Genomic DNA, 131,664 nt, shown 5'->3' on the forward strand with positions numbered 1-131,664 from the left:
TTTCTAATATACAATCGAGCTATAATTAAAATAAATATTTGATCGTGACTTGCGTGTCTAGAAAATCATTAAAATAACTATAATTTTCTATAATTTATTAAATTCATGAAAATCACATACAGATATTAAATATACAGTACGAATGAAATAAAATTCAAATATAAATTAAATACAAAATTGGAAAAAATTAACATGTAGCAAATAAAAAAGTAATTTAATAAATTAATTTAAGTTCTGTAATTAATTAATTTTTTAAAATCTATATATCTATGTTGGGCAAGGCTACTCGTAATAATTAATTAAATAATTAAAACCTAGTTTCAAGATAATTGACAATTTTAAATATTCAATTAATTATCTAGCTGTCATTGCATCGTTAAGAGTTAGCTCGGCTTTCATTTTCTATAATTATATCAACATTAAAAAAAACACTAATTAATCTTTATTAAATGACTTATTTTTTAAAACAATTTTTATTTATTTCACAATTTAATCTAAATCCCAAAAATCCAATAATAATTAAAATATTAATTATTATTTAAAAATAAATTATATTTTTAATTTAAGAAAAAAAAAAAATAATAATAATAATGGTAATAGTGGGAATCTTAGAAGGAAGCATCCCGAGATATTTGACAGGCTAGCTTCTGCCCAACCCCACGCCGTTTCCTTTCCACTATTCTTTTTAATCTCTTCATCTTTCCACTATAAAGCTTTAATCCCCCTTTGCCCTTTCCTTTCATCTTCAACCCTTTTCATTTCAGCCATTAAAGCATCCTCCATGGATGCAAGCTTGTTGCCTTCTAATGGCTCGTCATCTTCCTCTAGGGTTTCTAACCCACATGGGCTTTGTTCTTCCTGATCTGAAATGGGTTTTTGCTCTTCTTTTCTGGGTTGTTTTTGGATTTTTGATTGATTGAGTGTTTGGGTTAAAAATTTAATCTTTTCGGGATTAGGGTTACAGGCAGAGCTCCTTGAAGTCCAATAGAGGGTTGTGCTTGGTTGATCGAGCTGCTGAGCTATGGATCCCTCGGCCCCTATCGCTATCTCATCAATCATATCTAAAGCTGATAGGCCTGTGGCTTGCATATCTCAGGAGCTTCATCAACTGTTTTTGTTAAATCCTTGTTTGGATTGAAGGGAGCTCTACATATTCTCTCTAATCATCTTATTATTTGCCTTTTCTTATGCCCTAATCTTCATTGACTTGAGTTTCTTGTTCTTATTATTTGTTATGATTTGATGAAGGATTTTGATTCTTGCAGGGGGTGGAATGGTTTCATTGTTGGATCTTGCTTAGATTGATGGGATCTTTTAGAACATGTTGTGAAGAGATGATGTCTTTTTGTAGTGTTGGGGTGTACCATGTTGCTTTGTAGTATAGCCATTTTCATGTTCTTGGAGCTTTGCTAATGGATCCCTTTGTTGTTAATAAGCAATTATTCAGATCCTTTAGCTTTTGGCTATTGAGCATTGATGAATAGTAATGACAATGATGAACTATAAACTATCCTACTTTCTCTATATATTCTCTTAACCCACAACTTTGACACATTTGGTTCAAGGAATTCTAAATGTCATTTACTGAGTTAATTTTTAAATTGTTAATTTAATTCATCATTTGGTAATAAATCAGAATCTTCTGTGTTTGCTTTGATTATGTAACTTAATTAGCGGTTTTTCGTTGAAATCTCAATCAGTTTGAATTATAAATATTGGTGAAGAATAACATAATTGAACCCTACATTCTATCATAACAATGAAACTGGATTAGACATGAATGAATGAATCGACTGTGATTACGGTAATTTTAATTTATATATGTATGAAATGATGTCTCTAATTATAAATTTGAACATAGCTGAATTTGGCTAGAAAATTATTCACTGAATTTTGATATATTTAAGTAATATTTTAAATAGGCTGTATGCATAAACTTCTAAGTATGTGTACATATAAACCCAAGTATAGCTCAATTCATCTGATAGGATATGGTGCCTGAGGGATGAATTGGTAAGATAACCTTTTATTTATTAATTTCATCTATTCTTGATATTAGTTATACGACGATATTGAATTTAAGCAGACTTTCAGAAAATGACAATTTATTCACGTCATCAATACTCGAGCAAGATATGATGTAACGCAAGGGATTTGCCTTTTTTGTTGATTTCTACGGATTGGATGCAGTCGAATCTAGATGGAAGATTAACTGTTAAAAGTCTACATTCTCAAATGGAGTGTACTTCCAACGGGTTGATATATAACTTTTGTATCTCACTATTGAAGAGATGTAAAATGATAATTTTGATGTAATTAAACTATGTTGAATTTGAATATAGTTCAACAAACTAAGATATAGATCATCGTAATCGATTAGTTAACATGTTGGTTAACCGAAAACACGGAAAAAAATTATTGGCTTATCAAATTATGTATCGAAGCATGAAAAAGATTCAACAAAAGACAAACAAATCTACTGTTTGTTTTACGTCAAGCAATACATGGAGTAACTAAGCAATACATGGAGTAACTCCTGATATAGCAGTAAAGGCAAGACGTGTAAACCGATCAACTCATCAAGTTCCTATTAAAATAGGATCCACACAAGGAAAAACACTTGCTTCAGACATCAAAAGTCAAATCTTCAAGCTTCATGTTTCATGTTGTTAGACTTAAAAAGAAAAAACGACATTAGAATTCAAATCTTCATGCTTCATATTGTTAAAACTTAAAAAAAACTACGCTATATTCTCAAATGACGGTTTCGCCTTTGTAAGCCAAGTTTTTTAGAAATGCGAACAAAACTCCATCAAACTTATATTTATTAATTGATCAGTTTTTTTAGTACAATTTTTTTTTTTTTTTTGATAAAAACAAATGTATGTCAATTATTGTTGAAGTTGAATAAAATTGGCATCAATTGAACCTTTTGAGGTATGAAAAAAAAAACGAATAAAAACTGATATCTAAAAATTAAAAGGAATAAAAACATGATTTATAAATAATAACATCAACATACAAATTGGAGTAACAATTGAAGTATATTGACATGAAGGGTAACATGTTCTTATATAAAAAAAGCCTATAGAATAAATCAAATAAATCTCTCTAGTCTCTCCTACCATGGTTTATTTTGAAAGAATTTGGATTTGAATTAATATCAAATATTATCCATTTGATTGACAGTTTGGTAGTTCAATGACATACATAATATATATTAAATGTAAATAAGGAGAGTGATCCAATAACGTGGTTAGCAAGCAGAAAATGGCTAAAAGGTATTTCGAATTACTTCACTAAAGGTACAGATACAGTAAAATCAATGTAAATTTTGAAAAAGACTAAAGGCGGACCTTGGAGGTCAAGAAAGGCAACCAACCAGCCTGACCCATATAAGCAGAAAACTAACTCATCTTCCATGTAGGCATATGGTAACAGCAACAGAAGACGTTGGCAGTCTTTACTTCTGAGCAGCAAAGCCATGGTTAGGACGGTCCCCTATTCCACTGAGATGTCAAAAAAATCATGTCATAATCTGTGGGATACATTTTGTGGAAGAAAGAATCGACTCCAATGGATGTATTAATGACCCAGTAAAAGGTAAAAGCACGAGATGACCCATAAAAAAAGAAGGGACTTCGCAACCCAAACCAACCGATTCCTTTCCATCGTAAGCACCTACAATGTCATGATCACATTGGTTTACCCCTTTATCTTTGTTCCTTCTTTCACTTGGTCTCTTTTATTTTCTTTCATCTCCCAGGTCAGAAGAAGAAAATGAAAGAAAAACGAACTCTACTCTTTTTAAAGGGTTAGATTTTCTGCCACCACTAAACTGAGCCATCTCCTTGCCAACTTGAGAAATTTAGATTGAATTATTGTATTTTCTCATATGTTGGGAGAGGAAAGACATAAGCACATTAATGGCAGAAGAGAATTCATTCCGGTTTGTGCCATGAGATTGCTAAAAATCAAAATTGACTCGAAGACGGATAAACGCAGATGGTAATCAGAAAACAGTAACACATGATATTTTTAGACAGATAACTAATGACATATCATTTTAACACGAGATATTGAAAAGAAATAAACAGTAAAAAGGCAAACATGGTACAAGTAGTGTTAAGTTAGAAATTCTAATATAAGAGGAGAAATGGAAGTGAACTTTGGGTTAAATGTCAGATATTAAAAACAAGAGATGGCATCTAAAGCATACCTTATGACATTGGAAACGAAACAGATCCATTCTCTACATTGACTTCCAAATTCCAGCCTCTGGAATCATAACCCACAGATCAGTTCTAAACATGCCAAACATATGTAGGACAAAAATAGATTAAATAGAAGAAGGCAAGATTACTTTTCTGCCGCCTCACTCCTTAGTTCCTGGATTTGACCCTCTATTTGAGAGCATGCCACTTGGATTTCCATATTTTTCTCGCACAGCTCCTTCCATTGTGTGGACAAAGCATGAAGCTCATATGCAGCGTTTTGCTGATCATCGCATAAATAATCAACCAAAGGTTCCAAAGAATTGACCTCTGCCCCATTGAAATATGAATTACAGGGATGCTACTTACTTGATGGAATTTCCTTTCACGGTTCACTTTTTCAATCTTCTCATTCTGTTCTTGAGCTAATTTTTGCATTCTGATAACATCATGACAATATATTAACAATTATATACGTCTACTTTGGTCAGATCACAGATGTACTTAATACTTTCATGTTCACTTTATTCAGAAATCATATTTACACTATAGAACGAGATAAGCCAAATGATTTGACTTGGAATCATATTTGACAACATAAATACAAAACTAGTACACACATAATATAAGACATCAAAACGAAATATGGTAACAAACCTTGATAGAAGTGCTTCCAACTGTTTGTTGTGTTGCTTCCAGATATCAGGGCCATATTTTGACATCAGTTCCAAATTTTCCAGCCTGCAGTATGAGACAACAGCATCACCAGTCGTCAGATTACCATATTCTTATTATTTCCTAATGAATCATCAAAACCTCTCTAATGTTTAATTTCATGTTTGGGCGTATAATCTTCTGAATTATGTCTTTTCTTATCAAAATTTTATAAATTACACCTCTCACAGTCATGGCTCATTGGTACACAAACTAGATATGAGAAACCAACTGCAACCAAGAAAAGGCATAGAAATGTTAACTATGTGTGGCAGATATTAGAAGAACTGTATGAGTTCAAGTAGCCAACTCTAACTGTTCTCCATAAAATCAAGTTTTCCAAAAATACAAAGCTTAAATGCCAGGAACAACTTTAACATGCTAAACTTCACCTCAGCACTTGATGCTGGAGTAGGCATTGAGCTCTCTGAAGTGTCTGCTTCCAAGCAGTTTCGTCATTCTTTTTATTTGGAGGCGGTGTCTCTAATTTATATCTAGCAACATCGAGAGGCATTGGAGGCCTCCCAGCTCTTACACGTTCATACTCTCTCGCAAGCATTGGATGATCCTGAGTTCAAACTACGTCAGTTGAATAGACTATTGCTAATATTATCACACTTCGTAATAATTTCAAGATCTATCCAATGTAGTGGCAAAATAACTTATGTAGAGTAGCGCGTCATATATTCATTGGATGACACACTGTGACTTGAGGATAAGCAGTGTGCCCATATCCTATGTTCTTGTCGAACGATTAATTTTGATTCGAATTTTTTCATCTCGTTTTCGAGAAAACAAATAGAGGATGTTTTGGAAGAAAACTAGCAGATGAAGCTTCTAAACACTTCCAGTTTCGGCATTAGTAACTGTCTATCAAATAAAACCAGTGAGAACAAGTAATTCGTTCTTTCAGGCATGATAACCTATAAAATCAAGCGGAACTACAAGTGCGTAACCTAGAAGAAGCTCCGGCGGGAAATGAAATTGCAGTCTAACCTACCTCAAATTTGAACTTGGGAAGAGGAGGCAAGTCTTTGAGAAAGTCAGCAGGTCGCTTGGAGCTGCGCCGCATCTCTTCCTCCACTAATCGATCGACCTCTGCTTTGACCCTTGGGTCCGCATAGTCATCGTCGATGTAGGGCAAGGCGTCGATTACCTCCGCATCTGCAGAAACGCGCCACGCTGGTTGAGATGGCTGCGGTGGAGCCTCGAGCATCAGGATATCCCCGCTATTGTTGTTGATCGCCATTGTCACAACAACAAGCAACAACAAGCAACAAAGGTTTTGAGCTTTAGATTTACAGGAAGCTCAGGTTCAAGAAGATTGAGATTCCGCGGCCCGCTTCGCTAAATATAATTGGGGTTTCCCTCTTCCATTTCGACTTACTCACTTTTTAATTTTATTATTTTTTTCTATCATTTCTTAAATATAATAATAATCACTTATTTAATTCTCTAAAATTAAAATTTATACTATAAAAAATATAATAATTTGAACTAAAAATACGACTCATATAATTTGTCCCTTTCATATATTCTTAAATTTTTTTAAAAATTTCAATAACAATAATATTAATTTTTTTTAAACACCTTTATCTTTAAATAAATACCAACTACGGTTTTAATTTTAGATGGAAACAGTTAATATTTTGTTTTAAAAAAACATTATCTAACCTTTAAAAGTACTTCAAAAACACTTTGAAATTTTTTTAAAAACTTCAAAAACACGTGAACGCATTCGAGAATAAATGATTGATTTCAATTAATAGACCTACTAATGCCTCGAAATATACAGTACTTACTACCGGTGCCACAGAGGGATATGCTTTTAGATCTCGCATTTAAAACCCTCGTACTTTATAGTAATTTGTAATACATAATGGTATTATGTAGTTAATAATTGCTGGCTGAATTTTTAATTCAAATTGAAATGTACAACCGTTCAAATTGGTAGATATTCTATTTTTTATTAAAAATATACCTTTTAGTACCATGTTTAAAATATATAATCATAAACTTTAAAAAATAACATTAAAAAATTTAAAAATAACCTATGAAATGTTGTATAAATTGATGATAATAATTTTTTTATAAAGAAAGGATGTTAATGCAATTTTTAAAATTATACGGATATTTTTTAAATATTTTATAATTTTAATTTTTTTAAAAATATTGAAGAATATTATTGATTTTTTAAAAAGTTTTAAGAATATTTATAAAATATACTAAAAGTTAAATGTAATTTTAAAATAAAATAATAGCATTTTCCATTAAAAAAGGAAAAAAAAACAACGGATATTTTAAAGAATTTTTGAAAATGTAAGAATATTATTTAGGATTATTTCTCAAATATTATTTTATTAATTTAACTACAATGAAAAATAAGAAGATAAAAACAAACGCGCGAATAAAGCACCGAGCGCGCGTCGGGCAATTTAAAACAAATTTCCCGGTAAAAATATTGTACAAATTGACCGTATTATCCTTCTCCGAGCAAAATATTGCCTTTTGCCCAGTGGCTTCGTAAGGTTACCTTTTAGCTGCAACCCTTTTGTGTCTCTGCTTCCACATTTGCTATCTCTCCCGCCATTGCTATTGTCTCGAGCTTTTGGCCAGTGCGACAATATCTAAGATCCAAAAGAAGGGAAACGAAAGGCAAAACCCAAAACCCTTAACTTCACTTCGAAAATCGGCGTTGTCAAAATCAAAATGGGCATAAAAGATCTCCTCAGATTCATGAAGCCCTACATTGAGCCCATTCACATCAAGAAATATGCGGGCAAACGTGTAACGTATCGAGTGTTTCCATTGGGTTGTTTAGTTCTCTTGATTCATTGATCTCTGAGTCGAATTTATTTTCGCAGGTGGGTATCGATGCCTATTCGTGGCTGCACAAGGGAGGTAACGTTCTTGCTTCTTCCTTATTGCAACGTGTTATTTTTTGGGGGACGGTGGTTGTTGTTATCCATTCGTTGACACTGCCTCTTTATACCAGCTTATTCGTGTAGTATGGAGATTTGCCTTAACTCTGATAGTGATAAGAAATGGCGATACTTAGACTACTGTATGCATAGAATCAATTTGCTTCGCCATTACAAGATAGTCCCAGTCGTTGTTTTTGATGGTGGGAATGTTCCATGTAAGAAAGCCACTGAGCAAGAGAGGCACAGGTTCGTGCCCATGATATCATTCTGTTTTTAAATTCAGTACGCCCTTTATAGTCTTGTTTAGTTGTAAAATATGGATACATATGGCTTTTACAGAAGAAGAGAGGCAAACAGGGAATTAGCGATGGAGAAGTTGAAAGAAGGGAATGTTGGTGCTGCCTCTGAGCTTTTCCAGGTTTTTGATATTTCATAGTTGCTATGCTTTTATGCTTATATTCTTTACATTCAGTTATCAAAACTGGGAGTATCATTCAAAGGTGGGAGCCAAAAGGGTCTCGTTTTTAGTATAATTTGTCCATGATGAGCTCGGTTCCAACTCGCTCATTGTGCCATTGGTTACTGGTTGAGCCACTGAGCTCGGTTCCAACTCACTCATTGTGCCATTGGTTATTAGTCGAGCTACTGAGCTCGGTTCCAACTCACTGTTGTGCCATAGATTATTGGTCGAGCCACTATAATGGAATGAGATTAGAATTTCTAGAGATCTTTCCTCTCCGCTTACTCGTAACAGGCTTTCCCCCATGTAGTATGTAGAATTAAAGTTCCTTAAGCTAAAATAATTTGTGGCTATCAAGGTTTAAGCAAATTTCACTCTCTCACACTGCAAAATACGCTCTTCTATTCGTTTATTAGTAAACTGATTTTTATTTTGCATGCTTTGCATTATAGTCAGTGTTCATGTCTAATTTCACGTTTCCCCCTCTTTTTCTGTAGCGAGCGGTGAATATTACTCCCTTCATAGCAAACCAACTCATAAAGGCAAGTGTTTTCCACATTATATGTTCGCATTGCATTCACCTTTACCAATTTTCTTAAGTTTCTCGATGAATTTCTGAACTTCGGTATGTTAGTCGAGATTACACTGCATCAACTGAGTCATTTCACTTGTTAATCATTCTAGCTTCTTAGAGAACACAACATCGAATTTGTGGTTGCCCCTTATGAGGCTGATGCACAGTTGGCATATCTTTCCAGCCTCGGAACACAAAACGGAGGAATTGCGGCTGTGATTACAGAAGATAGTGACCTGATTGCATATGGTTGTAAAGCTGTAAGAACTTCCACAATGCTTTGATATGATGCAAATGGAGGTCCAGTGCTCCCATGTTGCCTTTGCTTGAACTATTTAAATGCACGAATGTTTCGAGTCTTTCTTTTGTGTTGATTGGAATAGCTTTGCAGACAATATTTAAGATGGACCGATACGGCAATGGGGAAGAGATGATTCTAGATAAGATTTTTGACTCGGCAGGCTGCACACCTTCCTTCAGATATTTTGATATGGAATTGCTCACGGGTGAGCTCCTAGATTTACACTTCAAGCTTTCTTTCCCCATCATGAAATTGTGAACAATTCTTGATGCAATATCCCATCTTCATCAAAATGACATGTTTTCGTCTCTTACAGGTATGTGTGTCTTAGCTGGCTGTGATTTTCTTCCTTCTGTTCCTGGAATTGGCATTGCAAAGGCTTATGCCTTGGTCTCCAAGTATCGGAATTTGGAACGTGTAAGCATGTCTGCTCGCTCTTGCATCCATCAAGTTTAATGGTTTTGATCATTATCTGTTTTACACAAGGTTAAACTGATAGGCAATTTTAAAGCAGTGTTCGATTGTTCAAAGTGTTTTATATTATTCATTCGTTTACTTTATCAGCCTTGCAAAACTTAAATACCGTTTGTTTGGTGACTCTTCTCTTGAAGCCATCTCTGGATCTTACACTTAAAGGGCCCGTTTGAGAGCAATCATCTAATGATGCTTTTAATTGACATCTCTTTCAGGTTCTTTCTGTTTTGAAGCTTGAGAAACCGAAGAAAATGCCTGAAGATTACTTCAAACTTTTCAGGGAAGCCATGGCAGTTTTTCAGCATGCACAAATGTGTGTATATAATGAAAATTTTGATTTGGGAGTAACCATTATTTCCATAATGTTTTCATCAAGTCTTGACTTGTTTTAGTCCAATGCAGATATGATGCTGAAACGAGAAAGCTTAAACATATGAAACCGCTTCCTCTAGAGCTTCTGCAGTTCCTAGACGAAGAAATTGATTTCTTGGGACCGTATCCTTTATACAAAAACCATTTTTACACGCTTGAGTTTATATTTTCTTGGAAAACTAGCATCTTCCGTAATGAACTGTTCTTTTATAAAATTATTTTTTATGTTATAGTTTTTCTTTGACCAATTATGTTGAAAATAGAGATTTGCCTCCTTCAATAGCTGCTTCAATAGCCGAAGGAAGGTTAAACCCCATAACAATGGAGGCCTTTGACTATCTCCCAAGTGAAGAACGTCGCCAAGACCTTGTACAAATCAAGAACAACGAAAGACTTCCAAGGTTCGAGGCAGCTGAGGCAGCTGAGGCATCTGCGAAGGATAGCTGTTTTATGGTCTTCGTCTGTAAGGACAAAGAAAGACATATCCCGGGTTAGTTAATTCAAGCTTATAATTTCCTCTCAATTTCAATAGTATGTTTTTTCTTTCAAATCCTTAAATAGACAAGAGACCAAAGAAGATCCTTAAAAACATGTCGGGGAACTAAATTGGTAAATTAACATTTTAAAAATATATTCTTAATAGAAACATATGCTTGATAGCAGTGATTTTTATGATGTTTTCTCATGGAATTAGATACCACCGTCATTGTTTTATGACAGATAAGAGAATTAAACCCCTAGTAGATGGCAGTAATTCTAAAGGAGATTTGGCACTTGAGAAGCTAAGCACACCGTTGAAAGTTCAAACAACAAATGAAGACAAAAACGTTCTTGCTTACAAATCATTAAAGATTCCTGACAACAATCCATTCAAGAGAAGGAAAGGTGATGAACTGCACATGGATCTAGCGCAGAGTGTTGACGAAGAAGTTTTAGTCATAAGTGAGGATGGGTGTGAGGAACCATCATGTGGGTCTCTAGATAATTTACTAAAATCTTCCAAGAAAAGAAAAATAAACGAAGCTCTCCCTGACCAAATGGATAATGTTTCTGAGCCTTTGTCGGGGTTGACCCAAGAAGAGGACTTGATGCTGTTAGAACTGACACCAGAATCCCAAAAGAGCGTAAGCTCAAACTCGAGCAGTGTCATTGGTAGAAAAAGAGTTGTAGGCAAGGAGAACAAGAGAAAAAGTAGCTGTAATAGTTCAGGAACTCCAAAGAACAGTATATTGAACTTTTTCCGTAGAGTAGGATTCTGTAAATTTCTGTCTTGAAAATCCATTCTGAATCTCTGTTGGGCAAATCTTGCGTTTTTGCAGTAATTCGTTTATACTGTAATTTTACTGCATGAATTGTCTAACATGGAAACCATAGTTTAAACGAGGATTTGCAATTTTTAATGATAAGTTGAAGGCAGTGTTTTGTATCATTTTGTTGGAATTGATATTTCTTTTAGAAAGTTAACTAATTTTATTCATTAAGATGATTAGCGTAGATATCATCTTTACATTGGAACTTGTCCATTTTTACCATAAGATTACAATTGCAGGAAGACAGATAGATATTATAGAACTCATGCTTTCTAGGGACTCAAACTCATGGTAGAAAGTAAGAAAAGTAGAGATTGAAGCTCTCTTATTGCTTCTTTCTTTCAAGTAGTTGCTTGAACCAATATGCAGACATCTTTGGGTACCTCTTGAGATTACTATAATCTACATAGACAATGCCAAACCTCGACGTATAGCCCAACCTCCATTCGAAGTTGTCAAGCAACGACCAAGCAAAATACCCAATAATGTTAGCTCCATCGTCGACTGCCTTCTTCAGTTGAGTCAGATAGCCTTTGTAGAAGTTGATTCTAGTAGTATCATGCAGTCCCTTTGGGAGGGTCACATTACCTGGGTCATCCATCCCTGCAAATCCATTTTTTCTTCTTTTAATGCTAACTCAAACATCTAAGTACTATTTCTTTGATCTCAATAGATACAATAGAAGGGTAAAAAGAGGTACGGTAGCTAAGGCGATTACCGTTTTCTGATAGTATGACAGTCGGGTTTCCATAGTACTTTTTTACGTACATTAAGGACTTGTACATGCCCCATGGGACGTTGTATAGCCAATACGAATGAGCCTACGAATATTCATAATCATAATCTTCAGAATGAGGCATACAAGTCTTATTCAATAATATAACCAAGAACAGAGAGAGAGATGAAATTACCCTTGGACCAACAGGAACTCCATGCTTCTCAACTGCATAGTTCGTAGTCAAGCTTGCGTAAGAAGAGGCTTAAAAGGACAAACAAAACTAGAAACATTTTATTTGAATTCTGGAAAGGAACAAGTGAAGATAGCTCACAGGCAAATCCTGCATTCCAGTCTTGTTGGTAGCCTGGCACTTTAGCTTTTCGTTGATGAGGATTATAAATGTAGTACGTCGTGTATTGGTTTATCCCGACGTAGTCTATCGAGCCTTTCACCATTTTGACTTCCTCTTTAGTGAACTTAGGCAGCCTACTACCCACTATTCCTTGAATCGTTCTAGGATACTCACCATATACAATAGGATGAAGAAACCTATGTGAATCCAATACATTCATTAGTTGGAAAAGAATGAAAATTAAAATCGATAAGCATCAACGGTGTCGAACTTTTACCATCCAAGGTGAAAATCTCTTGCTCTTTGAGCAGCATAGTTGTCAGCCTTCGAACGAGTAAGAGGTTCATACCAAACGAAATCCAAAAGAATACCAATTCTTCCCTTTTGTTTCTCCTACATCAGAAACATGTTTATTAGATCGAAGAATCCTTCAAGTCCATGTGTATGTGTGTGTAAAATCGTCGAAACTAACTTGGTACTTTCGACGATATCTTTGAACAGCAGCTGCATGAGAAAGAATCAAATGATGGGCAACAATATAAGGTTCAGTCCCCGAATTTCCAACCGTGCAATTTCCATATTCTTTGGAACACCTCCCAGGAGCAAACAAACCATTATCATATCCTAAAGCTGCCACAACTCTCGGTTCATTAAACGTCATCCAATTCTTAACTCTGTCCCCAAATGTTTTGAAACAAAAGTCTGCATAATCTGCAAAATCCTTCCTACAAAATCCAAAACCATATTGAACATTCAAACTCCAATCATACCAAGAACTAAACTACTACTGAAAAGTGATATCTTACACTACTCTGTCACTCAGTAGGCCTTTATATTCTTCTTCCAGGGCTTGAGGAAGATCATAATGGTACAGATTAGCATAGGGAGTTATGCCTACAAGAACAATGGATCATATCAAAAGTTGAAACCTCATAGTGTTGGCTAATTCTTCTGCAAGCTCTCACCTCTTTTGAGTAGATAGTTAATCAGCCTATTGTAGTATGCAACTCCCTTCCAATTCACTTGCCCTCTTCCATCTAAACATGAACAACACTTACAAATAAATGAAAAAATATGAACAAAAACTTTACATCTTAAACATTATGATGATAACGCTTGAGTCATTTACTTGGGAAGATTCTGGACCATGAGATTGAGAAGCGGTATGCATCAAAATTTAGCTTGGCCATGATGTCAATATCTTGCTGAAACATCAAACCCCATCAAGATTTCATCAGTATAGACTAAATTTATATGAAGCTCATTTGGTAGCCATAGATTTACCGGGTATCTGTGATACTGATCCACTGAAACCTCTCCAGTACCATTGTTTGCTACAATCCCTGTTTCGAAAACAACCCACATTCTCAAAATCAGAGCAAAAGCTTAAAGAAAACAGACCAAGACCTGTAAATCCATGGATAGATTACCAGGCTTTTTGATGAAAACATCCCAAATGCTGGGTCCACGGCCTTCCTTATCGGCCATTCCCTCAACCTGATAGGCCGACGTTGCCGTTCCAAAGATGAAGCCCTTTGGGAACCTGTCACGGCTGAGGCCACCAGTATCAAAACGGACAGTCTCCGGCTGTACGGCAGCGGTGGCGGTGGCTGCACACTGGTTCACCAGCATACAGACCACCGCCATAACCAAAACAATTGTCATCCTCAAACCACAGTGAAAGAGAAGAGGTGTGAGTGATAGAGCTCAGACACGGAGCTGGAGTGAGTGAGTGAGTGAGTTGAGTGAGGGAGTGTCCATTATTATAGATAAAATAATCGAAAAGGAGAAGGGGTCGGTCCATACAAGATGGGGCCCAGAAGAAATAATCAATTGAGGCATCTTTTTCCACGTATCTCTCCCTTTGATATTTTTGGTGGAATGATTTTGTCCTTACTTTTTATTTTTATTTTTTAAATATGAATTTATTGATTGCCGAGATGAGTGTTGGAATTTTTAGATTTCCCTTTAATTTTGTTCCCTTTTTACGTACATAAAGTAATAATAATAATAATAAACAAAGTGGATCAGAAAAACATGGTTTTATTGTCTGTTCCTAGTTTAAGAATATTATTATTCACAATTTTTTTATTCTCGATTTATTTTCGTAAAAATTAGAACATGAATGAAAATTTATGAAATGTTTTTTTTTTGTTTTAAAATAATTCATATTTGAAGTTTTATTTTTATTAAATATTTTGTTTTTTATTTGAAGATAAATTTATTTAGCCTCGTAAAATAAAATAATTAAAATCAAAATTTGAAGGTAATATATAAGGGAGATAAAATAGGGTGGAGTGCGGCAAGAGAGGCAGCAGGCATGCGGGTGGTCCATAATGGTAAGAGAGGCCAAGTTGGTATGGTCTCGTTTGGGTCACCCCACCCGACATCGGAGCGTGATCCTTTCTGGCGCTGCGATCATGAGAGAAGAGAAGAGAGGCCATTGCGTTCTCATTTACCGCTGACTTTTGTATCCATTAATGGCCTCCGTCGCCATCAATCCTTCGCGATTAGATCGCTTTTCACTGTGCCTTCGACTTTTCAAACCCTACCACCTCTCTTCCGCCCGCCAATCTGGAATTCCGCCCATTTTTCCTCAACACCAAACCCCCACACCCACCTGGCTTCGTAATCTTCGTTCTCCTCTCCAATTAATCTAAGATCTCACTATCTCCAATTAATCTAAGATCTCACGATCTACCCACTTTGAGGGTCAATGTCCTCGATGACACACCGCCCGAGAGGTCTAACTCTGATATCATTTGTAACAAAGCCCACTATTAGTAGAATCTCACTGTCAGCCCGATGTCTAACTCTGATATCATTTGTAACAAAGCCCACTATTAGTAGAATCTCACTGTCAGCCCGATGTCTAACTCTGATATCATTTGTAACGGCCCAAGCCTAATATTAGCCCAATGTCTAACTCTGATATCATTTGTAACGGCCCAAGCCTAATATTAGTAGATATTGTATGATATCATTTGTAATAGTCCAAGCCCATCGTTAGTAGATATTGTCCGCTTTGACCCGTTATGTATTCCTGTCAGCCTCATAGTTTAAAACGTGTTTACTAGGGAGAGATTTTGACCCGTTACGTATCTCTATCAGCCTCATGGTTTTAAAACGTGTTTACTAGGGAGAGATTTTGACCCGTTACGTATCTCTATCAGCCTCATGGTTTTAAAACGTGTCTACTAGAGAGAGATTTTGACTCGTTACGTGTTTACTAGGGAGAGATTTTGACCCGTTACGTATCTCTGTCAGCCTCATGGTTTTAAAACGTGTCTACTAGGGAAAGGTTTCTACACATTTGTAAAGAATGTGTCGTTTCCTTCCCTAACCGAGTGAGATCTCACAAATTTTCACCCGTTTTAAATATCTATATGAAATCCTTTCAAATAATTAAATGAACACTAAGGATACATAAACAGAGCAACGAAATTCTTACCACACACTAAAGTGTAAATATCTCTTTATTTGTATGAAAGTGTGGTCTACACAAACTACAAGGTTAGCTTTACAATATATGATGAGATTATTATTAACAAGAGGAGGAGGGTATCTATGTCTTCGAACAAGTCAAATTCATCCCATCAAGAACCCACTCTGCCTCCTGTCTTCAGTACCTAATTATATATATCAACATGAACTTAAGTCTGAAGGACTGCAATCTTTTGAGACGGCCCATCCACTCCTTCATTTTTCACTTCAGAACTCGTTTCTTCCGCCTGTCAACATACATATATATAGGCTACTGCATAAAAATTCTTGCAACAAGAGTGATTCATTCAAAGGACTAACCAGGAAATAAGAATACTATTGTTAATTACCTCAGACTTTTCCTTCGGTAAGACCCCAACACACCTCGATGCACTAATGCTAGCACTTTTGAAGAGATGAGCACTCTTGTCTTCCCCCCTGCTGCATTCATTTTGTGCACTTGAGTTCATATTTCTAGACATGTTTTTGGAGGCCATAGCAAAAGAAGTGAAGACCTACCTTTGAAAATCAATGTCATGTGCATCGTTGTTGTTCTCAGTTGGACTAACCCGCTCGCTGAAAATATATGAATTTATGAATTTAGATGGAAATGAAGTATTTCCTACAAATCATCAATGCCTAAATTGGAAAGGAAAATGTTTATCAATCTTCTCAGAAGAGGTGGAGAATTTCATGAGTTGCCCTCATACAGGAAACAACTTTTCATTCTATTTCTGACACAATCTTAAAATTATAATATACTGCAATCAATCCTTTATCCAGAAGAAGAACAGAGGAAAAAGACAGTAATTATAAATTATTTGATCATGGGGTGTCTTAAATTTATATCATTGACTGGGGAGAACAACCAAACTTATATTCAAAGTATTACCGAGGTAAAGAAATGTTCTGCCTTTGAAGTGGAAGTCTTCTTTCACCATTAACATGGTGCTCTTCCAGATGCGCAAACTGAAGCCTAAATCGATCAACGCCACTAAGCATATGCAAGAGAAAGAAATGGATTATTGACGGATGAATCAAGTATCTTGGATCAACCATTTGTATCCTCATGCCATGTAATATGCAAAAGAAATATCATTCACTGTATGACAGGCCCATTCAAAAACTAATTGAGCAGTAAATGATGTCAATGTTTAACTGTGGAGCCGAGTCACTACCTTGGATACAAAAAGGTAGTTTGATCTTCAGGGTGTAGACACTCCTCACGCATTTGGGGATGATACTCTAAAATCTGTAGACTTCATACATTAGATTAATTATATTCTTCGTTGAGTTAAATCATCCATAATTTTGGAAGAGAATCTTCATCTATAAAACTTGAACAAAATCTTCACCGATCAAAATTTTAGATTTCATCATGAAGGTGAGAATTTTTTTCTTATATATAAGATAATAATAATAATAATAAAATTACTGTTGAACAGCAAGTTTCGAGTTGCTAGGTTAAATACCTCTGCATAAATTAACTCTCTAATATCATCTTTTGATAATCTCCTCCTCTCAAACTCGAACTCTATTTTTGAAATTGGTTGAATAGAAGGTTCAAGTTCCGTTTTCGCAATACCATTGAAGTAAGGATCAGAAAGTGCCTGAAATTGAATGCAGTACAGGCAGACTTACATAATTACCAATATTTTTAAAAAGGCAGTACTAGAGCAATAAAATTGGTCAGTAGATTCCACTTACCTCTGCAGCTGTTGGACGGCATTTGGGATCAAATGCCAGAAGACGTTCCAGTAAACGAAGTGCCGATGGGTCGACATTGGGAAACTTTCGTGAGAATGGAACTGGTGGTTTTTTACGCATGTTTCCTAGATACCTCCTTGCCTTCTCATTCCGAATCTTGAAATTTATTCAAAACACATAAGGGTGCATAAGAGAGGGTTCCAGTGGTGAGTAAATTTGAGTGAAGATTCTAACATAACTTTGATGCTTGATTAAAAAGTTGTGAATTTTGTAAACGTTCTGATTTAATAAATAAATGATTCAACCAACCTTCGCTATGGCCTCAGCTTCAGGAGTGCCAAACAGATCGGTAATTAGATCTAATTGGTGCACCACATTTTTTCCAGGAAACAAGGGTTTTCCCGTAAGAATTTCTGCAAATATACATCCGATACTCCATATATCTATAGCAGGGGTATACTGAGAAAATAAAATAAAACATGTCATGTAACAATCATTTTAAGAGTTTACCCTTGAAAGATTTGCCAAAGTTCCCTCCAAATTTACACCCTTCAATAAGACTAGTAAATAAACATGATTTCTTGAAGATGTAAAGTGGCTTACTTTCGAGAAAAATGATCCACAGAGTTCGGGAGCACGATACCAACGAGTTGCAACATAATCCTTCGCAAAAGTCGAGAATAAACCCAAGAAGGGAAAAATGAGACTTGACAATGGAGTTGCATATCATGATTTACATAACCCATGAAGGGAAGAAAAGAAAACCTTACTGTCCAGAAAATAGTAGATGGCGCATCACTAAAAGATACACGAGCAAGTCCAAAATCACATATCTTCAATTTGCAGTCAGCATTAGCAAGTATGTTTTTCGGCTTCAAATCTCGATGAAGGACATTTGCTGCATAACAAATTCAATGAAATTGTAGCTTGGTTGAGAGTAACTTGAGATGAAAAGGCCAATAATCGAATCAGTAAAAGAAGGCCAATAATCGAATCAGTAAAAGGACTAACCTGCATGTATATATTTTAGGCCACTAAGAAGCTGGTACAAAAAGTATTTATGCTGCTTGGGAGAAAGATCATTATTTGCCTTAATTACATGGTGAAGATCAGACTTCATCAACTCAAAAACGAGATATATATCTTTGAATTCTCGTTGTGATGGAGGAAGCATAATATGTTTTATCTCTACAATATTCGGATGATGAAGCATCCGAAGAAGCTTAATTTCTCTGAGGATGCGTATGGCATCAGATACATGCTCAAAAACATCATTAATTTTCTTGATGGCAACTCTCTCACCCGTCTGGCTATCAATTGCAGAACCAACAACTCCGTAGCTTCCTTTCCCAACAACTTCTTGAATTTGGTATCGGCTTGCTTCGCCATACTCTGTGAAAAAGTCTGATTGCTTATCATCCTGCAGAACAATCAGCAGCTATGAAAAAAAAACAAAGAAAAAAACAGGAAAAGAGACACGAAGGGCTACATATGCACCTCATTGCACTGGCCAGAATTGTTAGCACTAAAATAATGGTGGATCAATAACTACTACTCCTAAAGAACTTCCAATCATTAGAAAAAATAAAATACATTATAAGAACTTTGAATTAAGGAATCTTGGCTTGTAAGTGGCTAGTCAATTAAGCTAAATGAACAAAGAGAAATCTTCATTCAATAGAAGTACTCAATACCCATAATCCCAGAATTAAACATAATTAAGATCTGGCTCCCTTCGTCTTCAGAAGCCAGATTTTTAGGGGACAGAAAATAATTTAAGTGAAAATGGGAAATGGAAACGGGTACAACAAGTAGTGTAATATGAACAAACGTTAAATGCAAGGTAACACAGAATCAAATGGTGTTTCTTGAAAACTCAGTTGACCAAATATTGGATGCATGAAAGCAGAGAAACCAAACCAAACAAATTACTTAAAGATTTACTGAAATTGATTAATAGAATCAGAAATCCAATTCAAGTATAAATAAAAACACATGTAATGATAGAGACGGACATTAGACTCAGTTGACCATTTATTGGATGCAGGAAACATGGAGAAGAAGCTACAGAGAACCTTATTGAATCGATCCATGATAGCGTCGATTAACGTCAATTCGATTTCAATATGTATCAAACCTGAGATTCAAGGCCCCAATCCGACAATGGCTGACATTGTTAGAATCGCAACTAAATATTAGGTGTTTTATGGTTGGAGGCCCGAATCACTAGTTTAAATGAGAAATTCAGAGAAAATGTACCGATAGAAATGCGGCAGTAAAACCAAAGACAACATCGACCACAAGAATTGCGCTCACCGTACAAAACCAGCGGTCGCCTTCCTCGGTTCTGATTCAGCTCTCCGCCACTGAATTCCAGCATTTTCCGTTCTCCCTCTTTCGCGATTTTCTCGGTGGCCAATTATAAGCGCCACAAACGTTTTTCGTCTCTCTCTCTCTCTCTCGATCCCACCATTGGAAGAGGCTCCAACCTCCAACCCGCCATTTTTTCAAAACTTCTTTCATTTTGTTACCAACCTCCGCTTCTTCAGAAAGCCATCCATTTATATCACTAAGAAATAATTCTTTTTAATAAATATCCAAAAACCGTTGTGAGAGTATTTAATCGCACACATAAACTTTCAATTTGACGATAAATATTTTAAAACTTTGTATCAATTTACATTTTAAAATATTATAATATACCTAAATATAAATATTATTTAAATCAAATTATCGAGTTATAATTTATTATCATTCGTCGATTTTTTGTTCCCTCGTAATTAAATTATTGAGATGTCTGACTCGATATCAATTTGAAAACCAACATTTTAACCATTAATATTATATTTTTAAATTTATAAAATTTTACCAATTACATAAACTTAAATTGTATGTCTTGAAATATTTAAAAGCTTGATTATAACTTTTTTTTATATATAATAATTTACATGTATCGGTTGGAGAGGGAAACAAATTGTTTTTTATAAAGGCGTGGAAACTTCTTCCTAGCAGACGCATTTTAAAATCGTGAGACTGACAACAATATGTAATGGAGCAAAGTAGACAATGTCTACTTGCGGTGGCCACAGACTATTACGAATAGTATCAGAGTTAGGTATTGAATGGTGTGCCAACGAAGATGGTGGTGTCCAAATTGGTAAATTGTAAGATCTCACATTGATTGGAAAGGAAAACGAAGCATTATAATTATATTTTTTTGTACGTAAAAAATAATATAAATAATATAAGACGAACTTTTTATTTATTAATTTAATAACAAAAGGTTAGAGGGTTGTTTTGAAATATTCCAAAGTTAAAAAGAAAACTTTTAAATATGGAGATATAATTAATAATTTAAGTTGTACGAAAAAAAGATTTTTTTTTTCTACAAAAATATTAAAATATAATTAATGAAGTGGATTCAATGTGTAAAGAAGATAAGATATGCTCCTTTTCTCTCAATTTATTTATTGTATTTTTTAAAAGCACTGACGGCTGACGGTTGCCGTCGCCCACTTGCCCGTGCGGCAGCGCGTTGATTTTGGCGGTTAAAAAACACGCGCTTCTTTGCGTATCATTAGTTATCTCAAAATTTTGATTCTGGGATCCATTTTGATTGGACGATAACAGACCGCGTAGGCAAAAAGTTGTAAAACATTCCCCACTCGCAGCCTTAATAAAGCGCGTGGTCATTATTATTATTTTTATTATTTTTTTGCCTTTACCAAATATTTAATTTCCAGTCTTTTTCTACTATGATACTTTTTTTCTTTTTAATTTTGATTTTCATTTGTTAATAAAGAAAGTTGTGTGATAACCTTTTTATTTAATTATTCTTTCTAATTTTTAAGAAATGCTTTTCCACTAATAAAATTTATTTATAATTTTTTCTTTTTCATTAATATATTTAATTACATCTATTTCTTTCAAATTTATTAGTCTGGTCGAGAAGTTTGGAGTACTATGATAAGCTCAAATTGGGTCGAAGCTCGACCAAAAGTTAATGATCAGTTCATTCTGATAGAATCTCTTTATTTATTGGATTAAATACAGATCACTACTTAATTTATGGACAATTATACTCAATTAACTTTTTTTTTTATTAGATTAATCTAAAAATGTGTTTTTATATAATTATTCATATATTTTATTTTATATATGGTAAATAGTAATCTTTTAATGTTTAATAAAATTTTAAAATAAATTCTCAATTTCGTAAAATTAAGTTATTGGATAATAAACTTTATTAATGGTCGAGCATGATGACAAAATTGAAATAAAAAAATGACATAATTGGTTTTATAGAAGTGGATATGACTTTAGTACATAGGTTTGACTTTAATATTGAAGTTTTGATAAGAACCACTCATGCATATGCGAAATTACCTCTTTAGGTCACTTTAATTAAGTCTTTAATCTAGTACTTATGTACCTAAAATTGTATTTAATCCAGTACTTATATCTTAAACAAATTCCTAAAACTTTAATAAAATAATAAATAAACGAAATACATGAAATAAGGATATGAATGAAGACTATATGCGTTAACCCTAATTAATTGTCACGAGCATGTCACGAGCATGTCACGAGCACAAAGCTTGAGTTTTCTTTAAAGTTTGTCATGAACATGTTAAGATCATGATATTGCACTTTTATTTTACCCCTACTGAACTGAAAAAATGTAAATTTGCATTAAAAAAATTTATGACTTAAATGTTCGAATCTCGGACCTCCACTTATTTATAAAACAAAATTAAAAAAAAAAACCCAAAAGCACCCTTTGAAGGAGCAAATCACACTTCATAGGCATAGGTTTCTTCAGCCATCACTTTCCATTTAAAAAAATATATTTATTTTGTGCTTTTTATATTTATTTATAATTTATTTTTTTGTGGAAATTGTTGGATAACACCTCCCTTTTCAACCGGGCACTTCTAATTCTAATACGACAGACCAAATATATATATATATAAACAGCAAGGTTTGAGGGGTTTATTGATTATTGATAAATGAATTTAAAATATTATTTATATTTTTCATACAAATTCAATGACAATTAATGAACTAATATATATATATATATATATATATATATATATATATATATATATATTATGCTGGAAAAGGATAAATGATGGGTGTGCTAATTATTATTATCAATATTTTGTTTATCTAATAATAAGCTTAAGATTATTATTAAATACAATTTTTTGATATACAAAATACTATTAATATTAATAAATGAAAATTAATACTATTAATATTAATAGTTTTGCCTTCTTCTCTTATGGACTTATTGTGATGGTTTTAAAACAAGTATTTATTTGTATTTTGACTTGTGAATTAGTAATACAATAAATACATTGTTGTTTTCTTGCCAACCACGTGCCATTAAACAATAAATACTTAAATACGTCATAAGTATTTTAGGAAAGTAGAGAGGTTGTAACTATGATATATATATATTTGTTGACTTTTATATATATTTTTTAAAATTTATTTTAATTTTTCCATTAATAGTAATAATAAATAAAAACTTATATATATATATATATATATATCATGTCAGATGATCCTAAAATTCATATTCTGCCTCTTAAAAGGAAAGCTTGAATGGGACCATCAATAAGTCAATTATTTTTACTGCACGTATAGCTTAATAAGCCACAATCCTTCGTTCTCCTAAAACTTGAACTAAAATGGAAAATGGTCGAAAGAACGAGGAGAACAACTAACTAAATTTGTGGAAGAATTGTGGCGTGTATATATATATATATATAAATAATGTCGAAGAAATTAATTATTTGCATGGTGGGTTACAGCTGCCTCCATATCCTACCAAAGTTCTAAGCCATTCACTCCACAGAAACATATATTAGTTTCAAATCAACATTTAACATAGTGCAAAACTAACACTTTTTTTTTTAAAAATAATAAATCGTAAAAAATATTCGTAATTTTTTGTAAAATGTTTCAAATTTACGTTTGGAGTAAAAAAATTTTATTTGAAAAGTTCGATTTGAAATGGATTAGATATCCTAAACTAAGTCGAACCTTTATTTGGCATAAGAGTTGACTTCCTGAACCTTAGTCCACGACGCCTAACCCGTAAATTAAAATGAAAAATTAAAAAAATTTGGGATAAAAAATTAATTTGACAAAAGAAATAAATAAATTATATAATTGATTTTGAGGTTAAAATAGATTTTAAAATTTAGTAAAATCATACTTCTTCAACTAGACATATTAAAAATATTTATTTCTTTATCTTTTGCCTGTTCCAAATAATAACAAAATTGGATTAAAATATATATATATATATATATATATATATATATATATAATAAATACCCAACATAAATTCATTTTTCTTTCATTTTCTTATTTACATATTTATTCGATAGACTTACGGTCCACTAGTCCACTTTGGCCCATTACGTATAATCTCACTGTTTTTAAAACGCATGTTAAGAAGAGATTTCTACACTTTGATAAAAAAAATTTCGTTATTCTCTCGAACCGATGTGAAATCTCACACTTATTCTCAAAATACACACATTTCTTTTTTTTATATTCCTTTCAAATTTTGGATGAAAATTGATATATAAAGAAGGTGTCGTGGTCAGATGAAATAGTGTGACGGTATTCAAATCTCAATTTTCATTATAAGTTATCGGAATCCCGTTTTAGGTCATAATTTTCGTTCAATATTTTAATGGATTTCTACTCCCTTAGACTATAAAATCTTCATGAAAGATTAAAAGTAGTATTACAACTCTTCATAAATATCCTTTAAAGGGCGGACAATTTTGATGATCAAAATACATATCTTAAAAAAAAAAACACGAATTTTTTTTTAGACCAACAATAAAAAATCCACATGGAATTAAAACTCTTGTAGCCATCTGTTTCTTAATTCTGGAACAAAGAGGAGACAGTAAATTGTATTTGGCACCAAAATATTCTATTTTAATCTCGTTAGTTACACTACCTAATCTCATACACGTGCAATAAATTAATTAGGGTTTGTTTTGATGATCAAAGATTATAAATCTTTCATTCCATTACCAAAAATGTCAGATTTTTTGGACACCCAACAATTAAAAATCCCAAAGAACTGAAACCCAAGTATTTAATATCGGTTTGGAAGAGAATAAAGGTCAAATCATAGTTTGAATAAGGAAAATGGAAGAAAGTTTTGAGATGTTAAAACAGTTATTTGGGGGGCCGATGATAGGAGTTGAAAGAAAAATGGAAGGAATTATGATATCCCTTTTGGTTGAAATGGTAAAAAGTGGAATTCAGCAGACTGGTTCTCCAAGTTGTTCATTTTTATATTCCATTTATGTGCAGTCCACCATAATTTTCCAACTCAGACCGTCACACTTGGAATTTTGGATTCCAAGAAGAGATAGAGAGATATAGTAGAGAGGGGATTTTGCTGCGCAGCTCTGAGTGCCAAGAAATTTTCCTATTCTCAACAGTTGGAGTGGAGAGCCTTTTTTTTGGCTTTCTGGGACCGCGAAATCCTTCCCCGTCTCTCAAACTCAAGTGGGTCACTCTTTAAAGGTCCTACTCTAACCCACTTGCTTGCTTCCGGTGTCTCTAGCCTGCCTTCACCTGCCCCTTTATTCAACCTTTCTTCCCTCTTTTCAATGACCTCTGCGCCCTTCTCAGTGTGAATTAAGATCTAATTTCCTGGGGTTTCCATTCCTTACTCACATTCCGATTCCGTTATCAGGCGGTAATACTATTCAGGCTTCGATTGCGATATCGATATCATCTCTATGTGTATGTTCTTTGAGATTTAGTATCTGTTTGTGTTTTCAATTCAAGTTTGGAGTATCTTGTTTGTTAATCAAAACTAGGGAGTTATCGTTCAATACAAGCATCTGGGTCAGTCGGTAATTCTCGCTGCTTGACTTTGAACCTCTTGAAATCGTTATGGCTTCTGGGTTTGACATGACGGCTTAACTCTGGGGCTTTTCGTTAATGATTTGAGCTTTCAACGACTTTTAGTGGTGACCCAGGGATTGGAGTTTGATGCTAATTCTACGACAATGGAGAGGCTTATGGCCGGATTTTTACTTTAGCATTCGATTCTCTGACTCGGTGAAGGTAATATGAAGAACCTCCTCAAGAAGTTCCACATCATGTCCAGTGGTCAGTCAGACGACGCATCCGAAGGGTCTACTTCATCGAGGGGCAGTAAATTAATTGAGGCTTCATCGTCTGATAAGCTGCTATCTCGCTCCCGGCCGACCCATTTTAGCTCTGAGCATAAACCCTTATCGGGGTTATCCGGTTGGCTGAACTCTGTTACAAATAGGCGTAGCCCCAGCCCTCCATCATCTTCGAATCCCACTGCAGGGGAGATAATGGAGCCATCGGATTCAGTATCTAGCAGAGATGCTGCATTGGATACATCTAGGCATGATTCAGGGTCGAGTAACTCGAGGGATCCTGATATAGAGGAAGAGTATCAGATACAGCTTGCTTTGGAAATGAGTGCTAGAGAGGATCCTGAGGCGGCTCAGATTGAGGCTGTGAAGCAGATCAGTTTGGGGTCATGTGATCCTGATAACACTCCAGCTGAAGTTATTGCCTTCAGATATTGGGTAAATCTGCTCTGTTCACGAGCTAATTTAATGTGGTTGACTCTTACATTCTGTTCTCGTGCCTACATACATCTCTTAATGCTAATGCATTGCTCCAATTTGTTTGATTGACGTAAATTTTATAACTATCTTTCTGCCATAAAACCATGTTTATTATAAGTTTTTGTGGTTGCTAATTGAGATACTTAAAATCAGTGGCTCAGAATTTTGGAAATCGGGCTGCTTAGTGCCCGTGGATGAGGTGTGATGAATGCTTCATCTTCATCCATGAAATTGTTGTCTGCAATTAACCTCAAGCTGTTCAGTTAAAACTTCGGTTAACGTTATATTATCCATTCGTTTATGTCTGTTTGTTTGATTCGTCCAAGATTCACGAATGTTCTATATATCAGGGGAACATCGTGGTTGATATTAGAAGCAGATAATCACTCAAGTTATGCTGTGGTTGTATGTGTTAATATCGTCTCTTCTTTGACCCGTCTGGAAAAGGGTCGGTTGCAATATATGGAGTTTTATTCCTTCTTTTTCTTTTTTCATTTATGTTTAAATTTATATTTATTTAAAATAACCTTGATATTGTACTTGTTTATTTCATCATATTCATGTACAACTTCATCATGTTGAAGTAATTTCCTTATTTTCTTTTCTTCATATTTGTCTTTGCTTGGAGGTGTTTTTTCCCTGTAATTTGATTAATTTTTGTGAGAATTCTTTCTTATGTTCTCTTCTTGTACTTTCATTTGTTGAGTTCTGTTTTTCACCTGAAAGAAAAAACTTAGTCGCCACATGAATTTAGTGGACTATTCATGAGTACCGCTTGCACCCCGACATAGTTTACTCTATTTGCACCCCGACATGTTTTTGATAAATCTTTATTGAGTACCGCTTGTATTAATGTATCTTTACATAGGATGCCCATGTTTCTTTTATTGGTTTGGGAGGAACTGTTGAGATATAAAAGTGTGTAAGTATAGCTATCGAAGAACAACCAATAGGCAGAGTTGTGAATTTGAATACAAACTATGGTGTAAAACCATCTTTGGTAGTGTCCAAGAAATCGGGGATAAGATTGAATGCCTCGCTAGAAAAAAGAGGATTTTGAAAAGAGAGTAGTTGGAGATCACTTTGAAAAAGGCAAGATAGTTCCTTATAAATTCTGGAATATTCTCCAATAGGACATTAAGGTCACCTTGAAAGAATAAAAAAAATCCTCCTTATGTTACATACAAAAGAAGGAAAAAGCAATTAGAGTTCAAGACTTCAATTGTATCAGGTTAGTTTTGATGGAAACGTTCAAGACGCTCATTACTTTCATGGTTTCTCCTTACTAAAACACATTCATTGGAGGAGAAATGTGAGTGGCTATTCAAGATAACTCTATAAGGGAGCTTTATGTACTGTGTATGCCTATGTTTCATATCGGAACGAAAGTTGCTCTTATTGTAGAAGAAAAATAAGGAATTTCCTATATGATGGGAAAAAAACAAGGGAAACTCAATCACCTTATAAGTTGGGGGAATTCAACATTGCCTATAGAGAAAGAGGAATCGAGTTGGAAGATAGACGATTTGAGAAGAGATATTCACCCCCTCACTTTCTTTACAATTGTTTCATCTAATTGTTGTATAATCTCCAACTATGCATTAATATAATATGGTCAGTCATTTTCACCTTATTTGTCTATTTCAAACATGAATTTATTTTGTCGTAAAAATGAATTTTGTCATTTTTTCATACCGCCTTTTGGCTACAAAAACTACAAATGTTGGTGTATGATGTTGTACTTAGTAACATACCTTTATTGTGCATCTCTACTTTGTTTTACATTTATTCCTTTCTAACCCATCTCATATCGTAGATTTATGCGTGCTTCACAGAATTACAATTCTCTTAGCTATGATGACAAGATCTTGGATGGCTTTTATGACCTATATGGCGTCTTCACCGAGTCCACCTCAGAGAAAATGCCTTCCTTAGTTGATTTGCAAGGAGCACCAATGTCTGGCAGTGTCACTTGGGAAGCAGTTCTGATCAACAAAGCTGCTGATGCTAACTTATTGAAACTTGAACAGACAGCATTGGAGATGGCCATCAAGATGGGGTCAGAATCTCCAATTTCTGTAAATAGTTATTTGGTGCGGAAGCTTGCTGTTTTAGTTTCAGATCATATGGGGGGACCAGTGGGGGATCCTGAAAAGATGTTGATAAAATGGAGAAATCTTAGTTACAGCTTGAAAGCAACCCTTGGCAGTATGGTTTTGCCTCTTGGCTCCCTTACTGTAGGGTTGGCCCGTCATCGTGCATTGTTATTCAAGGTACTTGCACCCCGCAACCTAATTTTTATTTTTTATTATCATTTATGCATCAAACGATGAGTTTTATGTTGCTATTAAATTTACGACTTCACAATAGCCTTCGATGCCCAATTCTTGAGAATTCTAATAGGGTGATGTCATAAATACACCTATTCTAGTGTATCAAATGTTTGTAAGGTTCAGGACGATAAGTACCAAGTATGCATAAAGGTTGATAGTACGATGATCTGCTTAAAAAGTTCTGGAATTCTTGGAAAGTAGAAGAAAGTTTTTCTCTTAGGGAGGTGATCTACCAGTTTACTCTCAAGTTTGCCCCTTTATTACATTTCCATTTTTAAGATTTTGGTGGGTCTTGCTAAAAGAATGCAAAACTTTGTTGGAAATTTTCTATGCCAAGGTTTAATGAAGAGTGAGGTCGTCATTGATAAGCTGAAACCTTATGTCTCTTCAAAAGCTTTAGGAATAGTTGGTTTAACTAACATGAGGAAAAAAATGTCTCTCCTTGCCAATGCCATGGTGAAAGATTCTCCCAGTTAAATACTTACTCCGACTCGGTGTTGCATATGATAAAGATATACTAGGATAGAGTTCTCTTAGAAAAGTTAGACGGTGGTATTGTTAGGTGTCCTTAGATAGCCATCACCAAGTTGTGTTTCAACTTTGATATGGGGATTTCTGGTGAAGCTTGATAGGGAAGTTCAGTCATACTTTAGGCAGTCATGTTAGATCTTACATCGGTTGGAGAAGGGAATGAAACATTCTTTATAAAGGTGTGGAAACCTCTCCCTAGTAGATGCATTTAAAACCTTGAGGGGAAGCCCAGAAGAGAAATCCCAAAGAGGACAATATCTGCTAGCGGTGAGCTTGGGCTATTACAAATGGTATCAGAACCAGATATCGGATGGTGTGCCAGCAAGGATGCTGGCCCCCAAGGGGGTGGATTGTTAGATCTCACATTAGTTAGAGAGGGAAACGAACATTCCTTATAAGGGCGTGGAAACCTCTTCCTAGTAGACGCGTTTTAAAAACCTCGAGGGAAAGCTCGAAGGAAAATCCCAAAGAGGACAATATCTGCTAATGCTGGGCTTGATGTCCAAGGTGGTATTTTAATCTCATTATAGGGATTCAATTTTCTAAAGGAATGATGAAAGAGGAAATCTGGGTCGAAGCGAAACCTTTGCATGATCTAGATGGTTTTAACCTTGAAGTTGGGAACCTATACAGTATATTAGGGCAAGGTCGATTGATTCATCTGGTATCTTTTCTCTTAGTTTCACTTTTCTCCCTACAATAGAGTTCTGAGGTCCTTGACCATGATAATTGTTAGATGATCTAGAATTTGAAGATGCCTAATAAACCTTAATTCTTTGTCTGTTATTGATCTTTAAAAGAAAGCTCACAAAAAATACAAGAAAGCTCTCAAGAACACTAGTTGGCTCGTGGTCACTAGTTGTCCCTCCCCTTGTACATGGTATTTTAAGCATGTGATATAGTTATTTCTTATCTAGTACCTGATTTACCATATTGAAGTGTACGCCTACTGATCTAGAAATTTCAACCAATAGATAAGGATGCATTCAATCATGTAGTACAGATATTAATATTTTTCTGGTTAATAGTATTGGTTTGCTCCTTTTTCTTGTACTTTCTCCCTTTTAATGTGCAAATTGCATTGAACTTTTGCTATTTAAGATATTTATCTTACCCTTGGATCTTGCTTTTGCTGACTTGTGTTTATATGTTTATCTAGCTTTTGGCAGATGGCGTGGGCATTCCTTGTCGGTTGGTAAAAGGACCACAGTACACGGGTTCTGATGATGTGGCAATGAACTTCGTAAAGATTGATGATGGAAGGTAGCCTGCTATTATATGTTGCGTTTTCATCTTGCAGAAGAGTCTGTGAGTGTCTGTTTTTCTTTTCGAAAATTTTTCTTTTTAGCTTTTTGTGCATATCATTGTTTGGAAATGTGTCTTCTTTCTGCCTCTCGTTCTTTTGAGGTTGTACTATTGCACGAGCCTTGTAATTTGACGAGTGGGTATAATAACCTAATACACACATCTAGCAGAGGTATATAATTGTGAATTTAAATCATTATTAATTAATTGCTTGATTTTTCTAGCTATTGAAGTGGGAATCATGTTGAAAACAGAGGAAGAACTAAACTACTTGTCGTATTTATTTGGGGATTGGAAAATCGAAATCGTGTATTGAAGTTCTGATCCTTTGACTTCCAGGGAGTACATTGTCGATTTAATGGCAGATCCTGGTGCACTTATTCCAGCTGATGTTGCTGGATCGCATGTAGAGTATGATGGATCCCCTTTTTCAGCCAGTCCACTTTCTAGAGATGTTGATTCCTCTCAGGCAGCATCTTCAAGCAGTGGGGTTGGCAGTTCATTAGAGGAAAATCCATATTTTGGGATATCGGATAGGAAACCAAAGTCCGGGACTCTCAGTGCCACAAAGGAATATGATCCTCCCAATGTCAACAAGGGGCCGTCACGTGATTTTGCTAGCAAACCAAATTATCCTGGCATGCACATTCGATCACCTTCATGGACCGAGGGTGTTAGCTCACCTGCCGTGCGCAGAATGAAAGTAAAGGATGTTTCACAATACATGATTGATGCTGCCAAAGAGAATCCACGGTTGGCTCAGAAGCTTCATGATGTGTTGCTTGAAAGTGGTGTAGTTGCTCCCCCTAACTTGTTTACCGAGGCATACCCCGACCAAATAGATGTTATCGTTGAGTCTAAGTCACCAACGGAAGACAAGGATCAAAGTAGGAAGGTGCCTGGTCTCTGTGAAAGTGTAGATAAGAAAGATCCTCGTCCAACTAACTTTTTGCCGCCCTTGCCTCAGCCCAGACAGCATTCTAAAGCAAGCCCTACCCATGGCCAACAACTGCACCATAAACCTCTGGAACTAAACCTCTCTCTTGATTCAAGAGAATCATCTGGACAACCTATAGCCTTACCGTTTGAGGTAACTCCAGTGAAGTATGGGAGAAATGTGCCTGTCGCTGCTGCAGCAGCAGCTGCTGCAGCTGTTGTTGCATCATCAATGGTGGTAGCTGCAGCAAAGAATACCGATGCAAATCTCGAAATTCCTGTAGCAGCTGCTGCCACAGCCACTGCTGCTGCAGTGGTTGCAACAACGGCGGCTGTCAACAAGCAATATGAGCAGGTTGAGGCCGATGCTGCTCTTTATGAGCAACGTGGAAGTGGAGATAGGGAGCATGAAGCATGTGGAGAAAATTCAGAGGGTGAACGAATATCAGATAGATCGGTAGGAAACGAAAGCACAAAATCCGATATTACCCTTGATGATGTTGCAGAATGTGAAATCCCATGGGAAGAAATTTCCTTGGGCGAGCGTATTGGACTTGGTACTAACTGCTAATCCATGCATTGTGATGTTCTATTGAACTTATTTAAAATTTCATGTTTCTCATTTAAAAAAACATTTAAACTTCGATTCAGTTTTTTAACAGCTATAAGTAAAATTTGAACTTGTTTGAGTATTCTTTGTGCTGCAGGATCATATGGGGAGGTCTACCGTGGAGATTGGCATGGAACTGTGAGTTCTTTTATACAAACTGTGAAAATCTACCATTAAACATTATTGGTCTCATCTGTTTGGAGGAGTCTGCTAACGGATTCCGTTCTTCGTTAATTATTATCATGTCCTAAGGGTGTAGACCTTATAGCCATCATCTGTTTCTGTAGGAGGTAGCTGTGAAGAGATTTCTAGACCAGGATATTTCTGGCGAAACTCTTGAAGAATTCAAAAGTGAGGTACGACATCGTCAGTCTTTTACTTCGGGACATTTGCAACTGATGTCCTCTAATGATTCAGTAGAGAATTCAATTTCATGGACACCTCTCATGTTTATCCTTTCATCAAGTTCTCAAGCCTGCATCTGTGATTATTATTATATAGATAGCTAAGACTGTTATAATTTTCAGTATCTTATGCTGTGATTTCCATTTGAAGGTTCGAATTATGAAAAGGCTTCGGCATCCAAATGTTGTTCTCTTCATGGGAGCTGTGACTCGTGCTCCCCATCTTTCAATTGTTACCGAATTTCTTCCCAGGTACATCAGCTCTCTACGTATGTGACTATCGCATCATATTTCTATTAAACTAACTAATAACATCGTAAACGGAGTAGGACCATGTGGAACTATTTTCTAAAGCTTAGATAACCGAACTATCAGCTTTTAAAATATAAAAAACAAAACTCATCTTAGTTGTAAAAGTTAGAGGCCTGCATGAGAAATAATTTGTTTACTTATCCATATAGATGTCTAATATGATATTGTTCTATGCCCTTCATGTTTTGAGGCAAAGGCCAAAAATCTCACATATCCAATGGTATATTGGCTGCAGAGGTAGCTTGTACAGGTTGCTTCACCGTCCCAACAATCAATTAGACGAACGAAAGCGAATGAGGATGGCCCTTGATGCAGTATGGTTTTGTTTATATAGTCAATTCCTGTTTCATTTTGGCACCAAATAAATCCTGGACTTTGTTTAATCGACATTCTTCTTCAAATGAATGACATAATTTTCAGGCTCGGGGAATGAATTATTTGCACAATTGCACGCCTGTCGTTGTACACCGTGATTTGAAGTCCCCAAATCTACTTGTCGATAAAAATTGGGTCGTTAAGGTGAAACTCTTGTTTCATTGCTCAAATTTTAAACTTCTGTGGTATAATCAGTCCACTGTTAACAATATATTTTTGTTTAGGTGTGTGATTTTGGTTTATCAAAAATGAAGCATAGCACATTTCTTTCTTCAAGGTCAACAGCGGGAACCGTAAGTAGTTTATTAATTTTCGTGTGTTTCGATATACTCATACGGAAATACTCATACGGAATCGCGATTACAAGTTTTCAACCATGTGAAAGAGATGCTTTAACAATATCTAATGTTCATGTTATTATCTTTCAGGCTGAGTGGATGGCTCCAGAAGTGCTGAGAAATGAACCTTCAGATGAAAAGTAAGATTTTTACATGAAAAGGAACCTATTTGGATGTTTTCTTCTTTTTCTTAATCATTTTGGTTATACCTTTTGCATAGGTGCGATGTCTATAGTTACGGAGTCATACTTTGGGAGCTGTCTACGATGCAACAACCGTGGGGAGGAATGAACCCAATGCAAGTTGTTGGCGCCGTTGGCTTTCAGCATCGCCGTCTTGACATCCCAGACAATATGGATCCTGCCATCGCCGACATTATTAGGAAATGCTGGCAAACGTAAGTATTAAAATGTTGCTTCAAAGTGACTCGTCTTGTCTCATAAGTTTGTATTTAGCCATTTCAATCTCTGTTGCATATGACCATTATGAAACTTATGCCACTTTGATTCACTTTCTTTTTTGTATACTTCAGTTGGTTAGCTCTCAATATATAGCTGTTTGGAATGTTAAAAGCATCTCCTAGATGATAGTGATAAGCCTCCAATAGTTGAAGTATGTTGTTAGAGAGTGAAACACGGAAACAGCTTAGCCGTTAATTAGTTAGTTCGAGTGGCAGAAGATTGTCTTGGTCGGGGTGGTATCTTTTAGGTACCGGAGCTCTCGTGCTCTGAATTAGTTACATTTGATTATGTTATCAGCTTGAAGTCTCATGCTTCTAATGGTATAGCTGAGCTAGATCCTATTAACTCTATCTGTGACTCTTCAGTGAAATCTTTTACTCATGAAATCACGTTTGTTCTTGTTAGCTAAATTGCATTCTAGTGCAATCAGGATCTGATGAGGCACATTTGGAAGGGTTTGCTGAGGTATTAGACATCATTTTGGATCAACCCTCGTTACAGCTTAACAGCTCCAAGAACACAAAGTTTATATGTGATTGCTTGTACTTTGGTATCTTATCGAACAAAAAGAAAAAGGACGTAGAAATCTCATGGTTAATCTACCTTTTTTATGCGTTCTTTTGGTGAAATTGTGACTTTATGTTTGAAAGTATAAGGTAGATGCATTCATAGAGTAGAGTAACACATATGATTACCTGATGTCTGATCACTTTGTAGAGATCCAAGGTTAAGACCTTCATTTGCGGAGATTATGGCTGCGTTAAAGCCGCTGCAGAAGCCAATGTCGAGTTCTCAAGTGCCGAGACCAAGTGGTCGTGATAAGGCTCGATTGTTGCAAGTTGCGGAAGACCCGTCAGGCTAGGCAAACCAAGTTGAGAAGCTTGTCTGGTTGAGATTAAAGAAGGGCAGGGAAGCCTGAGGAAGGGAGATTGCTTGAGAATGAAGAGCAAAAGCTGTGATGAATTTGAGACTGTGATTCTTTTCCAATTTTCTGGTTTCTCAATGTTATCAGAGATGGGACATTGTCAGGATGTGTATTTGTTGTAAAAAAAGGAAAAAGAAAAAAAAAAAGAAGAATCAAAAGGTTAGTTGAAAACAATGTAATTGATGTGTTGGGTACATTATTACAGTTGCAGGTGGATTGGATTGTTTGAACAGAAGATGATAAACTGGGAATGGAGAAACAAAGCATTTTGTTAACCACTCAACTGATTGGTTGCTCAACTCTCCTCCTCAACTTTATTTATATGTTTCAAAATTTCCACCTTTATTTTATTTTATTTTGTAACTCATAAATTCGCCTCTGCTAGTGCTAGATATCAGGTGGTGAGTCAGCGAGTCAGCAAGGATGTTAGGCCCCATGGGATTGTAACAACCCATGTCCACCACTAGCAGATATTGTCTTGTTTGTGCTTGCCCTTTCGAATTTATTCTCAAAGTTGTTAAAATGCATCTGAGATGTTTTCACACCTTTATAAAGAATGTTTGGTGGGATCTCACAATCCACCCCTTTCTGGGCCTAGCGTCATCGTTGACACTCGTTCCCTTCTCCCATCGATGTGGGACCCTTCAATCTACCCCTTCAGGGCCCAGCGTCCTTGTTGACACACCGCCTCGTATTCACTCCCCTTCGTGACTTAACCCCCTTGTTGGCACATTGCTCAGTGTCTTACTCTGATGCCATTTGTAACAACTTTCACCGCCGGACGGATATTATTCTCTTTAGGCTTTCACTTTTGGAGTTCCTCTCAAATATTTTTAAAACGTGTCTGTCAAGAAGAAGTTTTCACACCCTTGTAAGAAATGTTTCGTTTTCCACTCCAAACAACAATATGAGATCTCACAGGGGAAATACGAATAAGAAACAAATGGAGAGGAGCCACCATCTAAATATCTGAAGAAGGGATAAGGTAGTGACAGGGACTATCATCCAATTCTTCCTGCTGCTTCTTCAATTATATTGTTATTGTAACTTGCTGCAGCTGCTATCTGCTTGTGATCATGGCTTCCTTTTTCGGATCAAATACATTTCTATCCCACCCACTTACCAGAACTTATCACTTGGCTTCCTCACAAACACCTTCACCTTCAACCCCACCTTCCCAACCGCCGCAAACTCCGTCGCCATCTCCATCTCTGAGCACTACTTCATCGGAGCCACCAAAACCAGCCCCAACAAGGGTGGAGCAACAGAGACCAACCACCAATGTCGAGTCCACGGATTGGATTGCTTCAACCTTGACAAGGCGATTCGGGCTCGGCGCAGGCCTTGGGTGGGCTGCTTTTCTCGCCTTTGGTGTAATCTCCGAACAGATCAAAACCCGCCTCGAAGTCTCTCAAGAAGTAGCAAATACAAGGTCCTCAATCCCTTCTCTTTTTCAATTTCGCATTAATTTCCTTAGCCCCAAATTGAATTAAGAACAGTAGAACGAACACGAACCAATTCTTGTAAACTTCCATAATAACCAAGCATTGGATTGTGCAGAAACGTTGAAAAGGAAGAGGAAGTAGAGCTACCCAATGGCATAAGGTGCATATCTAACATCTTATAACTTGCCCTCTTTCTCACTCATCTAACACATTCTGCTGATGCAAAAACAGGTATTACGAGCTGAGAGTTGGCGGCGGCGCCACACCGAGGTCCGGGGACTTGGTTGTGATAAACCTCAAGGGAAAGATACAAGGCAGTGATGAAGTATTTGTAGATACCTTTGAAAGTGGTAGAAAGCCACTGGCTTTGGTGATGGGCTCAAGACCTTACAGCAGAGGAATGTGTGAAGGTTTGGAATATGTGGTGAAATCCATGAAAGCAGGTGGTAAGAGGAGAGTTATAATTCCTTCTAATTTGGGGTTTGGAGAGAAAGGTGGAGATTTGGGTTCTGGTCTTCAAATTCCTCCATTTGCAACTTTAGAGTACGTTGTTGAGCTTGACAAGGTGTCCATTGCTCCTGCTTGAACTCTTCTTCAATCAATGCCCATACCTCTACTTAGTTTGTAACTCACATCAATTCTCTGGTTTGTAATTCATCCAAATATAGAGAAAGGAACAACTGGGTCTTCTACATGAAATCTTACCTCGGTTACAGAAATAAATGAAACATTTCTTATAATAATGTGTAAACATTTCTCGGAAGACATGTTTTAAAATCATTTCTTATAATAATGTGTAAACATTTCTCGGAAGACATGTTTTAAAATTGTAAGACTGACATCACTCACCAAAACAGATAATATTTGCTATTGGTAAATTTGAACGGTTATACTTTTTAACTATCCATGAGCTCTCGAAATCTTATACTTTTCGTCGATATCTTTGATATCCTTGAACTTTAAGAATATACTTTCAATAAGTGATTGACTTATTTGATAGTTTTTAAAAGATAATAAAAAGTTTAAAAGGATGAGAGTGAATTTATTTTTTATTTAAAAAAAATATATTTTTTTGTTTATTTATTTAATTTTATAATTATAAAATATATATTAAAATCGGTTACAAATTTTAATTAAATGTTTAAAAATAAACTATTATCCATAGAAGTACCTTTCTCGAAAAGTGATTGTAATGGCGGGAACGGAGGAACTCTCTTGGATTCTCTGATTGACTAATTTGTTATTTAACCAGATAAGAATCTTAATGAACGGGAGAAACTGAAATCCAGAGCGTTTCGTCGTTGACAGCTTCATGGGCACTGTGATCGACTCCCATTTCTTNTTTTTTTTTTTTTTTTTTTTTTTTTTTTTTTTTTTTTTTAATTTTAACTTTTAATGTCGCGAGTGAAATGAGACTGTAAAGAAGAAATTGGACGTTTCTACGGAAACAGACTGAAGAATTTGATTCAGAATTGCTTAGTAAGAAAGAATTTGGTCGTTTAGGTGCTGAGAAACGTAGAGGCATTTGGTATCACTGTTTAGTTTTGATATCTAATTATGAAGTTTCTGATTTACAGGTAGCACAAATTTTGTGATACTTACTGTTTTGACTCTAGTTCTTCAAGGCACTTGGCATTTTAGACAGGTAATGCTGTTTGATTCTGTAAGCTGCCTGAGAACGATTATTAAACAATTTTCCTGATGTAACAAATGCCAATCATGGTTTCAAAGTTCTGTGAAAACCTGCCTTGGGTTTAACTCTATAGTTTTGACTTACCAAATGACTGAAGAAACTTGTAGGAGTTCCTTTTTGGCGTACTTCACTGTCGACATTGTGTTGCTCAAGTTGTTCATGTCCTGTTCTTGCACTGTATCCGAACTGCCTATTCTATGAAACGAAGTTGGTGTTCTATAGAAAAATTTAATCTGAAAGTATGGTTCTATTTTTCCAGGTAATTCTGTCTGTGCTTGTAGTGACATGGGGCCTTCGTCTCGGTTTTTTCTTGTTAATGAGGTATTTATAACAGCTTGCCATGAATAAGTCTTCAATTTTCACATTTCATTTTGGTGGTAATCTTGTATTGCATGCTTAGAATTAGTATAAGAGATAGAACTTGTTTTGTTCTTCATACTCTTCCAATTTAACCCAATAGCAATAAGCTTTTCTAAGCATTTTTCCATCATGAATATTTTTGCATGTTGTAGTAAATGTCGTGGCCTTAATCTGAAGAAAAATGTTTGTTACCTAGTTATGTATTATCAACCCAACTAGTAATTTATGTAAGCACACATGGAAATCAAGCACTATGTAACAGCCTAAGCCTACCGCTAGCCGATATTATCTTTTTTAGGCTTTTCCTTTCGAGCTTGCCCTCCAGGTTTTTAAAACGCATCTACTAGAGAGAGGTTTCCATGCCCTTATAAAGAATGCTTCGTTTTCCTCCCCGACCGATATGGGATCTCACTCACTAATTCCTCAGTTGTTCTCAGTATTATTAGAAAATTGGCCAAGGTAGTTTTCGAAATATATGTCTATAGGCTATAATGTTGAATTATACTGCTGGAAATCATAAATTTTTGTTCAGTCTATGGATGACCTGATAGGACAATATCGATGGAAATCATTGTATATCAGGTGCTTATTGTTGTTTCTTTTTTTTTTTTTTTTCTCTTTATGTTTCTCTCAGGATTTTGCAATGGGGAGAGGATCGACGTTTTGATCAAATTCGTAGTAATTTGGGAAAATTAGCAGTTTTCTGGATATTGCAGGTGGATTTGATTATTCTTTTATCATTCGTGCAATCCTCATATTAAAATCTCATTTTAGCTACTCTAACCACCATTTCATTGATTCAGGCTGTCTGGGTCTGGACCGTAAGTTTACCTATCACGGTGGTCAATGCAAGCAATCACAATCCATCTCTCCGAGCTGCGGATGTAATTGGGTGGATTATGTGGTTAGTGGGTGTTGTAATCGAAACTACAGCTGATCAACAAAAATTGGCATTTAAAAACTCTCCAGAAAACAGGGGGAAGTGGTGCGATGTTGGACTTTGGAAGGTCTCTCGTCATCCTAATTACTTTGGTGAGGTTAGGCCACTGCCAAAAGTACATTTACTTTGTACCTGGCATTCCACGTATTCTTTCTTTATGCACTTTCGAAAACTTTGTAAGTGGCTATCTATTTCTGCTTAATACTCTTGCTTTATACTGAGATCCTTGGGCCTTTCCATTAGCTTTAACAAAAGCTCACTCTACTTTATAATATTCCTCTCTGTCCAAGGCGACCGCCGACAAATATTGTATTTTAAAACCTTGAGGAAGCCAGAAAGGAAAGTCCAAAGAAGACAATATTTGGTAGTAGTAGGTTTTGGCTAATACAAATAGTATCAGAGCCAGACACCGGGCGGTGTGCCAGCGAGGACGTTGGGCCCCCAAGGGGGGTGGATTGTGAGATCTCACATCGATGGAAACTTTTCCCTAGCATACACGTTTTAAAACCTTGAGGGGATGCCCGAAAGGAAAAACTCAGAGAACAATACCTACTGGCGGTTGATTTGGGCGGTTACATCCTCTCACTTAACTTACTAGCCTGCCAAGTCTAAGCCAAGGAATGACATTCTTCTTCGGAAGAAGAGTTGCTTGCGCTCTAGGTTATTAGTAGATACTTAGAAAATATAATTATCATTTTCTTGGACACCCTCATATGCAAGTGCTTAGCTTACGATATATTACTTTTCATAGGAAAGAATGCTCAAGATATGAACCTTTGATAAACTCAAATGTTGACATTTGTGATGAAGAAATTGTGTTTCCCTCCGAGTAAGGATTCAAATTATTAGTTTGGTGGTGTGTAGCTGCACTGACTTATCGTATTGCGAATTATTTTCTACCACGGGGTTGCATATATTTTCTACCAGATAAGTATTTCTCTTAAAATCCTTTTATAGATGAACGCTTTTAACAACGGTGATAACAGATCTTTCTTTGGTGGGGAATCTTCGTTGCTTCCACTCCCGTTCTGGAAGGTATTGAGTGGCTTGTGATACTTGGGCCAATATTCCTAACATTGCTGCTTCTTTTTGTCAGTGGGATCCCTCTACTTGAGGTTTGCTTTCCCCTCCCTTTCAATTAATGAGCAAATCTTTCTTCGACTTAATTACTAGCATGTTTTGTATTAACAGAAATCAGCAGATAAGAAGTTTGGGAATGTGACCGAATACGTACGTTATAAAAGAGAGACTAGGTGGGGTTCTTTTTTTTCTTGTTCTTTCATTTATTAACACTCCCACTAATTTGACAACCATATGGTAAAAGTAATGATCCGTTTGATTCTACTCCAGCCCCCTGATCCCACTGCCTACAGCAATATATGGAAACCTGCCCTCGTGGTTCAAGAAAAACTTTCTATTTGAATTTCCTTTTTACAGCCGCAAATTCCCCGGGGCGAGCAAAACTGGTGAGAGAGAATTGTAACTTCATTGCTTTAATTGTAACTCATTTGCTTGCTTACGCATGCGTCACCTATATTATGTATCTGAAATAAAGCCAACATCTGTACTCCTCATTTATGACTGATGGTTACTTAAGCATGTAACAAAAACTATTGATATTTTACCTTCGTAAGTCTGATACCTTGACCGACAGTACTGAGCCAGCGTCATTTGAAATATGCAGGATCTATAAACGAATACCCGTGCATAATTTTTCTTCTTCATTTTCTTATTCTTTGAAGTTATATATTTTCAATTCAGGGATTTTATTAAGCATGACAAAATCATCAGGATGATAACTCTTGAAACGGCACAAGCTAATTCTATCTATTGCCTGAAGTTTCTTACGATTTGTGCAAGGTACAGAGCAAGCAAGGACGAAAGCAGCGACAGATTGATGAAGGGTTAGCATTTGGACTTGTTGAGTTCTTGTTTTCATTAGTTTGATTAGAGCTTACGACACTACTCTTGCCACTGTTCCTCTTATGATGTATCTATTGATTACACAACCGACATTGATACTTGTTTGATTAATTGTTGTATGACGGAGAGGATATTGTATGAAAAATATGAACTGCTAAATGCCACCTCAAAATCTTTGAGTTTGTACCTATCAAAGTAAACCAAGATGAAACAAAGGGCATATTTTGTCTCTTTTAATATTTTATTCACATGATTATTTTTCAGATTTAGGGAAAATTGCGAATGTTAGGTCCGTTAATTCTTTGTTATTACTGTTTTGTGTAGGAATATTGATATTCCCACTTTATGCAGGAATGCTTGCAATCCTCATCATCTTGACTCGTCAATGGTCATGTGACCCATTAGCCTCTGTCTTCTATACTCAAAGGGGCATGTCAAAAAGCAATCATTTTTGTAGAAGTGCATCAATAAGTTTACTAAAATGTAGGCTTGCTGCAGGTACAGGAGCTCACATAAATAGCGAGATAAGAATTGAAATGATGGGGTTTATATTGGTGTCACCCTGAGTCTACTGTGCACACATTAGTCTTTAATCACCTTTTCTATTTGTTCAATCTCATCATCAATGCCTGTCTTTTGATTGCACATGATAGACTTTCCCTGTTTTCTTATCAGACTTTATCTTCTCGTGTATATGGATAGTGATTTGAATTTAATAGAGAAAAGTAATGGATTGAATTGCCAGTGTGTTCTATGATGACAAAAAGCAGCAAAAGATGGAAGTCTTTGGCTGAAGTTGATTGATCTTTGAAGCATTCAAAGGGATGATAACTACAAATTTCCCACTAAGTGGGGGCTGCTTGTTTATCAGCCTGTTCTTTCGGCTGCCGCTGAAATTGAATTGATTTGGTACATTATATTGATAAACACTGACGTTTAAATTGAAGATTCTTTTATAGGCCCCCCAACAGGTAGCCGGTCGCTGGGCTCTTGAGAGTTCTTCCCTGCTAACTTTCAATGCCCTCCTCCCCTCAGTGCTGATGGCCGTAATTTGAAACAGACAGACTCCACTGAGCCAAGGTAAAGGCCTTAACCGAATATTTCAATTCAAATTTGCAACTGTTTCGTAATATACATGTTCTTAAATGAAAAAGTAGTGTTTAGGTGAACTTTTTTTTAAAAGAAAAGCAAGTGTGTCAAGTAGAGTGGAAAATGGCTCCCTTTTTAAATATATTTTCATGTGAAAAGCACTGCCATTGGATGGCTGACCCAGCTGGCATGCTTTACCTTATAAAGATATAGCCAACGGAACACACTAGAAATCCACTCACACTATCCCAGCACAGCTTTTCACCTCATGTAATACAATACTGTCATTTCCATATTAGCAATTGGGACAAGAGACTGCGATTCTTGCAAGCTAATCAGCTTCTTAGTTCCCTTTTACTCATAAGTCATAGTCCACAAGAACCAAAAGCCAGCCATTAATACAAGGCCCCAACGGCCAAAAGCCTATTAATACCTAGTAACAATAGAGAGAGAGAGAGAGAGATGGCATCAATACAAGTCCATTAGTCAAAGCCACTATTCCCCATAAACAAACTCCTATCAAAAGTATCATAATAAACGTTTTTTTTTTTTCTTTTGCTTAAAGTGCATCTAACTGTGATGAGGGCAAAAAGTAACCAAATAGTTGCCACCAGTGCAAGTTGCAATGCTAGTGGGATCATCATAAGCATAAGAGTAAGCCTTAGGACAAGCGGTCTTGAAGATCTTGGAATATGCGGTTGGCTTGCAGGACTGCGGATTACCAAACCTGCCTGTGCAGCAATACCTTGGAGAATTGAATGCAGAGCAAGCACTTTTGCAGGCCACCACTCTGTGGTCATCGTGAGATCTAACTTGTAAGCCCACAGGACAGATCATGTTAAGGTCACTCACACACCCAGCATAGCTACATTTCCCGGAGCCTTTAGACGGGGTAATGGACATAGCCAGATTGTAGCCATCAACAAGGCTCACATCATAGAAATCTTGGTCATTTCCAAGTGTAATCTCAGCAAGAGTGGCTGGTGGGGCACCTCCAATGCCATTGCAGTAGAGGGCACCACCACAATCCCCTGTAGCGCACTTGCCTCTGCCAGATGCGTCGAAAGCACAGCCATGGCGGCCCCAGAAACGGCCAGACCACAGGGCTGGAAGGCGTAGAGAGTAGCCCTTGTTGGGTGGGAGCTTGAAGCCTCCGCGAGCCAACAAGGGCTTGCCAGCACTGGGCTGAATGCCAGGCCAAACTGGATGAGGGCATTTGTTGTAGAATGTTATTGTAGTTGCAGAGACGAAAACTGTAGCAAATGCAAGAAGAAAAACCATGGAGTTGAGTCACATTGTTTAGAATCTAAGAACACAAAACATAACCCGAAGATTTCATTAGTGAGTCAGTTACCTGAATTGTAGGAAGTCAAGAGGGTGTAGAGAGTGAGAACCACAAGAGATCTCAGATAAACCATCATGACTGATAGTGTTATAGAGAGTTAGAGAGAGTATGTCTTTCTTCTGCTCAAGCTCCCTCAAAAAGTTGATGGATATGAGTGCTTATATAGAGAAATAGACAATGCAGGTCAGAGGGGAAATGGAGTAAAATTAGGAGGAGAGAGACCTGGCGCACTCAAAAAGTGGATTCGGATTGATTTAGAGAACGAATTATTCATTGTAAGATGGTAAAAAACTCTCTCCAAAGATAATATTCAAGAGTAAAAGTTCAAAAAAGACCATATTTATTTTAGAGCGGGGTTAGAGAGAGGGATAAATGATGACAAAGTTGCCCAGTTCCCAAAGATGTCAGAAGCACAGGAGGGGCTTTGGCTGTGTTCATTTTACAAAAAGGAAACTCCTTCACATGTCAAGGGAATCTGTTTTGAATAAAAGTATGAAGTGGCCTACTGGTATATGACCTCTCTCCTCCATTCTTCAGAAAACTGTAAACCACTTCACTTTCTCCAATGAACCTACTAATGACTGCTACCCATTTTAGATTCTTCCTCGAGAACCAAAACTTTATTTTCCTGATTATAAATTTGATTTTGTGGATAAAATTTATCAATAACTTTTGCTATTAGTTTATGTACTTAGCCTTCATTAGATCCTATAGAAAAGTATTTGAATTTTTGTTGTGTTAATTTGGATGAGAGGAATGTTGATTCAATCAATTATGGAAAACAAGATATATTTCGAAAAAATTCGAGACATGATATTTGATGAGGTTTGGATTAGATATTAATTACCATTTCAAATATTAGTACGAGTTCTTATTTCACAAATTTATTCGGTGAAAGTTTAAGGCTACCACTAGTAGATATTATTTTAAAACACGTCTACTCGAAGGAAGTTTCTACACTCTTATAATAAATACTTCATTTTCTACCCTAACCGGCGGGATCTCATATGAGATTATTGTCTTTTATTAAAAAAACACTATTATTTCATAACAGTAAAATCCAAAAACAACGTTTCCTTTCAAAATTGGTAACCCAATGATTTAATCTAATGATACATTTAGTGCGAGAATTAATTTTATAATTAATTGATTGATGATATTAACAACAGCAGTAAGGTCGGCACGTGTGGATTTGGTAGATAGTTGGTGAAGAAAGTACCATGCACACGTTTGGCGCAACTGAGCACAAACTTCGATCTTTTCGCATCAACGGCTCACATTCCTTCATTCTATTGATTACCACACGTTAACAAAGTTACATCGAATTTCCCTTTATACCCTTCTCTTTTCTCTTTTCTCTTTTCCTTTTAAACTTTTTTACTTTTACCCTAAAGATAAATTCTCTTTGCCGGGGCCGACACCAAAGCTAACGTCGTCAAATGGCGACTCTGTTTTCATTATTGTCGTTTATTAAACTGTTTGGTCCGGACGACAGATCTAATACTTTAAAAAAAAAATAATAATAATAATACAAAATCAATAATCAATTTGAAAAGGAAAAAGAAAAAAAAAACATTCTTAAATTAAGGGGAAGAAACAGAGGAATATTTAAATGATTTTATGTTTTTTTAAGTATGGAAGCCCACAAGCAGCATCCTTTTTAGTTCGATCTCTTATATGTTTATTAAATATAAAGTTAGATTTGAATTATATATTTTACGGTCAAAAACCATAATAAAACAAAATTATTCACATGCTCCTATTTTTATAATATTCAAAACTTAATGTATATTTAATCTTTAAATTTAAACTAATGAGATTGGTTTCTTCCAAAAATAAGTTAAGTTATTCTGAGATCTCTATAAATATGTAAAAATCTCACCTTATTTAAAAACTTCAAAGAAAAACTTGAAAAGGAAAAATCAAAGAAACAATATTTAGTAACGATGAGTTTGGGCTGTTACAAATGACATCAGACATGAGTGGGAGAGGGAAACCAAACATCATATAATAATATCTGTTAGCGGTGGGCTTGGGCTGTTACCGTTATTATTTCTTTCATCCTTTTTTATTTACCGTCGTTTAATTTTTGACGTAACAAAAATGAATCCATTCATTAACATGCTATGTTTTAATCTCTCACGCAAAATTATATATATATATATTCTTTTCGAAATTTTCAAATTTGAAAACGTTTAGCTACAACATTCGGTATATGTAATATATAGTATGTTAGATATTTTTAATGATTATATAATATATAATCCTTTTGATTCAGTCAGTTTTCGTTTTTGGGCTTCGTTAGAGCTTTTCAGCAAAGCAATGGATTTGGGCTTAGATTTGGATCATGATCTCTCTACTGGCCCAACAAGACTTTTCCTCTCAGGCCCCATCAGGCCCAACAAGAATTTATTTATTTAAATCTATTTCAGCCCCATCAGGCCCAGCCCCATCAGGCCCAGGCCCAACAAGAATTTATTTATTTAAATCTATTTCTCACAGGCCCATCAGGCCCAACAATAAGTTTTATTTAAATCTATTTCGGTCACATCAGGCCCAGGCCCAACAATAATTTATTTAAATCTATTTCGGCCCATCAGGCCCAACAAGAATTTATTTATTTAAATCTATTTCCTCTCAGGCCCCAGCCCATTAATTAATTTCCAATTTTTAATTTCAAATTTAATTGTTTGGTTTTTTTTTTCTTTTTTAAACTATTTTCTTCTCTAATCGTTAAAAAAAAAAACATAATATTAGCAAGCATGAAGATTGCTACTCCCCCGATCCAAATATTTTCCGCTTTCATCAGTCTCACGATTTTAAAACGAATATATTAGAGAGAGATTTTTACACCCTCATAAAAAAATGCTACGTTCCCCTCTAAACCAATGTGGGATCTCACAATTCACACCCTTTGAGAGCCCAGCGTCCTCACGGGCATATTGCCCGATGTTGAGCTCTAATTTCATTTGTAACCGTCCAAACCCTCCACTAACAGATATTGTTCGTTTTAACTCATTGTGCATCGCCGTCAGCCTAACGATTTTAAGAAACATCTACTAAAAAGAGGTTTTTAGTTTTTACACTGTTATAAGAAGTGCTTCCTTCCTGAAATCTTACCCCGAAAAAGAAAGAAAGGGATGATATTGGATGGCTCAAAACTCACTCAATTAAGGAGAAACTTTGTTATAATATGTGGAACCAAAGGAAGGTATATAGGTTGAAGTCTTGTCACTTTCTCCTGTTTTTGTCTTACAAATCTATAAACAATGTGGTTTGGCACTCTCTTCTTCTTCTCTTTCTTTCTGCCACCTCTCTTTAATTCTCTTCTCCTTAATTAATTAATTTCATCTCATTCCCTTAATTCTTTCTCAACCTTACTTAGCGTTTTAAGTACGCGAGGATCTAATATAATAATATACTTCGTGATCCAAAAGTCACTTATTTTACATCAATTTGAGCATAGTTTAACCGATTTTTTTAGAGTAAAAACAGGTTAAAACCCTTTCGAAAAGAATCAACAAATTACAAATCAATGAGAAATTTTATTTTCCTCACCAAAGAAAGATGATATTACATTTTTAGGAAACCAAATTATTGAGCCCTAGAAAGAATAGAGAATGTGCATTATTCTTACCGTTTTTACAATCACATGATGACTATATGATATATATAGTCATTTGCGGAAATCTGTGTCTTTTTGTAAACAGGTGCTCGGGTCTAGTCATTACAACCCCTTTATGAGAAGGCATCCCTTCTCCCGAAATTATGGAGCTATTTTGCCAAGTTACTTAAAGAATTGTTTCAGAAAATCTCTCTCATGGTTAAAAATTTTGTCTTTTGAAGTTAAAACCCTAAATATGAAAAGGGTTCGACGGAAATATATCATAGCCCATCAACTTAAACTTTTGTATAGAATAATGATTTAACACGATATCTGTATTAACAATCGTGTTCTCTCTAATTAAACTAATCTTCACTTGTTTGAGTTTCTACAAAATTTTAAATTCACGAACGAATAGAAGCATTTTACTATAACAGTTGATTCGAACGCAACAAGGGCGATGTGCACGATTTCGGCCATGAAATGAAAAACCCATATGGCAAAGGAAAGTGTTGACCAATATCCATGAATAAAACATCCCAAAACACAAACCCCATCAACTTTTACGTTCATAAATACAAAAGTTGGGAGCTGAAACAAAATCTATATTCACTACAAGCTTGACTTAAACCCTCTAGCCTTGATGAGTATGAGAGTAATAAGCAACCAAATTAAGGTCAGTTCTTCAATGGAAGGAATTCAAAGAACTGAAGTGGAGTCATATTAGCTGAACTTCCCACCGTTTCAAACCCATTTTTCCCTTCACTAATCTCACCATTCCGTGACTCACTGCACAAAGGAAAAAGTTGAAGGGTTTCAGCTTCTTCTGATTCCTCCAATTCCTCCACCCCATTTGGTGCAAAGCCTCCAATATTAGAATGAGATTTTGAGTGCATTATTGTTGTAACTGTGGAGGCGGCGGCGGTGGTGGTGGGGATGAGGGCTGTGTTCATCATGAGCTGGGCTCCTCCGCCGTCGAGAGCGGTGGTGGGGGGAGAATGCATGAAGTGCAAGGAGGAGGAGGAGGGTGCGTTGTTGTTGTTGGTGTTGTTGTTGTTGTTTCGAAGGAAGTCTTGGAATTGGACCCATCCATGTTGTGTGGTGCAAGGGGTTGGCGGTGGTTGAATGGTAGCAGATTCCTGTGTGGAAAAGAAAGGCATAAATCCAAAGCATTGTGTATGGAAAGGCGCGGAGCCCAAAATGATGTCCAAAGTTTGGTAAGAGGCAGGTTATAGAGCCGACAGAAAGGAAGGAATGCAGCTTTTTAGAGGCTTTTCATTTCCCAACAAACAAACCGCTTTCTTCTTCTTCTCTTCTTCTTCAAAATGCATCATCATCTCATCTCATCTCATCTCATCTCATGCATGGGGATGTTTTCATAATCATTACCATAAATTATTCTACACTAATTATTCTCTCCAACTGCTTCATCCCCCTCTCTCACCGATGTGGGATCTCACAATCCACCCCTTCCCCTCTCTCACCGATGTGGGATCTCACAATCCACCCCTTTGTGGGCCTAGTGTCTTTACTGGCACACCGCTCGATGATTGGCTCTGATAACATTTGTAATAGTCTAATTCCATCGCTAGCAGATATTGTCTTCTTTGGCCTGTAACGTATTGTGGTCAGCCTCACGATTTTAAAAAGCATCTACTAGGAGAGGTTTCCACTCTTGAATGCTTCATTCTCCTCTCTAACCGACGTGGGATCTCATAATCCACCCCCTTGTGGGCCCAGTGTCCTCTTTGGCACACTGCCCAATGATTAGCTTTGATACCATTTGTAATAGTTTAATCCCATCGCTAGCAGATATTGTTCGCTTTTGCCCGTAACGTATCGTGGTCAGTCTCATGGTTTTAAAACGTGTTTGCTAGGAGAGGTTTCCACACCCTTATAAGGAATGCTTCATTCCCCTCTCTAACCGATGTGAGATCTCACAATCCACCCCCTTGGGAGCCTAGTGTCCTCACTTGCACAATGCCCGATGATTGGCTCTAATACCATTTGTAATAGTCCAATCCCTTTGCAAGTTTCATTCTCCTCTCTAACCGATGTGAGATCTCACAATCCACCCCCTTGGGAGCCCAGTGTCCTCACTAGCACACCGTCCGATGATTGGCTCTGATACCATTTGTAATAGTCCAATCTCATCGCTAGCAGATATTGTTCGCTTTGGCCCGTAACGTATCATGGTCAACCTCATGGTTTTAAAACGTGTTTGCTAGGAGAGGTTTCCACACCTTAAGGAATGCTTCATTCCCCTCTCTAACCGATGTGAAATCTCACAATCCACCCCTTAGGAGCCCAGTGTCCTCACTTGCACACTGCCCGATGATTGGCTCTGATACTATTTGTAATAGTCCAATCCCTTCGCAAGTTTCATTCCCCTCTCTAACCGATGTGGGATCTCACAATCCACTCCCTTGTGGGCCTAGTGTCCTCGTTGGCACACCACCTGATGATTGGCTCTAATACCATTTGTAAGTTCAATCCCCATCACTAGCAAATATTGTCCGCTTTAGCCCGTAACGTATCGTGGTTAGCCTCATGGTTTTAAAACGTGTCTGCTAGGAGAGGTTTCCACACTCATATAAGGAATGCTTCATTCCCTTCTCTAACCGATGTGAGATCTCACAATCCACCGCTTTGTGGACCCAGTGTCCTCGCTGGCACACCGCCTGATGATTGACTCTAATACCATTTGTAATAGTCCAATTCCATTATATTATCCGTTTTGGCTCAAAATATATCGTGGTTAGCCTCACGGTTTTAAAACTTGTCTAGAGGTTTTCATACCCTTATAAGCAATGTGGTATCACATGATCCACCTCCTTTGGGGGTCAGCGTCCTCGCTGACACACGGCCCGGTGACTCGCTCTAATACTATTTGTATCAGCTCAAGTCTATCGTTAGCAGATATTGTCTTTAATCTCACAGTTTTAAAATGCGTTTACTAGGAAGAGGTTTTAACACACTTGTAAAAAAATGTTCAGTTCCTCTCTCGAACACGTTAGTATCGTATAGGGAAAAGGAAGAAGAAATTAAGAAAGAAGGTGAGAGAGAGAGAGAGAGAGAGAGAAAATAGAGACCTCCGGAAGTGTAGTGCAGTTGGAAGAGGGTGCCCAGTTTTTGGTCTGTTCTTCATACACTGTCCTACCCGACCCTGTTCACAAAAGGTAAAACAAAAAGGACTACGACTTTACGTTTCAACAAACAAATAGAATGTTTAGAACAACCCAACAAAAAAATTTGAAAAAGGGAATCATCGTCCTACCCAAAATACTCCGTCTAATTGTGTTTAGAGATGTCTATTTAACTCGTAAAAATGCTACATAAATTCCGATTTAATCTCCAAGTATGCTATTCATATTGAAATTTGAGATTTTAAAAATTCGTTTCCAACTTTATATTATATTTTTCTTATAAATTGTAATTGAATCGATGAATTGTCGCTTCAATTTCCACAAAAATAAATAGAAAAAAATTGTAAAAATAGGGATTAAATTTGGTAAATTTATGTTTTTGAATTTTGTTGATTACAAAGAGATGGGTAGTAAGGGGATCGGACCTGAATCTTTCCTTTCAAGGATTCCGGCTTCGCGAGTGGAGTGGTCGGCGGTGATGGCGGATTCCATCTGACGACGTCGTTTCTGGCGTTCTCTAGCTTTATGATTCTGAAACCAATAGAACACATTCTTACCTTCAATCTTACCATACCGACGAAGCTGAGCAGTGATATGTTGAATTTGATCGGCGGAGGGAGTTCGAGTCCCCCGCCGATACAATTCTTCCAACACTCTCAACTGCTCCGGCGTAGGGTTCCACCGCGAGCTAACCACGACGGGCGGTGGCGCGTTGTTCAACTCTCTCTTGGTCTGATCAGTCACGGTGGCTGCAACCACACATGAAACACATGAACAATAGAAGAAACAAATAGTAGAGAAAAAAAGAGAGAGAATTAGAAGATACCCATGTGGTGAAATTGGGAGAAGAAATCGTTGGTGTGGATAAGGTTGAAAGGAGGATTAACGGGGGCGGTGGAGGAAAGAGAAGAGAGAGGGCGAGGAAGGAGAGGCCTAAGGCGGCGAGGAGTGAAGGAATCGCTCAAATCTCCGGCGTCATTGTAACCCATCATCCACATATTGGTTGAAGGAAGGAGAGGTGGGTGTTAAAAAGCGTTGATGGGTTTGGAAGAGGAGGTGAAAGGGAGTGGAAAAACGGAGGGTTTAGAGGGAAGGGGGATAGGCGCCATTGAAGAAGTAAGGAAGAGGAAAGGAAAGGAAAGGAAAGGAAAGGAAAGGAAAGGCGTGGAATTCTGGGGTGAGGGTTGTTGGTTTTAGTGTGTTTTGGGGAGTGGTGAGTGAAAAGCGACGTGACGATGATGAGGGTTATCATAAGCTTCTCATCACACTCAAATAATATTTGTGTGTTTTTTTTGTTTTATGGTTTGCTCTCATTAATTGTCTTCCTAATGTCTCCTGCCTTTCACTCTTATTCTAAATCCAATCTGCCTCTCTTCTCTCTTTTATTTTCCTGTCTTTTTCTACGTTTCCATTCCCTTTTTTACCCTCCTCTTCCATCTCCCTATCCTCCTCCATTTCTCTCTCCTCCTCCTCTCTCTCTCTTTCGTCGGTGGGGATAGTCTTTACTCGTAATCATGTTGTAGAGAATGTTGAGACAATCGAGTGGCGAATTCTAAGAATGAGGTGTTGGAACTAATTTTGGGCATGAGATGTGACTAGTTTTTTATAGTGGTGGGAGCTTGGTTGGATAAGTTTTGCTCCATTAGAGAAAGATGTGTGGTTTGTAGACGAATTCTTTGTGTGGTTGGGGAGGAAAACGAAGCATTGTTTGAGGGTATGGTAATCTCTTTCTAGTAAACGCGTTTTAAAAATCTAGAGAGGAAGCTCGAGAGGGAAAGCCCAAAGAGGACTATATTTGGTAGCGGTGGGCTTGGTCTATTACAAATGGTATTGGAGTCAGACACCGAGCAATGTGTCAGTAAGGAGGTTTAGCCCTGAAGGGGATGGACATGAGGCGGTTTGCCAATCTCCAGTAAGGAGGCTGAGCTCTGAAGGGGGTGGACACGAGACGGTATGCCGGCAAGGACGCTGGGTCTCAAAAGGGGTGAATTGGGGGGTCCTACATCGATTGGAGAAGGGAATGAGAGGATGCATGCTCTGAAGGGAGGTGAATTATGAGATCCCACATTGGTTGGAGAGGAGAACGAAACATTCTTTAAGGGTGTGGAAACCTGTCTCTAGTAAACGTATTTTAAAAATCTTGAAAGGAAACTCAAAAAGGAAAGCCCAAAGAGAACTATATCTGTTAGCGGTGGGTTTGGTCTATTACAAATGGTATTAGAGTCAAACACTAGGCAATGTATCAGCAAGAAGGTCGAGCCTTGAAGGGAGTGGACATGAGGCGGTGTGCCAATCTTCAGTAAGGAGGCTGAGCCCTAAAGAGGGTGGACACGAGACGGTATACCAAAAAGGACGTTGGGTCCCACATTGATTGGAGAAGAGAACGAGTGCTAGTGAGGACGCAAGTTCTAAAGAGAGCTTCGGACACGAGACTGTATACCAGAAAGGATGTTGGGTCCCACATTGATTGAAGGAGGGAACGAGTGCTAGTGAGGACGCAAGCTCTAAAGAGAGGTGAATTGTGAGATCTTACGTCAATTGGGAGAGAAGACTAACAGATGCCTTTTAAAAAAAAAAAAACAATATCGACTAGTGGTAGACTTTGATAGAGGCGTTCTCAATTTTAAGACGTTGAATTTAATGGACGTCCAATATCTGAATCCATGTCCTGCTAACCCCATGCACCTTTTTTCTACCTTCTCTCTCTCTCCAGAATAGTCCATTGGCCATTATGATAGGAATGACTCAATTTTCGAGCCTCTCTCTCTCTCTCTCTCTCTCTCTAAGACAGACCCATACAGAAACAATTTTGAAATGAAACCCATAATAATTGTTTAATTATTTCTAGGAGAAGAAAATTAAAAAAAAAAAAAAAAAAAAAAAAATGTTGGGTGGAGGACCAAGGCTAGTAACTGCTGTTTCTGAAAACCCTACTGTCTGTCTCTGCGTATTTATAATCTGTCGTGTCTATTACATTGTGTAATATATATCAGGAATAATACCAAACCATCACAATCTCCAACCCCCAATCCATTCATATATATAAAGAAAAAACACCAAAAAAACACTAAAAATATTGGATTTTTGGATCAAACACAAACCCATTTCGTGTTTTTTTTTTATAATCAAACACAATTGTAGAGTGTCGTGGTTCCTAGTAGGTAGCTCAAAATGGGTCGAAGACATGGATGGAAGGAAGTCAACTCGTGAGCAAAACACGACAGGTTTTTAATGTGATTGAGGAAGAAATATGTTGGGTGGTAAAGCAGGTAAGTGGTAAGTAAATGCATGGATATTATCAACTCAAAACAAAAACAAAAGCCACCAGCTGATGAACCAACACATTCCAATTCTCTGGATCATCCAATACGTAATCAACCTCCCTTTTTGTCTCCCAATTATTATTATTATTATTATTATTTCTTTTTTTCCTTTTTTGCTTTAATTCTTATGTTAATTTTGTAAATAATATTTATTGGAAAATGAATTCACCCACCACCCAACAACCACCAACAATATTTATTGTCTAATCACTTTTTTATCCTTATTTTTTTCTATAAAAAAAAAAATAATAATAATGATCTTATAGCTACAAAACTCCAAAACATGCATTGCTAATCATGCGCGAAACCTCGTTCTTCGTCAAACATTCCCACCCGAACATGTGAATGTGGTAGAACTCGTAATCGTATCCTCATCTACTCGAGCATTTGATGACTCACATCTTATGTTATCAAGTTCCCCGTCAACGTTCAAAATACCTCAACCAAATATTTTTTTGAAAACTATCTATTAGGAACCACGACCCTCAATAATACTACGATATTATCCACTTTGAGCATTCCCTTAATTAGTCGACTCTTCTCCTAACAATCCTCAACACAACCTTTTGGAAACACACAATTTTTAGTTTAAAAAAAATGATAAAATTAATTAGTTAATTAACAGTGAGTTAAATTGGTGATTAAAAGGTGAAAAATGAGGATGTCTTGTCTCAGAAAACATCGCCCCCACTTTATGCAGTTATGTCTCGTTAATGCCATTGCAGTGCATGGTTGTGTGAGAGAGAGACAAAAAAAAAATTAAACTTTTTTACTCAAATTTTTTTACACATTCAGAATCAGAGATAAAAAGAAAATTCAAATTCGTTCGTGTTTAAATTCGTGTCAATTTTGTCGGCGTGAATTCTAAACAACGTTTAACGCGTTAAGGACCTATTTAGATATAATTCAAATTACGAGGGTTTATTGGATACAAAATTGAAAGTTTTAAGGTACTAAAATGCAAAAAGGGAGTATTTGAGGGACTAAAGTTGTAAATAATTATTAGGGTTTAGGGTTTTTGGAGTAAAAAAGGGTTTGTGTTAATGAATATTAAAAAACGAAGCGTAGGCAGAGAAGAGGAGCAGAAAGAAAGGTGCCATTTTGATGCTAATTTATGCAACACTTCTTCCTACTCCTCTGCTTACCATGATTTACAAAGGACATATATTTCCAGGGACCAACAATGTAATAAGAACCCAATTTTCCATATCTATAATGATTCAGAATTATGCATGCATGTACCTTTACCAAACCATTTCTTTCCCCCAGGTGTTTGCATATGAATCCCCAAGTAATCAAAAAGGGGTTCTTAAATTGAAGTGCAATTAGGGTAAGAGATTTGATCTTTGGATCTCGATCGAGCGTATTGTCTTAAACTATGGATCGGGTATTGTTCGTATGAGGCTTGCTATGATTTTTACGATGGGTTTGGCTCACACTTGGGAGGGTGGTTTTGTTGAGAATTGTTGTGAGAATAGTCTCATATTAGCTAATTAAGGGGAAGATCACGAGTTTCTATGTAAGGAATGCTATCACTGTTTGTACGAGGTTTTTGTTAGATCATAAAAGTCTCACATCGGCTAATTTAGAGTGATCATCGGTTTATAATAAAAAAAAAATACTCTCTCCACATGCCTTTTGGGGAAACCCAAAGCAAAGCGAGAAATACTCAAAATGAATAATATCATACCATTGTAGAGAGTCGTGTTCGTGTAACAGTCTTTTGGGAAAACTAAAAGTAAAGCCTCGAGACTTTATATATATATATATATATATATATATATATATAATTTGAAATTTAGCAACAAAAAAAAAAAGTTAAATGTTTAATGAGAAAAAAAAATGAAAATTATGTTTGGATTTTAGCAAAGTTAAAGTTAAGAATTAAGACAAAAGAGGGAACAAAGTTCTAATATATTTATAATATTCTTTTTTTAAAATCACAATTTTTTTTTTTTTTTTTTTTTTTTTTTTAATTTTGTTTTTTGAGTTTAGGGTTGAGGGCATTTTGGTAATTATGTATTAAGTGAATTTTAAAATTTCCTTGAAAGCCCTTAACAGCCGGCGAGAGTGCCTGCAAGACCGACAAATGGCAACCGTGTTTTCCACTTAATAAACCGCCGAACAAGGAGGAGCCGGTTTTTTTATATTACCTCAGATGGGACGGACATGTCTGGACCGTCCGATCATTATTCCCTCCTCTAATCTCCAACCGTCCGTTGATTCCAAGCCGTTATGATAAATAACGAACCCCTCCACTCGTCCCATTACTGCCCGTGGCCGTTGGAAAATAGATCGTGGTGGTTCCGGTTTTGCCCTCGGCTGCGAAGCGACAATGCGTGAGATTCTTCATATTCAAGGAGGGCAATGCGGGAACCAAATCGGGTCGAAGTTCTGGGAAGTGGTTTGCGACGAGCATGGGATCGACCCGACTGGGCGCTACGCCGGACATTCAGAACTCCAGCTGGAGAGAGCGAGTGTGTATTATAATGAAGCGAGCGGGGGAAGGTACGTTCCGAGGGCGGTGCTGATGGACCTCGAACCGGGAACCATGGACTCCGTTAGGACCGGGCCGTACGGCCAGATTTTCCGACCAGACAACTTCGTGTTCGGCCAATCCGGCGCCGGCAACAATTGGGCTAAAGGCCATTACACAGAAGGTGCAGAACTTATTGATTCAGTGCTCGATGTTGTCAGGAAAGAGGCTGAGAATTGTGATTCTCTTCAGGGTAATAACCATTTCTCCATCTCTCTTTAACCTTTAATTCATAGATTTCTATATATATGTATATACCCCGACACGGTGGAGGTTTCGTAGTGCGTCATGAGCACTGGGATAAGGGGTGTTCATGCACGGTTAACTTACTACCAACGAAGAATTTCTCGTCTCTAGGATATGTAGATTCGGTTGGATGATGAAAGTCCCATCAATTAATTTAGGGAATGATCGTAGGTTTATAATAAAAAAATACTCTCTACATTCATCCGTATGAGGCCTTTTGGGGGAAGCCGGGAAGCCCAAGCAAAGTCACTAGACTTTATGCTCAAAGTGGACAATATCGTGGAGAGTGGTGTTCATCTCACAGATTCATTAATAACCCCGGTTACGACAGAGGAACCAACCTGCCTGCTATGGCGGGCGGATTTTTTCTTTCACAATTAGTAAGCTTCCTCTATCCCACTCCCCTCCCTATCTCTATCTCTCTCAACCAATTCACGGGAGCATATTGGATGACGCAATTGAGTGTGAATTCGATCCACATCATATATATTTGTTAAGGATTGTTGGTGTGGAGTCCCACATCGACTAATTAGGGAACATATCTCCGAGACCTTTTAGGGTTATATTCAAAATGGACAGACAATATCATACTACTGTAGAAGTTCATAATTTCTAACTTATATTAACGGTTTCAGGGTTTCAAGTGTGTCACTCACTTGGAGGAGGAACAGGATCTGGAATGGGGACTCTTCTGATCTCCAAGATTAGGGAAGAATATCCGGATAGAATGATGATGACTTTCTCAGTGTTTCCATCTCCAAAGGTGTCAGACACTGTTGTGGAGCCATATAATGCTACTCTTTCAGTGCATCAGCTGGTAGAGAATGCTGATGAATGTATGGTACTTGACAATGAAGCACTCTATGATATCTGTTTTAGGACCCTCAAGCTCACCACTCCAAGTTGTAAGTACCTTCAAATTTAGACGATTGAAGCATTTGATTGTACCCTGCAAGTTCTAAAAAATTGGTGTTTGTTCTACTTTCTTCAGTCGGGGACTTGAACCATCTAATTTCAGCAACAATGAGTGGAGTTACCTGCTGCTTGAGATTCCCTGGCCAGCTGAATTCCGACCTCCGAAAACTAGCTGTGAACTTAGTCCCTTTCCCACGGCTTCACTTTTTCATGGTTGGATTTGCACCTTTGACCTCTCGTGGATCGCAGCAGTACATAACGCTGACTGTTTCCGAACTGACACAACAAATGTGGGATGCCAAGAACATGATGTGTGCAGCGGATCCACGCCATGGTAGATATCTTACGGCGTCTGCCATGTTTCGAGGTAAAATGAGTACGAAAGAAGTAGACGAGCAGATGATGAACGTGCAGAACAAAAACTCTTCGTATTTTGTAGAATGGATTCCGAACAATGTGAAATCTAGTGTTTGTGACATTCCACCAAAAGGGTTCCCATTGGCTTCCACTTTTGTTGGAAACTCAACTTCAATACAGGAGATGTTTAGAAGAGTGAGTGAGCAGTTCACGGCCATGTTTAGAAGGAAGGCCTTCTTGCATTGGTATACAGGAGAGGGAATGGATGAGATGGAGTTTTCTGAAGCAGAAAGCAACATGAATGATCTTGTTGCTGAGTATCAACAGTATCAAGATGCCACTGCTGATGAAGACATTGACTATGGAGATGATGATGCTGGGGACGCCGAAAATTGAGCTGTTTCGTGTCACCGTAGACGATCCAGCAATGTTCGAGGTTATGTCAGCGAGTACAAATAGTCATGCAGTAACATGGTGTTGGGCTGCAGATTGCAAATCTCAAATCCAAATATGAAAGAATCTGTGTTGTATCGTGTATGTTCCCAAGTTGTTGCTGTACTAAGAAAGCCATATCAATGAAGTAAAAAGTTCCTTTTCTCCATTTTAGACTTCCTATAAATGGAAAGCATAACTCGTACACGAGTATTACTTCACTGCTAACTTAGTCGTGTGGTCGTTCAAGAACATGGTTTTGTGGACGAACAAGAAATTGTTTCTAAACACATCGTTTAGTTATTCGAAAACGAAAAGGAAATTGTTCGGATCAAATGAACAAGGTACAAGGTACTTAGGGGAGATGGATATCCATATCCCAGTAGAAACAACTAGTTACTCACGGTAGCAAATGACTTCAAATCAAAAACAACAAACTACAAATATAGCATAAATTTAACAATCACTTCTTCTTGGCAATGAAGAGTCCCCATCTTTGCTCACCAGTCGAGCTTCGGACGAGTTTGGCTTTCCAACCGTCTACTATATCGTTATAGTCCTCCTGAATTGAATTCAATTCCAAATAAGAGGAAGAACACCAAAATACGAAGTATTGGGAAAAAAATGTGAAAAACTCACCGCAGAAAAGTCCTGAATGAATTCCTCCTTCTCCTTTTCAATAGTACGTAACTCGCGTTCCAAGACTTGTATGAACTGAAGGGCACGAACATGTAGGATTTTAGATTCGAAAGCACGGCATAGTTTTGACTACTATGGATCTACGAATAAACATTAATACCTGATCAGTGCGATCCTCTGCAACGACATCCTCGAAGCCAGCGTCTCTCAGCATCTGTTGGAAGATATAAAATGCATAATGAGCTTGCATGTTTAAAAATCAAGAGACACTAACCATATGAGAGCTGAATGAGATGTGGTTAAACTTGCCTGACCATATGCCTTCACATCATGTAGATCATATCCTCTCTGCTTGATATACTCAGCAAACTCTTCTGTCGGAGTTCCGTCACTTCTGCAATAATCACTGATAAGAAGCTTACCTCCTGGCTTCAACCACTTGTAAAAGGATTTAAACAGCGCAGGTTTATCCTGCAATAGATCAATAGACGAGTGACATAAATAGCAGGATTTACCATATTGGAACATCATTTTACAGGTTAGAAAATGAATGCTGATAATTGTTTAAAAATGAGATTCCCGAAGAAGGTGGAGATTTTTCTTACTTGAATGTGTAATATTGTGTCCCGACTGTATATCACATCAAAAGTATTATCTGGGTAGGTTTTTGTGGTACAATCAGCAACCTCAAATTCAACTGAGCATTTGCGTCCAATGGCTCGCTCGAGGGCAAAAGAAATCATATTGATGGAGAGATCGATGCCAACAACCTTGACATCAAAGTTCTCTGCCATATAAAAGTCACCTCCCCCAATGCCACAACCAACATCTAAAACTTTTTGACCAGCCTTCAATTCTAGCTTTGAAACAAATTCTTTGGTGGTCTCTACATAAACGGAAAGGTGAACTTAATCAATAACAAAAAGTTCGTGGGAGTACGAATAGTCAGATGCTGTCATAAACAATGATTAACCTATGTACATTTACAAGCCTAACTTATTATAATAAGCTAATATAGATTTTCTTTTTTTTCATACAAAACAAACTAATTTCACTTACCAACTATGATATATTTCCACACTGAACATTATACAAATAGAGGTTGATAGATCATAATCCTATAAACCTTGAAATAACCAAGATTCTTTAGTGGTCAAATATTGCCCAAAACATACTCAAATTGCAATGTACTAACCTAATTATATTAAAACATCTAAATACATTGGCATTGAATATTTAGAGAGACAACGACAGCAGGGCACAAGAAAAGGCTTACCAATTCCTCCCGTACTGACAAAACCTTGACCAAATACACGCTCGTAGCGCAGAATCCCATTACATTTATATTGAACATTATCTAAGAATCTCTGGAATTGTGTGTCTTCCTGTGAAATGACTTTCTGCCAAATCCAGCAGATCTACGTAATAAGAAAATGTGCATTTTGTTAGTTATAAACATTAAGAAGCATAAAGAGGAAAAATGAAACCAACTTCCACCAGCAAGTACCTGGTTTTGGTTCTTCTTAGCACGAACATAAGCCCCTATACATTTGCTGCTTACAAGGGATAGTTCATAGGAGTTTCCACACTCATCTCGCATTTGGCATTCCTTAAAAATCTGCAAATGATGCAAAAAAAGGATCAAGCTGGGAACGCCATCTTCTATATTCTAACCACTCATATGCCTAGTATAAATGGAAAAACTTCACTCGCAAGACCAAATATGGAATTAACCCCGCACACATCATCAGACATACTTGACTTGTACAATTATGAAAAGCAAAATGAATGGCAAGGATGTAAAGTCGTGCAATTCAAGTGACAACTACATAATCATATGTGTGTAGTAAAATTAAAATCCATTTTGAATCAGAAAAGGTTCGTGAAGTCTTTTGTGCCTAAAGACCACGTTCAAGATTGGGCCTGGAAGAATATTTTCTTTATAAGCTATATAATCAGGACTAGTGCATAAATGAATTGCCCTTTATATATCACTTTTCAATTGTAATTTCAGCACAGCACCATCAGATGACAACCTATTGATTTTAGGTTAATCACAAGTTTAGTCCTTGAAAGTTCAAGGTTGTGAGGTCTATTTTTTTTTTTTTAAAAAATGTCCAATAGATGTCTGAACTTCCAATTTTGTGTCTAATTAACTATGACATTTCATAACTCTAAAATTTAGGGACCAATTAGACAACTAATATTTAACGGCTATTTTATTATAATTTGTTTATGATAACGATACGTTGAAGTTGAAAAGCAAGGAATTAGTAGTCATTGTCAGATAGTTCGTGCCACAAAAACTCATGGTTTCAAAGGAGTAAAAACTAATGAAACTAATAAAAAAGCTGACGAAGATGACCTTTGTATAAAATCTGGGTTCCCTATAATGTGTTGGGTTGCATTTGCGCTTAGAGTCTCCAGACTGATGAAAACATGACTCTCTGAAGAATACATATCCACCAACTTTCAGCCATTTAATCATCCTTGTAGCCAAATTCTCCACCTATGATTATAACATCATTTTTTTAAAATAAGAAAAATAAATAATAAGCAAGCTTAATCTCACAAAGATTACAAAAATAATTAAACTCAAGGATTTAATGAACAATATCTCCAATCGAAGAAATATGTAGGCTGAAGGGGAAACAATTCAATGAAATTTCACCTAATAACAAAAGAATGCAGTAGATAAATAGAATAGATCTGTTATTCTATAAAACGTGTGTCATGTGCAGTAGAACAGCTACAAGAAAAAAGAAAGCCTGAAATTCTTGGTGCCATCTGGATACCAAAAAAGAAATCTGAAATACTTTCTGCTAGCCAAATTATTTGTGTTATTGAACAAAACCAAATTGATTATGTTCGGTAGCACAGAAAAAATGTATATATTGTTCAGATCATTAGTTGGTCGAACTAAGAATTAGCCACAGCTACCTCGGTCTAGACAATGAGCTAATACCATTTTTCTTCGAAGGGAGAGATTGGATTTGGACTTTTATGTCCTCAATTAGAAAACAACTTCATATAATGCAATTTTGAACAAACAACCAACCAGAAACAATACATAACATAAGTCATTGATAATTGGAAAGTTAAAAACTCTAATCACATATAGTACGCATCCAGTGGCTACCATAGTACCAAAAGCTAGGTAATACCTCTTTATCAGATAAGTACATGAGCAGCCAATTTGAGAATATCAAATCAATAGATTCATCAGAAATGCTAAGCTCTGGAGATGTCACATCGGCACATATGAACTTGACGTTCTTGTGGTGTTTGTTGATGCTTTCATTCTATAGTTTGAACATTAAGATGATAAGATATAAAAGAATTCCATGCAAGTATAAAACAACAATCACGTTTTGACATGATACGAAATGGGTTTTTAACATTACTTTTTTTATAGCATTCTCTATGAAGTCTAGAGCAATAACATGGCCAGCCTTCAGGGCTAATTCGCCAGTAAAACGGCCTATTCCAGCTCCGAGTTCCAATACGGCTTTGCCATCATAATGAGGAAGCAAGGACAGTACCTGAAGATGAACAGGTTAAGAACTCTGCATATCTTGAACACTGATGTACCATACATCTAGCATTTCCATAACTAAAAATAAAAATGGAGAAACGTAAACTACGAATTAACTCCGTCGCTTAGTCCAACTCATATATAATCCTGAGATCTGGTGAAGAAACCGAATCCAAAAGCTTCATAACTGGAATTAGTCTCAATTATGCTACGGGAAATAGGGAAGGAGATTTTTCAAAACCTATGGTACTAAACATTGGAAGAAGATGTAAAATTCTATTCTACAATGTAACATTCGGAACCAAGCGAAGAGCGAGAAGACAGATCTAAAACCGGACAAAACAACAGCATCTACCATCGAACCAAACAATCAATTCAAACAGAAGAAATGAAGGTAATGTTAATGAAGGAGATGAATCGAGAAGCATTACTTCAGGTCGCTCTTCTTTGTCAAGATCAGAGGCTTGGGAGTCAAGCATCATCGCCTCCACTGTCAAATCCGCAGTATGCTCCATCCAGTAGTTCTTCTGCACCTCGCGCTCTTGTACTTTGAAACACAAAAGCAACCGATCCAGTCAGAAAAATCAAAACACAAACACAAACACCGTGTGAATAAGAACACAAAGAAAATCAGAGTTTTACCGCCATTGTTAGTAGGAGCCATTGCCGCCGATTAGAACCGAGATAGAAAGTGTACGAATGAGGAGAACGAGAAATTTAACCAAGTTCCAAAGCCTATGAACCCTCAACGGCGAGGCGGGATCTGGAAAAGCTCCTGGATCTTCGGTTGTTTAGTCTTCCTCTCTGCTGCATGCAGCAAGATGTTGAAGGAACTGTAAACGCTTCTCCCTCTGTGTTGACGTCGAAAATTTGTTGCCAGCGAGTTCCCCAACTTTGGAGGGCCTCTTTATATACAAGTCCCCGAGTTTGAAACGCAATTTTCGCCGCCTCACTCAACCATTTCCTACTTATCATTCTTACTTGCATTCATTTTATTTTATTTTATTTTTAAATCTCTATAATTTTTGCCTTATAATTTAATAATATTTTTTAATAGAAATATATATTGAGCTTTAATAAAATCGTAATTACAATTTACAAGAATTTTGTTATATCATAATAATAAATATTCATTTTGGTATATTTATTTAAAAAATGCAGATTAAATTAAAAATACCACAAACTATATAATAAGACAAAAATGATTGAAACCCCTATAGTTTTTTATTTGAATTGTCACGTGTTGATAATTTATATAGTTAAGATTGGATCTAGCAACACTTTTGTTTATTCTTTGATTTCAGTTCCAAAATTATAATAATGTCTATTTTGTTAATATATAATTTTATTAAACTTTTAAATAATGGGAGCATCTATTATTATTATTATTTATTTTCTTTATTTGTCAACGTCATAACTCAGAAACTGGTTGTCGCGTAGTGGATGGAGAGATTCGGGAATCAATGTGTGGTCATCAACTTTTTACTTTTTTTTTTTTTTTTATGGAAAAAAATAAAATCAGCTTTTAAATCGAAAATAAGTCTCTTAATTTCTCAAATTTTAAAATATATGTTATTTAGTCGTTGAATTTTAAGAAAATGGTTTAAAAGGATAACTCAATAGTTTATTTATTTTTAAGCTGACGTGGCATTTAAAACTATTTTATAATGAATGATATTTAATTTTGGCAATAAGAAAAACATTTTTAGAAATTTTGTTTAAATGCTAAATAAAGGTAATTTTAAAAATTGAAAGCATTAAACTGTTAGGTGGGAGGTGGACCCCATGGAATCGTGGGGAAGATTTGGACGAGAAGTGTGGAGGGGAAAGTGGGAGAGTGGCACGTGTGAGTAGCACGTGGAGGATGTATCACACGTGGGACAAGAAAATAAAAATCAAAAGCCATCAATCTCGAGAATCAAAACAGCAGCAACACTGACAATGCACTGACAGCCACGTCATCTTTTTTGGCGCTATTATCTAGCCTGTCTCGAGTCACATGCCTCTTGCCTTGCCCCATCACCATCAACCACCAAGAAAGTAATATTTAAATAATTTTATATCAATTTTAATTTTAAATGGACCGGGCTCGAGGATGAAAGGCCCAATTTCTTAATTTACAAAGGCCCAATTTCTTAATTTACAAAGGCCCAATTTCTTAATTTGTAAAAGGCCCATCTCGTGTAGGCCCAAATATAGATTGGCGGTAATTGCCGATGCTCCTCCGAAATCCAACGGGCATTTCCTGGCACTGACTTGGAGGTGGTAAGCACGTGTGGCCCATTTTAGTGGTAAATATTAAAGTTTCCATTTAATTATTTTAATATAGTGTTAAGAAAATATTAAATGGACCAACAACAGTCAATTTTAATATTTGTTTTTTTTTTTTTAATATTTGTTTAGTGGAAATATTTTAAAAATTAAAATAGAGAAAATTTCGTGGGAAAGTCAGCATCCTTAGCACGTGCAACCAAGGAAATCGGGTGCATATTAAAGAAAAAAGTAATTGGAATAATAATATTGTGCGATTTTAAAAAACAAATTGGCAACGTGATTCTTATTATTATTAAATTTCAATTTATATTTAGAATTAGTGATTTTTCGTTTGGGGTTTTATTTTATTTTTAAAAAAATGAAAATCGGTAGCAGAAAAGGAAGAAAAAATGAGTAATTTAGAAAAAGAAAAAAGAAAAAAAAAAGAAAAAAAAAAAGGGAAAAGCGTCCATCACTTATGGGCAAAGTTTAGATTGTCTGCCACTAAATTTTGTCGGGTCGGCCCTCCCCACGACAATCTTTTGTGGGCTGTCATGTCCCTATTATATTTCTCTTTATTTTATATATACATATAAATAAATAAATAAATAAATAAGCCCTACCAATTTCTTTTTATCTTAAATATATAAAGGTAAAGTTTCGAGTCATTTTTACGCATTTTGACTAATTTTACTGCACAATTATTTAATTCTAATTTTATAGTTATATTTATTAATAAGTTTATGTTCACATTTTAACCAAAATTCACATGAAAATATAATCCATAAATTTTTAAATATATATATATATATATAATATTACCAATGAAACGGGAATTATCACTTTTATATGATTTTGACTAAATATGAAGATTCATTTTTTTAATATAAAAATATATATTATTTAAAATAAAATGTGTTATTATTATTATTGCGATAAATGGGTTTAAATCATAATTAAGCATGCAAATACAGTATTAAGTTAATGAATGAGTATGGATATGAGCATTCTTTGATACCCATAAGGGAAGCATTAGTGACTTGTCCTTAACTTCGATATTTATTATATTTTATAATTATTAAACCTTTTTAATAGTAATTATTTGAATTTACATTTTAATCATTTTATTTGATTTGAGCTTCTCTAACAAGCCTCTTTCATTCCCATGCATATTCATGCATGTCCACGTCATATTTATAAATTCCAATAATTCCTAATTTCTAAACATTTGTTTAATTATCTTTTCGTTATTTAATAGTATAAATCATCGTCACACGTCATTTTAGCATGTTTTATTGTCACTCACGTGCTTCGTAGAAAAATTGATATAATTCATCTAAATGTAAAATTGCTCCAAGCTAAGCATACCCAACAGTGATATTCTTGTGACTGAGCCATCGAAAAGGAAGACACCTTCCTTTCCAGCGGCTCAACCATAAAAACTTAAAAAATAAATGTATTTAGCTTAGAGCAATTATATGTCAGACGACATACTATAAATTTTTTTTAGCAAACGTGTGAGTGAAGACAAGACATGTTGATAAGACTTGTGTTGGTTTGTGAGGATAGTAGTATTCACTCTTAGAAACGACGAGCAAGTAACATGGTCGAATCTAGATTTTCAATCTCGATTCAAATTTTAGGCATAAGGCATTACACTTTTTTATTATTGTTACTTTAGAATAAAACATTGATATTTGATAATTTGAACTATATTTCGATGTAACAATCCAAACCCACCACTAGCAGATTTTGTCCGTGGAGAGATTTTTACACTCTTATAAGAAATGTTTCGTTCACCTCTACAACTGATCGGTATTGATGTTTTTGAAAGGTTAAAAGTTTACCAAAAGAGAGAATTTTGGAAATTTAAAGTAAATAGAGAGAAAAAAAAAACAAAAAAGAAAAAAAAAAGAAAAAGGTGTCAGTAAAAGGTGTATTATGTAATTAAAAGGAATTTAGAAGATGTGGAAAGGAGTGTGAAAAAGAAAAATAAAAAATAAATAGAAAAAATAAATTTGGATTGTGGCTTTTGTCCCCCAAATTCAAAGGAGGGGCCTTCTTCTTAGTCTAAATATCAATTTAATTATTATTATTATGCGAAATATATTAATTTCTAAATCCAAATTAATATAAAATTAACTCACGGTAAACTTCAAATATTAACCATGGTTAAAAATTGAACTCGATATCTTTTCTTCCATAATCATATTATTAGATTACCACTCGACGTAAATTAACTTAATCACAGTTAAAAGTGAAGTCGAATGATCTCGAGGATAGAATTTTCAAATATATTTGTTAGACGAATACGACTCTCCACAATGGTATGATATTGTCCACTTCTTTTAGTTTCCCCAAAAGGCCTCATAACAATGGAGTTAGTATTCCTCACTTATAAACCCATGATCATTCCCTAAATTGGCCGATATGGGACTTTCATCATCCAACACCTTCCCTCGAACAAAGTGCGTCTCCCCTTAATCGAGGTTCGGCTCCTTTGGAGTCTTAGTCATTTTTTACTACATTCGAGGAAGCTTGACTCCTTTTCTTTTGGAGTTATTTGTTCGATGTTTGAGAATTTACTAATCTATTGGCACGACTAAGTTTAGGGCATGGCTCTGATACCATGTTAGACGAACACGACTCTCCACAATGGTATGATATTGTCCACTTTGAGCATAAGCTCTTATGGCTTTGCTTTGGGTTTCCCCAAAAGGCCTCGTACTAATAGAGTTGGTATTCCTCACTTGTAAACCCATGATCATTCCCTAAATTAGCGGACGTGCGACTTTTATCATCCAATAATATTTAAATAAAAAAGTGAGTTAAAATATTTATTATTTATATTCTAGGGATATTTTGTTGTATTTAATTGATTTTTTGTACTATGAATGAGAGAAATGGGAAAAATCTGTAAATAAATAACAATTAAAAAAAGTGGGAGAAAATCCAAAACACTTTTTTTTTTTCCTTATATAATTAACTACCAAACATAATGATTTTACAGCCTTTTTTTTTTTTTTTTTTTTTTTTTTTTTTTTTTTTTCATCCTCCTTTTCCTTCTACTTGCAAAGAAGATTCATTCATCCCAATTCCCTCAATCTCTCCTCTTTTCTCCTCCTCCTTTTGACTTCTCTCCCCTCTTTTTCCTTCTCTCCCAAAGCTTTGAAGCTTTTTGAAATGGCCTCTCATGGCGGCCGCAGCCATGCCTGACCAAACCCTTCTCTCCACACCTTCAAATCCCCAGCAATATGTAGTAAACAAGCGTGATCGGTAAAGCAATCAACATCCCAAAGATAACCCTGCAAACCCACGAACCGTAACAGCTCAAGCTCACTACTAACAATCTTGAGAATTATTATATAGATTTGAAACGTTTATGAAAGATAAATGAGAGTATACATACCCGGTGCTAAGAATGTCGGGGTGTACGTTGTACTCTTTGGCAAACACGAAGGGGACAATTCCTTGTGGGAGAGCTGCCTGTTGTTCCAAAAAAGAGAAGGAAAACAACATGTTAAACAGAGGGACAGATGTTTGTTTCCTAACAGATCACCAAACAGGTCCTTAATTACACAAGTTTTGTTGATTTCACTGCTTCTATTCTTGTTTGCTTCTTATTATATTACCATGAACAAGAAAGAACACCAAAAAGCACCGATCTTTTTCAATACCCATTTGAAAGGGCACTACTTTTTTGGAGTATATGAAGTGAAGAAGAAGAAGAAGAAGGCTATGTCAGAGAAAATAGCAGAGGAGAGAGAAGGAGAGACCTGGACAATGGCAACACGTAAGAGAACTCCTCTAAGGCCAACAGCAATGGAAGCAACAGCCATAACAGCTGGTCCTGTAAGGAATCTCACGGCCATGGAAAAGGCTGCTATGCTATTCCCACATGCTATGATTCTTGGTTGCAAAGCCATGAACAACCCTGCAAAAAGCACACCATTTTAGCTATTAGCACGCTTTCTCTTTCCCTTTTTTTATTGCTCTTAAAGCAACTTTCATCATCATCATCACCACCACCACCACCATCACCGCCAACCCATTTGAATCAAATCCAATATCGCAGCCAGAAAAGTGATGAAGAACAGAGACAGAAACAGCTCTGTTTTATGCTTTATTTTGAAAAACAGAGCAAATAAAGAAGGAAAACAAATGGATGTTAAGAGCTTTACCGAGACTAAACATGGCCATTCCAAGCCCTGCATCTGATAGTATAGATATCGATTTTGCAACAATGGCTGGCATTTCAACGTTCCACCTTAAATGATGAAAAAAAAAATATAATCAGAAACAGAGCTTAAATGAAAACCCATATGGGATTTTGAAGAAGAGATGAACCTGAATGAAACTAAGGACCAAGTGAGGCCGATCAAACTGGAGTAAGTGTTGGGGTTTCTGATGAGCTTTCTCCAAACCATGATCAAGATGAGCCTTGTCATGACACTGGTGGGTGGCATGGTTTTGGGTTTAACATCGCCGACTTTCTCAGCTCCGCCATTGTTGTTGTTACTGTTCATAATCTCTCTGTTTCCGAAGCTGAAATCTTCCCTCTCTGCGTACTCTTCTTGGTTTTCTCTACGACCCTCCACTGAAAAATGAATCCCATTAACCAAAACGGATGAAAAACTTAAAGGAAAATCTAATCCATTAATGAAACTTACCTTTTCCAGGAGAAACAGCCAATCTTACATCCTTCTGATCATTATGAGCCCCAAATTCATGGTTTCCAAACACATCAGAAACAGGGGAAGCACTCGAACTCCACACAAACATATGCAAATCTCTGCTTCCATCCTCGGTTTTCGGCTGCGCTACAGCCCCATTGGCAGGCTTCTTAGCATTGGGTTGTGCGTTTTTGGATCCTGTTGGTGAAAACATTCCTGGGTTTGGAGCAGGGTAATGATTTGCATTAGCATTAGCATTAGCATTAGCATTAACAGTGCCCCCTGTTGTGGCATTGTAATGAAACCTCGGCTTTCCGCCGTTGTTGCCACCGCCGCCGCCGCCGCCGCCTTCCTCCTCGTAATTGGACGGCCTAGGTGTCGGCCCTCTCGATGCCGAAAGGCCATAAACATCAGAAGAGCCAAAGTTAGAGTTTCTTCCACCGGCAGCCATCATAGAGTAAAAATCAGTATGGTTAAAACTTGAGCCTCTGGGAGTTGGATTCCGAGAAGATTGCAGAGAGTAAATCTCTGCATTGGTCAAATTTGAAGGCCTCGGAGTTGTAGAAGACAATCCCACAGATCTTCTCGAGAAGATATCTGATCTTGAGGCATTTGATTTCCTCACAGTCACATGGAGCTTCCCATCTTCTTTAATCTCAGCTTCCGTTTCCAAAACTTGCCTTCCATCCAACGACATAATGTCGGAATCAACATGGATTGATACTATAGAGCCAGCAGTGTCTGGAAACTGCTCAGAAATCAGCATTCTAGCTCCTCGATACTCAAACATGAACAGCATCAATGTGTACCAAATAATGCACTGAAGTACAACAATCTGAACCATCAAGCTCCCTGAGAAATCTCCATACATCCCTTTAAGCAGAGGAATCCCCATAACCAAAGTATTGGGCAGAGTCGACAGAGAAAACAGAGTAATCGTCCATTCTAAACAACCCCTTTTGCTTATATTGCTCCAAACCGCAAGAACAGCAAGAACAATGAGTTTTTGGAGAGTATCAGCAGCAATAAACCGCAAGTTCATGGCATAGGGATTGTTCGTGGAGATGAAATGAAAAGACAGTAGAGGCACTGCAAACAGAGCAACAAAACGATTGATTCCAGAGCACTGATCAGGCGTGAAGATCTTCCACCATTTCACAGACCCATAAGCCAAAATCATGGCCACATAGAGAGGAACCACTGCGGTCATTACATGATAAAAATCTAAAAGGCTAATCATCTTGTTCTTGTTCTTTTGATTCCGAGCTGACCCAGATGAAGAAAATGGGTATGGATCACTCAGAGGAGAAAAACAGAGGAAGCTGAGTAGAAGAAGACGATGAAGTGAGAGGGCATGTGTTTTGGTTTATGGGAATGGTGAATCTTAAGGCAATAAACAGTAAAAAAAGGCAAAAAGTAGAAAACGAAGAATTTTAATTCAGCTTTGAGAATTGCGAGCAGGCTTGTTGCACTTGCTGCAGTCCTCAAAGCAAGAGAACAGAGCGTGGGAGTTCTTCAACTTTTCCCCCTTTTTCTTTTGGGTATTTTAAAATCAATCAAATGGGTTTGTTTTTTTGCCTTTTGTTTTCAAGTGTGTTTGGATTTGGGTTTTTGGAGGATAATAGTTTTGAATTTCATATGCTATATGAGCTTAGTGTATGGCTCTATCGTATTTGTTAATCACCAAAATTTAAAAAAAAAACAGAGTTTTGTTGGAAGGTGGGGTTTCTTTTAGGCTCTGTTTGGGCACAGCTTTTTCTCTACCTTTTCTTCTTCTTTTTATATCTTTAGTATTAAACCAATACCATTTTGTGTATCTATGTCCTTTTATTCATATGCGTTACAATTCCACACGTGTCGTAGAGTACAACGACCCTTCCTGCCCTATATCCTTGTAGTTTATTCATGACCCTTTTACCAAAATCTCAATACCGTAAAATGTATCTCACAATCACTAGTTTCGTATATGGGTATCTCACTATCGCTGTGCTATGTCTGGTCATAAAACAATTGTTATACCCAGATATTTAGTACTAAATTATAGTTAGATATTTCTATTCATTAGTCTTTCCATATACTTGTAGTAGAGAATTTTCGAGGTATGGTGGTTTTAGCAAATATTTTTAGTACCCACCATTGATTCTCAGTGCAAAGTTTGGTAAACAGTGTCAATCGTAATAGGGCAAGTCCTAAACTTGATTATGATCGACTGGATGAACGTTCAAAGGATGGAGACGAAGTTAAAATATAGGAAAGAAAGAAAACATGCATATAGGAAGGAGAGAAGGGAGTGAATGTAGGCACTAAAAACACAAGGGAATGTGTGAAACTAAATGGATATTGAAATGGTGAAGAAGGACAAATGCATGAGAAGAAGTGATACCCATCATGTGGACCCTAAATTATTCATTCTCTACTTTGGCCTCTTCTATTTCTCTCCAATCTCATTGGACTTAACCCTAATTCCATTACCCCCTCTATTTCCCTTCTAATCAATCACGTCACATTCTACATTCATCGATCGTGCTACGATATGTATCAACAAAAACCCATTTAGTTCGATGTGTTTTCGTGTAGGTTAAGTACTGTAGCAGTCCAAGCTGCCTACCACTAACAAATATTGTCCGTTTTGGCCCTTTACATATCATCGTCAACCTCACAGCTTTAAAACGCACCTACTAGGGAGAAATTTCCACACCCTTACAAAGAATATTTCGTTATCATCTCTAACCCATGTGGGAATCTGTAACGACCCAGATCCACCGCTAACAGATATTGTCCTCTTTGGCCTTTCCCTTTCGCGCTTCCCCTCGAGGTTTTAAAACGCGTCTGCTAGGGGGAGGTTTCCACACGCTTATAAAGGGTGATTTGTTATCCCCCCAACCAATGTGGGACATCACAGAATCTCACAATTACCCAATTCAATAACAACAGAAAAAAGTTCGTGTGTATAATACTGAATCAAAATCGACGAGACATTGTGTCAACTTTTGTTGATATGCACAACTGTACGACTTGTATCAAAACCATGTGTTAGCTTCCATGTGATATTATTTGAAATCACGAATACGTATATTGATGCTATCTTAGTAGGTACGAACAAACAAAAAGTGTAGAAGGTTAGTGCTGAAATACATTATCGACTATAATAAATCATTTTTCAGCACAATAAATACAGGGTACGAGAAGTTGAACGTTAGTTTTAGAGTGGAATCTTTTAGCCAACCAAACAACTTTAAAATGTCAAAAGAAAGAAACAAAGAACTATTAATTTTTCATATCGACTTTCATGATTTCACACTCCTTTTCTCCAACCAATTTTAATTATAACTAATCAAGTTTGTCGATCCACTCTATATGGGATTATGCCAAACAATGTGATTATAAAATGAAAAAAAAAAAAAATCGGGCCGTTTATTTTGATAGCTAGCTAGCTAAGACGTACCCTACAAATCAAATTTATATTAATTAAAACACGTCCATACATCCAACTTATACCGTTAACCTGTAATTTAAATATAGCTCAATTAATCATATAATTAAAAAAAATGGTATTTTTAAGGTATTCTTTATCTGGACAAAAAAGGAAAGGGGGAGTGTTTATGTCCCTAATATTGTACAATAAATTGATTATTAATAATTACTTTGTCCCCAACAACTAAAAATAAAAGATAAAGTTGCATTTAATTTCACTATAATTAGTTAATTAAATATATTAATAGAGTTGCTATTTTTATTTATTTATTTATATAATTATTTCGCTTTAAATTTCTAAAATTAAGATGGAAATTCCTTTATATATATATATATATATATATATATATATATATTAATTGGGTAAATGTTTATTATTATTATTATATTTTGGGAAGGGGGCAGGGATAATATTTAAAATATGTGGTTATATTTATTTATTTATTTATTTATTTATTTTCAGTCGTATAGTCTATTATTGGTTCTTGAATTTGTTAAATAATAATTTTAAAAAAGCAGTTGATTTAGGATATATTAAATTGATTTGGTTATTTGGAAATTTTAATGTATGAACATATATACTTGAAGCCAAATCATCAGATTATTTATTTTATAGTAAAATTAAAAAATGGAACAAAGTTATATGAATTAAATAAATATATATATATATTTTTATAAAAGAATGGGTGTGACAGATGAAAATAATAAGCATTGGGGACATTGGTGTTGAAATATAATTAATTATGTGCTGACATTGGTTAGAGGAAATAAATAGGATATTGGAAACAGGAATCTGCCCATTAATTTTTATTTATTTTATTTTATTTTTATTTTAGAGCGGAGTGGAAGGCGTGCGGGGAAGTGAATGATGAAGGTCTATGGGTGTGCCCCCAAAATTTAAAAATAATTAATTAATTAATTAATAATAAATAATAAAAAGGAGCTCTCTTTATTTCTCTCTCTTTCCATTGAGATTCCAAACTCCCAAACACTATGCTCTTTCGCACGCACTGCCATGCTTTTTCCATTTTATATTTTTTTAATTAAATATATTTTTTTTTTGTTACTTACCACTCTAATAAATATTAATTTTTTTAAAACCCTATGAAATTATATTTACGCTCGATAGGAAGTGGTTTAGGAACGGGCTTTAGAATCGAATGCGCTCGCCCAAACGTGCTCTCATCTCCTACACTTCACGGTGGAAAGAAAGAGACAATGGTTACTTCGTTCATGTTATCCTTTATTGTCGAAGTGGAGCTGATCTTTCTATCTCTTAAAGGTCGGTCTTGTGAGATCCCACATCGGTTGGAGAGAGTAATGAAACATTTTTTATAAAATCCTAACAAATGAGGTTGACAACGTAACGAGCCAAAGCGGATAATATCTACTAATGGTGAACTTAAACGGTTACAGGTCTAAAATTGAATGAGACTGAGATATAAAAATTATATTTTATTTTTTCTCTATAGTTCAGGTTGAATTTGAACCGCTAGCTTTCCCTCTCGAGTGGTAGCTTATTAATTTGTTTAATTGTTTTGCTAGAAAACTTAATATAATGTTTTGAATATACTAATGAAGAATAAGAATATAGCATCTATATTAATATACGACTATTTATTGAGCTCACGTGAGTTTGAATTTTTCTAATAAATAAATAAATAATACGGTTTAGCGTGGTCCTAACACGAACTTAATTGTTGCAGCTTTCACGTTAAAATATAATTTTAGTTTTAATGAATTTAAAAAATATTTTTATTTTAAGTTAATTCACATGTAGTCTTAGTTATTTTTTTAATTAAAATATGTATTTATTAATAATAAATATTTGAATATGGTCTTATTTTAAGAAAGAAAATAGAAATAAAATCGTGTTAAAAAAAGTCCAAAAAATTAAAGTCAACAAGTTTGACTATGCTTAATATATGAATGGATAAGGATGTAGTGATTTAATGCCAAAATTAACCAAGTATTTGTTGCGTATTCCAGACAACCCTTGTGTTAAACCAGGGTCAATATTGGTATTTCAAGTGCAATTCTTTTGTTGGGAGAATGTTCCTCTTTTTTTATCTTTTAGAAATTCCAACACTAATTTTCAAGATTAAATTTATTCAATCTATGTTTTGGTTGGTGCATGCATTCAATAATATGTCAGAATATTGTTTTTATTCAAAAATATGTCTTTCCTTTATTAATATTATTTTTTTTATAATATGATAATTCTAATTTTCAACTTATTTATTAATTTTTTATTTTTTCAAATTTAACCTATCAGACTAGATATTCAAATATTAATTATTACTTTTATTTATTTAATTGTTTTCAAGAAGAAAAAAACATATTAATTGGGTGCCACTTGGCAATTGCTAGTGTGAGTGATGGGTTGGAATGCACACAGAAAAGCCCAACTCGCCTTGTGGATTATAGCCCAGATCATAAATAGATAAAGTGGCCCAAAAACAATTATTTATATATATATATAAATATTTAATGAGTTAAAAAAAATATATAAATACGGTTAAAAATAAATAAATAAAACTTATAATATAACCAAAGTTATATTACAGTAGCCAAACACTTTTGATTCAATAACGCCGGTGAAGTGGCTTTGTTCTTCGAGAATCACTCACTCATGCACTTGTCTTGAGCTCTAACGTCTCTCTCATTGCGAAAATCTCCAAAAATTATGAAGTTTTATCGACTCCTTACCTTTTATCCTACTCGTGCACCATCGTCTAAAATCTTCGGAATCTAAGAATTTGTGAGGTGTGCTTCTGAAATTATTTTACCTTTTTTTCTCATGTATTTTTAAGAAAAATAATTAAAGACAAGACCGTCTGGCAGATCAAAATGACTAACTAATCAAAAGTGATAAAAGGATAGATTACCTGTCCATTTGTGATTTAAACAAAACTATACCGACATAAAACTAAAAAGGGTATAGGCAAAAAAAAAAAAAAAAAAGGTGTTTAAAAAAGAAATTAGAATTTACGGGTCACAGTTGAAATTAGGTGGAGTCAACGTCCACAAACAAGCAACCTTAATTAGATGGTATCCAATTGTCTTCTAGTCTGGCAACCGGATCTCCCGGTCACCTCGCAGTACATACTCCATCCCTCTCCCTCATCTTCGATCATCCCAATCTTCTGCTTCTCATTTCTCCCCACCGGAAAAAGAAAACCCATCGGAGAAAGGCGAAATTGAATCCTTCTCTACCACTTTATTCGAGAGAGAGATGGCAGGTTCACCAAAAAGTCCAGAGTGCGGCGGAGAGGGAGCCCAACCTTCATCTTCGTTAATGGATAGCTTATTGGGTCTTCTTCGGGTTCGGGTCATTCGCGGCGTCAACCTCGCCGTACGCGACGTCCGCAGCAGCGATCCTTACATTGTCGTTAAAATGTCCAAACAGGTCACGCCCTTAACCTTAAAATCTCCAAACACGTTGCATTAACACGCTTTCTTGTTCTTCCTCATTCTTGTTTTCTTTTCTCACCGCCAGAAGTTGAAGACCCGCGTGATCAAAAAGGACATCAATCCCGAATGGAACGAGGACCTCACTCTATCTGTTATTGAACCGAACGCTACAGTCAAGCTGGTATGTGTTAGGAACCACGACTTTTGATATTGTTTACTTTGAACATAAACTCTCAAATTTTGTTTCAGACTTCCCATAAAGCCTCGTAGGAGATGTATTCCTTAAATTAGCCCCCAAGAATTCTCCTTTCGAATAAACTACACTATAGAGCCTTCCTGAGACCTATGAAGCCCTCAAACAACCTCCTCCCATTAATCGAGGCTCAACTCCTTCTTTGGAGTCATCGAACAAAGTACACCCTTGAATCATTTTTTTACTACACCTTCGAGACTCACAACTTTTTTGTTCGACATTTGAGAATTCTATTAACATTATTAAATTAAGGGTATGTCTCTAATACCATGTTAGGAACCACGACAATTCTCACCATTATGTACTCCCATATCTGAAACTAGCTAAGTCCACCCGTTAATAAGGAAAAGATTTCCAAATTCTTATAAAAAATGTTTCGTTCTCTTCCCTTATTAACGTGGGATCTCACAATATCAATACTTTAACATTGTAGACGGTGTACGACCATGACACGTTCAGCATGGACGACAAGATGGGAGTCGCAGAGTTCGAGATCGGACCATTCATCGAAGCATTGCAAATGAACTTAGCAGAGGTACCAAGTGGAACGGTGGTGTCAAGAGTGCAGCCAAGCAGGCAAAATTGCCTAGCTGAAGAGAGCACCATTGTGTGGGAGGATGGCAAGGTTGTTCAAAACATTTGCCTACGCTTGCGCAACGTCGAGCGCGGCGAAGTCGAGATCCAGCTGCTATGGATCGATCTACCCGGTTCTAAAGGTTCGTAAAACCCTATTTAAGAAGTGAAAAAAGAGTAATTTATGCATGATTTTGAACGAACATGGTGTTGGTGTAGCTGCATTGACCACATGCTCCAAGACATGGATGGAACTGAGCGGTTACACGACGGTTGAACCTGGTAAAGAAAAGGAGCGTCTTCAGAAGATACCGGCAAAAACAAAGAAGGCTTGGGGTCCCACGTGGCGTGTACCCGGCGTCGCTAACTATGTGAATCGCTTCAAGTCTACACTTCTTCTCCAACGCTGTTTATATAAGAAATGAACTTCATTTTTTTAATCATTTTTTAACTTTGAATGACTTTGCAATATATTTATTTTGTATGATCGAATTGGTTTTCAGCGTTACGTAATATATATATTTACATGCACACATGTCTCGAGGTGGCAACCCATCTAAGCCTAATTACTTCTAACACTCCAGACGGGCTTTCCCTCAATCACACTCTTGTAAAGAATACATCGTTTTCTTTCTCAACTTATATGAGATTTTATAGTCAACCCCATTTCGAAGGTCCAGTGTTCTTACTAGCACTCTTTCACTCCTCCAATCCACCCCCTTCGAGGTCCAATGTTCTTACTTGCATACCGTCTAGTATCCACCCTTTTTGGGACTCAGCCTCCTCGTTAGTACATCGCCTGGTGCTTGACTCTGATACTATTGGTAACAGCATAAGACTATCGTTAGTAGATATTGTCCTTTTTGTGTTTTTCTTTTTGGACTTCCCCTCGAGGTTTTTAAAATGCATTTGCTAGGAAGAAATTTCCGCACCCTTATAAAGAATGTTTTGTTATCCTCTCCAATCGATGTGCGATCTCACATTATTGATATGGGATTTACACGCACATGCATCTCAAGATGAAAACCCACCTAAGCCTAGTTACTTTTCACGTTATCGAGTTGTGATTGACTTGAATACAGTGACTCGCCATCCCCTTCTATTCAGCTATGTGTATCACCATGTCTCATACATGTTTTTAATAGCTTAATCTCCGAACAGTTGCTCGTGCAACATCGCTAGATAAAAATTATAATTAATTGGAAAAGTAAATAAATTTATTATTAAAATATAATTTGAAAATGGAAAATATGAACACAATATTATCTTAAATATATTGATTGGGAAAGACTAAAGTGTCCATGAAATACTTGAGGGGGAAAAAAAAAAAAAAAACAATAATTTTGAATTATTATTTTTAAATAATTGATTGTAATAAATTTGGTTGGAGGCGGGATGATTATTTATTTATTTTCACACAAATGTAAAAAACAAAATAAATAAATTCACATTGGACGCGGAAAAATACAGCGGGAAAGTTCGAGGGGTAAGGAAAAAATAAAACCCTAAGCCGGAAGGACAGAGGGTTTGGGGAACTGCTTGCGCGGTCGAAAGCTCGGGGCTCACGGCATGGGGAGCGGAGACGACTATAAATTCATGGAGATTAGAGATGCCATTGTCGCCATAAACATGAAGGTTAACCTTATTGGTGTTATCATCGAGTTCGGTTTCCCCAGGCGAACTAAAGGCACTGGTATTGTTCCTCTCTATTTATTCCATTTCGTTGCATAAAGATGGATTTTGTTTGTGTGATTCACTCCCCTGAAATTGTTAGCTGTGTGAGTTTTAGTTCCGGAACATGTCGATTTTTAGTAAATTCTGAGTATCTTTTATTTTCATTTCATTGTTTTCATCGTTTCGCGTGTAACTTGTTACTGGCAATGATGAATCAAAGGCCGGACTTACGGCTGCTTCCGTTTGGACGGTAGTAGACTGATGATATGTCTGCAGTAAGGTGTTATTGCTGAGCCAGTTCTTATAACAGTACAACATTACGCATTTCGCGCGCTACATTTTTTGTGTTTTGATGACTCAATGTGCGTACATATTTAGACTCGTTATGTATTTGTAAATCTCCTGGTTTCTCTTGGATAGCTGATGTCTTGTGGGGGAAATAGGAGTGTTATAACATCATTTTCTAGTTGGTCTCAAGTGCGTGCTTTGGCATCATGTACTGCTACTCTGTTTTATTTTATCTTACACGAAAACGCTTTTCTAAGTTTTTTCTGTCCTGCTTTACCCACCCGTCTGTGCAATCCTCTGTCTCTCCTATTTTGTATTAACAAGTACTAACGGTTTAATTATTGGGTCCTATTCTCGGTCTTTAAGTAAAATTTTAGGATCGAGAATTGGTAAGGTTGAAGTTCACCTTGATTTGAACATATGTATCACTGAAGTAACGTCTATGTTAAAACTCTTCAAGCTGGTATTTTCATATGTACGAGGATATCACATGGACAGATTTATGTTTTCTCTGTTCAGTAAATTATCTTGTATATTTGGGTTTGATTATTTCTGCTAGAAGGGAAGAATTTAGTTTGTTTGCTACGTGCAAAGGCCCCCCCAATAGTTTCCATAGATGCAACGCTATGAATAGCATGATGAGTCACTATTACAAAGAAAATTTTGACTTCACTCATTAATTTGAAAATGGAAAATATGAACACAATATTATCTTAAATATATTGATTGGGAAAGACTAAAGTGTCCATGAAATACTTGAGGGGGAAAAAAAAAAAAAAAACAATAATTTTGAATTATTATTTTTAAATAATTGATTGTAATAAATTTGGTTGGAGGCGGGATGATTATTTATTTATTTTCACACAAATGTAAAAAACAAAATAAATAAATTCACATTGGACGCGGAAAAATACAGCGGGAAAGTTCGAGGGGTAAGGAAAAAATAAAACCCTAAGCCGGAAGGACAGAGGGTTTGGGGAACTGCTTGCGCGGTCGAAAGCTCGGGGCTCACGGCATGGGGAGCGGAGACGACTATAAATTCATGGAGATTAGAGATGCCATTGTCGCCATAAACATGAAGGTTAACCTTATTGGTGTTATCATCGAGTTCGGTTTCCCCAGGCGAACTAAAGGCACTGGTATTGTTCCTCTCTATTTATTCCATTTCGTTGCATAAAGATGGATTTTGTTTGTGTGATTCACTCCCCTGAAATTGTTAGCTGTGTGAGTTTTAGTTCCGGAACATGTCGATTTTTAGTAAATTCTGAGTATCTTTTATTTTCATTTCATTGTTTTCATCGTTTCGCGTGTAACTTGTTACTGGCAATGATGAATCAAAGGCCGGACTTACGGCTGCTTCCGTTTGGACGGTAGTAGACTGATGATATGTCTGCAGTAAGGTGTTATTGCTGAGCCAGTTCTTATAACAGTACAACATTACGCATTTCGCGCGCTACATTTTTTGTGTTTTGATGACTCAATGTGCGTACATATTTAGACTCGTTATGTATTTGTAAATCTCCTGGTTTCTCTTGGATAGCTGATGTCTTGTGGGGGAAATAGGAGTGTTATAACATCATTTTCTAGTTGGTCTCAAGTGCGTGCTTTGGCATCATGTACTGCTACTCTGTTTTATTTTATCTTACACGAAAACGCTTTTCTAAGTTTTTTCTGTCCTGCTTTACCCACCCGTCTGTGCAATCCTCTGTCTCTCCTATTTTGTATTAACAAGTACTAACGGTTTAATTATTGGGTCCTATTCTCGGTCTTTAAGTAAAATTTTAGGATCGAGAATTGGTAAGGTTGAAGTTCACCTTGATTTGAACATATGTATCACTGAAGTAACGTCTATGTTAAAACTCTTCAAGCTGGTATTTTCATATGTACGAGGATATCACATGGACAGATTTATGTTTTCTCTGTTCAGTAAATTATCTTGTATATTTGGGTTTGATTATTTCTGCTAGAAGGGAAGAATTTAGTTTGTTTGCTACGTGCAAAGGCCCCCCCAATAGTTTCCATAGATGCAACGCTATGAATAGCATGATGAGTCACTATTACAAAGAAAATTTTGACTTCACTCATTCGTGGGAGCTTACAGAAACACAATATGCCTAGATTTAACTATCCGAATACTGTGTGATGAATAAATGCTTTAGACCCTGGATTTTTCTTCTACTTGAAAGTTGAATAATCTACATGTGGCACATCTTGTAACCTGGTCAATTAAATTTATTTTTGATTCTTTGGGTCATATAAATTACTATTTTCATCATTCCCTGTATCTTCCTTTAATTTCAATAGTTTTGAGCTACAATTTGTTTCATTAAGGTCCTGCCTACTTTGAGATCATTTACATACTTTTGCAGATTGCTATTGTGCTGTAAAAATTGTTGATCAATCTCATCAAACACCTGGAATTACTGCAAATATTTTTGCTGAAAGTTTGGAAAAGCTTCCCCACGTTGCTTCAGCTGGAGATATCATTCAACTGTCTCATGTTTTGGTATTCAATGATACTAAATCTTGTGTAAAATTTTATTTTAATGTACTTTTTCCACTTGTTTCCTTTATTTCATGTTTCAGCATCTTGTTCAAATAGATAGTTTTGTTCTCAAGTATTGTTTATTTCATTTAAAAAATTCAGCATTTATTTTCTTCAGTTTGAGAGGGAGAAAACCTTGTTATACTAGCAATTTTTTGAATTTGAAATGAATGGAAAAAATAGGAAGAAAGCAGATGGTACTGCTTAATTCACACCAAAATCTATTGACTATATTAGGGGATGTGATTTTGATAAGTATATTTTTGTGTATACACAAATATTTTTTAATATACATTTTCTGCCCGCTATGTTGTCTTGAATCCTTATACTCGTATTTGTCATTTTAGTATTCTCCAATAAAATCGTTTGTCCTGCCCGAGAGAAGAATGAATAAATCGGACAGACTTGTTTTGAAGCCATTAATTTATTTGTTGTAGTAGATTTCTTTTTCCCCTGCCTAGCCTACTATATGAAATCTTAACTTCTATATTTCTAAGCTTCATATGGTATTGATGGGACTAAACTTGTTTGGCACTTGCTTATTAACTTGATTTTGACTATAGCAAGAAATTAGGTTGAAAGAAATTTCTTGACACCTGTCACTTAAGTTTCTTGAAACATTTAATGGAAATGAAAGGTATTGGATGAATATAGGAATCTACTTGTCTACTCGAGCAGTTGAACATTTTTATATCATAATGTTATAGTCTTCTTGTCACTCTTACGAATATAAATGATAGGTGGTCAATGACTATCTCAGAAATCAAGTGATAATTGCAGATGAAAATTCATCAGGGGGAAATATATGCTGTCTTCAATAAGAAGTTTTCTTCATTTGCTTTGTATGAAGGAAAAGATGGATCAGGCTTTCTACCGTATGACGTTTCACCAAAATTTCGACCCAGAGATCACGATAAAATGTTCATTTTGAGTCTGAGGGATTGGCTGGTTGGTTTTGAACTTGATGAAGGTCTGCAGTGAAGTGTTCTGTCTATAGACAAACAATTTAGAGTGATGGCTTTCTTTTATTGTTCTTTAATCCCAAGGAGTTTATAGTACTTTCTTTTAAAAAATGCAGATAATTTTAACTTAGGGAACTAAAATATCAAAATTTGGCCAATAACAGCGGGCCTCCATTTAAGGACACATGTATGGATTAAGGACATATATACTCATTGGCCAGTGTATGTGAACCTAGAATATAAAACAGTTTATGCATAACTTGACCTGAAAAACTATTGACTTAACACAGAATTTTGTAGGATCAACCAGCTTTTCATTTGTGAGAGATATCAAGGAAAGCGAGCATGTTAATTTGATCTGCAAGGTGAGGAATTGTTTTTAAAAAATTCTATGGTGTTCCTTTTTCACTCTGTTTTATCCTTAGTGAAAAACTAACATTTTTTAATTCTTCCCCTCTGCTTTGTTAAGGTAACTGACTTTCTTAACAAATATTTTAACAAGTATTCTTGGAAGTGGTTTGGCATACATCCTATTCTATCCCAGTTAGTCTAACTCTCTCTCTCCCTCTGTCACCCGCTTGAAGATTGTCTACATGTGTGAGGATGCTAATAATGGGACTCTGGCTTTTGTTTGGGATGGAACTGATGCTCATCCAATTAGCATTGACACAAAGTAAGTTCATCAAGCTGAAATTTGTTTATAAAAGCATATCATGTTCTTTTGGTTGTACAAATGTTGATAATTGGTGTAGCTCATATCCTGTGATGTTGAGTTGGTTGTATCAGGTTATAGGTAAGCAATTGCATGTTAACAATAAAGTGGTACAGGGGTGTGGCCTCTGCATATCATGTTCTTTTAGGTTTTATTTATGAATGCAAAATATATATATATAGTTGTACTTTAACACGATCTTTCTCTTTTAATTCATCAGGATGCATTATGATTTATGAAGGATTTATATATTATATATATTTCTCCTTTTCTCTTGGGGGAGGATATTAATTCTCATTAGGTGTAACATACCTTTCATTGAAATCATATTATGTTGGACTTTGTTAATAATTATTAGGCATGACCCAGGTTAACAGATGAAATTAGTAATGCACAACAATTGGGACCATGGGTTTTGCCAAGAGACGTCTTATGTACGTTACCTCCGGTTGGCTCTATCCTGAGGTTGATCTTTGACAAAGGGATTGAGAAGCAGAGTTTATCCATGCTCAACACTGGTAAATGGATGAAATTTATGAATGTCTTATGTGAAATGCAAGTTGGAACCTTCCAAATTGTGGTGACAACATTTTCAAAGCTTCGTTATACATCAAATGAAGATAATACCATACAATTGCGCCAAAGGTTAACTTTCCATTATCGCATCTTCAATAAAATACACAGATTCATGATTCAATCTCTTACCCATAGGTTTTGATACACAATCATATTTAACCATTAGATCATATGAGGAGCGTTTAGCATCAATTTTGGGCAGAGTTCCTTTCTGGAGCTTTCCTTCGCCTTTACCCACTACAGGTTTGAAGTTATATTTTCATGAAATTTCATTTTATTGCAATGGTTACTTTGATCTTGAGTTTAAACTATTTTTTATGATTAAACTTTACTTAGAATTTCTTCCAGTGGCAATTTTCTGATTATCTTGTTCCTTCAACAGAGGTTGATCACAATGATGAACCGTTTACCACACTGATGGATGTTTTGACATATTCAAAGGTACTGCATCTCTCTATCGCAGGTTCAGGTTGTTTGTTGAGAAGTGTTTCTTTCTTGATGGTTTATGTAAATTCCGAAACTTTGTAGGATTTTCTGAAATTTTATATGTAGCGTCTTTGGATTTTTCAATGCAAGTCCTTGCCACAATTTTCTTTTGCTTTATTGTTGACGGTGATACATTTAAATGGATGTTGAAGGTTCCATGAATGGTCTTCAAAATGAACGCGTGCTTTCACTTATTTTGTTTCTGTTGTGCCTATTCCCTCTTTCATATATTGATTGTATGAACGTATTCGAGAGAAAACTTCTTCCTCACATATTTCAAAATCCTTGTTTATTTTTCTCGGCTACCCATTTGATGTCCACAGTTGTCGTTCCGGTGCATGCTGTGAGACACCCCTTTTGCAAACTGCTTGACTTTATTTCTTGATCGATGAAGTTTACACTTGACAGGTAACTGCAAAATTCAAATGTGTTGTACGAGTTATAGCAATGTATCCATTCCAGGCCGAGGACTTCCGCTCTCCTGAAGGGACTTACAGGGTTAGGCTGAGCCTAGAAGATCCAACTGCAAGAATCCATGCCTTCTTATATGCGGAGGATGGAGTAAGACTCTTTTTACCATTCATACTACATGCATTCTGGGAATGTTTACTTTCCGTTCACAGAGTATTTAGAAGAATGGAAATTGATGTTCTAGTCCCTTATTATTAACATTACTTGGATTATTTAATTTTCATTCTTAGGGAACCTGAAAGAAAATTGTGGATGATCGGTTTCCTTATTAAGGTTTTATTTACTGGCGAGCACAGTAAATCACTTGATTTATGGAAAGAGAGCGGAGAGAGAATGAGAGAAGGAAATTTGGGAGGTGAAAAAGAGAGGAAAAAAATCTGAAAAATCAAGATTTTATCTTCTTTTAGTTCAAAAATCAAGGTAGGAACGGTTGAATCAAATATGGGTTAGGCCAACTAAACCAAACTCTCCTCCTATCTTAGGTCGAAGCACGGGAAGGCCCCTTTCCTATCTGAAATTTACTGGAATCAACCATAACTAAGCCCCGTCAACTTGTGAGCCTTTATCCTAGAGCTTCCACATACCGTAGTTTGTAGCACATTTCTCTTTCAAGTTTGTTATATTGAGACCCTGCTTTTCACTTTCAAACTGTGTTATAGTGAGACTTCTTGATCTATTAGAAAGACGCCCATGCCCTGTGAAGAATCTAACTCGCTTTTTTCTCTTGTTTCATTAATAGACCTTTCTTGTATGTGATTTGTGGCAAAAACACCATATTTAAAATATGTTTTGACATAGCAATACACTCATTACTTGCAGTAGCGTAGTTGTGCATTTTTTCCCCTTAGTTCGTGTAAGATAATAATTCCCTAGAACATTGTGTTCATGATTTCATAATATTGGCTGTAGTTGTACTTATTGGCTCTCTTCTGATTGTTTTTCACATTTATCATAATCCACTCAAGGACAAATTCTTTGGTGAAGATCCATCAATTGATGTTTTAACAAGGAAGCGAAACAAGTTACTTGGGGTTTCAGCAAGTGAGAAAAATGAAGCGAGTACAAGAAATCCTCCATGGGTGCAGTGCTGCCTAAAATCTTATTACCTTGATAAACAAGATGCGTGGGGAAGTAGACAGTACAGAATATTTGGCACTCGGCTAGTAGCATCAGATTAATAGATGGAACGCGCGCCTCCCATTTTGTTCAACTATGCTTTCTCGTTAAGCTGATTCGAAAAGCAGCTTTCAGATATTTTTTGGTAGCAAGCAAGTGGAAGACAGCGCTCACTCCTATTTTGTTGAAGAATGCCAAGTGATCAAACTGTGTGAAAATAAACTTGTTTTTAGGATATTTTTTATAATTAGTTGTAAATACTCTGTTTTCTGTTAAGACAATGTATACATATTAGTTGTCGCTACTCTGGTGCCTGTTATTTTGTAACACAGTTAGCTAAGTTAACCTTGTTATATTGAGATTCCTCACCATCAACGAGGAACCATGTTAATGTACGAGTACATGAAAGTAACGTACGAGTACATGAAAGTAACGTACGAGCACATGAAAGTAACGTACGAGCACATGAAAGTAACGTACGAGCACATGAAAGTAACGTACGAGCACATGAAAGTAACGTACGAGCACATGAAAGTAACGTACGAGCACATGAAAGTAACGTACGAGCACATGAAAGTAACGTACGAGCACATGAAAGTAACGTACGAGCACATGAAAGTAACGTACGAGCACATGAAAGTAACGTACGAGCACATGAAAGTAACGTACGAGCACATGAAAGTAACGTACGAGCACATGAAAGTAACGTACGAGCACATGAAAGTAACGTACGAGCACATGAAAGTAACGTACGAGCACATGAAAGTAACGTACGAGCACATGAAAGTAACGTACGAGCACATGAAAGTAACGTACGAATACATGAAAGTAACGTACGAATACATGAAAGTAACGACTCGTGCAATTCCCATGTAGACATGTTCAATTAGTAGGATCATAGCTCAACTAATTTAGACTCATGCAATTCCCAGGTAAAAATGTTCAATTAGTAGGATCAGCAAAAGACAGTGCAGTCTCATAAAAATCTACAATGCAATTGCCACGAAATAAATCACAGAAAAAAAATATATAAAAATCTTTGCTTTCTATGATCCCGGTGATAAACATCTTGAAGTTCTTCCTCTACTCTGTGTTGTGAAAGTCCCAAGAACGCAAAAGCTCTCTCTAAGCAGTTGAATTCTAATTTCCTGTACATTACGTTAAAGAAAAGATTCTCATACCTCATTGAAAAGAAAAAGACAACACAGGCAGTGATTTAATTTTGTGCAGCCACGTGATCATTGGGGTGGAGTGGCACAGCCTCAGCAGCAGCAGCAGCAGCAGCAGCCCGTACAACTGCATGCCTCCGTTGCCGCTCTCTAAGATATAGGACAGTGAGGAGGCAGGCAAATAGAGTTAGAATTGTTGCATTTCCTTCCTCCAACAGTACATCCTCCACCCATATATCAATCTTTGGATACACTTCTGGCAACGAATCGATCACATGGACCTAATTCACACATCAGAAACACCCTCAGTTGATATCCAGGTCGTCTATAATAAGGCAGGAAAATGGACTATTGCAAGAAAAGAATTAAGAAAAGTTCATTGAACCCACCAGAAAACTGTCGGCATGATTCTTCCTTAACCACAGGCTTGCTAGGGCCAGCTTGACTGGCAACCTGGCAGCTGGATCAAGTTCCAGAGCTTGGTCATAGTAACGCTTGGCTAGGTGAAGGTCAAACGGAAGGCCTAGACCATGTTCATGCATGTAACCAAGGTTGAACATGGCTTGTGCATTTAGTTGGGATTTAGCATGCATGTATGCTTCAGCAGCACGATCATAATCTACGTCGGTTCCCTGGGTGGAAATGGAAACGTGGAAAAATGAAAAAATCTCAAACACATGATTTTGAAACATTTGTGATTCAATAGAAATACTCTCAGAACATACCCGACCGTAGTAATATGCATCCCCAATCAGTAAAGCAGCGTGTTCGTTGCCCTGCTCGGATGCTTGCCACCAAAGAGAATGAGCTCTCTGATGTAGTTCTGCATCTGTGCAAAAGCCAGATTCTCCCAGACACATGCTTTGTTCTCCATATTTGTCAAGTATCCATGCTGCATTGCTTTGTGCCACCTCATATCCTAGCTCAGCCATTCTTGCGTACAAGAAGAATGCCTTGCCAATATCACTTTTCAGATATGATTCCAATGCCCATCTAGACAATGAACTCCAAGGCCCTCGTTCAGCTACTAATTTGTATAAAGCACTAGCCTGCAACGGTTGAAACTTCAATTATTTACAGAATCTGTGGTCTATTAGGATCCCAATAATAAGTTCAGATTTTATTTTTAATAAAACGTTTGCTCCAGAAAACCAAGACTTTTCAATTATTAGAACCCAAAAAAAGTTTTCTTTCCCTCCTTTCNGGGGGGGGGGGGGGGGGGGGGGGTTTGAAAATGTAGTTGAGTGAATTTACCATAGGAATGTTCCTCTTGAGCCCAACACCAGTATGAAACATCTTCGCCAGCTGGTAGAATGCCTTTGGTTGTCCAGCATTTGCAGCCACTATAAAATGAGTACATGCCTTCTTCACATCTCTCTTTACCCCAATTCCTTTAAGATACATAACTCCTAGATTATAATGACCACCAGACTCGTCGTTATTGGCAGCCTTTTCAAAGTACTCCTTGGCCTGTATTAGAGGACGTAGCATGTGGGGAACATGCAATGATGACGTATGTTATACACGATTTAGGCAGAGAATTGAAGTGGGAAAAAAAATGAAACAAGCAGTAATTCAGGTGCCATATCAACATATACTGAAGAAAACAACATTTAGAACATGAAAATACAAAGAAAAGGATATGCATTCAAAAGTTGCATTAAGATCCAAATCTTGCAACGACTAGGGCATGTGGTGGTGGTAAAATGGGAGCAAGATCATGTTACATCCTCCAAGAAAAATTCAATGCCCATCAGAGATTCAAAAGGGCAGACATTGCAAAAAAGAAAGGAAAAAAAAAAAAACTATCTTTTAAGGTAACAGAAGTTAGGGGCTGACAAAATAATAAAGCTAAAACAATCTAAGATAAGCACAGAACTTCTGAGAATATAGTATACTACTATGAACAGTCAATAGAACAAGAGACAACCACTAAAATACACACATTTAAGGTAGGGTGACAACAATTGATAGGTAAGCGCAATTCAACTAATAGAACATAAAAACGAAAATAAGCCACCAGATTTCTACGGGCACAAGAGACTAACAACCGTTCAGCTTGCCATACGAATTGAATACACCATTAAATCAAATAGTCTCTAGTTCACTTATGATTCAGGAAAATGTAACGCCTGAGGTATAGTGGGTTAAGTTAATGGTATCTAATTAAGACAGCTCCGAGGCAAGAATTACAGCAACATATGGAGACAGAAATTCGAAGTCAAAATAGCAATTTCAACAGAAATAATGGGAACCTTACCTTGGTAAAGTTTTTCTCCACTCCATAACCCTTAACGTATAAATATCCTATGCCATTATAAGCAGAAAATGATGGATGCTTGGATGCACGAGTTAGCCATTGAAGTGCCTTAGTATAATCCCTTTCGACTCCGGCGCCCCTTGCATATATCTCTCCAAGTAGTTCCATAGACTTTGGTTCACCTTTATCCACGGCCTTGGAAAACCAGATCAATGCTTTTGCATGATCACGCCTCAACCCTCTAAGTCCAAAGTAGTAAAATAGCCCAATTCTATACATGGCTCCAGCATTACCCTTCTGCGCCTGATATTCCAAAATTTGGAAGTCCTCGTCCTCCTCTCCTCGAGACTTTCTCAAGGCCTGCTTGTTCTCCTCTGCTCCATTATGGATCCTCACAGGTTCAATTACTGGAGAATCCTTGGAAACTAATAAACTATTAATGGCTACCTCTGCTAACTCAGCATAAAGCTTAACTGCTTTTTCATACATCTGCAACCAAGAAAGAATTACGCATTGGAAACACGACAAGTAAAAGAATAACAAATCCATATATGCCTACCGATAAAACAACAATTACTTCATTAATTAAACACAATTCAATAACTAAAGAGCTCGCAGGGTCGCACTTACTTCTTGCCTGAAGTAACTATATGCAAGAGCCATCTTAGATTGCTTATTCCCTTCCGCGGCAAAATAATGATACATAAACGCCTTAGCCTTATTCGTCTCCTTCATTATCCCCGTTCCATACAATAACCCTAGCACCGATTGCGCGTGCGGATCCCCACTCTCCACCGCAACTTGATCAATATCCCCTACCGCATCCTCCATCAACCTCAGGTCACCAGAGCTCACCGCTGTCATCATCTTCCCTAACGCAGTGTAGTACAGATCCTCCGGCGCGTCGGGGTCAGAGGCGGGAGAATCCGGTTCAAAAATCGGGCGCCAAGTACCGGGGTCAAGCTCCTGGGCGGCGTTTTGAGATTCAGGCTCCCCGAACTCGTCCCACTCGGCCGAGTCGTAGTTCGCTGAATCGGAGGAGTCGTCGGGCGACGCAGCATCCTTGAGGTCATCTTGAGAGATGACAATGAGAAACGGACGAGCGTTGATGAAAAAAGAACATAGACATATAATTAAAAAAATTAACTGAAGCCTACGAGCTTGCAGTTGCATCCTAATCTGCATTGGGATTGAATTTTTCAAGAACACGAAGAAGGAGGAAGAAGGAAGAAGGAAGAAGAAGAAGAAGCCTCTGTAGAATTTGCGAGAAAGATCCTGCTCTGAGAGATACGACCATCTGATTAAACGACGACATCCAACGCTTACACGTCAGGTTACTGTCATTCATCCAATCAAAGTTCGACACGTAAGCACATCTGTTCGGAAAATATGTCGATTCAAATTGAAAAAGATTTATCAAAATTATTTTTTAAAAACACATTATATTCTGAATATCACATTCTAACTAATCTATTATAAGTATTTTTTAATTTACTATTTAATTTTTGAAGTTTTTTTTAAAAAAAATATAAAGTATTTATCTTAAACTTTTAATTTCATTAATTTAAAGTATATATTTAAATGATTTCACAACTTTACTAAGATTAAAATTAAATAAAAAATCTACCGTTAAGAATATATAGTTACTTTTTAAAATTTAAGATAAAAACTAGAGCATTTATGGCCTTAATAAAAAAAATTTAATTTTTATGGTAAAATCAAATATTAATAATGTATTTTTATTTTAAAATTTTAAAATTTCGATCTATTTTAGTCAAAAATTCAAATTTAATAACTCTAAGTTAATTTTTAAAAAAATCTACGCAATTTCCTTTTTAAATTTTTGAAGCATATTCACAAAGTATTTTTTAAAAAAATATATATAAAATATTGTTATTATTTTACAATTTGATGCATCTTTAAAATAACACTAAAGGTTAAGTTGAAGATTTTTCGGTAATTAACAAGTTTCAATATAATAATAAATGGAGGGGCATCATGCAAATTCCTTAAAATAAGGGTCATCTTGCAAATTCCTTAAAAGAAGGGTCATATTGCAAATTCCTTTACAATAAGGGTCATTTTGCAAATTCCTTTACAAGAAGGGTAATCTTGCAAACGCATTCTATTTTCCCTTGTGCTATTGTCTTCGATTGGCGCTGCTCGTATTAGCTTTCTACAGTTGCAATGGCAGTAGAGATCAGGCTCTCTCGAACTAATCGTATCTACAGGCCTTCTGTAAGCCTACTCTTTCCACCTTCAAATCTATTTGTTATCGTTCAACGAATCCATTACTATCGTTGTTGTAACGTTCAGGAACATCTTCAAGGCCAAATCATCGTCAATTCTCGTTCCTCGATTTCCCACTATGGGATTAGCCTCCTTCTCAATGGATCCGTCAATTTGCAGGTTTAATAATCTTGTGGTTTCTTTAGTTTCTTGAAAAGAAGTTTCGTACTTTGAAATAGTTCTTTCTGAGCTACCAAACACCTGCTAAGTGTGACAGAGTCACGGAAAATTATTGCTCTTGTTTGTAATCGTAACTCCATTCCATTTCTTCATCCGTTGGATGCATTTTATTGAAAAAAAAGGTTCGTGGAGGATCTGCGGGAGTTATTGAGTCGGTTTACGGTGTCATCAAGCCTCTTTCGATAGTGTGAGTTTCCCTTCTTTACCATTTTTAGGTGAATTGTGGATTCTGTAGGTGTACTATTATGTGAAACTCAAGTAATATTTGAATTATATTGCGAATTCGTTTCCAACTTTTAGGGATGATAGCAATCTCTTTGTCGATTACATAGTTGCCGAGGACACTATAAGCAATGCAACATGAAATCATCTAGGATATGGTTAGGGATTAAGGAATCTAGTGCTTCCACTAGTGATAGCGATTACTGAGCTTCTCTTCCTTCCTCCGACCTGAAATTTATATTGGAAATGGTTATCGCATGATTTTATTCTTTTATTTATTGAATGGTTATACTTTATCTGGCTCTACAATTGATTTAGTTTCCTTCGCTCTCATAATGATAGGAATCGGAGCATTGAGGTAAGACCATCTGGAAAGCTTCCTTCAGGTACAACCGAGGTAAATTTGCTGTTGAAAGCTATGCAATCTCTTAGTTTTTACATGAATCAAGTGTTTTATATGCTTATTCACTTGGATTGCGGAATTTGATTTGGTCAAATACTTAATTTCTCTGTTACATAATTGCATGTTTTGTTTATTGTTACTGTGTATTGTGTACCCTCACGGCATATCTTCTCGACCCTGGATTATAGCCTCTTACAAATGGTCCATGCCGTGCTGAACAGTTGTTCGTTTATTTGTTGCCTGCACTTTCAGATAGTTAACTGAATTAATCCCCTCAAAATCTTGCCAGATTCCATTTTCCGTGATTCTGAGACAGCCAAGTGAAAACTTGGGAAAATTCTACGAGACTTTCCATGGAACTGACATAAACATTCAGGTGAGTGTGGTGAATCTTTCTACTTTGCTTTTGGCTCTTCAGATTATGAATAAATGCCTAACGGCATGGTTTTCACTCTTATTCACCTTCCCAGCTCAAAAAGAAACGAGATTTCTCGTAACATGAACCCGATATTTGTCAATTACTGAATAATACGATAGTATTTAGTAACTGTAGGTATAAGTAGAGGCTACCTACACAAGTCATTATCTGCCACGATCGAGTTTATAGTTGAAAGTGATACAGGTCTGCTGCTTTATTTGACCTTCAACATTACGTTTCTAACACAAGTAAATGAAAATAATTTTTCCTTTTGTTCTGTTCCTAGCTGATTTTCTCGAGCGGCCGTTGTCCTCTGAGATGGTTATCTTTTACATCACTCAGGATACGCAAAGGCATCCACTACTTCCTGAATTAAAATCAGGTCTTTCCATCATTGTTTCTTTTCTTTCATGTTTTTATCTTATTCTGGTGTACTTTCTTTTTTCTTTCCATTTTCTCGTAGGAATATTTGCATATAAGCCAATAGAAGAAAGTATTGCTTAGTTTTTTATACTCTATTTTTGTTTATCTTTTTGTATTTCAGTACATATCCTTTTGCTAATGGGAGGTACTTCTAAATAGGTGGTTTTCGAGTGACTGGGAAAATGGCAACTCTGTGCTCTCTTTCAGATCCCATCACTGGTGAATTAACTGTTGAAGCATCTGCAGTTCCCATTAGTTCAATTGACATTCACTTGTGTCGTGTGGAATCTGTTATTCTTGGGGAGAGAATCATAACTGAAACCTCAGTGATCCAAACTACCCAGGTATGTGCCATCTCATCTTCTTAGCATACATTAGTTTTTGCCGGTACAAAATTTCGTATATAATTTTGATTCAATTTATTTATTTTATCGCTAGATAGCAGATGGAGATGTCTGTCGCAACATTACTCTGCCCATTTATGCTATACTACCCCGTCTTTTAACTTGCCCAACAGTCTTTGCGGGGTGAGTTGCAAATATTTATCTGTTGTACTCTTTCTGTTTTTTTTACAACAAATGTGGGGTAAAGATTTGAGGCTTTAAGAAAAAAGGAGTAGTTGCCTTATCCCTTGAACTATGTTCATGGGCTGTATTCAATTATCCATCAAATACTATAATTGGATGGTGAGGGATGAGAACACGCATTAAATGAAACCAAATGTAGAAACCCATCCTATATGAGGATCAAACGTCTGAAGTAAGCACTTCATGATGGGTTCAAAAATTGGACGGGGATTTTTTAAGCATTGATGTTAAATTTGGAGTTTAGTTGGGCCTTTTCATTTCCCCATTTGATTATTATGAATGATAATATCGTGTTGAATAACTTTATTTCGTTGATAATTGGAAACAACTTTGGTAAGTTGTTCCTTCAAAGTTCTCTCTGTGGTTGGTATCAGATCTTGTTGAAGTGTGGGTTTATAACGTCCATCCCTTTCTTCTCTGTCATTCTCATTTTTTATTTGCTTCTGTATTAATTACTCTTGTAACTTGTCCTAATTGTTTATGACAGTCCATTTTCAATTGAATTCAAAGTTTACATCGTTATAACCTTTCAATCAGAGCTATCAAAGTTACATCCCAAGACTGATCCAAGAACTCCAAGACTATGGGTGAGCAGCTCTCTCTGGGATTGTTTGGACTTTCTCTTGTTTCACTAATCTAACTACCATGTTCTCTTGTTCCAATTTCAGCTTGCCATTGAATCTCTCCCACTAGAGCTTCTTCGATGTCGGTCAGACGATTAGTTCAGCTTATCATGATACTGTATTTTATATATGTCCATTCAACATTTGGGTTTGTATCTGCTATTTCTTTTGGAGGGATGGGGGAGGGGGTTGATTTTTTGTTTCTGTTTCTGTAAAAAAAAAAAAAAAACAACCATGTTCAGTGTATGTGTACTCATTTGTACTATAGAATAGTGTTATGTTGATCTTTTCCCTTTCAAATACGCGGAACTTTGTGTTATTTTGTTCCCTGCTGAATGCTAATCCATTGATGGATCATTTGATTTGTGAGCTTATTTGATCTTTTCATCCTCTTCTACACCGTTTATTAGTTTTGAATTTGTATCAAGTGTTCTTATTGAATATAATTTTGATTTTCTTCATTCCCATTGACATTAGAGGCCTTATTCATGTTTTATATTTTATATTGGTTGAGTTATATTTATATTGACGTCCCGACAAAAATGGTATTTCATATGAATTCAATTTCTTCATTATATTAATATGTTTACTCCGTGAGCAAATGACCTCACTATATATTAATGTATTTAAAAAAGGAAATTACTTTGGATGGGTTTTAAAATAAAATTTTAATCCGTAATTTAGTTTTTAGACAATATCATACAAAATGAATAAATAAATAAAGGGATATAAATTGATTTAAAAAAAAAAAAAAGTAAAAAATGAAAAATGGGCCTCCTCTAGTCTATGGTGGGCTTGTCAATAGAAACGGACTACCCTTTATAGGCAAAACCAAAACACTATGATTAAGTTACCATAAAAATACACCAATGGCAGAGCAAACAGAGTCGCAGAGAAACCCTGCAAGCTCAACACTCTGGACAACCCCTGCTTCCAAAATCCTTCCTTTACTCAGAACATTGCAGGCTCTACTTCTTTACCTACGGATTATACTCTGTCATTGTCTCTTCTTCAAACCCCCTTTTCACTTTCTTCTTCCATTTCCCTTAATGCACTCATTTTGACCTCAACCCTTCCTCCCTTCGCCACTCACCGACGCCGTTTCTGGTTTCCAAAGCACGAGGACGCCCTCCAGAGTAGCCTTACCGCGTATGCTTCCTGCCCTTTATCGCTATGTCTCCCTAAAAAGATTAGTTTTGATTTCGCTGAGAATAATTTGAATTTTTAGCTTCATTTGTTCTTCAACTGTATTTTGGAAAATGGGTATGTTCTTATTAGCAAAAAGTTCATTAAATTTGGGTGGTCGCTGGCTGATAACTCAACGTTCTGGGTATTTACTGTGGTGTTCTTGTTTATTGGATACCTATCTGAGGATTAGAACCAGTTTGTGTATGTAGCAGAACGTTATCTTGGTGTTTTTAATACTCTTCATGCTCTCTTGGAGCTAGCTACGGTATGCTTCTATCTAATTCACTTCATGTTTCTCCCTTCTTTACCAATATGGGACTTTGGTGGTGTTTTGTGGTTTCAATATTGATGGTTCCTAACTTTTGTTCAACATGTTTTTTTATTGTGATCTCCAAGCCAGTGAGGGTTCCCACCATGTTTTTTTGAGGCACCAATAGGCATTAGGCCTTCTGAACTGTTTCAGCTGTTCTTATTTGTCTGATAACCTTATTATTTCCTAACTTTTGTTCCACAGAATTTTTACCACTTGGGTATTTGTCATTTCTTAAAGATCTTTAAAAAAATTTAACATGGATAATTAGGAAAGAGCTTCTGAGTGCTTGTTTTTCTAATATTATGTGCCTCTCTCTCTCTTTTGATATCTCCTTTTCCTTTCATTTGTCAAATGTAATGGCAAGCTGATCCTTTTTATTTGAAGACAAAATCAATTAATAACATTCCCATACTTTGGCTGCAGAGTTTAAATTTACTATGGAGAGTTCTGATGATGAAAAGGATGGAAGTTATGGGAAATATGTTCCAAGAGAACCGAGTCATAATCTAGTAACTAATGGTGCAAAATTTGTAGATGAAGTACTCAATGGACAAAACGAACGTTGTTTAGAAAATTTCCGCATGGACAAGCACATATTTTATAAGTTGTGTGATATTTTGCAAGCCAAAGGCTTACTTCGTCATACGAACCGTATTAAGATCGAAGAGCAACTAGCCATATTCATGTTTATTATTGGTCACAATCTTAGGACACGAGCAGTTCAAGAGCTGTTCAGATATTCAGGAGAAACAATAAGTCGCCATTTTAACAACGTACTGAATGCGATCATGGCGATATCGTTGGACTTCTTCCAACCTCCAGGATCCAATGTTCCACCGGAAATCTTAGATGATCCAAGATTCTATCCCTACTTTAAGGTAGCATGTTGGCTTTAGTTTCACTAGTGTTTTCCTGTCCTGTGGTTTACCTTCTCATTGATTTATCTTGTTTTAGGACTGTGTGGGGGCGATTGACGGTATACACATCCCTGTCATGGTTGGCGTTGACGAGCAAGGACCCTTTCGGAATAAGAACGGACTACTTTCTCAAAATGTTTTGGCAGCATGCTCATTTGACCTGAAGTTCCATTATGTTCTAGCAGGCTGGGAAGGATCGGCTACCGATTTGCAGGTTCTGAATTCAGCACTTACGAGGCGAAACAAACTACACGTCCCAGAAGGTGTGTGTATTCTAAGAGGAAAACGATGAATCTTTTAGTTCTTGAATAGTCAGGCTATTTCTCTCTGTCGTTTTCGGGCTAATATTTTTGAATTGCAGGTAAATACTACCTTGTGGATCAAAAATATATGAACATGCCTGGTTTTATTGCCCCTTATCATGATATCCCCTATCAGTCAAGGGAATATACAGGTGGTTATCATCCCCAAGATGCCAAAGAGCTATTTAATCTACGGCATTCGTTGCTGCGCAATGCGACCGATAGAACTTTTGGAGCTGTAAAGGTGCGCTTCCCCATACTATTGTCAGCTCCTCCTTACCCGTTACAGACACAAGTTAAGTTGGTCGTTGCGACATGTGCAATTCACAATTACATTCGGAGGGAGAATCCCGACGATTGGCTCTTTAAACTGTATGAACAAGACCATGTTTCACATATGGAGGACTCATTGCCTCAATTAGAAGCAGAACAGCTGACAGCACACATTGAGACTCCAACTGTGGACATTGCTTTTGAGACAGAAGAACTAGAGATTACATCACAGTTGAGGGATGCTATTGCAACTGAACTGTGGAGTGACTATATTAACGATATATCGCCCATGTAAATCAAATGTATGTTATCGTAGCGTCCGAGTTAGGTCAGATACTCTTCAGGAACACAAAAAATACACAAATGGGGTCTGATTTTGAAGGTGTATATTGACATTACTATGTTCATATGAAAGGAATATAACAGTGGACATTGTTTTTCTTTTTTTCTTTTAGGAAAGTCAAATTCTTGAGTACTGCTGCCAAGGAAACAACACCAGGTTAGCGTTCTTGATGAGATCTGACTGATATTTGTTTGCATTGAGTTGAATTCTGTTGCACATATCAATCTATTTGGCTGTTGATGCAAGGCATTGGGGATGGATCTGAGCTATCTGAATGTGAATGTTTAATATTTGCTTCTTTTTTACTGCTACGTTCATCTGGCTTCCATCTGAAAGTACCCCAAAGTTCCCTACCTCGTGTATGTGGTGGTGCCCCTTGTATGAGGTATAACCGTGCTAGTCAATAGATATTGTCCTCTTTGAACTTTTTCTTTCAGGCTTTTCTTCGAAGTTTTTAAAATGTGTCGATTAAAGAGAGAGGGGAGTGAGGTTTTGGGGTTTTGTGTTTATTGGATTCTCTGACTTCCTCTGCTTCACTGCTCACTCATCACTCATTTTAGATTACTTTTCTTTCTTCTTCCTCATCACTCATTTTAGATTACTTTTCTTTCTTCTTCCTGTCCTCTCTGTCGTCTTCCTTTCCATCTCTGGAATTTTGGGATCATGGGTTTATCTCGTCTCCTTTGTATCTTTCATAAACGTTTCAAAACTATTATCGATTAGGAATTGGACCGGTGTGGTGGCGACCTACACCAGTATAGGTCTCCAACGCAGATTTTAGGTCTCAATTTCGTGTGTTGGGACATTACTGCCCCATCAAATATTTTTTATGATCCATTTATTTATAGTACTTGTATCTTGTAGTTATTGATAGAAACAAATAGAGTATTTAGAATGAAATGTAATATAATAAGGTGTTGTTTGCTTATTACAATTTTGCCCCTTCTGGGTTATGGAAATTACATATAAATGTGTGGAGAGTAGAAAAGTAAGAAGTGAAAAAGTGGAAGGACAAAATTGAGAATAAATAAAAGAAAACAGACACAAAAAGGCTGCACGCACTAACAAATCATTTCAAAACCCATTTCTATTTTCATCGCTCTGTCTCTCAATTTCTTCTTCTTCTCTTCTCATTCAAATTTCAGTCTCGGTTGCTATACCAAGAGACCTTAAGAGATGTTGAATCCGGCCAACGATCTGTTACCGCCGCCGTCGTCTCCGACCAATTCATCCATTTCCTCCTCCGATCTCGACACTGAGGTGCCCATCCTCGCCGTCTCCCATTTTCTGATTCTCTCTCTGTTTTTCATTTTGGGAATTCAATTTTGTTTTGCAGTCTACAGGTTCGTTCTTCCATGACAGGAGCACCAGCTTGGGGACTCTAATGGGTGTTAGTTTCCCGGCGATTACCTTCCGAGTGCCCTCCCAGAACCGAGACCAACACTCCGCCGCGACCGCCGCCGCTGGTGGCGGTTCCCGCAAGAGTAAGAAGCCAAAAAGAAAAACGACGGCAGCGCCGGCACTGGTCGCAGATCGGAAACGGCGGTGGTGGCGGCTATGCAGGGATGACGGTGTTAAGCCGGCGTCTCTGGGCGAGTTTCTTGAGGTGGAACGGAGATTTGGGGACGGTGCTTTCTTCGGCAACGCGGTGGATCTGGAAGGCGTAGTTTCGGCGGATCAGCAGAGGAATGGCCGGTCTTTGTTCGCCGATGGGAGGGTTCTTCCGCCGGCACAAACGGAGGAAGATACGTCCGCGGCCGGCGCTCTATGCCGATTTTCTGTATCGCTCACCGGAATTTGCAGCGGCGGTGCCGGCTAAAATGTGGGATTTGATTTGTGAGGGTATATTTAAAATCTTATATTATATTTAATTAATCAAACCCTTGAATTAAGGTGAAAGAAAAAAAGAAAAAAGAAAAAAAAATGTCACCTTTATCGTGTAGGTGACCCTCTTTTTTTTTTTTTTTTTAATTTCCTTTAATCATCTCACAGGTTACTTCTATCTTCTTTTTTTCTTTTTCAAAATAATAATAATAATAATAAAATGACACTCAGATCTTCATTTTTTTAAGCTTTTGGAGATATACCCATTTATATAGTTTTCCAATCATAACTAACATAATTGATATCATTAAAGTCCTCAAATACTAAATTAATTCTTTAATTAACCTCTAATTGGAGTTTAAATAATACTCTATATTAGCAAAGTCAATTAGTGCATAATTTAGCAATTAAAATAACTTTTGCCAGCTCTAAAAAGTCGTAAATTTAAATTAACAGCCGACATCCATGTAAATTTAAATTAACAGCCGATATCCATGGGTAAAAGATGCCTAACTAATGTAGCGGGCATATATTTTGTGCTCAAATTTCTATCCATATTTGAGTTGACATGAAAGTTATTAGTCTTTTGAGTGAATATTTGAATCTTTGGTCTTTTGATAGATAATCTATACCAACGACTGAGTCATGTTCGAGTTGATATAAAAGTTATTATTGTTTCGAGTGGATATTTGAATAGTTGGTCTTTTCATCGATAATGCCTGAGCCATGTTTGAGTTGATACTCAAGTTATTAGTCTTTTGAGTAGGTATTTGAATCACTAGTCTTTTGGTTGATAATCTATACCTTAACCGAGTGAGCCATATTCGAGTTAGACATAAAAGTTGAATGATTAGTAAATTAGAATATGATTGATAGGTGAATAAATATACCCCAGAGGAGTAGAAATAGAAGGAAAACTATAGGCAAGATTTCCAAGGCTCATGTGGTCTAATAGCAATGGGCCATATATTTTGAAGGTGGGAACACCATCGATGTCAATGTCAATGGAGATGTGACATTTCATTTAAAAAAATGCCAAAGGAGTTATTTGAGAGGATAAAAAGTTAAATCCAATTAGAAGTTGAAAGCAACCAACCAACCAACCAAATGAGTTTTCAATATTTGTAGACATCCATTGTTACCCACCAAACAAGATGGTATATATTTTATGTCACTTTCACCTTAAAAAATGCCTAAGTAACCTTGACATTGAAAGATTTTAAGGGAAAAAACAAAGCAGACAAAGAAAATGACAGGCCTCACCAACCATTACTTGCTATGTCTACAAGAAATTCACAGTTCAAACACAGCAGAGAATGATGGTTAAAAAGAAACAATTTTCATGGTTGCACAAAACTTGCTATCTATCTTGCCACATGCTGTATCACTAAAGGGCTTGAGGATTTCTGGGCATTTCTAGTTCAGAATGTTCAAAAAGCTAAGTAAAACAATTCCAACAAAAATAACTCACATACAATTTACGAGTTCCGGGTTCATTCCAGCTCTATAGGAGTCTGGCGAGTTTTAGTTATCTTCGACCCGTTTTTTGCCTCGGTCTTTAAAGTTACAACAGCTGAGAGAGAATACCTGCACAAAGATCAGCCATTGCCAGAATAAGAATGTGAAAGACTTCCAAATGAAACTTTTTTACTGTAATTCTGTTATCATCTCCCAAGGATTATATAAGTTTGCACATAAAACGTATGTCAAACTACTCATTGTGCATCCATGTCCTGAACTCCAGATCCTCTAGCATGTCTTCCAATGGAAATAAGCTATTTATGTTCACAGGATCCGTTAACAATCGCTTCTGCCAGAAATCAAGCATTTCTATCTGCAAAATAAGATGTCACTACTTGGGTGAGAAATGTGTGAGATCGCACCTCGATTGAAGAGGGGAACGAGTGCCAGCAAGAACGTTGAGCTTCGAAGGGGGTAGATTGTGAGAGCGAAACGAAACATTCTTTAGAAAAACGTGAAAACCTCTCTCTATCAAGCATATTTTTTAAAAACTTAAGTGGAAATAAGAAATGAAAAGCTAAAAATCCACAATGTCTATTAGACTTGGATACTTACCAACATCAGCTCCCTGCAAGGGTAATTGGATGATGTGATGTTGAAAAGACAGAATTTAAACTTTCAAGGATGGGAAACGAAGCAAACTTTGCACAGAAAAATGGAAATTACTTCTGGCCTCCTAAGAAGCCAAAAACCTGACATGCCATATGTTTTAATGAAATAGAGTTTCTGCATTTCCCAGTGTCCAATTCTCTTGGGCAAACAAAATATTGCCACAAAAATTTCCACCTACACCACTGACTGAATCCATGCCTCAATAAACCTATGCAGCAAGGGGCAGGGAAAGCCTCATCAGTTTTTAACACAAAAATGTGTTTGAATGCCTCTTGTATTAGATCAATTACATCTCAATTCGTAAAAACAGGAGCCTATTCGATCATCTCGGCTCTCTTTGTTTCTCAAAGAAAATACCGTACATACGCGATTTTCAACAATCAAAACCAGAAAAACCTAAATCATGCTCCAAAATCAAGACCAATCCATAGAGAAGAAAGTTCAGAAACTCACGACGATTGACGATCAAACGCAGAAGAGACTGTAGCGGCAGGGCTGAAAGAACAAGAAGATGAAGGTAAAAGGCACGGAACATTTGGAGAGTTTTTCACTCTTCTTCTTCTTCTTCTTCTTCACCTAACCACTCTGTTCTGTTCATTTCTCGGGGGCTTAAAGGGTTTTATGAATCGCCTTACAATTTTACCCTTTCAATTCCATCTATTTGCTTTAATATCCCCACAAAATTGTTACCATGGTTGCACAAATTACAAATTAATTCTTTGAATTATGACGGTAAATATTCTACAATTTAAAATTTATCAGGTTTAAAAAATTGGATTTGATTATAATAATTCTTTATATAATTTGTAACATTTTGAGGGCGATTATAGTAATTTTACATGATATATATATATATATATTATTAGAATATTCATCCATAAAATAATCAACAACAAAAGTAGAGAAAAATATTAATAATTCAATTTCATTAATTTAAAATTGAATAAAAGAATTACAAATATGGTTTGTGTGTACCAGATGGAAAATATTTGTTAGACAGGGACCAAATTGCAAAAATTATTGGATAAATAATAAATTAAAATGAACAAGGAGACCTAGAATGCTGAAAGCAGCAAAGCCACGACTGAGGAAGCGGCTGCGACGCCATGGCCAAATCCGTAAGTTGGATTGTTCCTGGTTGCGCCGCCGGTAGAAGAATCTGAATTGAATTGAATTGAATTTACAAACATTTTTATTAATAAAAAACAGTCTAAATTAACCAATAATTTAAGCAAAGAAAAGGAAATTCAACAGAAATTTACCATTCAAACCGGAAGTGTTGGCCGTCGGAGTAAGAGGAGTAGTTGATGAAGAAGGTCCTTCCGTTGAGCCGGTTGGCGACTCGGCTGAAAATTTGGCGTAAATTTAAGAGAAATGGAAATCGGATTCAGAGAATTAAATCAGGGGAGAAAGGGAAGTTCACCATCGCTGCAGCCAGAGATATCGAGCTCGGCTCCGCAATTCTTAGGAAGCTCCAAGGCTCGGCTCTGCGAGACATTCAGAGTCTTCAGCATTTTCTCATTGTTGAAGAAGGAGCATAGGCACGGAAGATCGGAATCCAGCAACTCCTTTAAGGGCGTACAGCAGGCCGGCGGCGGATTTTCCGGCGACTTGATGTACGGTTGACACGTAAGCATCTGCCTCATACACGGCGGAAGTTTGCCGTCGAGAATCGATTCCGTTCCTTTGAGAAATTCGCTGAGATCTTGAGAGAACCCGACGAACATCTGAGAAGAAATCAAGAGGAGGAATGCGAAGAATCTCGACGACGCCATTATTTCCGGAAGGGTGAAGGTCTGCTTTTTTATTGGATTGACGAAAATGTTGTGATTGTAGAGGGGAAATTAGGGGGTAATCATGAGGGTTTCATTGTAACGAGCGGTTTTCACGGGGTGGTTCAAATTCAGAGGACGGCTTCTTTCGCGGCGGCGGTTACATTACATCAACCGTTTTTTCGCGGCTAACACATTTTCAGGTAATTTCAGTTATACAGTCCTATGAATTTAATGTTTAGTCCCTCAACTTCCACGAAATTGCCCCACTAAACGAATAATAAATAAACTTTATAATATTAAACTACAATTATGTCACCAAATGACAGTTTGGCCGAGTGGTCTAAGGCGCCAGATTTAGGCTCTGGTCCGAAAGGGCGTGGGTTCAAATCCCACAGCTGTCATAAGTCAGTCATATTTCGATTTTTTTTTTTTTTTTTTGTTTTTGTTTCCCTCCTCAATCCTACTTTTGATTTACAACTTGGCTTTTAAGTCCTAGAAACTCTATTGCTGCTAGCCATGGCCATATAGTGGCAAGCAGAAGTCTCGAGACCCTTCACGACAGTGTCAAGACTAACAAGGCTTGGAGTTCAACATGTCATATAGTGTCGTAAAGATCCGTTAGAATGGTTCGAAGTTACATGAAGCAAGTCTCATGCAAGATGAGCTAAATCTTCCCGATGTTAACTGTGTTCGAGACCTTCTTATTTGAGCTTCCCAAATATACAAATCTTTGGCTCCACGAGGTTGTCGTGCTTTCGCAGCAAACAACACTCAACGTGATCGAGCCCTCAAATTGTTTCAGAGATTGTTTTGACAGTAATGACATCGAGTCAACGTTCACAAATTTCAGTCATGCTACCTTTAGAGACATCAAAATACATCACAACTTCTACATCTTTACAATTTGTCTCGTTTCTTTTCCTCAAATAAGCTGAGATTCATAACGAAAAACCAGAAACATGTTTTGTTTTACCATCAGCTACTTTGGATGCATAATGTTGAAAAGGTTTAAATGTCAGATCAAACATCATAATTCAAAGCCAATAGATTGCTGTTCATTGCCATAAGTAAAAGCTTATCTATAAGAATGGGGAAAAAAGTATAAATATCAGTAAATTGTCCATGCTCTGTCTCCATGTTTGGTTGGATGTTCTTGTCTTGTGGGGTCTCTCACTTCCGTCCATATTAAATTATTCCTTCCTTGAATTTTAAAATAACATGTGAACACTAAAAAAACAGTCTTCGAGAGAGAGAGAAAGATCATAAAGAACACTGCAAAATGTTCCCAGCATGCATGTGATGAGTGGGTCCGAAATAAATGAACATTTTCTGGATGATTCTCTGTCACGTTTTCAAGTTGAACAAAGAACATAATACATAGCATAATCATTCAGAATAGTTTTGCATAATTTTTCGAGTATTGTTTCTCTAAGTATAAATCAAAGCAATATTGTACAAAAGAAAAATATATGAAAAGCGAAAACAAGAATGGATTTAAGCTAACAGATTGACAAAATTTGCTTTAGATGATTATATCTAAACTTCTCTAATATGGAGGACACACCTATTTGTCAGGCCATCAGATCCAACGTTGTGGACGAGCAGTCTGATGGTTTCTTTGCAATACTGTATGGGCAAGTGTGTATCCTAACAACAATACAAGAAAGAACTAATGAAATCCCGAGTTGAAATGGAGCTAAACATTCGAAGTAAAAACACCAGGCCGAGAACTTACCGTTCCTTGCGCTTCTCTAAAAACCGAACTAACGATGCCTTTCGAGCCTGAGGCACAGCTGCAGGTACGAATGTCGGAGCAATCGAGGCAATCAGTGCAGCAGAACTGGCATCCATGGGAGGTTTTGAATGTATAGGTTTAGCAGCAGCAGCAGCGGCAGCAGGGAGCTCAATATTACTACAAGGGAATGATGCTTTCACCTGACCTGTGGAAAGCATGTTGTTTTGTGTTTGAGGCAGCCCGTTGCTGCCAGCCAGAAGCATAATAGCCTGAGCCTGAACAGAAACAACAATAAACTAAGAACTGTTTCTTCCCTAAATGGTGAGAAGGCAAGAAGAAACTAGAGTTTTCAAAACCTTCTCAGGAGAAATATCATTATAAACACACACGGATCCCGCATAGAAGATCGTCAGCTGCGCCATCGAACCGGGAGGCATTGAAGCATTCCTAGAAACAAAAGTAAGCATCAATTTACAAGACAGTTTAGCTACGAAATCTTTCCAAACTCTGTCTCAAAAGAACAGTACCTTAACTCGGTAGTACCGACTACAGAGCTCGTCAAAGGAACAGAAATGGCGGTCGGAATCGGAACCCCACCTAACGGCTGCAAGTTAACACTGGAACGAACCACAGGCTCGGCGTTTTGGAAACGATACGCTGTCATTGCATACTGATTTGCAGGCTTCTTATCAGAGGCTACATTCTTCTACACACACAAAAGAGAAAACCCAGAAGCCAAATCAATGAGTTTTCACCAAAGAATGGGAGTTCTTGACGATCATGAAGGAGAAAAGGGAAGAAATTGAAACCTGAATTACGGAGGAATAAGGGCCAAGTGGGTCGACAGTAATTTTCCTTTGCTTCTCATCTTGAGCGGCCTTGAAAGACAGCAATTGGGGAACAGCGGAGACCTTGTTGGAGAACGACCACTGCATACCTGAACCACACATAATCATTCAACGCATGGTTTAAAAATCATGTATTTGGAGCTAAGGACAAATAANAAAAAAAAAAAAAAAAAAAAAAAAAAAAAAAAAAAAAAAAAAAAAAAAAAAAAAAAAAAGCTGCATATATAATTATATCATCATTATTATAACGAACACCCATAGCGACGTGTGATTAAAAAAATTTAAATAAATAAAACTTTTAAGTTTGGTTTTGAAAAAATTAATAAACTGTCAACCACGCGTTTGAAATATTTAATTGTTAAAAATAAAATAAACAAGCACCTATCCAGCTGTATCATTTATTTAATATCGCACTCAACGCGCCAAATCAATTTTCTTTTTTCAATAATAAATTAAAAGTTCAAAATTAATAAACTCATTAAAATTATTATAAAAATTAAGAATATTAAACTTTAAATTTTAAATATTAAATATTTGAGCACTATCAAATTTATAAAATTCAATAAATATAATTTTTTATAATAATTAAAAATAAAAAATTAAATTAATTTTCTTTAACCTAATCCACACACCCATAAAATTAACTACTTTGGTTGATTAAAAAATAAAATTCAAACAATTTTTTATTTTGATTGCATTAAATACCTTCAAATTCTATATATTTCCCGAAAAAAAAAAACCTTCTCGGAATTTACAATATCTCAGGCCCATAACCATTTGATTTTATCTATCTATTATTTAAAATGTTTTTAAAAAAACAAATAGATAATAAAGAAAATGTAAGGAATCAAACACAATTTTAAGTATAGAAAATTAATAATAAATTATTATATGGGAATAAGAAAATAAATTTCCAATTTAAACACAGTACAAGAGGTACGAAACTAATAATTTTTTTTAAATCATGAATTTAATTTAATATGCAAAAAATCCCCAAAAAAACTTTTTGGCTGTCAGTTCTTTTGTACCTCAAATTTACATTTCAGTACAGCGCGCCAAACGTGGTTTTTACGCTCACTCTCACAGATTTTCCTTCCCCTTCGAAAACAAGAACCCTAGCCCTAGCAGACATATTCAAATATCCAATCCACCAAAATAGTTTCCGTAAATCGGTGATTTCAAACTCAACCGCCATGGAAATCGAAACAGAGAAATCGAAACGAAGAAATCGAAACAGAGAAATCGAAACGGAGAAATCGAAACGGAGAAATCGAAACAGAGAAATCGAAGAGGAAGAGGAAGAAGACGAGGAGCCATTAACGTACCTGTATTTTTGGAAGTATCTTCAAATTCTTCTTTCAAAGCCATAGATACAATCTTCGAGTTCAAACCTAAGAAATCTCTCTCCATTTCGAATCGAAAGAATTAATGCTCACAGAATTTCGTCGCGACGAAGAAGAATCGAACCAGTATCGAGCTTCTAAACCATGAAAATTTAGGAACGCACACACAGAGAAATCGCCGCACAGAGGAGAAAAGAAAGAGTTCTCGTTTCTTTAAAAATCAAAGCGAAAGGCAAAGCGAGAGAAGCACGTCTTTTTATTTAAAAATCAAATAAAATAAAAAAGTAATTTAATGCTGGTAAAAAAAAAATTAAAAAAATTAATTAATTAGCCTCGTGGTCTCATCAAATATGAGCCGTTGGATTGAAAAAGAGATTCGGGTCATTGAGATGCGGGCCGTGGGTCGCTTTGGAAGTGGGTAAATTTGGAAAACAACCACGTGCGAAGCGAGCTACGCGAATTTACCGCCACGTGGCCATTGTTGGATTTTCTCGAACCCGTGAGCTCAAAACGTGGATTTTTTTTTTCTTCTCATTTCTGGTTTTCCTAGTACTTTATTCCTTTTATTAATAATAATAATATATTATATTCCACTCACTCTACACAACCGAATAAATAAATAAATAAATAAACTCTTATCTACACAAATTAATATTTAAATATTCTCTCTCCCCTTTAAAATATTCTTTTCCATGTCAATTTGTACTAAAAATTAATTTCAAATGCTTTTAAAAAACAACATTAAATATTCTTTTTCTTTTTCTTAAAATAAAGTCCTTCCATACCAACTACCTTTTGTTTTTTTGTTTTTGTTTTTTTTTTTTTTAATGAGGGGAGTTATAAAAATATTTTTAAAAATTAAACCACATTTTAATAATGTCGTATTAATATCTTCTAACCCTTTTTAATAAATAATAAATAATTCACCGGCTTGATTTTAAAGTATTTTTTTTATTTATATTAAAGAATAGGGAAATTCGAATCTATTATAAAAAATAAAATAAATATATATATTTATAAAAAAATTGCAAAATAAATTAGCTATTGATGTTATCAATGAGACAATTAGAATGGTTTTTTAAAGTACGACAGCTAGAAATTAAATATCACGTTGAATATGAATATTATTTAATTCCGAAATTAAGCCATTGAAAGTACCGTGCATGTTACACAATTATAATAATGTCTTTAAATTAATTGTCTCCAGTAAACTATTTAATTATATATTAAAAAAATCAAAATAAAAGGCTTTTATGGGAATTTTGTCTTTTATTTATTTTATTTTTTTAAAGAAAATTGTTGAGGTAAATAAATAATTAATTTTACTGTGTTTTTAATAATGCCAATATATTATTTTTTGGTTTTGAGTTAAAAATTAATATTTAGCGTCAAATGTGGGGTAGGCGCCTAAGGGTGGGCCATACACGTCGGATCGTATTTATGGGACCTTCTAAATTTAATATGATTTCACTATTTTTTTATTTTATTTTTTCGTAAATAATAATTTACACTAAATATTATAGTTTTTTTTTTCTGTAAACTATTATTCATAATTCTATTAATTACTTGGTAAAATTATTTTGTATTCAAATGTTTGAATTTTCAACAAAAATAAATAAATAAATAAATACAACCCGTCTACAAATAATTTAGAAAAAATTTTAAAATAAAGAAAAAAAAGTAAGGATCACATCTCACGTTTCGAGCCCTAACAAAACATTGATCGAAGACGTCGTTTTCATTACGCATTTTAAAATTTAAATGTCCAACTTGCCTTTTAGCGTGGGGCATATTTTATTTTTAAATTTCTCACTAAATCTATTGTGATATTCTCAATTTTATGCAATTCCGAAAAAAAAAATTAAATAAATAAATAATAAAAATAATTGTCAATATCATTTTATCCCAAATTATTTTATTTCTAACAAATATTTTTTTAGACATATTTAATATATTTTCGATTATTAATTTCTATTTTATTTAACCATAATTCATATTACTCCTAAAATCTTTAATACTATAATTCATATTATTCTAACTTAGTTTGACATCAATTCGATCTAATTACTTATTTAAAGTATCGTAGTGCATAATATGATACCGACGTAAGTTTCTTTGTTGTAGGTTAGTAATGTAATATTATTCTATTAAAATAAAAGAAATATATTTATATTTTCTATTTTAAAAAAAAATTATAAAAGCAAATTTATTTTTGTAAAGAAAAAATAAAAATTTAGTTTTTCAAAATAAATTTATTATTTATTATTACTATTATTATTTTTGACTCGGACATGGTGTGGGGCCAGATGGGTATAATATTGGTCTTATTATTTAAAATTTTATTACCAATAATATTGGTACATCTAGGTTGGTCACTAAATTTTAAGAACGCATAATAGGTCACCATAGATTGAACCATTCTAACAATTAGAATTCAATCTACTCGAACCATCTTAACAAGGAGAATCCACGAAACCCACCTCTACCATTTGATCTTCAACGATCCAATCTTGATAAGAGCGTTGGACCAGTCACGCCCAACACATGCACCCAATGACATGTCATGTGCAAAATAGTGATGACTAGTAGCATCGAACGTTTATAAAAGACAATTCGAATAAATTCTAAAATATTAATTCTCGCTTCTTAATTTTTAAATTTTTTTATTTTTTTATTAATGTTAGATTCTCGTTGACTGTACAATTAGAATATTAAATCTAACGGAAGAATCTAATACCTATTATTTTAAATTAAAAGAAACTTGATAAATAATCAACGCATACATCAATATAATAAATTATATGCTCAATAAAATAAAAATCAATTAAATATTTTATTTAACCAACGATTCCATATGATACACATTTTCAAAAAATAAATCCAATTAATTTGACTTCCCGATTTCCAATATTTGGTTATAAAAAAAAAAAAATCAATTTCCCTGACATTAAAAATATTAAATCATCAGTTAATGTCAATTAATAATTTATATATAAATAATAAAGCTAAAAGAATTGGGCTGAGCCCAATAAAGATAGACATAGCAATAGAGAATACCGGCCCATAATCACCTGGCCCATAATCACCTGGCCCATAACCATCTGGCCCATTCATATTATTTTTGTTAAATTGTCAATTATACCCCTTTAATAGGGATAAATTTCAACATTGCCCAAATTGGATGGGAGGAACATCAAGTCATTAATTATTATTTTCATTTTCGAAAATAACGAACAGACTGTGACATAAAATAAATATTCAAATTAAAACCGTGTATGAGTATTATTAATCTTAACTACATTCGGTAGACGAGACTCTTACTACCATCCAAAACTCGGTCGTTCGATTACCCACTCTTGCATTAGTTGAACAGCCCCAGTTTCAACACAAACACGACCAGCTAATAAGCCCTCAAATCGACCCGAGTCATGTAACAACAAAGAATAAAGAAAATCAATCACATTTAACAAACAAGACTCTTATTAACTCGGTCGTTCCGTTACCCACTCCTACATTTGTTAAACAACCCAGTTTAAACACAATCACGACCAGCTTATAAACCCTCAAATCAACACGGGTCATATAACAACAAAGAATTGTAAGGTTGACCCGTGGAGTATTTCGAGTTTGTGGGACATGGGAAAGGGGCAGCTGCCTATGTAGCAATTAAAAAGACAGCACAGTTGGGACATTGTATTTAATGTCCTCCTCAATAATGTATGGCCCCAACAGACATGTGTTGCCCAATTACACAACAATGATGCATGAAAGAAGCTGCCTTAATGAGTAGTGAAGGTATTCATTTCATGCCAACCAACAGCACACAAAAGAGATGAACTCTTTGAATTGGGTATCAAAAGCTATGAACTCTTTGAATTGGGTATCAAAAGCTATGAACTTTATCTTTAAAGGGCTAAAGAGTGGACAGCACAACGAACAAAGCTCATCATAGAAGGTAAAGAAGAACATCTCATCAATTTCAACACATCAAAAGCAAAAGCAAAAGCCAAAAGTAAAGGCAAAGGCAGTAATTAATTGCATCACCAACCCAACAACAAATACAAGACATTAAAGGAATTCAAACTGTTGGTAAATCTTTACTTTTTTTCTTCTTCTTCTTGGCTTCAAATGAAAGATATGATGGCAGGTAGGTAAGTAAATTGAGAATGCAACAAATGGAGATAAAATTTACCCTATAAACCACCAATAAACTCACCTAGAAGACATGTCGTCTGATTCACGAGCAGCGTCGGGTTGTGGATTGACAACTTCGTGTAGGCTGGATTGGCGAAGCTCTTCTATACGCTTTGTGACTTCGGACATTGTGGGGCGCTTGTCAGGATACTGAGCTGCGCAATCGACTGCAAGCTGCAATAGTTGAACCATTTCCTCCTCGATGTTTTGGTACCTAAGAAGTTCGAGGTCGAAAACTTCAGAAGTCCATTCCTCCCTAACAACTGACTGCACCCATCTAGGTAAATCAACTCCTTCCTCATTCAAAAGGGAGTAGGTAGGAGCCTTTCCTGTCAAAAGCTCCAATAGCAATACGCCAAAACTATACACATCAGCCTTATGGGATACTTTACGAGGATCAGTGACCTCTGGTGCGCGGTAACCAGCTACTCTGTTGGGGCTGGACGATGGTCCAACAAGATGTGCTAAACCGAAATCGGAGACTCGAACATCGTAGGATTTGGTTAGTAGAATATTCGAAGATTTTATGTTTCCATGGGAGACATTAGGACCTTGTGAATGCAGATATTCAATTCCACGAGCAGCTCCAAGGGCAATTCCAGACCTGATTTCCCAACTCAATGGAGTCCTTCCAGCTCCTTTGTTTCCTATTGTCCAAAGTAAGCAACAAGGAAAGAGTAAAGCTTTAAAATGTACAACCAATCAATCCAAATCAAACTAGAGAAAGTAGAGCCAATTATGATCAAAACGCAAAACTAAGCAAAGCAGATATTGTCCTCGTTGGGCTTTCCCTTTCGGGCTTCTCCTCGAGGTTTTGAAAACGTGTGTGCTAGGGAAAGGTTTCCACACCCTTATAAAGGGTGTTTCGTTCTCCTCACGAACCGATGTGGGATCTCACAAAGTGAAACAGCTTACCGTGTAGAAGAGCAGATAAGCTTCCCATGGACATGTAATCATAGACAATAAGCTTCTCGTCAGCACTGAAATAGTAAGCCCGGAGAGGGACCAAGTTTTCATGATCCATAGAACCAACAGCTTCAACCTTCTCTCTGAATTCCCTCTCAGTTATGGTGACATCCTTCAACCTCTTCACAGCCACTACAGAACCCACTTCCAATGCAGCTTTGTAAGCAGTCCCAAAGGTTCCTTTCCCCAACACTTCGGCTGAAGCCCTCAAAAGATCCTCCAAATCAAAAACCCTTGCAGCATTGCCAAAAAACACCAATTTTTTAGACCCAGTTCCATTGCCATTCACTGTTGCCACCGCCGCTGTTGCAGCAGCAGTGGCAGTGGCAGTGGCAGTGGTAGTGACTGGTACAGTAAAACCATCACTATGACCGCCATTTTCAATATCGCCGACTGGCTTACCCGCCTGAACTTCAACTTCAGGAACCTTCACTGTGGCTAAATCGACTGAACGCGTTTGCTTGTCACTTTTCTTTCGGCACAAAAGCATTAAGATTACAAGTATCAATACAAAACCCAGTACAGATCCAATGATAATCCCAGCAATGGCTCCCCCCGACAGCTTTTTCTTGTGTCCAGAGCCACCATTGTCCCCAACCTCCCCTGTCGGCACAACAAGATCACCAACGCAAACCTCTAGAGGGCGGCCGCAGAGAGAATTGCCCAAAAAGGAACGCGAAGAAAACGACTGTAATCCCTTTGGAACCGACCCATTTAATTGATTGTTAGAAACATTGAACTGATCCATAGGGATCTTCAAATCCGGGATAGACCCAGATAGGCGATTGTTCTCGAGGAACAGTGTCCTAAGACGGGTCAAATTGTTGAACCCAGAAGAGATCTCCCCAGAAAAGTTATTGGACGCCAAATTAAGACGAACAAGATCATGAAGCTGGAACAAGAAATCAGGGACCAGACCTGAAAACTCATTACCTTGCAAATAGAGGTTGCGAAGATTAATGCAGGCAGAGAGATCTGATGGGAGCGGACCGGAAAGGGCGTTGAGCCGAAGGCTGAGAGTGCGAAGCTGAGTCAAGTTCCCAAAAATGCCGGTCGGTAATTGACCAAAAAGCGCCTCTCCGGGAAGACGCAGAACGGTGACACGATTGTCCTCGCATTGAATCCCAGGCCAAGAACAGTGATTCTGATCAGTCACATTCCAGAGCCGAAGAGTTCGGCCACCCACAGCAGAGCGAAGGGCCAACAGAGCTGTTCTATCAGAGCCAAGATCTGGCTTCACAGTAGATACTAGAACACAGAACCCCAAAAGAAACAGAGCAAGCCAAGGAGTTCCCATCTGGGTTCGCATTCTGAGATGTTTAGAGCAAAACCCAGTTGAGATTCTGCAAAACGGGGGACTCTAAATCACAAAAATTCCAAAACCCAATAAGGTTCGCAAGGCATTGGTTGAAAGATTGAAAAGAGGGAGCAATAGAACTACAAAAAAGGGTAGAGTATGAGCTGGGGAAGCTGCAAATTGTGTGCTGTCGGCTGCTTTTTTCAATTGGGTAAGAGGAATTTCACAGAGTTAACAGGCTGTGGCTAAGAAGATGAACAGATTTCCCCTTTTTCAAATTTTTTTAGTACTCAGAGAGAGAAATGGATAGAGAAAGGGAAAGCCATAGCTGAGCGTGTAAGCATTCCATGCTTTTTGGTGTATCCAAAAGCCAGTGGTCACTGTCAAATTCACAGACCTATTTTCATTTTTTCTTTTCTTAAATTTTTGTCTTTATATATTCTCTATTTTTCTTTCCAAATGCTTACATTTTCAAATTTATTAAATTATGTTTAATTATTTATATTTAAAAAAATAAAATTATGTTTAATTATATATTGAACTAAGTATTAATTAAAACTATATGATTAGCTCACATATGTTGATTTTAATGTAAGAACTCAATAATAATCATAGCTTATTGACTTAATCTATGTAACAATGGTTCTAAAGTACCAATAATTATAATTTGGATAAATCTTAATCTAAATTCATTAAAAATACAATTAAGCTATATTAGATATCTTTCCATTTATTACAATAATAATACAACTAAGCTAATTAAACATAATTTACCATTCTATATTAAATTTGTTTAGTGGTCTAANTTTTTTTTTTTTTTTTTTTTTTTTTTTTTTAATTTTGTGACAAATATTATTGGAAATTGAAAGGGCCCAAAGTTAGGTGACAAAATGTCTATCCAGAGGATACTTTTTTCTTTTTTGTATTAATTGATTGTTGTTTGATTCCAATGTTTCCGTTACATAAAACTTTTTCACTCTAATAATTACCTTTTGACCTATTTTCCCCGACAAATTACTTTCTTTATAGTTAAAACTTTCATTTAATTCGTTTGGTAATTACTTTTTCAGCTTATAATTATAACATTCCCAATAAGGTAAAGCTTATATGATACAACATTTAACTAATAGATAAAAAAACTAGATAAAAAACAAGGTAATCGAGAGAGAATTTTCTTTTTACATAACATTTTTTCATCTCTAAATTTTTATCACTCGATCAAATAATCTTGTAAGTAACGTGACATTCATCAATTACTAGACGCGTTATAGGTACAAAAATATTAGAGAATAGAATAGCATATTTCTTTTAAGCATTATTATTTTATTCATATCACATGTGGGAGTACGTAACAATTAATTAATTACATAGGTATGGGTATTTTTATAGTTAAAAGATATAATTAAAAAAGAGTCGGTATGATGATTTTATATAGAAAGTGGTTGAGTTAATAAAATTAATGCTTTTGGTTTTATTATAAAATTGCAGCTCTTTATCATTTACGTTAACACCAACATCCAACTAATAGTGATAAAAGTCTTAAATCATTTAAAATCATTTCAAGGAAAAATAAATCATAACATAAAATTAAAAAATAGTTCATAGATAATTATAATTCAATAATTAAAAAATAATTTTTAAATTGAGAATCCAAATATTCCATCCTTACAACCTGGAACGTTTTAATTGGGTAAGGCTACCTGGGGAGGCCCACGTGGTTTGATTACGTGGCAGGCCCAATAAATTCAGCCGGCCCAGCCTGCTTTAATTTAGGGCCGACAAAGATTACTTTTTTAGGGAAAAGTTATGAAATGAGGTCTGAAAAGGTAAANTTAGGGAAAAGTTATGAAATGAGGTCTGAAAAGGTAAATATCAGAAGGATTATAAATAATAAAAAGTTTAGCCCAACACTACTAAAAATCTATAGCTATTTATTATTTCAAAGAAAATAAAAGAAAATTATCTTCTCTCCCCCTTTATGCTTTATTTTTCATCTTAAAAACACGTGATTATGGTTTAAAAGATCATAAAGTTTCAATCTGAACTAAAGAAAAAAAAAAGTTGTTTCTTTTTTTAATAAGAGCTAGCTAAGTGGGTCCTACCATGTTTAATAGGGGTGAGCATTTAACAACTAAATCCACCGCTAGTAGACATTGTTAGGAATCATGACTCTGCTCAATGGTATGATATTGTTCACTTTGATCATATGGCTTTGCTTTGGGCTTCCCCCAAAATCCTCATATCAATGGAGAGAGTATTCCTTGATTATAAACTTACGATCATTCCCTAAAATAGCCGATGTGGGACTTTCATCATCCAACACCTCCTCTCGAACAAAGTGCGTCTCTCCTTAATCGAGGCTCGACTCCCTTGAAGTCTTAATCATTTTTTACTGTCTTCGAGGAGGCTTGACTCCTTTCATCATCCAACACCTCCCCTCGAACAAAGTGCTTCTCTCTCCTTAATCGAGGCTCGACTCCCTTGGAGTCTTTGTCATTTTTTACTGCCTTCGAGGAGGCTTGACTCCTTTTCTTTTGGAGTCGTTTGTTCGATATTTGAGAATTTACCAATCTATTGGCACGACTAAGTTTCAGGCATGGTTTTGATACCATGTTAGGAATCACGACTCTCCACAATGGTATGACATTGTCCACTTTGAGTGTAAACTCTCGTGACTTTACTTTGGGCTTCCCCAAAATGCCTCATACTAATGGAGAGAATGTTCCTACGATCATTCCCTAAATTAGCAGAGGTGTGACTTTCATTATCCAACAGACATATTGTCCATTTTGACAAGTTACTTACTCTCATCAGCCTCACAGTTTTAAAACTCGTTTGGAAGGGAGAGACTTACAATCTTATAAATAATGTTTAATTCTCATCTCCAACCAACTTGCATCTCACATAGAGCATTAAAACTGCATCCATAGTTCAACGACCCTATGTTGAAAATATTCTAATGGGTTTTGTGTTCGATGATTGTGAGATCTATATGATACAGACTACTGATATATTACTAGAAATCAGAATAGATCAGAAGTACGAGAGAAAGAGAGACAAAGGCTTATCTGTTTGCTCGCTTAAGCTCATCCATTAACAGATGTGCAACAGATTCGTAACCCATTTCTCGAGCTGCAAAAATCAACACAAAAATGGCAGCAAAATGATGACCCATAATCAAACAATAACACATAAAGTTTGCATATTAAAGCAGAAAAATCAATAACCTCGGTAAATGGCAAGCCCTGTGGGAGCCATCTTGCGCTTCTTCAAGCACAATGAACTGCAAGAGCACACCCAGTTAAAATCCACCAGAAATAGTCAGTAGGCAGTTTCTAAAGACTTTAAGCAACCAGACCTGTTGCATATCCAATGAGGGTTGGTTCCTTCCTTCTCCACACAATGAGGGCACATCCATTTCTTGTTCTCAATCACTTCTTCCATTTCTAATCAACAAACATCACAGCCCATTCCCACATTAATTCTATCTCAAAGATTTTGATCAGCAGTTTGTATTGAGTAGAGCTGTTTACCTTCGCCATATCTGACCTTCAGACAAGCTCGGCAGAACACACCATTGGAGGAATGGCAAACGGAGCAATCAGTTTTCCCTATAGGGAAATAGTCAGTACATTTCAACTACATTTTAATTGAAATAGATTTTGTTTAACTCACTTACCGATACATGGTTCATCCATATCGAGATTACCACATCTCTTGCAATCTTCTTCACCACAGAGTTTCTTCTGCCTACACCCCAATTAAATTTCAAACACCATTCATCTCAAATCAACCATCAGCAGTGACAGAAATGTGAAGGAACAAAGGATTGAATGTACCTGCAGAAATGGCAGCAAATTCCATAAACAGGATCATAAACACTCCCCCGTCCCTTACTATTACACCTCCGTGCCGAAGCGTCCGGCGAAAGCCGATGGTCGAAGTCATCAATTTCCACCAAAGGAGCATTTGCAGGCCTCTTCTTAATCTTTTCCCCCACTGTGAAATCAAACGTCAGTTAACAGTAAATCATTACCTAAGTGATACAGTATACTCTTCAACTATTTCTCCATTGATCTACCTTCTTTAGGCTCGAATCTTAGACTCTGAACTACCTTCCTTTTTAATCTGTCGGATCTCCGGTAAGAAATCTGGTCGTGCACCGGAGTGGAGTCCAGTGAAATCTGCTTCAATCGATCAGAGCGACGAAGAGGAAGAGAAATCCGGGGAAGTGTGTGGCGACATTTTCTCCCTTGGATCTTCGCAGATTTTGCAGAGGAAATAATAGAACGAAGTTCGGATGCGGTCTTCTTCAACCCTAGCGACGCCAATCGCTCCTGATCCCGCCATTTTCCATCAAATCAAAACAGATAGAGATGAAAAAGAAGAAGAAGAAGAAGATTAGGGATTGAAAGAGAGACCTGATTCTCTAAAATGCGAGCGTTTCTGATATCTTCATAGTCGCTTTTTGCTCTGAGTCTTCCCATGGTGTTTGTTTCTTCTTCCTCTCCACCTTCTTTGTCGCAACAAATTAACGCGATTGAAAAGTGGAGGGGATGATAAAATGACAAGCTTGTCGCTCGGAGTTTGTCACCTACGTATATGGGCCGTGTAATCTCGCTAGTGGGACCCACTGACACCGTACTGTCACCATGTTTTGTGCGGTCATTCATTTTTTTGTGACGGGGCTGTAACTTTTACACTGAGCTCAACGGTCATTTTTTGTATGGGCTCTCGGCAGTTTAAAAATTCAAACTCCGAATCCTTTTGTTTTTGCAAAGAATAAAATGGGGATTTTAATTTAATAAATAAGAATTTATTCTTTTTTCTTTGAAAGTTATAATATATTTTCTTTTTTTTCCTTTTAAAAAGGTATTAAAGTTTTAAATTAAAACTCTCGCTACTTTATTTAAAAGTAATAATAATGAAAAACTTTAATTATTGTTTTAAACTTAACAAATTTAATTAATAACTGAGGTGTGGCTAGTTCTCAATTATCACTGTCACATTAAAGCCATATTAGAATCCCGATTTTTATTGTTGTGTTTGGTTGTAGTGATGAACGTAACTTACATCATAGCTAGCGTCGATCTCCATGTAAACTAACCACTTTGGCCTGTTACATATTGTCGTTACTCTCGCGGTTTTAAAATGTGTTTATTACGGAGAGGATTCTATACCCTTTTAAGAACTTTTTTTATTTTCATCTCCCGCTAATGTCAGATCTCAGAGTCTACCTCCCTTAGGGGTACAACATCCTCACTGACACATTGTCCCATGTCTGGTTCTTATACAATTTTTAACGATCTAAGCCTATTGCTAGTAAATATTTTCCACTTTAGCTTATTACGTATGGTCGTTAACCTCAAAATTTTAAAATGCATTTATTAGAAATAGGTTTTTATATCTTTATAAGGAAAGGATTTGTTTCCCTCTACAGATGTGAGATCTCAACTAATGACTGACAACTATTAGACTATGAGACTACGACTATAAGTAACAAACCAAAAGCAAATAATATCTGCGATTGGGCAGTTACAAGTTATAATTAGGGTTTGAAAATGCTTAACCAAAAAAACGAGTGTCGTTCTGTTTTATTATTTTTTATTTTCAAATTTGATACGTCAATTTCTATTTAATATTTAAATTGGGAGAAAAAAATGAAGATTTATGAAATATTGGAAAATCGACGATTTAGGAATTAATTTGACACAAATTATAAACTTATAAAAAATCATAATTTATCATTATTTTAAATTAATTTCTGTAGTTTATTTATTTATTTTTATTTTATTTTTTTACTTCTCTAAACCCTACTTCACGTTCAGCCACCCCCTCCCTCCCGCTACAAGCTGCTGCACTTTGCGCGGTTCTTGCTCGACGCTATCTCAGCTGTTGCCGCCGCACGCTGAAATCTCATCATCCCAACGAAACCGCCGCCGGCGGTCTCCCTCTCAAATCTTGTCGCCTCTTCAAGCTATCAGAGTTACTTATCTCTGTCTTTATTTTTAGCAACACAGTGGTTCAGCCTCTTTCCCGCGCCGTTGGTGAGATAGCGCTGCCGCAGCTCATTCTTCAGATCCTCAAGGTTTTATTTATTAATTTTGTTTCGTTGGTTGAGCATTTTTATTTATATTGTTGTTGATTTATTCTTCAACCAGTGTTTGACTAGCCTAAATGAAAACATAAAATTAAGAATGTTTACATTACAAGTTAGGAAAACAAGATTGAATCAATTAATAAAAAGGAACAAAAAACGTATCGTTCTTATCCGAATCGATAAATTAAGAGGAAAAAAATATTGAAGAAGACGAACAAAGCAAATAACATATCATTCTTTTCAGCACTGATTTGAAACATTCTAATTTCAGGGGTCCCAAACAGGGGGCGAGTGAGAATTAGAAGTCACTGCAATGGTGGTACTGGACGAGAATGTTCCATGCTCATCAGAGGCCGTGGCAATGAACAAAAGGCGCAAAAGGAAGAGAACGAAGAAAAATATTCCTTCAACAGGTGCGGAAGAATCAGAACTTCAAAACCCAATGGAAGGTGAAGAAGAAGAGGAAGGAGATGCGGAAGGTAATGTACCAGAGGAGAAAGTGAAAGAAGAGGAGAAGAAGAATAAAAAGAGGAAGTCGAAAATGAAGAAGGGCGAGTTGTATGAAAATACCAGTGATGGCGAGGGAAAGGATGGTGTTGAAGGGGAAGTGGAGAAGGACAAGGAGAAAAAGAACGAGAAAAAGAAGGTTAAGACTGATGGATCGGGAATTATGAGTACCGTTTCATTTGATTCGCTTGAGTTGTCGGAGAAAACTCTCCGAGCGATTAAGGACATGGGATTTGAGCATATGACTCAGGTGAGATTTCTGCTTGGGCAAGTTATTATCAAATATTCATTAGAAATTATAGTTTGTTGGAGAGAGATTTTCTATGCACAACTTAGTTTCTGCATTCCACGGATCAAATTCAATTTCAAAGGGTAGAACTTTTACTGATAACTATTTAACTTGAGTACGAAAGCAGTAAGTATTATTTTGAGGTTGTGATTGGGAATACTGAAAAAATGTTTAGCGCCTGATTCATGGTAATCAATGTTTTGATGTTACCTATAAATAGTTTTTGATGGGGCTCGCTCCACCTCGAATGTGGGTTTAAGTTCTTTTAACGAATAGTGTGCTGGTTGTGAGGCTTCTCTTTTTGATGTGGATATGTTGATGAAACATTCATTTTCATCTCTTAGTTGATTTTAATTTAGTAGAAAAACGAATACATGGACTTGAGCATTCTCAAATTTTCTGAACATTACCAATGCAGATTCAAGCTAGAGCAATTCCACCTTTTCTGGTTGGCAAAGATGTTCTTGGAGCCGCAAGGACTGGATCCGGGAAAACCCTTGCCTTTCTTATACCTGCTGTGGAGCTGCTACATCACATATGCTTTACTCCTCGTAATGGAGCTGGTGTTATCGTTATTTGCCCAACAAGGGAGCTTGCAATGCAGGTTGGAAAAAAATTTCCCCTAGCCTGCTTTTCTCTTTTAATAAGATAGATTTTGATGTCTCCTCATCTTGATGCTTAAGGAGCTTACAATTTGTCTTTGTATGGGAAGATCCTGCTTCAGTTTTGTATTAATAAAAAAAGAATTATAATTACAAAGATACAAAATGATTACGAAGCTATAGAGTCTCAAAATTTGTGTATTGTCTCACAACTCGGACTCGCTCCCTAAATGTATCTTTAACAATTACATTTTTTAAACTGAAATAAGAACTCCATTCATGATCGAGAAGTTCCAACAAAGAGAATAAATATCTTCGTTTTAATCCTATTTCAACAAAGCAACCAACAAATACAAAATTCCTAGACATCGTAGGAATTCCTCTTTTATAACTATTTCTATGCCACAGGGCTAACCCTTACCCAAACATTCTTTTAATACTCACACAAGCATGATCATTAATAACCTTTTTCTTGTTATTTTCCATCAACATTCCTTCCATCTCTTGGTATTAGTACGGACTGACCTTCTTTATTTATTTATTATTATTATTTTTTTTTATGATAATTTAGACACATGAAGTGGCAAAAGAGCTTCTCAAATATCATTCACAGACACTTGGCCTTGTTACTGGTGGTTCTAGCAGACAAGCCGAGGCTGATCGTATTACAAAGGGGGTCAATCTATTAGTAGCAACCCCTGGTCGACTTCTTGACCATCTTCAGCATACTAAGAATTTTGTGTTTAAAAATTTGAAGGTATGGGTGGCCTATTTTTCATTTTCTTGGCGTTGTTGATGTATTTTGTTGGAAATCATTTTCCTTAGTGCCAAGTGGAAAATGGATTCTTAAAAATTTGTTGCTGCTAACCTTTGGTCTGCTCCTCATGCACTCTATTTATTTATTTTTTTATTTTTTTATTTTTTTTTTGTCCTTAGTTTTCTTGGATAAGAAACTACTCCATTGATAATAGACTACATCATCGATGAAGTTGGTTTTTATCACCTCTAAAGAATTTCAATTTTCATTTTCTATTCTGATTTGCATTGTGTAACTCATCAAATTATGTTGGTAATTTACTTGTGTTATCCTCAGTCTTATAAATGTATCGTGACGTCCTATTCTCTCTGAACTTTTTTGCAGTGCCTCGTAATTGATGAAGCTGACAGGATATTGGAAACCAATTTTGAGGAGGAAATGAAACAAATTATAAAGCTCCTCCCAAAGGTAATTGACCCTTGTTTGTATGTCGTCTACGATATAATAATTAGGCTTTTTCAAGACTGTCCTGTTAACTGTTAAAAGTTGCCATGTCACCTGTATGCCTTAACAAATGGGGTGAAATGTAGTTTGGGGTGGGGGTGCGTTATATTTTTTATGGTGGTGGTTATTATTTTCCTCGTGCAATACTGTAATCTGATTGTATTGCAATTTGCAGAATAGGCAGACTGCTTTGTTCTCAGCAACCCAAACACAAAAGGTATGTGTATTGCATTCAACTATTGTTCTTTTCTCTCTTCATGGTTTTTTCCTCCTCTACCATCAACATATATACTATTGTTACTTTATGAGTTTCTATTCCTTTGTTCATTTGGATTGATTTTGCTTCTCTCCCTCCCTGCTGATCTTCCGGAAAAAAAATACAGGTTGAGGATCTTGTCCGCTTGTCGTTTCAGTCAACTCCTGTTTATATTGATGTGGATGATGGGAGAACAAAGGTAACATGACCTGCTGATCTTTATATGTTTATTTCAAATATTAGTCCTTTTGATTTATTGTTGGACATATTTGTTATTGTAGGTCACAAATGAAGGGTTGCAACAAGGTTATTGTGTTGTGCCCAGTGCTAAGAGATTCATTGTTCTATATTCCTTCTTGAAGAGAACTTTATCTAAGAAAGTTATGGTCTTCTTCTCATCTTGTAACTCTGTCAAATTTCACGCGGACCTTCTTAGATACATTAAGGTTGATTGCATGGATATTCATGGAAAGCAAAAACAGCAGAAGAGAACTTCTACCTTCTTTGCCTTCAATAAGGCTGAGACAGGGATCCTACTATGTACTGATGTTGCTGCACGTGGACTTGACATCCCTGCTGTTGTAAGTCATCCTCTTTTTTAGCTATGTCAATACATTTCTCTGCCCTCGCCCTCACTAGCACAAACGCTCGTTGCCACCAAAACTGCCGTTTTATCACGAATGGTTGGATGGAGGATATGATCACCCTTGAATACATTGATTGGATGGATTTTTGTAAAGAAGAGAATTTCATTGATAAATAATTTNTGATGAGAGACTACAAGTAGATTGCTTGATCGTGATGAGAGGCTATAATCTTAGATGTATGTACATTTACACCAGTGCATCGCATGAAAAGGAACGAATCCGTAAAAATTGTTAAGCAGATAAAGTTCTCTAAATCTTTTATTTTCTCCGCCTCTTTTAAGGTCAATCATCAATCAACGTACTTCACGTCAACATAGCTACATACTGTTGAATGCTCTCTGATTCTTTTGTAGTGTGTGTGGGTATATTTATAGTGTTTGTTTTGGTATTGTAGCTCCTTTTTAGCTCTGAAGTTCTTCGAGAGTTGCAGTGTGGGAATACTTCCTATAGTGTTTGTTTGACATCTTTGTAGTGTTTTAGTTCTGTTAGTATAATCCCGTAAGGATGAAGATTAAAACTAACAACGTTTATTCAATTACTATAGATCTGATAAACATTCGTATCTTATTCATAGCTGGCATCTGAAATCTATTTTCATTAGGAATTGACATATTGAAATATACTTATTTAAGGATAATAATACGTCTTAAAGCCATTTAACTTTGTCTTATTTTTTGTGTGTCTCAGGATTGGATTGTGCAGTACGATCCTCCAGATGAACCTAAGGTGCTTATTGCTGCTTAATAGCAGTCACGACCCATTTAATGTTGAGTTTAATGTTGTGTGAAATTATTTGTCTTAGGAATATATTCATAGAGTTGGTCGAACAGCTCGAGGCGAAGGTAGCAAAGGAAATGCACTACTTTTCTTGATTCCTGAAGAGCTTCAATTTCTTAGCTATCTAAAGGTTTGTATTTTCCCTCAAAATTTATATGCACTGTCCGAGGTGTCAGATTATCTTCTTCTCAGGGTTTAGTAGATTAATATCTTGTGTGGTTGATGTTTTATTACCAGGCAGCAAAAGTTCCTGTCAAAGAGTACGAGTTCAGCGATAAAAAACTGGCCAACGTGCAGTCTCACCTGGTAAATTCATTCCCCATTTGTTCTCAGCAGTAACACGTTAGCACAAGCACATAACTCTGAAATATTGAATGATCCAGGAGAAGCTGGTCGGCAGTAATTATTATTTGAACCAGTCGGCTAAGGATGCTTACAGATCCTATTTATTAGCTTACAATTCACACTCTATGAAAGATATCTTCAATGTCCACCGCCTTGACCTGCAGGTACTGATCTCAATTTCTTTTTATGCATCCCATCCCATATATTGAAATCCAGAACGTGCCTCTATGTACACATCCATTTTCTTCTGAAATCTTTGTGAGGAGCTTCATTAACTTATAAATTTGGTTGGATACAAGTCTTCTGTGCTGGAATTCGTGTAACTCGATTCGGGAAGCTTCCTATATTTACACTTGTAGTTGGTATGTGAACAGGGTATTGCTGCTTCATTCTGCTTTTCCAACCCTCCAAAGGTCAACCTTAACATCGACAGCAGTGCCTCAAAATTCAGGAAGAAAACGCGTCAAGTAGAAGGGAGCAGGAACCGATTCAGTGAGAGCAATCCTTACGGGAGAAACAATGCGGATGATGAGAGACAATTTGTAAGATACTAGCTGAATCTATCCATCTATGAATGACTTCACAAAAAATTATTATTCTTTACTGAGCAAATTTTTATTTTTAGATTAAGAATTTGTAGGACGAGGATTTGAACCTCACATTTTTAGTCGAGAGTATATGTTTTATAGTAGCTTAGCTACACCGGCCTGTAATGATTCATTTATATGATGATTGTAATCAAATGAGATTTTATATCCTAATATTTGTATGAGAGAAATCTTTTGAATTACTCGAATTAGATAATTGACTTTTCTTCATAGCTTAAGCTACCGTGGTTAATGTTACCCTTGTTTTTTTTTAATATAATTTTTAATTTGATAAGTTGTAATAATTATATGAAATTTGTTACTATAATTATTTTCTTGAATTCTTTTTTTATTTAGTAAATTATAATTTTTTTGTGTTCTCTATACAAATGGATTTGAGAGTAATTTAATTATTTATCAAATTGAATCCAATGATTAATATATGATTATTGCGTCACCAAATAGATAATTATTTATTAATTAGAAAAGAAAGCTCTCTAGAGTTTCTCAATGGCTGCTTACTAGCCACTCCAACTAATTAAATGTGTAACAACTAAGAATATTATGATTTAGACAGAAGTCATATTTAAATGTGTAACTACTACGCATATTTGGACCAATTGTCGTGTGCCACGTTTCCACTACTTTTCCATTGTGTTTGATATGTCCATCCCAAATATTTGGCCTGGAATTGCACGCAATTGAAACGACACCGTTGGATTTTGCCACGTGTTTTAATGGAATTCCGATTGCTTCTTAAATCATAACAAACTTAACTGCCTCGCAAATGTCTACGTCTGTGCTACGTCATCGTCTTCGTCAGCAGACCAAAAATCGACTCTTTTATTATTTTCATTAATTGTTTTCAGGATATTTTATGGCGTGGATAAATCTAAAAAAAATATTAATATTAAATTAAATTAAACAATATATATATTTTAAGTTTTTCAAAACAAAATTTTGAAAACACCCCTAAAAAATATATAAGAAAAGAAAGAAACGGTTTAAAAAATTAAATAGTTATAATTTAATAAAAATAAATAAAAGGATAGAATTAAAATGGTAAATTAATATATTATTTTAAAATTATTATTCATGTGTGTCTTGAAGTGGGATTTTTCAATGTATTGGTTGGAAGGAATATTCCAATGGTCAGCTTGACCGTATTTTCTGAAAGGAGTCAAAATAACAGAAAAATAACTAATAATATTAATTAGCATTTGCTTACACCAAATAATAATAATAATAATAATAATAATAATATTTTGGATAATCTTCAATTTAATTTTTTATTTTTTATTTTTGAAAGTTTCAATTTAATTTTTTTAATTAGGAATTTAAAAATGTAATTTCCTAAGACGAGGGCGGTTTGAACGGAAGGTCAAAAGCAGCGGCTGATTCAAAATCGGGTTGCCTATTCCCCATTTCTCCACCCAACTTCCATCTTCCCTCCCATCTTACGTCTCGTCTTCGTCTCTCTCTCTCTCTCTAGATTCTCTGTTATATAACCCCGCCAGGTAGTGAGAGGTTTCTGGCGTAGATCATTCGGAACGATTCTGCGAGTTAGGGTTTTGTTATTTCGTTTCGGTTTCTGGAGATGGAGAATTGGAAGCAGAACACTAGGATGGAGAAGATCGGATCTCCGTTTCCTGTTCATAGCCAGGTGAGGAAGATCAAGGAGGAATCGGAGATGATCATCGATTGGAGACCGGGACAGCCAGAGATTAAACCGCCGGCGGCCGCCTTTCGAGAGATCAATCGCCAGATCTCTCGCTCTCCGCTCGGAGTGTCTGGCCGGCCGATTTCGGTCGGGGAATCGTAGAAGGAGATTGTTGATGATTGTTCTCTTTTCTAATACTACATAGTTCTGTTCTTCTTCTTCTTTTGTAAATAGTTCGTTGTTTTTTTTTTTTTCTAATAGAGAGATTTCTGGATTTTGAATATTGCTCTTCTTTCTCAACTCTCGAGTTCATGAATATCTGAAGTGTTCATGAATGATTTTTGGATTCTGTTGAGATTCTAACATGATTTGCTTATGAATTTCAAAGATTATTGATCTTGGAAAGGAATTTCTTGCTAATATTCCTTCACATACACAATCATACGAAATTGAAACTGTTCTGTAATGATACACTTATTCGAGGGAAGGAGAAAGAAAGAACAAAAGAAACTGAACTCGGATGCAACAAAGACAACATTCTGAGTTATTTCTACTGCCAAGCCAAAGCAAAGGCTTGATCCGTGTACTGTATTAAGCCCTTCAGTTTGAAACCATACTCTCAGTTTCCTTGACAAAGCCATCGCCAGTCCAATCTTTATCAGATTGCAGGCCTTTCTTCACAGCTTTTCTCTGCTCAATTGCTTCCCGCTGCCTCCGAACCAAATCCGTGTGCGTCGTGAAGTATGGAAGGGAAGCCCTGTTTCACCGGGAATTCGTTAGTGTGACCGATGTTCGAGGGGATCGAGTCGTGTTCTATTAAGAACTGCTATTGATTTCAAACTCCAAACTTACCCTCTGAAATCTTCAATGGATGAGAAGTTGTGAAGTTTCATGAAGTCCTTCAGCTCAGCACAGAGTTTCTTAACGAGGCCATAACCATGCATCATCACTCCCGTGCACACCTGCATATGAATGCAACTTCCTCAGCATACAATAATAGTACACCATTACGAATATCCTAAAACCAAAGGACGTCCGAGCCATTACGACCAGTTTCGTTAAATGAACTAGTTGATGTCGCAACGTAAATCATAGGCTATAATTTTGTGAGATCTCACATCGGTTGGAAAGGAGAACGGAGCATTCCTCTTCAGGGTGTGAAAACCTCTCCCTAGCAGACACGTTTTAAAACCTTGAGGGAAGCCCAGAAAGGAAAGTTCAAAGAGTACAATATCTGCCAATAGTGAGTTTGGGTTGTTACAAATGTTATTAAGGCCCGTCACTGGACAGTGTGCCAACAAAGACGCTGGGTTCCCAAGAGGGAGGAATTGTAAGATCTCACATCGATTGAAGAGGGGAACGAAACATTTTTTATAAGAGTGTGGAAATATCTCTCTAGTAGATGCGTTTAAAAAACCTTGAGGGGAAACTCAAAAGAGAAAGTACAAAGAGGACGATATCTGCTAGCAGTAGGCAGGACTAGTCACCGAGAGGTGTGCCAGCGAGGACGTAGGGCCCCAAGGAAGATGGATTGTAAGATCTCACTTCAGTTGGAGAGAGGAACGAAACATCCTTACAAGGGTGTGGAAACTTCTCCCTAATAAACGCATTTTAAAACCTTAAGAGGAAGTCTAGAAGAGAAAGCCCAAAGATAGCGGTTGGCTTGGGCAGTTACAAATTTCTCGTTGTACCTGAACAGTGTTTGCTCCGAGTAGAATAAACTCGGCAGCATCTCCACCGGTTTCGACACCTCCAATGCCAGAAAGAGAGTAGTCTGCATCATTAAATTCCGCCTTCATCATTTTTGCGATGTTCAACACTTTACCAAGAGCAATAGGATGAACTGCCTTGGAAGAGTAGCCTCCTGGAGTTGAGTACCTAACAACATACAGATTGAACCACATCCAATATTTCAGCTGAATGCTAATTCAACACACAATCATTCTACATCGACGAGTTCAAAAGTTCGAATTAGCAAACCCCTCAACACAAGGCTCGGGGCGTAACGTCTTGAGATCGATTCCCATTACACTCATGATCGTGTTGATAGCCGCTATCCCCTCGCAACCCGATTTCAGAGCCACCCTAGCAGGCTTTACAAAAGAAGAATTGTACTATGCATCAGTTCATACAACCATATATACTCATTCAAATACAAGAACAGCAAAACTACCTGTGAAATGTCAGTGATATTGGGAGTCATTTTAGCCCAGACAGGGATTGTAGCTTTAGCATTAATCCATCCACAAACCTCTTCCAAAAGCGCACAATCTTGCCCGACTGCAGCGCCCATTCTCCGTTCGGGCATGCCGTGAGGGCACGAGAAGTTGATTTCAAATGCATCCTGAAAGTAAGAGACATAAACATTCAATGACACGAACTGTTCTTGGTAATAAACACGCGGTAAAGAAGGCATAGATCGTAGGCATACAACTCCGGTTTGTTCGACTCGATCGATAAGTTCTTCCCAAGCAGCTTTGTTATACTCCTCCATTATTGAAGCAATGAGAATCCTATCAGGATACTCCTCCTTCAGTTGCTTAAACTCTTTCAACATAGTTTCAAGGGGTCTGTCGCTTATCAATTCAATGTTCTCCCACCCAATGATCTGCCCTTTTGCAGAGCCATTTGAATCTGCTCGAAGCCGGGCATATCTAGGCGTTACATTTATTACTTTGGCTGCATCTAGTGACACCTAACAGAGACAAAGATCCATGAAAATACAAGAAATGGACATGCCAGCCAATGAAGAACAGATAGCAAAACCAGTAATGTTCTTCCAGCCAAAGATTAATCTAAATATCTCTTTCTCCAAACACTAATCATATTCCTAATCAAGAACAATCTCTAAGATGAAATCACAGATCAGTAGATTACACTAACAGCAACCAATTCGCCATTCAAAAATCAAATCATAAGCTAACGGAATCAACACACTACGAAATCGAAATCAAAAGCGAGAGAACTTACAGTTTTGGCAATCACAGCGCCCCAACCTTCATCAAATGCCCTCTTCATAACCGTATAGTTAGTTCCCGGCGGACCCGACCCAATTACAAACGGGTTAGGCATGTGCAATCCATTAACCGTCACACTGAGATCAGGCTCCGCCTGACCTTCACCGGCGGCCACCACTCTGAACCCAACTCTATTTCGACGAGGCAAACGCATCCGAGACCGATTCAGCGCGAGCTCGGACATTGGGTTTCTAGTTCTGATCTGGGTAAAATCCAACGACGCCATGGATCAAGAAATTCAAGCTCTCTGCAACAGAAAATCCTGTAATGGAACAGAAGGAGAAGAAGAAGATGGGTAACTCAATCTGAGATGTAATATTCGATCAAGAAAGATGGAAAGGTGGGGCATGAAGAATCATCCTCGTCAATTTCCTTCTGGATTTATAAACGTATTCAATTTAATAATGATGAATGAATCGGATTAGTAATTTAATAATTTATTTTAAATAAGCAAATAAATTCGATAATTAATTTTAATAGTTCATCTCACTAACAGGTGTTTCTTTGGATGGTAACTAGAAATGGAAATAAATAAATAAATAAAAAGTAAGAGATTTATTAATATAAACCGACTTAAAATAAATTATTTAACCCGACAGCCCAATTCTACGAGAAATTGGGCCGGGCTTAATTCTAAATTTGGCCCAGTGGGCCCAAATGCAAGATGGTCTTTTCTTGACGCGGGCTGGCCCATTAGCGAATCAGAGAGTTAAATAATATCCTCTTTTTTTTTCAAGAAATTAACTTTAATTTAAAAATAAATAGATATTTTTCTTAATAAAAATATATAAAAAATCGTTAAATAGTAATAATAAAGGAGTGGAGCGGGACATTTCTAACAAAAAGGGAGGGAAAACGTCATGTCGGATCTTGCCATGACGTCAGCAGCAAGTTGCTAAAACGACAGCCCAATTACCGTTTTGGACACATGCTCATCTCCCTTCACTTCCACACGTCTATATTTAAACACTAAAAAAATTAATTTAAAAGGTTAAAATATAAAATAATTATTTTCTGAATTTTAATTGGCAAAATTAATATTTATAATTTAATTTATTGATTTAAAAGGATGGAGATTAAAATGACTATTTTAATGATAAGAAATAAAAATGAGAAGCTCGTGCTAAAAAAACTATTTAATTAATGTACAAAATTGACAATATAATAGAAAAAATATATATTTAATTTTAAAAAATAAATAATAAAAAAAAGGCTGTCTAAATCAAATTGATAATAAAAATGAATAAATATTTATCCCACTTTACAAGTGGCATGGAGGCGTTGAGGAGGTTCATGCACCCTTCACATCCACCTGTAAATATTATATATTTAATTTAATTATGTCATTTTCGTAATTTTGTTTTTATTATTTTAAAATTCATTGGATAAATCGCTTTCTTTTTACTTTCCAATTTCCCTTTTCCGAAGCCTTCCTGAACCATCCTTTTGTCTTCCTTAAATTAAACTTTTATCCTCTGTTATCCACTCACACCGTAATTTGAAATTTCAACCAATCGCTATCTCCCACGTCACACACATATTCTTTTTTATTTTTTCTTCCTTAAAATTCCACCAACTAAATAATTATATGTTATAATATAATTAATCAATATTATCTATTTTTCAAAATTTTCAATAACGATTCTGCAAGTTTTCAAAATATTTAGATGGATGAAATTAAATAATTATAAAATTCGTTTAATTTTAAGGGAATTGATCTATTAAACGAACACGACTCTCCACAATGGTATGATATTGTCCACTCTGACCATAAACTCTCATGGTTTTGCTTTCGGCTTC

At 36.2% G+C, this 131,664-nt stretch overlaps 24 protein-coding genes, 2 long non-coding RNA genes and 3 other non-coding genes across 43 annotated transcripts; 15 read left to right on the top strand and 14 right to left on the bottom strand.

Moving 5' to 3' along the window:
* Window positions 1–679: 679 nt before the first annotated feature.
* LOC111782565 lies at window positions 680–1,524 on the top strand. Its single transcript, XR_002813147.1, has 2 exons — window positions 680–893; window positions 1,266–1,524. It is a non-coding gene; the product is annotated as an uncharacterized LOC111782565 (long non-coding RNA).
* Window positions 1,525–3,194: 1,670 nt separating this feature from the next.
* Window positions 3,195–6,322, bottom strand: LOC111782465 (pre-mRNA-splicing factor SPF27 homolog). Its single transcript, XM_023663218.1, has 7 exons — window positions 5,929–6,322; window positions 5,321–5,496; window positions 4,872–4,955; window positions 4,584–4,653; window positions 4,364–4,497; window positions 4,220–4,278; window positions 3,195–3,509 (listed from the first exon to the last, which is right to left on the bottom strand). The coding sequence occupies exons 1-6, from the start codon at window positions 6,175–6,177 to the stop codon at window positions 4,221–4,223; spliced, it is 771 nt and encodes a 256-aa protein (XP_023518986.1). The 5' UTR covers window positions 6,178–6,322; the 3' UTR covers window positions 3,195–3,509; window position 4,220.
* Window positions 6,323–7,471: 1,149 nt separating this feature from the next.
* Window positions 7,472–11,336, top strand: LOC111783007 (exonuclease 1). Its single transcript, XM_023663873.1, has 12 exons — window positions 7,472–7,715; window positions 7,793–7,829; window positions 7,924–8,098; window positions 8,192–8,270; window positions 8,810–8,854; window positions 8,997–9,146; window positions 9,278–9,392; window positions 9,504–9,604; window positions 9,877–9,974; window positions 10,064–10,156; window positions 10,297–10,523; window positions 10,754–11,336. Exons 1-12 carry the CDS (start codon window positions 7,638–7,640, stop codon window positions 11,305–11,307), a joined length of 1,752 nt encoding a protein of 583 aa, XP_023519641.1. The 5' UTR covers window positions 7,472–7,637; the 3' UTR covers window positions 11,308–11,336.
* A 153-nt stretch (window positions 11,337–11,489) lies between these two features.
* Window positions 11,490–14,151, bottom strand: LOC111783008 (beta-glucosidase 44-like). Its single transcript, XM_023663874.1, has 11 exons — window positions 13,844–14,151; window positions 13,698–13,756; window positions 13,543–13,618; window positions 13,379–13,450; window positions 13,220–13,307; window positions 12,886–13,138; window positions 12,691–12,806; window positions 12,393–12,610; window positions 12,255–12,286; window positions 12,062–12,164; window positions 11,490–11,946 (listed from the first exon to the last, which is right to left on the bottom strand). Exons 1-11 carry the CDS (start codon window positions 14,076–14,078, stop codon window positions 11,669–11,671), a joined length of 1,530 nt encoding a protein of 509 aa, XP_023519642.1. The 5' UTR covers window positions 14,079–14,151; the 3' UTR covers window positions 11,490–11,668.
* Window positions 14,152–15,857: 1,706 nt separating this feature from the next.
* LOC111783011 (mitogen-activated protein kinase 9-like) lies at window positions 15,858–20,120 on the bottom strand. Of its 2 annotated transcripts, none has more exons than XM_023663878.1 (12): window positions 19,920–20,120; window positions 18,615–19,023; window positions 18,374–18,501; window positions 18,207–18,266; window positions 17,913–18,062; window positions 17,604–17,759; window positions 17,369–17,506; window positions 17,075–17,148; window positions 16,789–16,890; window positions 16,416–16,472; window positions 16,247–16,334; window positions 15,858–16,144 (listed from the first exon to the last, which is right to left on the bottom strand). In XM_023663878.1, exons 2-12 carry the CDS (start codon window positions 18,814–18,816, stop codon window positions 16,067–16,069), a joined length of 1,233 nt encoding a protein of 410 aa, XP_023519646.1. In that variant the 5' UTR covers window positions 18,817–19,023; window positions 19,920–20,120; the 3' UTR covers window positions 15,858–16,066. The 2 variants fall into 2 exon arrangements, with proteins under 2 accessions (XP_023519646.1, XP_023519645.1); XM_023663877.1 differs by having other exon boundaries at window positions 16,247–16,337.
* Window positions 20,121–24,891: 4,771 nt separating this feature from the next.
* Window positions 24,892–35,076, top strand: LOC111783009 (probable serine/threonine-protein kinase SIS8). 2 transcript variants are annotated; one of them, XM_023663875.1, is made up of 13 exons: window positions 24,892–26,221; window positions 28,099–28,536; window positions 30,287–30,390; window positions 30,772–31,925; window positions 32,076–32,116; window positions 32,266–32,334; window positions 32,534–32,634; window positions 32,930–33,008; window positions 33,115–33,213; window positions 33,294–33,362; window positions 33,498–33,547; window positions 33,628–33,804; window positions 34,586–35,076. In XM_023663875.1, the coding sequence occupies exons 1-13, from the start codon at window positions 25,727–25,729 to the stop codon at window positions 34,728–34,730; spliced, it is 3,021 nt and encodes a 1,006-aa protein (XP_023519643.1). In that variant the 5' UTR covers window positions 24,892–25,726; the 3' UTR covers window positions 34,731–35,076. The 2 variants fall into 2 exon arrangements, with proteins under 2 accessions (XP_023519643.1, XP_023519644.1); XM_023663876.1 differs by having other exon boundaries at window positions 26,096–26,221; window positions 28,080–28,536.
* A 692-nt stretch (window positions 35,077–35,768) lies between these two features.
* Window positions 35,769–36,978, top strand: LOC111783012 (peptidyl-prolyl cis-trans isomerase FKBP17-2, chloroplastic). The gene is made up of 3 exons (XM_023663879.1): window positions 35,769–36,225; window positions 36,354–36,398; window positions 36,470–36,978. The coding sequence occupies exons 1-3, from the start codon at window positions 35,870–35,872 to the stop codon at window positions 36,822–36,824; spliced, it is 756 nt and encodes a 251-aa protein (XP_023519647.1). The 5' UTR covers window positions 35,769–35,869; the 3' UTR covers window positions 36,825–36,978.
* Window positions 36,979–37,703: 725 nt separating this feature from the next.
* Window positions 37,704–41,898, top strand: LOC111783014. Of its 5 annotated transcripts, none has more exons than XM_023663882.1 (9): window positions 37,706–37,883; window positions 38,191–38,252; window positions 38,926–39,007; window positions 39,095–39,328; window positions 40,218–40,346; window positions 40,423–40,484; window positions 40,582–40,697; window positions 41,092–41,135; window positions 41,506–41,898. In XM_023663882.1, the coding sequence occupies exons 2-8, from the start codon at window positions 38,248–38,250 to the stop codon at window positions 41,127–41,129; spliced, it is 666 nt and encodes a 221-aa protein (XP_023519650.1). In that variant the 5' UTR covers window positions 37,706–37,883; window positions 38,191–38,247; the 3' UTR covers window positions 41,130–41,135; window positions 41,506–41,898. The 5 variants fall into 5 exon arrangements, with proteins under 5 accessions (XP_023519651.1, XP_023519650.1, XP_023519649.1 ...); XM_023663885.1 differs by having other exon boundaries at window positions 37,709–37,883; window positions 41,098–41,135; XM_023663883.1 differs by lacking the exons at window positions 41,092–41,135; window positions 41,506–41,898 and adding an exon at window positions 40,993–41,082 and having other exon boundaries at window positions 37,704–37,883.
* Window positions 41,899–42,564: 666 nt separating this feature from the next.
* On the bottom strand, window positions 42,565–43,804 carry LOC111783013 (thaumatin-like protein). Its single transcript, XM_023663880.1, has 2 exons — window positions 43,598–43,804; window positions 42,565–43,496 (listed from the first exon to the last, which is right to left on the bottom strand). The coding sequence occupies exons 1-2, from the start codon at window positions 43,662–43,664 to the stop codon at window positions 42,814–42,816; spliced, it is 750 nt and encodes a 249-aa protein (XP_023519648.1). The 5' UTR covers window positions 43,665–43,804; the 3' UTR covers window positions 42,565–42,813.
* A 3,885-nt stretch (window positions 43,805–47,689) lies between these two features.
* On the bottom strand, window positions 47,690–51,529 carry LOC111783016 (WUSCHEL-related homeobox 1-like). The gene is made up of 4 exons (XM_023663886.1): window positions 51,165–51,529; window positions 50,764–51,087; window positions 50,285–50,358; window positions 47,690–48,331 (listed from the first exon to the last, which is right to left on the bottom strand). Exons 1-4 carry the CDS (start codon window positions 51,334–51,336, stop codon window positions 47,870–47,872), a joined length of 1,032 nt encoding a protein of 343 aa, XP_023519654.1. The 5' UTR covers window positions 51,337–51,529; the 3' UTR covers window positions 47,690–47,869.
* A 4,467-nt stretch (window positions 51,530–55,996) lies between these two features.
* Window positions 55,997–58,316, top strand: LOC111783042 (tubulin beta chain-like). Its single transcript, XM_023663916.1, has 3 exons — window positions 55,997–56,390; window positions 57,079–57,348; window positions 57,435–58,316. Exons 1-3 carry the CDS (start codon window positions 55,997–55,999, stop codon window positions 58,109–58,111), a joined length of 1,341 nt encoding a protein of 446 aa, XP_023519684.1. The 3' UTR covers window positions 58,112–58,316.
* A 108-nt stretch (window positions 58,317–58,424) lies between these two features.
* Window positions 58,425–63,260, bottom strand: LOC111783041 (phosphomethylethanolamine N-methyltransferase). Its single transcript, XM_023663915.1, has 12 exons — window positions 62,964–63,260; window positions 62,753–62,868; window positions 62,191–62,328; window positions 61,951–62,088; window positions 61,152–61,295; window positions 60,294–60,404; window positions 60,063–60,204; window positions 59,392–59,672; window positions 59,096–59,257; window positions 58,947–59,000; window positions 58,787–58,861; window positions 58,425–58,709 (listed from the first exon to the last, which is right to left on the bottom strand). The coding sequence occupies exons 1-12, from the start codon at window positions 62,983–62,985 to the stop codon at window positions 58,611–58,613; spliced, it is 1,482 nt and encodes a 493-aa protein (XP_023519683.1). The 5' UTR covers window positions 62,986–63,260; the 3' UTR covers window positions 58,425–58,610.
* A 4,364-nt stretch (window positions 63,261–67,624) lies between these two features.
* Window positions 67,625–70,766, bottom strand: LOC111782617 (probable auxin efflux carrier component 1c). Its single transcript, XM_023663399.1, has 6 exons — window positions 69,245–70,766; window positions 68,922–69,171; window positions 68,756–68,841; window positions 68,351–68,508; window positions 67,984–68,060; window positions 67,625–67,879 (listed from the first exon to the last, which is right to left on the bottom strand). Exons 1-6 carry the CDS (start codon window positions 70,485–70,487, stop codon window positions 67,813–67,815), a joined length of 1,881 nt encoding a protein of 626 aa, XP_023519167.1. The 5' UTR covers window positions 70,488–70,766; the 3' UTR covers window positions 67,625–67,812.
* A 5,190-nt stretch (window positions 70,767–75,956) lies between these two features.
* On the top strand, window positions 75,957–77,386 carry LOC111783493 (protein C2-DOMAIN ABA-RELATED 4-like). Its single transcript, XM_023664423.1, has 4 exons — window positions 75,957–76,130; window positions 76,221–76,316; window positions 76,822–77,104; window positions 77,181–77,386. The coding sequence occupies exons 1-4, from the start codon at window positions 75,957–75,959 to the stop codon at window positions 77,384–77,386; spliced, it is 759 nt and encodes a 252-aa protein (XP_023520191.1).
* A 1,039-nt stretch (window positions 77,387–78,425) lies between these two features.
* On the top strand, window positions 78,426–86,177 carry LOC111783278 (protection of telomeres protein 1a-like). 3 transcript variants are annotated; one of them, XM_023664197.1, is made up of 10 exons: window positions 78,426–78,654; window positions 81,293–81,429; window positions 82,249–82,438; window positions 82,731–82,795; window positions 83,015–83,103; window positions 83,512–83,787; window positions 83,885–83,961; window positions 84,101–84,159; window positions 84,613–84,765; window positions 85,641–86,177. In XM_023664197.1, the coding sequence occupies exons 1-10, from the start codon at window positions 78,531–78,533 to the stop codon at window positions 85,851–85,853; spliced, it is 1,383 nt and encodes a 460-aa protein (XP_023519965.1). In that variant the 5' UTR covers window positions 78,426–78,530; the 3' UTR covers window positions 85,854–86,177. The 3 variants fall into 3 exon arrangements, with proteins under 3 accessions (XP_023519965.1, XP_023519964.1, XP_023519966.1); XM_023664196.1 differs by lacking the exon at window positions 78,426–78,654 and adding an exon at window positions 79,834–80,062; XM_023664198.1 differs by lacking the exons at window positions 78,426–78,654; window positions 82,249–82,438 and adding an exon at window positions 79,835–80,062 and having other exon boundaries at window positions 82,721–82,795.
* Window positions 78,837–78,933, top strand: LOC111783750. The gene has a single exon (XR_002813431.1). It is a non-coding gene; the product is annotated as a small nucleolar RNA snoR113 (small nucleolar RNA).
* On the top strand, window positions 80,245–80,341 carry LOC111783751. Its single transcript, XR_002813432.1, has one exon. It is a non-coding gene; the product is annotated as a small nucleolar RNA snoR113 (small nucleolar RNA).
* A 514-nt stretch (window positions 86,178–86,691) lies between the features above and the next one.
* Window positions 86,692–90,477, bottom strand: LOC111783115 (ERAD-associated E3 ubiquitin-protein ligase component HRD3A-like). Its single transcript, XM_023664004.1, has 6 exons — window positions 89,851–90,477; window positions 89,221–89,709; window positions 88,215–88,430; window positions 87,686–88,009; window positions 87,350–87,592; window positions 86,692–87,241 (listed from the first exon to the last, which is right to left on the bottom strand). Exons 1-6 carry the CDS (start codon window positions 90,403–90,405, stop codon window positions 87,008–87,010), a joined length of 2,061 nt encoding a protein of 686 aa, XP_023519772.1. The 5' UTR covers window positions 90,406–90,477; the 3' UTR covers window positions 86,692–87,007.
* An 865-nt stretch (window positions 90,478–91,342) lies between these two features.
* On the top strand, window positions 91,343–94,739 carry LOC111783721 (Down syndrome critical region protein 3 homolog). Of its 4 annotated transcripts, none has more exons than XR_002813407.1 (11): window positions 91,343–91,458; window positions 91,537–91,629; window positions 91,812–91,876; window positions 92,254–92,308; window positions 92,604–92,690; window positions 92,852–92,936; window positions 93,019–93,114; window positions 93,315–93,499; window positions 93,601–93,682; window positions 94,280–94,329; window positions 94,411–94,451. XR_002813407.1 is itself a non-coding variant. In XM_023664639.1 (11 exons), the coding sequence occupies exons 1-11, from the start codon at window positions 91,408–91,410 to the stop codon at window positions 94,462–94,464; spliced, it is 960 nt and encodes a 319-aa protein (XP_023520407.1). In that variant the 5' UTR covers window positions 91,349–91,407; the 3' UTR covers window positions 94,465–94,739. The 4 variants fall into 4 exon arrangements, 2 of the variants coding, with proteins under 2 accessions (XP_023520407.1, XP_023520408.1); XR_002813406.1 differs by having other exon boundaries at window positions 91,345–91,458; window positions 94,230–94,329; window positions 94,411–94,429; XM_023664639.1 differs by having other exon boundaries at window positions 91,349–91,458; window positions 93,594–93,682; window positions 94,230–94,329; window positions 94,411–94,739.
* A 493-nt stretch (window positions 94,740–95,232) lies between these two features.
* LOC111783426 (putative nuclease HARBI1) lies at window positions 95,233–97,798 on the top strand. The gene is made up of 4 exons (XM_023664349.1): window positions 95,233–95,514; window positions 96,290–96,744; window positions 96,821–97,046; window positions 97,145–97,798. Exons 2-4 carry the CDS (start codon window positions 96,304–96,306, stop codon window positions 97,651–97,653), a joined length of 1,176 nt encoding a protein of 391 aa, XP_023520117.1. The 5' UTR covers window positions 95,233–95,514; window positions 96,290–96,303; the 3' UTR covers window positions 97,654–97,798.
* LOC111783427 (uncharacterized protein At3g17950-like) lies at window positions 97,769–99,620 on the top strand. 2 transcript variants are annotated; one of them, XM_023664351.1, is made up of 3 exons: window positions 97,769–97,857; window positions 98,847–98,961; window positions 99,038–99,620. In XM_023664351.1, the coding sequence occupies exons 2-3, from the start codon at window positions 98,878–98,880 to the stop codon at window positions 99,518–99,520; spliced, it is 567 nt and encodes a 188-aa protein (XP_023520119.1). In that variant the 5' UTR covers window positions 97,769–97,857; window positions 98,847–98,877; the 3' UTR covers window positions 99,521–99,620. The 2 variants fall into 2 exon arrangements, with proteins under 2 accessions (XP_023520119.1, XP_023520118.1); XM_023664350.1 differs by lacking the exon at window positions 97,769–97,857 and having other exon boundaries at window positions 98,616–98,961.
* A 1,144-nt stretch (window positions 99,621–100,764) lies between these two features.
* LOC111782546 lies at window positions 100,765–102,269 on the bottom strand. 2 transcript variants are annotated; one of them, XR_002813140.1, is made up of 3 exons: window positions 102,112–102,269; window positions 101,602–101,866; window positions 100,765–101,359 (listed from the first exon to the last, which is right to left on the bottom strand). It is a non-coding gene; the product is annotated as an uncharacterized LOC111782546 (long non-coding RNA). The 2 variants fall into 2 exon arrangements; XR_002813141.1 differs by lacking the exon at window positions 101,602–101,866 and having other exon boundaries at window positions 102,112–102,264.
* Window positions 102,270–102,601: 332 nt separating this feature from the next.
* Window positions 102,602–103,470, bottom strand: LOC111783666 (protein YLS3-like). The gene is made up of 3 exons (XM_023664582.1): window positions 103,082–103,470; window positions 102,921–103,004; window positions 102,602–102,817 (listed from the first exon to the last, which is right to left on the bottom strand). Exons 1-3 carry the CDS (start codon window positions 103,431–103,433, stop codon window positions 102,714–102,716), a joined length of 540 nt encoding a protein of 179 aa, XP_023520350.1. The 5' UTR covers window positions 103,434–103,470; the 3' UTR covers window positions 102,602–102,713.
* Window positions 103,471–103,754: 284 nt separating this feature from the next.
* Window positions 103,755–103,834, top strand: TRNAL-UAG. The gene has a single exon. It is a non-coding gene; the product is annotated as a tRNA-Leu (tRNA).
* A 914-nt stretch (window positions 103,835–104,748) lies between these two features.
* LOC111782598 (protein TIFY 6B-like) lies at window positions 104,749–107,596 on the bottom strand. 2 transcript variants are annotated; one of them, XM_023663380.1, is made up of 6 exons: window positions 107,342–107,596; window positions 105,978–106,105; window positions 105,696–105,871; window positions 105,525–105,615; window positions 105,169–105,443; window positions 104,749–105,080 (listed from the first exon to the last, which is right to left on the bottom strand). In XM_023663380.1, the coding sequence occupies exons 1-6, from the start codon at window positions 107,424–107,426 to the stop codon at window positions 105,005–105,007; spliced, it is 831 nt and encodes a 276-aa protein (XP_023519148.1). In that variant the 5' UTR covers window positions 107,427–107,596; the 3' UTR covers window positions 104,749–105,004. The 2 variants fall into 2 exon arrangements, with proteins under 2 accessions (XP_023519148.1, XP_023519147.1); XM_023663379.1 differs by having other exon boundaries at window positions 105,696–105,874.
* A 3,684-nt stretch (window positions 107,597–111,280) lies between these two features.
* LOC111783158 (probable inactive receptor kinase At1g48480) lies at window positions 111,281–114,277 on the bottom strand. The gene is made up of 2 exons (XM_023664057.1): window positions 112,469–114,277; window positions 111,281–112,200 (listed from the first exon to the last, which is right to left on the bottom strand). The coding sequence occupies exons 1-2, from the start codon at window positions 113,826–113,828 to the stop codon at window positions 111,572–111,574; spliced, it is 1,989 nt and encodes a 662-aa protein (XP_023519825.1). The 5' UTR covers window positions 113,829–114,277; the 3' UTR covers window positions 111,281–111,571.
* Window positions 114,278–116,650: 2,373 nt separating this feature from the next.
* LOC111783086 (cell division cycle-associated protein 7-like) lies at window positions 116,651–118,383 on the bottom strand. Its single transcript, XM_023663968.1, has 8 exons — window positions 118,238–118,383; window positions 117,898–118,153; window positions 117,656–117,815; window positions 117,496–117,566; window positions 117,350–117,427; window positions 117,175–117,262; window positions 117,044–117,099; window positions 116,651–116,948 (listed from the first exon to the last, which is right to left on the bottom strand). The coding sequence occupies exons 1-8, from the start codon at window positions 118,301–118,303 to the stop codon at window positions 116,881–116,883; spliced, it is 843 nt and encodes a 280-aa protein (XP_023519736.1). The 5' UTR covers window positions 118,304–118,383; the 3' UTR covers window positions 116,651–116,880.
* Window positions 118,384–119,614: 1,231 nt separating this feature from the next.
* Window positions 119,615–125,399, top strand: LOC111783085 (DEAD-box ATP-dependent RNA helicase 27-like). The gene is made up of 13 exons (XM_023663967.1): window positions 119,615–119,904; window positions 120,188–120,673; window positions 121,131–121,316; window positions 121,886–122,071; window positions 122,456–122,539; window positions 122,751–122,792; window positions 122,959–123,030; window positions 123,113–123,412; window positions 124,166–124,204; window positions 124,281–124,385; window positions 124,493–124,561; window positions 124,639–124,764; window positions 124,975–125,399. Exons 2-13 carry the CDS (start codon window positions 120,230–120,232, stop codon window positions 125,152–125,154), a joined length of 1,833 nt encoding a protein of 610 aa, XP_023519735.1. The 5' UTR covers window positions 119,615–119,904; window positions 120,188–120,229; the 3' UTR covers window positions 125,155–125,399.
* A 1,816-nt stretch (window positions 125,400–127,215) lies between these two features.
* On the bottom strand, window positions 127,216–130,261 carry LOC111783149 (dihydropyrimidine dehydrogenase (NADP(+)), chloroplastic-like). The gene is made up of 7 exons (XM_023664049.1): window positions 129,818–130,261; window positions 129,279–129,542; window positions 129,021–129,191; window positions 128,828–128,940; window positions 128,539–128,725; window positions 127,700–127,809; window positions 127,216–127,604 (listed from the first exon to the last, which is right to left on the bottom strand). The coding sequence occupies exons 1-7, from the start codon at window positions 130,088–130,090 to the stop codon at window positions 127,448–127,450; spliced, it is 1,275 nt and encodes a 424-aa protein (XP_023519817.1). The 5' UTR covers window positions 130,091–130,261; the 3' UTR covers window positions 127,216–127,447.
* Between the last annotated feature and the right edge of the window lie 1,403 nt (window positions 130,262–131,664).

Source organism: Cucurbita pepo, chromosome LG20 (genome assembly GCF_002806865.2).
Source record: "Cucurbita pepo subsp. pepo cultivar mu-cu-16 chromosome LG20, ASM280686v2, whole genome shotgun sequence".
NCBI classification, from domain to species: domain Eukaryota; kingdom Viridiplantae; phylum Streptophyta; class Magnoliopsida; order Cucurbitales; family Cucurbitaceae; genus Cucurbita; species Cucurbita pepo.

Excerpts from the sequence above, each read along its gene's own strand:
- LOC111783012 (XM_023663879.1), top strand. The coding sequence starts at position 35,870 with ATGGCTTCCTTTTTCGGATCAAATACATTTCTATCCCACCCACTTACC. Across the intron at positions 36,226-36,353 it reads CAAGAAGTAGCAAATACAAG|AAACGTTGAAAAGGAAGAGG; the intron begins GTCCTCAATCCC and ends TGGATTGTGCAG. Across the intron at positions 36,399-36,469 it reads GAGCTACCCAATGGCATAAG|GTATTACGAGCTGAGAGTTG; the intron begins GTGCATATCTAA and ends ATGCAAAAACAG.
- LOC111782598 (XM_023663379.1), bottom strand. The coding sequence starts at position 107,426 with ATGGAGAGAGATTTCTTAGGTTTGAACTCGAAGATTGTATCTATGGCT. Across the intron at positions 106,106-107,341 it reads AGATACTTCCAAAAATACAG|GTATGCAGTGGTCGTTCTCC; the intron begins GTACGTTAATGG and ends TGTGTGGTTCAG. Across the intron at positions 105,875-105,977 it reads CTTATTCCTCCGTAATTCAG|AAGAATGTAGCCTCTGATAA; the intron begins GTTTCAATTTCT and ends TTGTGTGTGTAG.
- LOC111783493 (XM_023664423.1), top strand. The coding sequence starts at position 75,957 with ATGGCAGGTTCACCAAAAAGTCCAGAGTGCGGCGGAGAGGGAGCCCAA. Across the intron at positions 76,131-76,220 it reads TCGTTAAAATGTCCAAACAG|AAGTTGAAGACCCGCGTGAT; the intron begins GTCACGCCCTTA and ends TCTCACCGCCAG. Across the intron at positions 77,105-77,180 it reads CGATCTACCCGGTTCTAAAG|CTGCATTGACCACATGCTCC; the intron begins GTTCGTAAAACC and ends GTGTTGGTGTAG.
- LOC111783014 (XM_023663882.1), top strand. Across the intron at positions 40,347-40,422 it reads GTGGGATCCCTCTACTTGAG|AAATCAGCAGATAAGAAGTT; the intron begins GTTTGCTTTCCC and ends TTGTATTAACAG. Across the intron at positions 40,698-41,091 it reads CCCCGGGGCGAGCAAAACTG|GTACAGAGCAAGCAAGGACG; the intron begins GTGAGAGAGAAT and ends GATTTGTGCAAG.
- LOC111783041 (XM_023663915.1), bottom strand. The coding sequence starts at position 62,985 with ATGGCTCCTACTAACAATGGCG. Across the intron at positions 62,089-62,190 it reads TAGAGAATGCTATAAAAAAA|AATGAAAGCATCAACAAACA; the intron begins GTAATGTTAAAA and ends TTCAAACTATAG. Across the intron at positions 59,001-59,095 it reads ATGTGAAGGCATATGGTCAG|ATGCTGAGAGACGCTGGCTT; the intron begins GCAAGTTTAACC and ends ATCTTCCAACAG.
- LOC111783427 (XM_023664351.1), top strand. The coding sequence starts at position 98,878 with ATGTTGAATCCGGCCAACGATCTGTTACCGCCGCCGTCGTCTCCGACC. Across the intron at positions 98,962-99,037 it reads CCTCCGATCTCGACACTGAG|TCTACAGGTTCGTTCTTCCA; the intron begins GTGCCCATCCTC and ends TTTGTTTTGCAG.
- LOC111783158 (XM_023664057.1), bottom strand. The coding sequence starts at position 113,828 with ATGCGAACCCAGATGGGAACTCCTTGGCTTGCTCTGTTTCTTTTGGGG. Across the intron at positions 112,201-112,468 it reads CTTATCTGCTCTTCTACACG|GAAACAAAGGAGCTGGAAGG; the intron begins GTAAGCTGTTTC and ends TTTGGACAATAG.
- LOC111783085 (XM_023663967.1), top strand. The coding sequence starts at position 120,230 with ATGGTGGTACTGGACGAGAATGTTCCATGCTCATCAGAGGCCGTGGCA. Across the intron at positions 122,540-122,750 it reads TTATAAAGCTCCTCCCAAAG|AATAGGCAGACTGCTTTGTT; the intron begins GTAATTGACCCT and ends TGCAATTTGCAG. Across the intron at positions 123,413-124,165 it reads GACTTGACATCCCTGCTGTT|GATTGGATTGTGCAGTACGA; the intron begins GTAAGTCATCCT and ends TGTGTGTCTCAG.
- LOC111783086 (XM_023663968.1), bottom strand. The coding sequence starts at position 118,303 with ATGGGAAGACTCAGAGCAAAAAGCGACTATGAAGATATCAGAAACGCT. Across the intron at positions 117,567-117,655 it reads ATTTGCTGCCATTTCTGCAG|GCAGAAGAAACTCTGTGGTG; the intron begins GTACATTCAATC and ends ATTGGGGTGTAG. Across the intron at positions 117,263-117,349 it reads GAAGGTCAGATATGGCGAAG|AAATGGAAGAAGTGATTGAG; the intron begins GTAAACAGCTCT and ends TTTGTTGATTAG.
- LOC111783008 (XM_023663874.1), bottom strand. The coding sequence starts at position 14,078 with ATGACAATTGTTTTGGTTATGGCGGTGGTCTGTATGCTGGTGAACCAG. Across the intron at positions 12,165-12,254 it reads GAGTTCCTGTTGGTCCAAGG|GCTCATTCGTATTGGCTATA; the intron begins GTAATTTCATCT and ends GAATATTCGTAG. Across the intron at positions 11,947-12,061 it reads TGTCATACTATCAGAAAACG|GGATGGATGACCCAGGTAAT; the intron begins GTAATCGCCTTA and ends ATGGATTTGCAG.
- LOC111783426 (XM_023664349.1), top strand. The coding sequence starts at position 96,304 with ATGGAGAGTTCTGATGATGAAAAGGATGGAAGTTATGGGAAATATGTT. Across the intron at positions 96,745-96,820 it reads GATTCTATCCCTACTTTAAG|GACTGTGTGGGGGCGATTGA; the intron begins GTAGCATGTTGG and ends ATCTTGTTTTAG. Across the intron at positions 97,047-97,144 it reads CAAACTACACGTCCCAGAAG|GTAAATACTACCTTGTGGAT; the intron begins GTGTGTGTATTC and ends TTTGAATTGCAG.
- LOC111783007 (XM_023663873.1), top strand. The coding sequence starts at position 7,638 with ATGGGCATAAAAGATCTCCTCAGATTCATGAAGCCCTACATTGAGCCC. Across the intron at positions 8,271-8,809 it reads CTGCCTCTGAGCTTTTCCAG|CGAGCGGTGAATATTACTCC; the intron begins GTTTTTGATATT and ends CTTTTTCTGTAG. Across the intron at positions 9,975-10,063 it reads GTTTTTCAGCATGCACAAAT|ATATGATGCTGAAACGAGAA; the intron begins GTGTGTATATAA and ends AGTCCAATGCAG.
- LOC111783278 (XM_023664197.1), top strand. The coding sequence starts at position 78,531 with ATGGGGAGCGGAGACGACTATAAATTCATGGAGATTAGAGATGCCATT. Across the intron at positions 82,796-83,014 it reads ATGTTAATTTGATCTGCAAG|ATTGTCTACATGTGTGAGGA; the intron begins GTGAGGAATTGT and ends ACCCGCTTGAAG. Across the intron at positions 84,160-84,612 it reads ATGTTTTGACATATTCAAAG|GTAACTGCAAAATTCAAATG; the intron begins GTACTGCATCTC and ends TACACTTGACAG.
- LOC111783009 (XM_023663875.1), top strand. The coding sequence starts at position 25,727 with ATGAAGAACCTCCTCAAGAAGTTCCACATCATGTCCAGTGGTCAGTCA. Across the intron at positions 26,222-28,098 it reads TTATTGCCTTCAGATATTGG|AATTACAATTCTCTTAGCTA; the intron begins GTAAATCTGCTC and ends CGTGCTTCACAG. Across the intron at positions 33,214-33,293 it reads ATAAAAATTGGGTCGTTAAG|GTGTGTGATTTTGGTTTATC; the intron begins GTGAAACTCTTG and ends ATTTTTGTTTAG.
- LOC111782617 (XM_023663399.1), bottom strand. The coding sequence starts at position 70,487 with ATGATTAGCCTTTTAGATTTTTATCATGTAATGACCGCAGTGGTTCCT. Across the intron at positions 68,842-68,921 it reads TGGTCCTTAGTTTCATTCAG|GTGGAACGTTGAAATGCCAG; the intron begins GTTCATCTCTTC and ends TCATCATTTAAG. Across the intron at positions 67,880-67,983 it reads CCCGACATTCTTAGCACCGG|GGTTATCTTTGGGATGTTGA; the intron begins GTATGTATACTC and ends GTGGGTTTGCAG.
- LOC111783013 (XM_023663880.1), bottom strand. The coding sequence starts at position 43,664 with ATGATGGTTTATCTGAGATCTCTTGTGGTTCTCACTCTCTACACCCTC. Across the intron at positions 43,497-43,597 it reads CTTGACTTCCTACAATTCAG|TTTTCGTCTCTGCAACTACA; the intron begins GTAACTGACTCA and ends CATTTGCTACAG.
- LOC111783115 (XM_023664004.1), bottom strand. The coding sequence starts at position 90,405 with ATGCAGATTAGGATGCAACTGCAAGCTCGTAGGCTTCAGTTAATTTTT. Across the intron at positions 89,710-89,850 it reads ATAGTTACTTCAGGCAAGAA|ATGTATGAAAAAGCAGTTAA; the intron begins GTAAGTGCGACC and ends TCTTGGTTGCAG. Across the intron at positions 87,242-87,349 it reads ATCATGCCGACAGTTTTCTG|GTCCATGTGATCGATTCGTT; the intron begins GTGGGTTCAATG and ends TGTGTGAATTAG.
- LOC111783011 (XM_023663877.1), bottom strand. The coding sequence starts at position 18,816 with ATGCTTCATCATCCGAATATTGTAGAGATAAAACATATTATGCTTCCT. Across the intron at positions 18,502-18,614 it reads CCTAAAATATATACATGCAG|CAAATGTCCTTCATCGAGAT; the intron begins GTTAGTCCTTTT and ends TTTGTTATGCAG. Across the intron at positions 16,338-16,415 it reads CATGACATTGATTTTCAAAG|CAGGGGGGAAGACAAGAGTG; the intron begins GTAGGTCTTCAC and ends AAATGAATGCAG.
- LOC111783666 (XM_023664582.1), bottom strand. The coding sequence starts at position 103,433 with ATGGCGTCGTCGAGATTCTTCGCATTCCTCCTCTTGATTTCTTCTCAG. Across the intron at positions 103,005-103,081 it reads TATCTCTGGCTGCAGCGATG|CCGAGTCGCCAACCGGCTCA; the intron begins GTGAACTTCCCT and ends CCAAATTTTCAG. Across the intron at positions 102,818-102,920 it reads CAACACTTCCGGTTTGAATG|ATTCTTCTACCGGCGGCGCA; the intron begins GTAAATTTCTGT and ends AATTCAATTCAG.
- LOC111783042 (XM_023663916.1), top strand. The coding sequence starts at position 55,997 with ATGCGTGAGATTCTTCATATTCAAGGAGGGCAATGCGGGAACCAAATC. Across the intron at positions 56,391-57,078 it reads GAATTGTGATTCTCTTCAGG|GGTTTCAAGTGTGTCACTCA; the intron begins GTAATAACCATT and ends TAACGGTTTCAG. Across the intron at positions 57,349-57,434 it reads CAAGCTCACCACTCCAAGTT|TCGGGGACTTGAACCATCTA; the intron begins GTAAGTACCTTC and ends TACTTTCTTCAG.
- LOC111783149 (XM_023664049.1), bottom strand. The coding sequence starts at position 130,090 with ATGGCGTCGTTGGATTTTACCCAGATCAGAACTAGAAACCCAATGTCC. Across the intron at positions 128,941-129,020 it reads ATATCACTGACATTTCACAG|CCTGCTAGGGTGGCTCTGAA; the intron begins GTAGTTTTGCTG and ends TCTTTTGTAAAG. Across the intron at positions 127,605-127,699 it reads TCCATTGAAGATTTCAGAGG|GGCTTCCCTTCCATACTTCA; the intron begins GTAAGTTTGGAG and ends CCGGTGAAACAG.
- LOC111783721 (XM_023664639.1), top strand. The coding sequence starts at position 91,408 with ATGGCAGTAGAGATCAGGCTCTCTCGAACTAATCGTATCTACAGGCCT. Across the intron at positions 92,937-93,018 it reads TATAGTTGAAAGTGATACAG|CTGATTTTCTCGAGCGGCCG; the intron begins GTCTGCTGCTTT and ends TTCTGTTCCTAG. Across the intron at positions 93,683-94,229 it reads TGCCCAACAGTCTTTGCGGG|TCCATTTTCAATTGAATTCA; the intron begins GTGAGTTGCAAA and ends TGTTTATGACAG.
- LOC111782465 (XM_023663218.1), bottom strand. The coding sequence starts at position 6,177 with ATGGCGATCAACAACAATAGCGGGGATATCCTGATGCTCGAGGCTCCA. Across the intron at positions 5,497-5,928 it reads TTCCCAAGTTCAAATTTGAG|GATCATCCAATGCTTGCGAG; the intron begins GTAGGTTAGACT and ends GTTTGAACTCAG. Across the intron at positions 4,498-4,583 it reads GTGAAAGGAAATTCCATCAA|CAAAACGCTGCATATGAGCT; the intron begins GTAAGTAGCATC and ends TGCGATGATCAG.
- LOC111783016 (XM_023663886.1), bottom strand. The coding sequence starts at position 51,336 with ATGTGGATGATGGGTTACAATGACGCCGGAGATTTGAGCGATTCCTTC. Across the intron at positions 50,359-50,763 it reads CCTTGAAAGGAAAGATTCAG|GGTCGGGTAGGACAGTGTAT; the intron begins GTCCGATCCCCT and ends TTTTGTGAACAG. Across the intron at positions 48,332-50,284 it reads ACTGCACTACACTTCCGGAG|GAATCTGCTACCATTCAACC; the intron begins GTCTCTATTTTC and ends TTTTCCACACAG.